The 143,214-nt window shown below is 45.8% G+C and overlaps 2 protein-coding genes, 3 long non-coding RNA genes and 1 pseudogene across 5 annotated transcripts; 1 reads left to right on the top strand and 5 right to left on the bottom strand.

Annotated features, from left to right (window-relative positions):
- Positions 1–28,422: 28,422 nt before the first annotated feature.
- LOC134432086 (uncharacterized) lies at positions 28,423–29,984 on the bottom strand. The gene is made up of 3 exons (XR_010031217.1): positions 29,654–29,984; positions 29,179–29,296; positions 28,423–28,800 (listed from the first exon to the last, which is right to left on the bottom strand). It is a non-coding gene; the product is annotated as an uncharacterized LOC134432086 (long non-coding RNA).
- An 86-nt stretch (positions 29,985–30,070) lies between these two features.
- LOC134432623 (uncharacterized) lies at positions 30,071–31,922 on the bottom strand. The gene is made up of 3 exons (XR_010031372.1): positions 31,834–31,922; positions 31,228–31,342; positions 30,071–30,296 (listed from the first exon to the last, which is right to left on the bottom strand). It is a non-coding gene; the product is annotated as an uncharacterized LOC134432623 (long non-coding RNA).
- A 15,053-nt stretch (positions 31,923–46,975) lies between these two features.
- On the bottom strand, positions 46,976–51,190 carry LOC134431796 (uncharacterized). Its single transcript, XR_010031105.1, has 5 exons — positions 51,027–51,190; positions 49,907–50,027; positions 48,551–49,271; positions 48,086–48,203; positions 46,976–47,716 (listed from the first exon to the last, which is right to left on the bottom strand). It is a non-coding gene; the product is annotated as an uncharacterized LOC134431796 (long non-coding RNA).
- A 198-nt stretch (positions 51,191–51,388) lies between these two features.
- LOC134432521 (uncharacterized) lies at positions 51,389–54,362 on the bottom strand. Its single transcript, XM_063181364.1, has 5 exons — positions 54,236–54,362; positions 53,610–53,730; positions 53,054–53,463; positions 52,026–52,373; positions 51,389–51,408 (listed from the first exon to the last, which is right to left on the bottom strand). Exons 1-5 carry the CDS (start codon positions 54,360–54,362, stop codon positions 51,389–51,391), a joined length of 1,026 nt encoding a protein of 341 aa, XP_063037434.1.
- A 4,818-nt stretch (positions 54,363–59,180) lies between these two features.
- On the top strand, positions 59,181–68,574 carry LOC134432520 (E3 ubiquitin-protein ligase BRE1A-like; annotated as a pseudogene).
- Positions 68,575–71,436: 2,862 nt separating this feature from the next.
- Positions 71,437–139,094, bottom strand: GRIN3A (glutamate ionotropic receptor NMDA type subunit 3A). Its single transcript, XM_063179811.1, has 9 exons — positions 138,399–139,094; positions 113,709–114,313; positions 106,971–108,018; positions 92,173–92,318; positions 90,257–90,372; positions 87,953–88,104; positions 77,024–77,188; positions 76,193–76,266; positions 71,437–72,865 (listed from the first exon to the last, which is right to left on the bottom strand). The coding sequence occupies exons 1-9, from the start codon at positions 139,092–139,094 to the stop codon at positions 72,529–72,531; spliced, it is 3,339 nt and encodes a 1,112-aa protein (XP_063035881.1). The 3' UTR covers positions 71,437–72,528.
- Between the last annotated feature and the right edge of the window lie 4,120 nt (positions 139,095–143,214).

Below are 143,214 nucleotides of genomic sequence, written 5' to 3'. Positions count from 1 at the left end.
CTCAAAGCCTACCCACAGGGCCTGGGAATTTCAGCCCAGGGAAACACTGCAACTGCAATCTTACTCTGCACTAAGGACAACTTCTGCTTCTCCACAGCTGCCATTGGCATGACATCAGCACTGCTGCCTTCTACCTGAGCAGAAAAATAATGAAACAAAAGATCCCTTGCAAAGGTGGGCAAGATCATTCTGATGACTCATTTGGTCTCCAGGCCTCTAAATATACTGGGAGCTGTCTGTGCCAGGGCTGCAGGAAGGACACTGACCTCCTGCCACAATTACAGGAACTGCTGAATGGTAGAATTACCTCAACATCTTCAGAAAACTCGGTAAATTCTTGACCATGGTTCTGCCTGGATCAATCCTTATTCAATGTCACCACCAACCATTTGAGTCTGCCAATAATTCCTGACCCCCACAGCTTTCAGCAGGGCAATAGAGGTAAGCTGACCTGATGTTCTTTGTTCACAACTGGGCCACACTCTCTGGTAAGACTCATGAGTTGGTATTTCTTACCCAGCAGAGCCTGAGGTGGACAAGAGAACAAACCAGAAAAGTCAGAGATACAGACAGGGAAAAAAAGACCTCAAACTGACATTTTAAATATGCACTCATTCAACAAGAAAATTAATTTTACAACCACAGGTCTATTCTGCAGGAGGGAAAAAGGAAAAAAATGAGTGCAAAGAGCAGGAGGGATTATGCTCACCCAGGTCATCATCAGGCTCAGAGCTCCATCTCGTGGGTGCTGGCCACCAGCAGTGGCCACTGGCCAAGGGGGCTCTTGCTGCTGGCCTCCAGCTCCTCCCTGCTGGCTCCTGTCAGTCTCTGGCTGTCCTCAAGGTCTTCCTTGCCGCTGGGGCAAAAGTGGAGGCTCTGGAATTGCTTCCAAGGCCTGACAGAGCTGCAGTCCCGGAGCCCTCTGTGCTCCCTGCTGGCCCCCTCCATCCCCTCAGCCCCGCCATGCTCTCGGTGAAGCCCCAGCCCCCTTCAGTTTCTTCAGCCCCTCACAGTCCTCTCACCCCCTCAGTCCCTTCTGAGCCATTCCATCCTGTTAGACCCGCCACCCCTCAGCCTGTGCCACTTCCCTGTCACCTCAGTGCCACCATGGCCCTCGGCTCCCCCACAGCCCTCAGCCCCAGCAGCAGCTCAGGGTCACCGTCCCTTGGGCGCCACCGCCCCCTCAGCCCCCTCAGCCCCCTCAGTCTCACCGTCCTTCAGCAGCTCCTCAGGGGACAGTGCCTGGGGCCAGCGGCAGCTCCCACCGCTCCAGGGACAGCCGGGGCTGGAAGTGCTGCTCCGCCCGGCCCGGCCACCAGCTCAGACCCAGCACAGGGACAGGGGACACAGGGGGCACCGGGGGAAAAGCAAGAGGTGAAAAAGGCAGCCGAGGGGGAAAGAGGTACAAATGCAGCCTACACAGCTCAATGTATATATCTAAATATCCATATTCATCTAACTAGATAACTATGCACATCTATAAATGTAACTGCATGTATATAAATATATCATGCCTATAACTATATATATACATTTAACTGTACAGATTTAAAAATACACCCATAGAGACGTGAATAACTATATCGCTACATAAATAGAACTACAGACATCTCTAAAAGCATCAATAAACAGAGGGATTCCACCTGCCTGATAGTCACAGCCTCTCGGTCTCTTCTTCCCAAACAGGGCAGCCCTCCTGGCGAGGTAGACCAGGTGGATATCTGGGAATCAAAGGGAACACTGGGTCAATACTGGCCTCTATGCATCTTTTTATTTTGAAGTAATTGTCAACCTACCAAAGACTGTAAAAGATGGCCTGAAAGGTAGACTCTTGCTTGGCAATTTGAAGCCTCCTCCTAAAAGAATAGGGATCATTCTAAGTTTCCAAAACTGTGCAAAGCATTGAAGTACCTCAGTAAAATCTCAGCACTCACAGAGTAAATGGCACCCAGGAGAGCTTGAAACACAGACAGTCCCAGCTGCCACAAGGAAGCCCAGCCTTGTACTTTCTCTGTGCTGACAGAGAGACCTCAGTCCTCACTGAAATGGCTGAAGCTGAAGGTGCTGGGAGCTGAGTCATGAACCAATTTTGGACACCCGGCTTGGTGACACAACTCCCACAAGGGCAGGTTTATTCCCTGCTCTCTTGCCCCAGCAGAGGACTCAGGGTCAGAGCCTCTGGAGAAGCGTGGAGGGCAGGGCTCGGGCAGGTTGTGCCCGTGCAGGATTTGAACTAAAGGCACCAGGAAGCACCAAGCCTGCAGACAGGAACTCAAGCCTTCTCATCTCCCTTCCTGCCAGAGGCAGGCTCAGAGCAGCCATCTCACCCCTCTCTAAACCAGTGGGGGCTCTGTCCTTACCAAGCTCCTCGGGCTCCTGGGAATTGTTCCCGCAGCTCTGGGTGCCAGGAAATGCTCCCTCTGCTGCAGCTCTGTCCACAGCTCTGTCCCCTCCTGAAGACTCAGGGGCAACATTAATTTTCCCCTTGAAAGAGAAACAGAAAGGAAGAAACCCTTCTCACCACTTACACAAAACACCTGGTCCAACACCTCCATGGCTCACACATTTAATCCCTTGTTCCTAACAAGAACTTTGGGCCCCAAAGCCCTTCAACAGTCAAAAAGATTTGACTTCTCAAACACAGTCCAAAAGCTGTCAAAGCTGACAGTGACAGTATTGAACATGGGGGTGACACTGAACACATGGAATGGCTGCTAAGGAGGAGTCCTGCCAGCTCCTGGCACAGGGATGTGCTCTTCCCTCCACTGCCCTGAGCACAGCAGCCTTATCCAGGCTGCAGCTTGGCAGGGACAGCATGGGAACACACACATCTCTTCCCACAGAGATGCCCAAGAGCAAGGGGACTGAGCTCTGCAGCATGAACAGCACGACTGGCCAGTTTGCCCAGCTGAGGATTTCCCAATGGAAACTGGACTGCAGGCAGCAGCTTACTGAGAGGACAAGAAAGCTGCAGCTGCAGCCCAGCCCCAGCCATGGCTCTGGGAGCGCCCACACCACGGCAGGGCTCACACAGCAGCAGCAGCTGCAGCCCAGCCCTTGCTTTGCCTTGGCCTTCCCACCCAAAAGAGGCACAGCCCACATCTGCTGCTGCAACAGAGGCACCTCTGGCATGCCCCTCCCTGCACGGGACACTTGGCCTTCAGTGCCACTTCTCTAAACACTTTTCTCCTCTTTCCCATCAAACAAAACCTCTTAGAACCTACAAAGCTTCCACCTCTTCACCACAAATGCCCCTGCACCAGGGATGCTTCCCAGGAAAAGGAGCGCTCAAATGTTGCCATCACCTTTCATCCTCATTTGAGAGCTGTCCCCCTTTTTCATTCCCTCTTCTTCTGGAAATCTTCTTTCAGCAAGCAAATCCTTCCCTATCCATTCACAGCTGAACTCAAGAAGCTTTTCCTTCTCAGCCATGCAACAACATTCACAAGCTCTTGGTCCAGCCCCGTTCTTCCCTGCCCAATGCAGTTACCTAAGCAGAGGGAGGCAGCTGCTTTGGATACTGAAGGCATTTTCTGCTGACATGCTGATGACTCCTCATTTCAGTTTATGATGGCTCATGACTCTCCAGCTCGGGCCCTCAGCCCTCAAGGCCTGCTAAGTTTTTGATTGAACAAAGGGCTGTAATCACTTTGTTGAGGATTTTATTTAGGAGTCTCTCAGGAAGTAAAGAAGGAACATGTCAGAGCTGAAAAAGGCAGCTGTGTAGGTTGGATTTGGCACAGCTTGGTTTTTGGTAGGGGGAGAGGGCCATGGGGGCAGCTTCTGTGGAAGGCTGCTAGAAGCTTCCACCATGTCCGACAGAGTCGGTCTCTGATGGCTCTGAAGAGGGACACACTACTGGGCAAATTAGAGAGGTTGCAATGCCTCTGTGATGACATTTTAAAGAACAAAATCAAGACGGCCAACGGGCAGATTTTCTCCAGGGGTGGCAAGGCACTGCTGCCAGGGACCATCCCGGTGCAGCATGTGGCAATGCACTGCCATGGCTGCTGCCGTCCCGGCACGACCTGCGCCGAGCCTTGTCTGCCTGGCCGCTCCTAGCCAGCCACACTGTGGACAGAAGGGCAGGTGTGACGGTGGCAGCTTCTCATTCCCAGCATCCACATAAAGAGAGGCGTTAAATAGTGCCAGCATTGCAGAGGCCGCCGCTACCTGTGCGATGGTGGTGGAGGCGCCTGGCCGGTAATGGAAACGTGATGAGCGACTCCCCGGAGCAGAACCTCGATGAGATTAGCATCTTGGCACTGTGAGATCCTGAAGGAATCTTTGAATTAGGGGGACTTTTTGGCAATGGTACCTAGGAGGAGCAGTTTTTCTTCTAGTCAGAGAAGAGGAAGAAGTGAGGAAATGTGAGGGTAAACAACATGGCAATGCCAAAGTCATAGAACAATAAGGATATGAATAAAGGGACAGAATCCACTGGGCCATAACCCTCTGGGGTGTCTCTTGGGTTTTTGGAGGTCACAGTCTCTCTTTTATCCTGAATTGTCAACTGCATCTTGACCTCTTCCTTTGGCTGAGATAGTAAGAAGGTACAGACTTCCCAATCCGCCTCCTCCATTTAATGCATTTCTCCCCTCATCAAGCATTGTATGACCATTAAAATTATCTTTAAGCCCACCCTGGGATGAGGGCATGGTCCTATGTTGAGACCAGCTGCCTGAGCTGTCCGTTCTGCCTTTGGCTTCTCTGTGTGGTGGTGTGTTTTTCTTCTGTAAGTTTATCAGGGTTGCTTCTGTTACCCCTATGCAGATATTTTGTCCCTGAGTCCTATCCTCCCACCTCCCTGTCCATCTCCCCAAAGAACTGCCCTTTGTTCCAGGCCCTTCCACGGCTGTCACTGTGACCCTGCCCTCCACCCTTGTCTGTCAGTGTAACCCCACCTTCACTTCCAGATCCTTCCCTGTCAATCTTGTATCCCCTGAGACTCAATTGGTTCATTCAAACTGTTCTCCTCCCCTATTATTCTTCATTGGTTTGAGTATTGTGTTCCCCACCTTATGCTCCTCCCCATGTTCCTTGCAATTGGACAAGTTTTGTAACCTCCCCTTGTACCCTCCCCGGGTATGAGTTGGTGCACAGCTTTGTTCTGTAGTTTTCTGTCCCTGAGCCTTCTCCTGAAACAAATCTCGTTGAGGAACCATACGTAAGACTCCTCGCTATTCTTCATCCCGCTCCTGGGCGCAGATACAGCAAGTGCTTTGGGGAGCAGCCTCGCTGCTGCAGCTTCACATCAGCCCTGCTGTACCACCACCTAGGCCAGTCCAGGTGAGGGGCAGCTGCTCTCAGCATGGCCCAGGAAGGGGCTGACCCAGCACTCATGTCACTCCTGCCCTGCAGGGAGAAAGCATTGCCCAAAGACTGTGTGAGGGAAATAACAATGTATTTCCTTTTCCTTCAATGAAGATTTGTGAGATCCCTGCTAGAGTTGCCAGTGGGTTGGCCTCTTGCAGGGCTGGGAGGAGTCCTGGGGGCTGGGCACCCTTCTCTTAACAGGGTGCAAGGGTCCCCATGGCAATTGGTGCCAGCCCAGGACAGGGGTGGAGGGGCTGAAGCTGCTGCCCTTGGCAGAGGGATCTGCCACTGTCACCATTTCCTGCTGTGGCTCCTCCTGGGGCCGGTCCCACTCCATGGGGACAGGCACAGGTGGGGGGTGGCTGGAACCCCCAGGGAAGGCAGCCTCCGATGTGCCAGCTTCCTCCTCCACATCATAGACTTTGGGGCCATGGGCAGGAGCCCCCCTGCAGGAGCTGCTGGTCTGGGAGCTGCTGGTGCTGCTGGAGCTGGAGCTGGCACTGCCCACAGGGCCATTGTTCTCGTCCCTGATGGCACCAGAGCGCAGCAGCCTCTGGGCCTCCTCGCTGCACTGGCCCACGATGATGCTGATGATGCCGTGCACCAGCGGAGCCGTGTGCTGCTCGAGGACAGGCTGCAGCCCCTGGACCAACGCCTCGGCGTTCAGCCCCTTGATGCACAGGTCGTGCAGGATGGAGCTCTCTGCGGCCTCAACCAGCCACCACCAGTGCCGGAATATCCCCTCCAGCCTCTGGTGCAGCCATGGCCGCACAGGCTCCAGCAGCTGCGGCTGTCCACGGAAAAGTCCGGCCCACACCTCGGGCAGGAGGCCACCCGGGAGCTCCAACCCTGAGAGGCCCTGCTCAGCTGGGGACAGTGTCACCTGCGGAGCAGCTGGACAGGACGCCACAGGGCCGTGGGGGCTGTTCTCGTCCAGGCGGCCGGGAGCTCTCCCTGCCTGGCCCGTGGCCGCTGGCAGCTGCTCGGGGGTGGTGTTGGCCGTGTCCAGATGCTCGTCTGCGTGCTCAGAAAGCCTGACGGTCTCTATCGGTGTCCTGCAGAGTGGGCACGAGGGATTTCTGTGTGCCCACCGCAGGATGCAGCCCAGGCAGAAGTGGTGGTGACAGGGCAGAGCAGAAGTCACATCCTTCCAAGAGTCCTGGCAGATGGGGCAGTCGCCGTCCGTCTCTGTGGCCATTCCAGGAGTGATGGGTCTGGGACTGGCACCGAGATCCTGCAGGAACAGGCCCTGCCCAGCACCAGAGAGGCCTGGCTTGATCCTCTCGGCCTTGCTGCTCGCTCAGTAGAGTTCAGGCTGGAGCCAGAGTGGCCCTGAGAATGTCTGAATGGAAGAACTGAGGGGCACAATGTCACAGTCCATTCCCCTGAGAGTAGCCCACTGCTCTCTGACACCAGCCTCCAACCCCTGTGACAGCCCAAAAGGCATTCCAAGTCCTTGGAACCCCAAGATAAGCAGTGAGGAAACGTGAGGTCACAATGCCGTGCTCAGTGGTGTCACCATCTGCACTTCAGACTCCTCCACCCTGTGATGGCACATCAGGCCTTCCATCCTTGCAGGCACATGTTAGGAGAAAAAAGGAAATATTGTTTCCTAATTTCAATTTCTACATCTCCATGATGCTGTCCCTCAGCCACCTGCATTACACGTCCCTGGCCCTGTCTCTATTCCCTGCTCCTGACACCTTGCCATGGTTTCCTGGGGACAGTCCTGGTGTCTGTTCACAGGGCCTCTCATCTGTCTCCCTGGGAGAGGCCATCACATCCAGGCCTTTCACACCAGGCCCTGTACAAGATTTTGTGCCTTTTGATTTAAGGTCAGAGTTTGTCCTCTCTGCAGCCCTGTTGGATTGAGCGTGATGGGCACAAGGACACTTAGCACCTGTGTTTAGGGCTGTGGGATGTTCAGCTTTGCTTGCTCAGTAAAATGGGTCCTGTCTAGAGGGGTTCCAAACCCAGGAAGGAATTCTCTCTGTCTTCGGTTTCAGCAGCAGTTCTTTCATCTGCTCAATGACAAAGCCAGGCCTCCATCCTGGGGGCACTCCTGAGGTAACAAGGACACACTCCAAATGACAGCATGTGGGCCCCTAAACAAAGGAAAATCTGCAAATGCACAAATGGTGCAACAGGGGTGCAGTGCAATTTCTCTCTTCCTGCGTTCCTGCCTTTGCGAGCTGTCCTCCCTGCCTGAAACCTGAAGACTGGGAAGGGCACTGTGCCAGCAAGGGGCAGTCTGACACCTCACTGCTGACCAACCAAAAGCCCCTTCATATCATTCAAGCTACAGAACTGCGGGAGTAAATAAAAATGTGTCTGAATCTGCGCAACCAGGCTCCAAGCAGAGAGTCAGGGGCCCCTCTGCATTATTGTGGGACAGTTCATGGAAATTGATCAAGTGAGCAACAGATGGAAGCCTGGCTGAGGACAAGGTGGGTTTTGCAAAGACTGGGATGTTGCAGTTGAATGCCCAGTTCCTGCTGCTGATCCCAACACTGCTGCTGATCCCAAAATGGGAAATGCTATTGAGGGACTAGAGGCCATGCACAGAGGTCCAGAGTGGAGCATTTGTAGATCATTCTGTGTTGAGACCAGCTCTCCCTGCTGCCCACTCTGCCTTTGGCACCTGCTGCCCTGCAGGTGTTTGGCTGCAGCAGATTTCCTGTGGGAAAAGGTGTTGCCCACATGGCCCTGGGCTGTGCCCCTCAGGACACGGACATGGTGGGGCACAATGGTGAGGCCAAAGGCACCAGAAGGATGAGGAAGCAATGCCCAGAGACTGTGTGAGGGAAATAACAATTTATTTAGTTTTTCTTAAATAATTGCAAGGGCCCCTGGTGGGGGGGATCTCTTGCAGGTGGAGCAGAGTCCTGGGGGTCAGGGGCCCTTCTCTTGGAGGGATGCCAAGGACCAGGGGATCTAGGCCTGCTGCTCTGGGCAGAGGGACCTGCCAGCATCACGACTTCCTGCTCTGGTTCCTCACCACTCCTGCTCTGGCTCCTCCTGGGGCTGGTCCTGTCCTGTGGGCATGGTGACACTCGCAGGGTGGCTGTGTCCCCTGGGCTGGGCAGTGTCTCCTGTGATGACTTCCTCCTCCTCCATGGAGACTGCAGAACTGCTGGCTGGAGTCCCCACCTGAGAGCTGGAGGAGCTGGAGCTGGAACTGGAGCTGGAGGAGCTGGAGGTGCTGCTGGCTGTTGGGCTGTCATCCTCATCTGTGGCAGTGTGAGAGTGCAGCAGCCTCTGGGCCCCTGAAATGCAGTGTCTCACAATGATGTTGATGATGTCCTGGAGCAGTGGTCCTATGTGTTCCTCCAGGTCTCTCTGCAAGCTCTGGATCATCGTCTCCTGGCCTGGCCCATACACACAGAGCACGAGCCGGAGGTATCTCGATCTCAGCCACCACGGCTCCCTGGTCTCCTGGTACAAGCTCTCTGTCCTTTGGCGCAGCCAAGTCTGTACAGGACCCAGAAGTTCCCGTCGCCGACGGAAAAGCTGTGCCCAGACCTCGGGCAGGACACCACCGACAGCTCTGGCTGCTGTCCCCTGAGGAGAAGAGGGATGGGCCGGCACAGGGCCACGGGGGCTGTTCCCATCCTGGCCACCGGGAGCTCTCCCCGCCGAGCTCGTGGCTGCTGGCCGCTGCTCAGGGGCTGTGATGACGATCTCCAGAGACTCGCCGGTGTTGTCAGAGAACCTGACATTCTCTATTGCTGTTTTGCAGAGTGGGCACACAGGATTTATCTGTGCCCACTGCAAGATGCAGCCGCGGCAGAAGTGGTGGCCACAGGGCAGAATAGTAGCCACATCATGCCAGGTGTCCTGGCAGATGGCACAGTTGCCACCCATCTCTGTGGCCATACTTGGCCTGTGCAGCACATGGAAAGCGCTGAGGATCCGGAGCTGTTCTCTGTTGCTGGTGTCGCACCCTGCAGGAGAGGGGAGGAAGGAATGGCCAGGCTGCTGGAGAAGGACATCCCCCAGCTCCCTGAGCCCCATGAAAGGATGTTTCTTTGGGTGGATGTTTTCCTCCACAGCTCACACTCTGCTGCAAGCACCCGCAGTGCCTGGCTGCCCCAACTAGGCAGGACTGGGGAAACCCTGCTGGTTGCTCTGGGACTGGCACTGGGACCTGCCAAGAACAGGCACCACTCAGCACCAGAGAAACCTGGATCGATCCTCCACACCTCACAGTCACGCTCTGTAGGAGGTCAGGCCAGAGCCTGACTGGCCCCATCTCTGCCCGTGCCTGTATTTAAGCAGTGAGGGACGAGATGTCACAATGGGCCTCTCGCTGATGTCACCCTCCGTCAGCAGGTGATGTCCTCACCAGTGCATGTTGTCAAGAGAAAGATGAAAATATTTTTCTTGTTTTCAGCTTGTCCATGTTGTTCTGCCTTGGCCACCTGCATCATGTGTCCATGGCCATCTCTCATCCCCGCTCCTGACACCTCGCCAAGGTTTTCTGTGAGGAGCAGAGCGCTGGGACCAGTCAGCATGGCCTGCCTGTGGCTGGATGATGCCTCCTCCTGTCACTGCCTTTCCCTGGGCAATGCTGGGATTTGGAGAACCTGGGTGCTGGCACCAGCCCTAGGTGAGAGTCTCCCACCCCTGTAGGTTGTGTCCCTGCTTCAGGGAGAAGCAGGAAGGAATGTTTTGCTCCAGCCCCATCCACTACTGCTGGCACTTGCCCACAGCACCTCTTCACTTCCCAAGTGTCTGTGTTTCTGGAGTGCAGTGCCTTTGTGCTCCTCCCTATGATGGTGATTGCAGAGGTCTTAGGATGAGGGAAGAGACGAGAATGTTGACTCCATGTTTCAGAAGGCTTGATTTATTATTTTATTATATATATTATATTAAAACTATACTAAAAGAATAGAAGAAAGGATTTCATCAGAAGGCTAGCTAACAATAGAAAAGGAATGGAATGAATAACAAAAGCTTGTGTCTCAGACAGAGAGTCCAAGCCAGCTGACTGTGATTGACCATTAATTAGAAACAACCACATGAGACCAATCACAGATGCACCTATGGCATTCCACAGCAGCAGATAATTATTGTTTACATTTTTTTCTAAGGCCTCTTGGCTTCTCAGGAGAAAAAAATCCTAAGGAAAGGATTTTTTAGAAAATATCATGGCTACACCTCCCCAGCAGGAGGAAGGAGCCTCTGGAAGGAGCTGGAGTTGCTGTCCCTCCAGAGTGGGGTACAAGGACCAGAGGAACCCTGTCATGATTCTGGAGAGGCCAGGACCCATCACCACATGGGTCATGCTGTGCCATCATCCCCTCTTGCCTCTACAACTTCTCTAGAAGGAGGGCTGACATATCTAAAACAGCTCATGAGACCCCTGACCCAGAAATAAACCCAAGCATGGAAAATTTTGAGTAGTGTAAAGATTGAGAAGATAAAAACCAAACTTTGAAAAAAATTTCTGACCATATAACCTAAGATTTTGCTTTACGTAGCCAAATACAAAACCCAACTGAAGCAGAGAAATACCTACAAAAGAAATACCATAATGACTCTAAAGAAAAAATCATTGCAATAAGCTAGGCCCTAGCATATGCTTATCACACACTACTAGATACTGTAGAGCAACAAATAGAGGCAGGGGGGGTAAGAAAATCAATCAGCAGCTACTCCAGTCACTCAGGCTACAGCCAACCCCCCAGTTACTCAAGTTGTAGCTAAAGCAAACAGTGAGCCTAAACCTATAGCTAAACCAGACAAGAAGCCTAAGCCTGCAGCTAAACAGTAAACCTCAGCCAATAGCTGTTACTCCTGCCACAACAAACAAAAAACACACATTTGAAACCAATCACCAATAAACAGTGATGATGATCCATGAGAAAGATCCTCAAAACCAAAAACTAACAAAATCAAGAGTCAGAATTAAGTCCTTTTTCCTAAAACACTTTTGTAACCTAAGATTACACTCAATAACCTGAAAACTCTATAGTTAATTAATTAGTTCATCTTTAAGATACTACAAGTGAAACTGCAATTCTAAACGATACTAACGCAAAGCATTTAAGATTGCTGCCACATAATCCAGTTACCAACCAAAAAATGATGAGAGGGGCTGACCCTCACAATCTCTGGGCACGGGTCCTGGGAAGTGTGGCACAAAGATACCTGTATACAAACCATCTCTATATGCAACAAACCCATTGGAAGACCACAGAACAAAAGATTAAACTCTTAAGAAAAATTACAGTAATAAAAATTGTCTTCTCAGATGACTAAACACTATAAATCCAAACTTAGTACCATATACATCCCTGATGTGACAAAAACTTGTACCACTCGGACCACAAGAATGCACTTCTACTTTAGCAATAATAAAGCAAGATAACAGTAAAGAAACCCTGCTTAATATGGCAAAGAAGCTCCAACCATATACAGGTAATATGTACTTTACTATATGTAACCAGCATGTACAAAAACCACAACTGTAGAAACACATCTACAAAAATCAGAAAACAAAGTAAAAGAAAATCACAAAAATCTCAGAAAGGAGATGAAAGAAACCTTTCTCCAAATCTCAACAATACAAGTCAGAAGTTCTAATACCAAACACAACATCCTCCAGATAGGGAGAGAAAGTACACCCCATGAACTAAACTATAAATCTTATGTAACAACAGAGAAAACATAAAGAAATAAGATTAAAAAATTTACTACTGCTCTGGCACAATGGGTACTTAAATTAAAAGACAACAAGACTCAAAGAAAAAATTCCACCAAAAAAGAAACTCCAATAGCCCATAAGCAAACTACCAAGAATAATAATGATAACAACATATTCAATCCCCTTTAAAAAACCTCCCAAACATATATGCAAAAAAAACCCAAAAAGAATAACCAGGCTTAGAGGGGCCCTGCCTCTAGGCAGGTAGAGGCTAAGAAAAGATGTGGTTTTTAGACTGTGTAAATTCATTAGCCTAACACATCAGAACCACAAAAATATAAATCCTTAGTTAAAACTAGTGCACAGTAAACCTTAATCCCACCAAAACATGTAAAAACAAAATCTATTTCTATTACTGGCATGACAAGGGGATGACAAAATTTGACTTTAGTAGAAGCTGAGGTAAGCCCAACTAGAATGAATAAAAACCAATGAATAAAATGAATAAAAAACCCACCCTACTGTGACTAGCTCAAAAGCCCCAAACATTTTAGACATAAACTTCCTTCAAAGTGGGTATTTGAAAGACCCAAACAGACTCAAGTAAGCATTTGAGATAACAACTGTAAAATCAAAGTGCAACAAACAATTAAACACCTTACCTAAACTATCAAAGATCCCATCTACAATAAAACTCCTGAAAGTAGAAAAGCATTTTTAAAATAGTTTATTAATATTCCAAAACATCTACAGTACATCGATAACATCATTGTGTAAAAAAACACAACAATAAAAGTATTTAAGAAATTTATCCTAAACCGAGACGCCAGAAGGAAGAGGCAACCACTGCTCTGGCAGCGCAGAGGGAGCTAGGGCTTGGGCAGCATCTCTGTCCTACCCCCACCACGGGCTTTTGTCCTGCCCTCGTGTCCCTGGCCATGGGGCAGGGCTGTGTGGGCAGACGTGTCTGCCTAGGGGCTGGGGGGGCAGCAGGGCCTGACGCTGCTTCTGCTCTCTCCACAGTGCTGAAGGAGCTGTGTGTGGGCACACTGCAGGGGTCAGCTGCTGCTGCTGCTGCTGCTGCTGCTGCTGCTGCTGCTGCTGCTGCTGCAGGGGAATGGATGCTCCCACAGCAGCCACACAGGCAGCATAGCTCCTCAGCCAGGAAGAAGAGTCCAGCAGGGCAGAGGCTCCCAGCTCAGGCTACTGGATCTGGGTGACTGCTGGCTGTTGGCCCTTTGTGCTGTGGGGTTGCTCTGTGAGTGCAGCTGGCTTCTTGCAGGCTGATCCCAAGTAAGGGCTTGCCATGGCCCCGTCCAACCCCCCAAAGTGGGAAGCAAAGGTGACCTCTTCCTTCGGCCAAACTGGGCTCACTCGTTCCCCCAAGTGTGGCCATGGAGCTGTGGCACCCTGGGGGAGGGCATCCCCCGGCAGGCAAGGGCACCCAGTGGGCCGTGGGCACTGGAGGTGTTTGTTCAGAGACGGAGTCTGTGCTGCTGCCACAGCTTGGAGAGGGCAGGGCCAGGGCTGGGCAGCTTTTCCCAGGTACACGCCAGCTCTCAGGAGCCCCACAGGCGCACGCCAGCTGCTGCTCCTTGCTCAGGATGCCACATGGCTCCGCAGGCGCTTAAGGCAGGGCAGGCCAGGCCAGGCTGCAGCGGCGCTGCCCTGGTGCTCTCCACCGACAGCCTTTGGTTCTCTATCCCTCAGCAGCAGCAGCAGCAGCAGCAGGGAGCGGTGGCAGAGTCAGGACGAGGAGGAGGTGGCTGCCCTGGCCCTTTGCTCCCGGGCCCAGGCCAGGAGGGCTCTGCCTGCAGCAGGGTGCTCTTTGGGCAGCCCCTGGCAGCCTCTGCATGGAGCACGGCATGCTGCCCCATCCTGCTGGTATCACTTTTCTTCATCAATACCCTAGCTCCTCTTCACAAGGAAAAAACTCCCGCAATGTAAAAAGAGCTAGTTCAAGTACAGTTCTACCTGCCTTTGTATTGTAGTTCAGTATGTTTTGTCTGTAATTTCAGTAATTTCATACTTTTATGAAAATGTGCATTCATATCTTCACATTTTTTGCTTCTAGTTATTTGTATACCAAAGCACTGTTGCCTCCGCCAAGGCGTGGCGACCTGGTTCAGGAACGGCACGGAGGCAAACCCCCAGCCGCTCGGGCCATGTGCTCGCAGACACCAATATGGTAGACGGCAAAATGGCGTTTATTAACTGGTTACATGGGGTTATATAACCTCGGTTCTGCTTGCATCACAAACGGGGGTCACTGGCCAACAAACGGGGGGCTAAGTAACTTTAACAGCTGAGGGGAGGGGTTCTGTCTGCCTGTTCAACGCAAAATCTTCCGACCGCCTGTCCCCAATTTCTCACAAAGCACTTATTTTTTAAATTATTTATTGCAGTTGTTAATTTTTATGTAGTATATTTTATGTAGTATATGTTATCAAAAAACACCTTTTGGGTAGCTTTCCTCATTCTTAAAAAAAATATCCACAAGCCATTTTAGTCTCTGTCTCTCAAAGTTGTTTCATACCTGTCTATTTTAAACCAGGACTACACTACTTTAATAGGACTGAGAAGGGTCCATGAAATGCACACCAGTGATTCCTGTTGTCAAATATCATGGCCCTGCCATGAGCCTGTTTTAGGGGGTTTTTTGGGTTTTTTTTGGTGTTTCCCTCTCTCATCAGTTTAACGGCAGACACACATTGAGTTGCAAACTTAAGCCAGATGAGCAGAATAAAAACAATGTGATGGGCCTTTGGGAGCACCCTTGCTGATCTTTCTGCTTTTTCAGTTGAGCAAGGCTCTGATCCAGGCAAAGAGATTGCACTTAGTGCTACATAACCATTTGGCTGGAACTCTGCGGATTTCTAGGAACAGCTGGAGGCCTCTATCTCCCCAGGATGTTTTGGCTATCCCAGGCTTTGTTGGGTTTTGTTTGCAAATGCCATTGCCTTTGCTTTCTGATCTAGAAGTACCATGGCTGGGCAAAAACTGCCCATGGGCCATATTCCAAAGGCACTTTGGTCTGGAGTTTGTGAATGAAGGACAGCCTTATCATATTCCAAACCACATTTAAAAAATCATGAAAAAGAACTTTCCATCCTTAACAAGCAACTGACAGTTCAGAAGGGAATGTAGAGCTTATTCGTAGAGTGAAAAGGAAGGAAATCTTCCAGTGGAGTTGTGGTTTACAGAGTTTTTGCTCTGACTCCCACTCACAGCTGGCACTGGAAAAAGCCATGTCCCTGGAGGTGTCAGTGTCTTCTGTCTGCCATGAATTGTTTTGCTGCAATCAGAGGCATCACGGTGGAGAGAAGCTCAGCTGATGTTAGGAACAGGAGCTGCCCCAAGGAGAAAAAAAGAAATGAACTTTTACTTCCCAAACCCATCTCTGCACAGGCTCAAGCAGGATTCCTGTGGTTCCTAGAAATACAACGAAATAGGGCTGAGAAGGCCATCTGGACATAAATGTTCATGCCCAAGACCTTGCTGATGCCATTTGGGTTTTGCCTTTTTTTCTATGTTTTCTATATTCTTTGCACATATATTTGTAGTTTTGTAGCCTACTGTATAGTGACCAGTTTTCCCAATACTTTCCCAAGGCCTTTCCCTAAGCAAAAAGACAAAACAAATTCCAGAGCTCTAAGCGCTGGGGGGTCCAAGGCCCCAGTGCCATTTTGGCTCTTCCTGGGACAGAACCCTCTGGGGAGGTGGTGGAGTCACCATCCCTGGATGTGTTTAAAAGAAGACTGGATGTGGCACTTGGTGCCATTCTTTAGTTGAGGTGTTAGGGCACGGGTTGGACTCGATGATCTTGAATGTCTCTTCCAACTTAGCGATTCTGTGATTCTATGACTGAGGGAGCTTTTCCTGCAGCCCTGGAAGGGCTCCGGGGGCCCTTGGCCAAGGACGGGGATCAGGGTTCATAGAAAAGAAGCAAAGGGTTCAAGGCAAAGGCCGAGACGGCAGAGCTGCCCCAGCGCGGCCCAGAGCGAGCCTCATGTTCTCCTCCTCAAGGTGCGCCCTCTGCGCTGCCCTTTGCGGCGCCGGCGGCTCCTCTCGCTGCGGGGCTCCAGGGCGTGCTGAGGGCCGGGCCCCCTCCTCTTTCGGAAGCGCCGTAGCCTCGGTAGCGAGCAGCTGCTGCTGTGGCCGGCAGGGGAGAGCTGCGGCTGCGGCCCCGGGCACGGCGAGCTGCCGCTATGGCTGGCTCTTGCTGCGGCTCCTGCCTCTGCTCCGGCCTCTGCTCCTGCCCTGTGTGCACAGACACGGCCAAGGGCTGCCCGGCAGCTCCGTGCCGCTCCGCAGTGGGCCCGGCCGGGCTGCTGCTCTCTGCGGCCTCTGCCCGCCGCTGCCGGCCCCGCCGTGCTCCCGCCTGCGTCTGCCGCAGCCGGGCCCACACGGGGGACAGCACATTGCGGCCGGCTCGGAAAAGCCCTGCCCGCAAAGCGCCTGCCACGGCCCCGGCCTCAGGGCACAGGCTGCCGGCGTCCTCGCAGCTGTGAGCCAGCCCTGGCTGCCTGCCGGCCTCGGGCACAGGAGCAGCTCTCCGCAAGCTTTTTATAAACGACCCAGACTCCGAGTGGGAATGAGTTATAGATGTTTTATTGAGAACAATAAAAAAATCAGCAAAGCAAAAGGGACAGCGCTGGGTGCATGGCAAAATGCCAGAAGCTCGTGCACAAAATGGCCTTTTATACCCTTGATAACAGATCTTTACGCATTGTGAGAAACAACGTCTCACTTCTTAAAATTTTAAAAGGTTCCTTGAACCGCAACAAGGGACTGAATAAAGAAAAAGGGACAGCATTGGCTGTCCGGTGGGCCTGTTCACAAGGCCTGCCCCTGCAACAATCCTTGTATATGCTTATTGCCGCACCAAGCCCCTGGTAAACTGACCCTCCCTACACTCGTGCATGTGGCACTCTTCTGACCCAGCTCCTCCTTCCTCTTCCTGACTTGCTGGTAGACCAAATGTTTGTAAAAGAATTGAATTTTATTTTTTTTTTAAGAGTAAAAAACTGTAGGAAAGCCTCCTATGGTTGTATAAGTTTTCTTAACAAAGAAAAGGTCATGTTAACCTTCCCAGCTCTGCCTTGAGAGGTTTTAGAAGTCTTATAATCTGTCTAAATTTTTCAGAGTTCATAATAAATGAAGTAAAGAATCCTAACAGAACACCAAAAAAAACTCCCATGAGGAATGGTTGACTTCACTTTCCTCAAGGTGGTGACTTCACTCCTTTTCTGTGGCAATGCTGTCACCTCAGCAGCAGTGGCTTCGTGGCAGTGAGTCTGAGAGGCGGCAGCTCTCTGGCAGAGCCGCTGCTGCCTACTCCAGGGTCAGGCAGGCCCCTGAGCAGCCTCGCTGCACGGCCAGAGCCATCTCGATGCTGCAGTGCAGGCCAGAGGCGCCGCTCAGCCGGAAGGTGCAGGACTTGCCGCAGGGCAGCGCCGTGAGCTGGCAGTGGCGCGACTGCGGCAGGAGCAGCCAGGCCGACAGCACCAACGTTTGCACCCAGCGGGTCACTTTCTTGGCATCCAAGTAGGAGCCCGTGCAGAGGGTGTCCATCAGGTACCAGTCCTGATCCGTGGGCAGCTGGCCACTGGAGGCGTGCAGAAAGCACGTGTGCCCCAGCAGCTGCTCCCCGGAGCACAGGCACTCCAGCGCCACACGGATGCCCCTGGCTGGCGGCCACTTGGTGCTCTCCAGGATGAAGGAGTGGCCGGGGGGTGGCCGCAGGATGACCAGCGGGCGGTAGGTGCTGCTGTGCCCCTGGACACCGCAGGCTGCAGGGCTGGTGTCCACCTCAACAGCTGGGTGCAGCTCCGGCATGAAGCTCCTCCTGGAGAGCACTCGGCAGACACTGAGGAGCTCGTCCACCAGCTCCTGCAGCACCTTCGTGCTGGGCAGGCCCTGCTGCAGAATCACAGAACAGCTGGGCTTGGGAGTGACCTTTATGGACCACCCAGTGTAACCCCACAGCAATGAGCAGGGACATTCCCAATGAGATCAGGTTGCTGACAGCCCACTCCAGCCTTATCCTGGATGTGCCCATTGGTGATGGGCTGGGCACAGCCAAAGTGCTGCCACCCCTGTCTGCACCCTTGACCTTCTCATGCTCACTGACCTTCTCCTTGCTGCTGGATCCCTCCTGCCTCCTCCTGCTGGCAGAGCCACGCTTCCATCTCCTGACCAGCCAGAAGGCCAGAGAGAGCAGAAGAGCCTCGGTGACCAAAGGCAGCCAGGGCAGCTGCCATAGAGAAAGGAACAGCCTTTCTATGATGGACTTGTCCTCATGAATCTCCTCAAGGAGCCGAGTCATTTCCTGGTGCAGATATTCTTCGCACTCCAGCATCCGTTTAACATCATCCTTTTCAATTTGTAAATTCAATTTCAGCGCAGCATGGGTGGCTAACAGGGCCAGGATGAAGGCCACTGTTGGAAACATGGCCTGGTTGGAGAAAGGGGGCTCAGCTTGTCTGGCTGGGAGGGAGCAGGGGGCAGGTGGTACCTGGAATGTCCCCAGAGCCTCTCTGGGCACCAGCCATGCTGACAGCCCCAAGCCCCTCTTCCCCCAGCCCAGGGGACAGTGCCCTGCCCTGAGGATCCCAGCTCTCCCTCTGGCTTTAAACCCCCAGGGCACCTTTCCCAGCCCCCAGCCAGCCCAGCTGTCCCCCTGTGTATGCACTCACTGGCTGCCAGAATCCAACTGCCCGGTGCTGCCCCTGGACACAGGTGCCAGCGTGACCTGTCCTCTGTGATGTCACAGCCAGCAGAACCATGTCACTCAGCTGCCAAGCTGGCCGTGCCCCCGCTCCCAGCTCCCACTGTGACCCGTGCCCTGGCATGTCACAGCCCCCAGAGCCCTGGTCCCCACTGCCGGCCTCAGCGGCTCCTGGGCATCCTCACCCTGAGTGCAAAGGCAGCCACAGGAGCCCCCCAGGGCACTCTGGATCCAGGCTGCAGACACCCTAAAGCCAGCACTGAAAGGGACATGGATGGGGACTGCAGCTGGATCTTCAGTGCTCACCACCCCTGACTGCCCTCTGAACCCAAACCTCACCTGCAGCACCTTGAGCACATTTACCCTTCTGGCCCATCCTGGAACGTGGTGTTCCCACATCACACACCAGCCCTTTGCAGGGAATGACCAGCTCCCAGCTGCTCTGCTACCCTGGCCTTACTTTCTGTTTCCCAGCAATGAACAGATACACTCATGAGAATCCCAGCAGAATGTTTCCTTCCCAAGAGTTCTTAGGCAAAAAAACTCCACCAATTGCTGTTTTGTGCACAGAGAAGGACGTGCTGACAGGCATAAGGCACAGGCAATATAGGGCTCTGACATAAGAGCTCCTGAGCCATAGGATTCCATACATTGCTGTTCCCAGGTGCTTTGCTCATATTTTATAGCTAGTTCTGGATGAGGGCTGCTGCTGACAGGGTAGGATGTCTGTGATGTCTCAGGCTCAGCCACAGCAGCTCAGTGTCAGCAGTGGGAGCAAAAAGCAAACAAAACAAAATCAGACAAGGGGGTGTCTCCTGCACGGTACCAAGTCAAGGCTCTGCTGCCAAAGCACCCATGAGCACATTGCACTGACTCAGCATCAGCCACAGGTGTTCTCCTGTTCCAAGGGAGATGGTGCTGGTGCTGTTCACAGCCTTTTTCACCAGCTCTGGGTAGTTTGTTCAGCTGTCCATCAGAGCTGGACACATGATGGACCTCAGGCACTCCTCAAGAGAGCAGAGATCATGAGGGAGTTCATGAGGGATGTGTTGGACGTGCCTTTGCCCTGAGGGTGCTCATGCTGCGTGTGCCATTGCTACCATCTCTCCTAAAGCAAGACACCCCTAAATAAACAAGTGCCCAGCATGGTACAGTGTCTGCAAAGTGTCGGGAGTCTTTGCTGTCATTGCTGTCCCTTGCTGTCCCAGCTGCTCCTACGAGGCTTGTCCTGCCCCACCTTGCTGCTCTGGCTGCCTGGGGTCACACCTGACTGAGAAACAAGGGCTGGGCCCATGGTGGTAGTAACCCTTTTAGTGTGCTTCTCATATTTTTCTTGGCATTTACCCAATTTTCTTTCATCTTTCATGAAATAAAAGTTGTATTATCACTTTGGATTCCCAACATGTAACCTCGTTTGTGTTTTAATCTCACTTTCAGGTATATTTAGAACTAAATTTCTTTGCAATTGTGGATCAAGGCTCCTTACCTTAAGCCTGTCAGAACGTCCTGCTTAGCTACTTCACATGTTAAAGTCATTGCTCCATAAATTCTAGAAAATTCAATATAAAGATCATTCTTGCCTAAGAGTCACATGTCTGTGGATATAGAGTTTACAACACACCTTCATGTTTATGTCTACAAGGCTATGTTGTAGTGCTTCCACATCCTGCCCCAAAATCTGTAATTCCTTAACTGAAGTTTGAATTTTGGATTGCCTTACATCTGTGTGTGTGCATCTGCAAGAGGGGACATGGTAGAAGTGTCAGAGTAACAGCAAGATGTTGCAAGGAAAAGAGGCTTTATTAGAAATGTGTTCAACAAAAACCCAAACCAACAAACTGTAATAGCTAATGGTCTTACAGTCTCAATCAAACTTACTTTTATTACAGTAAAATACTGTGACCTAAGAGCTGTGCAATAGCAATATCTCAGAGCTACAGTACTTGTTTAAAAACCAAAGAAATAGCACTGAAATGTTTCATTTCAAAAGTATACTTTACCTAAATTGGAAACATGACAGTTTTTGTTTTCCCCTGAAGCATGATGCTAAATGTAGCATTTTAAAAAATATGTTGGAAACCCAGGACTTAAACATCTTTTGATCATATGGTGATAATTAATAAAGAAATTCTTCTTTTGAACTTCTTTGGAGAAGATCCATCTGTAATGCTTAATCATCAACTTATTAAATTTGCCAGTTCATTTTATAGCAATTTCATACCTTTATTCACATTTCCAACTTTGTGGTTTAGTTCTAAAAATTAGCTTATTTTAACTGAACCATGCAGCAATTTGCTTTGACTCTGATGGAACTTTTTTTGTATACAATTTTGTTTGAAGAAATGAAACACTGGGGCAGTTGTTGAGCTCTTCTTATGTCCCACAGCAAATAAATAAAAATCCATCTGTTTTATGAGAGCAGGTTGTATAAAAAAGCAGATGAGGTGAATTACAAAATGGTTAAAACTCAAATATTCTTGAAGCCATAAGCCTGAAGTCTGTCTCCTCTTGCATGGGAAGAAATTAAAGAGAAAGCAAAGCAACTACTGCTGAGAAAGTTTGTCTTACTTACTTGCTCAGCTGTGTGGTGCACCCAGCCCATGCACCAGCTGCTGAAGCATGAATCTGTTTCACTCCTCAAATGAAGCTGAAATCACTTTTGGAAAGCGGTGAACCCACACACATTTATGGTGTCAAACATGTTTTATATTTGTGTCTGTTGGTGGAATTTGCAGCACATCCTTGAGTAAGGTTGATTCTGGTTTTGGTTTGACAAAGTTATTTTTAGGGGAAATGGTTTTTTTCCTTCTTAAATTATTTTCAGCTGCCGTTTTTACTTTACGTTTGTTGTTGTTTGGTGAATTATGAAAGGATAGCAGTCAGCCTAGGCATAAACAGTGGCAAAGCATCATTCAGCTGCAGTAATACCAAAATCTCAAGGGAGTCCACAGTACCACAGGGTGGATTGCGGCGAGGGTGTATCTGGCCTGGGTGGTCAGTGTCCGGCTAGCAGAGGGTAGGCCGACACCCAGCTGCAATCTAATGCGAGCACCCCTCGGCGTCTGAGGGCCTCGGGCTGTGCTCACCTGCAGACCGATCTCGCTGCCAACGCGATTGGAATAAGGAACTGGACTCTCGATGGGGTCAAGTCAGGTTTAATGAGCACCCAAGACAACAACCAGGTAGAGACCCCAGGGAGAGACCCCAAAATAGGGGTGGAACGAGGTTATAAAGGGGGTGGGTGTACAAAGGAAGGGTTTACACTGAACCAATAAGGAAGGGTGGAGGGATGAACCTAACATAACTGACATAAAGGGGAAACCAATAAATACAAAGTAAAGCAGGGGCCCTGGGACCACAGCCAACCACAACCCCCAGAGAGAAGAAGATTCTGGAAAGCTAGGAGGAGTGGGGGGTGATTGACTGGGCCCAGGGAGGAGAGAAAGTCCACATATAAGGAAATAAGGGGGAGGAGAAATTATATAACTTAACTGACACTTAATGCCAATGGCGGGAAAACTGGGAAGGGCAAAACCATTTACATAAAACGGGGGGAACAATACAAAATGGGGGAGCTATACAATAAACCTAACAAACACACTACTACAGTGGATCAGCAGAAATGCCTCCTGATGACTGATCAGGGCTCCAGCTGTGTAAAGAACAAGTTACTGGGAAGCACAGCAATATTGAGAACAGAAAGAATAAGACAAAGAAATGATTTAAAGGGAAAACTGTGACAACACCGACCCGGCTCTTTCGGACCATGTATTTTCTCCCACCTGGAAAGGACACCCTTCTCCCTGCGAGAGAGAGAGAAATTTCCTTCCTTTCTCTGTCTCTGACAATGGCCTGAGGTGGGATCGAAGATACTGACGGGGACATGGCCAAACTCTCATGTTCTTTGGTCCCATCTCACATCATTGCCAGGTGCAAGAAAAGGGACAGGTGTCTTCCTAATGTGGATCTTGGGGAATGTGGGTCACCAGGTCTCTGCCCAACATGGATCCTGTGATGGGGGATAAAGTTGGAGCAGAGGACAAAGCTCTTTGTGCAGTGGGGGCACTCACAGGGCTGCCCTTACTGGTGGGTTTGTTGCTGTTGGGTCAAGGATGACAGCCAGGAGAAGCTCTTCCCACACTCCAGACCTTTGTAGGGCCTCTCCTAGTGTGGATGTGCCAGCGAGGGATGAGGTTGGAGTGGAGGCAGAAGCCCTTCTTGCAGTCAGGGCAGCAGAAGTGCTCTCCTCCATGGGAATCCATTGGTGCAGGAAGAGACTGGAGCTTGTCTGAAACCTCTTCCCACACTCAGGACACTCACAGGGCCCCTCCCCAGTGTGGATCTGCTGGTGGCAGATCAGGCAGGAGCTCGTGCTGAAGCTCTTCCCACATTCCTGACACTCCAAGGGCCATTCACCACTGTGGATGTGCCGGTGCCTAATGAGGACAGAGCTGTTATTGAAGCTCTTCCCACATTCCAAGCATGTGTAGGGCTGTTCCCCACTGTGGATCATCTGGTGACAGATCAGACTGGAGCTCTGGATGAAGCTCTTCCTACATTCCTCACACTCATAGGGCCATTCCCCAGTGTGGTGCTGGGTCAGGCTGGAGCTCCAGCTGAAGCTCTTCGAACATTCTCAGCACCCGTAGAGCTTCTCTCCATCAGGAAGCTGCTCATACACCACCAGCTGCAAGCTCCAGCTGGATCTCTGGCTGCCATCCTGGCACAGGGTGGGTCTTTCCTCCTTGGAGCACGCTGGGCTGGGTTTGGAGCCCCTCCTTCTGCGAGATCTCTGGGGTTCTTCCTCCCCATTGGATTCCTGCACTGTGGAGCTGCTCAAAACAGCCTCTTCCACGAGGTTCTGCCATGGGTATTTGTCCTCCTGGTCTCCATCCTCAGCTCCTTGTCTGGATGAGGAAGGAAAAGGAGAGGACGGGATTTGCCTCCATGCCAGAGGAAGGGGAAGGAGATCTCCCCAGTCCATCCCTGGAAGGACGATGTTGGCAGTGGGGCTGTCCTGCAGCCAGGGGCAATGCTGGGCTGGGAGATGGAGAGGGAAAGGGGCAGTGACTTCCTTCTCACCTGCCTAGGTGTTCTGGGGCATCTTCCTTTTCCTTTCTGCCTGCTTGTTCCAGGCAAGGTTTGGGAAAGGGAAGTCCTGTTTTGGAGGGAAGCAAGATGAGAATATAATTGGGCTGGGAGATCCTTCTGCCCAAATCTCACTGTAGAAGTTACCAGGTACCTTGTGTCCATATAAACCTCTGAAATACCAAGATTCAGAAAAAGCTCCCACCCAGGAGTTCCCCCACTCTGGTCTCTCCTCTTTGGGGTCTCCTTCGTGGGCTCCCCCCTCTCTGGGCTACTGGAGGTCCTGGGGATCCCAGAGGTTCCCCTTCCCTGGGCTCCCCAGTTTGGTGACAGAGCGGCTGCAAGGTCTCCCCTGTTGGGGTCCCTGTTTCAGGGCTCTGGAGTACTGGGTCCCCCTTGTCGGTGCTCCCAGTATCTCCAGGCTGCCAGAGTTCCCCCCTGTCTGGACATTCATTTGGTCTCCTTTTCAGCAGACTAGCTGTTTTTATCTCACCATGTCTGCCTGTCCTTGGCAGAGTTGGCCATTTCTCATGATTTGGAGTCAGCTACAGCAGCAGGAAGGGGTAGCAATTTTGTCAGCATCGATGTCAAAGCTAAAGTGCTGTCTCTTGGATGGATGTTGCTTTATTCAAGGGATTTTTGGCCTAGAGTTTTAGCGAACTCTGGTGTCTTCCCAAACAGCGTTGCCTTTTTCTTTCCTCAGGAATCACCTCTTCTTTTTCTTCCCCCATCTGGGGAGAGCTCCCATGCAAATGCCTCTTGCAGCCAACTCTTGTCACTGTAGACTGACAAAGGAGATCTTGCAATGGAGAGAGACTCCCTAGAGCTGCTGTGGGGAGCTGAAGGGAGAAGCTTTGTCCCTTAGTCTTGAAGTCTTGTTGGGAAGCTGCTTGTGCTCTGGGAGACAGACATCAGTGATGTTTATCCAAGCCTTGCAGGTTCATTCCTGAGCTTCCTGACAAACCACAGAGACTTAAAGGCTGTCAAATTGGAGCACAAATTTCAGTCTGGGAACTTTTTGAAATGCTTCAATTATTCTTTTTTTTTTTTTTTCTGCAGAAATATTGTCATCATCTTTTGCTTCCAGAGAACTTTTTCCTACCTTTTGAGGAATTCCTTTTGGTGCCCTTCCAGATCAGGCCAATTCCCAGGGCTCCTTCCCAAAGTGAGGTGTAGCCCATGGCCTCCACTCTCCAGCTGGAACAGAAGGAAGCACAGAGCTTGCTGTTGTGGGAGAGGGGCTTCTCTTTCCTGCCTGCTTTCCGTTTGGGACAGGTTGGTGTGTGCTCATTTGATAAAGGCAGGTTTAAACTCTGAACAGTTGTGTTTCAAACTGCTCCCTTCTCAAGCTCTTCTGTGGGTATCCTTGGACAAGAGGTCTCTTGGTGTGAGCTCTATGTGGCAGGTTAAGGAAGGAGATTGATATTTCAGGGTTGTGACTGCTGAAAGCAGTTGGTTTTCGGAGGTGTCCAGAATTGGGAGTGGCTCCTTTTCTCACTGGCCTGCAGAAAAGGAAGCTGCAAAGTGGGAATTTCATTTGTGGAGATGGCCATTGGGGTGTTTGCCAAGAGATGGTCTGGCAGAGAGGCAGGTCACCTGCTAAACTGGGTGTGTGTTTGTTTCGGTGGTGGGGAGGGTCAGAGATGCAGACACAGACACCAGCTGAAGGAACGATGTAATTTACTCTAATACAAAAATGCAAAAAAGAGTCAGGAAAGGATAAGCTAAGCAATGCACCTCAGCATTATTACAAAAGGGTGTCTCCAGTGATTAGGGAAGATACATCATCAGGTACCCCAATGCTTTCCCCTTCATCCAGAGCTGTACATCAGCTGGGGGAAGCTGTCCCAGCCAAGCCCTGCAGAGCCATGGCCAGGAACCGGGAAATCCTGCGGTGCCTCCACCTTTGCCGGCCACGAGGCTTCTGAGTGCGCTGTGAGAGTAACCCGGCTCTGATAGCGCAGGACAAGCAATGTGCCAGAGCTTCTGCTGGGGCGACAGCTGGTTTCATTCTCCTCTTGGTTTTCTCCCCGAGCCTGCTTAGGAACCAAGGGAGCTGGCTTGGAGCCAGCACCCCCAGGCAGGGCCAGATGTGGCCTTGTCCAGATTTGAAATGCTGAAAGATTTCCCCAGGCAGTGGATACCTCGATCTTATTGCTAACAACACTTTGTTAATGGGTGGATACATAGATCCAATTGCTGTCTGTGTCCTTACAAAGTGCACCAGTAGGGTTGAGTTGCTGAGCACATGCACAGTTCCATGCAATGCCTTGTGTTCCTGGAAGCTGTACATCCCATTGTCTCCTCTGCAGAAGACACAAGCTATGAAAACAAGGCCAAGCTGTTACCTACGTTTTTTTCCCTCTGGACTTGTTAGACACAATATTTTTTCAAAGGACTGCATTTGCCTCTCCTCAGCTTTCTTATTTAAAGAAGAGAGCTGAAGGAGTTTCAGGCATGTGAGTGCCTGATCTCTCTTTGCCTCTAAAGGCTCTGCCTCTCAGAGCCCCGGTTACCTGCCGGTGCTTTGGCGTGGGAGTCATTCATTCCCTAAACTCCATTCCCTAAACACAAGTGGACTTCAACTGCAAAGCCACTCTTTGCAGTGGGGTTGCTTTTGCCCTACAGCCTCCATGGGCAAGGGCTTTTTGGGAGCAGGGGTCACCAGAGCCTGTGTCCTGAAACAGACCCAGGAAAAGGATCCTGCTGCCTTCAGCTACTGCTGATCCTAGCAGCAAGTCCCCTGGCAGTTCCTCCATGGAACTTCGCACAAAGGACTTCCATCATATTAGTGCTTGTGAGACCTTATTGCTTCCCAGTTGTCCTGGATTTTGGAGCATCTCAGCACTTGTGTCCATGGCCCTTCCTTCATCCCCAGCCAGCAGCAGTCACAGGAAGGCACAGTCACTGGTGCCTTCCCCTTTGCTGCAGGTCATTTGCCAAAGTGCTGCCAAAGGCAGCAGAGCTGGCTCAGGATGCTTGCTGGCTTCTGGTCTCTGGGATGAGCTTCAGGGGGACACTTGGAGCACTTCCTAAAGAGCTGCCTGTGGGATGGGTGGTGGATTTGTCCTCCCCGGTGTCAGAGACTGAAATACTATAGTTTATGGTTTAAACATTTTCATGAAAGACTTCTGCCTACTACAGCAGAGCTGTGTTACAAAAGCTGCACAGATGACCACCACACCCTGAATGGGGCTCTGAGAGGCCCTACGGGGTTCTGTGATGAGGAGGAGATAAAGTAACAGTTCAAGGGCATTCAGGAAGCAAAGCCAATGCCTTCAGGGTGGAGATGACAGCCCCAGGGCTATCAGCTGCCAGGTTCACACAGACCCTGGCACCAAAGCTGGTGGCAAGGAGGCTTTGGGTGAGTGTTGGAAAGCCTCTGGTGAGAGGCAGTGGCTGCCCATTCTCTGCTGGGCAGAGCAGCCCAGCTGTGGGGCCCTTCACTGCGGGAAAGCTTGCCCACAACAGAGGAGCTGATGTGCCTCATCAAAGGGCCCCCCAAAGGGGTGCCCAGACCCTGCATCACAGCACTGCAGCCCAATGCCACAGACCCTCAGTGCAGCAAGGGACAGTGTCTAGCTGGCCCCCCACAAGGGAGGCACCTGGGCATTCCCACCAGCCCAAGGTGTGTATTAATCCAGGGAATCCCTCACTCGTCAGGATGTGTGGCAGTGTGGTGTGGGACCCTCACCACCAAGGCGACCAGATGGAGGAGAGCAGTGAGACATGGTGGGACCCTTGGATGCGTGATAAGGCTGTCATACATAACCCCTGCCACCCTCTCCCTGTCCCCGCACCACCCTTGCACACTTCTTTCTCCTCCTTTCTATTCTCTTTGCCTCTTTTACTGTTTAATAAAATACACCAATTTAGCACAAATCACAGAACACCCATCGCAGCTGACAAATGGCATTTCTGGCAGATTGCTCAGCCACACTGCTGATCCACAAATACATGACAATCAATTTCAGTTGAAAAATGTAATTTATTACAAAGTGCTACACCCACGCTTACAATAGAGAACTATACAAATCTCAATTTAGGTTAAAACCAGGAATTTATTCGATTATTACAACCAGTCTGTGTAAAAATATACAAATACTAACTTCAGTTAACAAAAGTTAATTTATTGCAATCTCTGAAACAACTCACAATACACAAAGATCAATTAGGCATTTAATAACTTAATTTATTACATATAACTACAAACATACAGGCCATCTAGAAATACAAAAATAAGAATTCCCTCTCTAAATAGCCGTGTACCAAGAACTCATAGAATTATACACAGAACCAATAGAATTATACAACTATACAACTCCATACATGTTGAAATATAAATAAATAAATAAATATAAACAAATAAATATAAACAAATATATAGAAATACATATATAAAAATATACAGATATAAATATAGATTGAATATTACATATTATATACAATATATATATAAACAGATATATAACACAAACCTATCTATAAATACAAAAATATTGCTGTGCCAAGCTAAATATCAATACAAATGCATAAATACAAATATACAGCTATACATATGGATACATATAAAAATATAAGAATAGACTTATATACCTATGCAAATACCAATATAACTATTTAAAGACCCATATGCCTATAGCTGCATCAATAGAAATAAATAGCAACACAACTGTATAAATAGGAAACAGAACTAAACACAGATATAACAACATCCATGTATACTTAGATACAAATATACACGTAGATGTAATTACAAACATATATGTATGTATAATCATACATATATACAGAGCATACATCCCTGAACACCATACATACAGAAATAGTCCTATACAAATAGCAACCCACATATGTACATATCCAAATGATAATCCATCTCTATGTGCACTTCTGGACATGTCTACATGGAACTCCAAGCAGAGGGATCCCAGCTGCCCCACCTTCAAAGCCTCTCCCTCGGTCTCCTCCTCCCGTGCAGAGCAGCTCTCCTGGACAGCGACAGCAGATGGGACATCTGGGAAGCAAAGGGAACACTGAGTGAGTATGGGGACGTTTCCCTTGGCAGCAGCTGCACTTCCATCAGTGAAGAGGAAATGTCAGAGCCTCCCCAGGAGGGTCGGGAAGAGAAAGCAGCCGAGCGGGCCAGGCTGTGGTGAGCGCAGCCGCGGCGGGACTGTCCCGCAGCCCCCGCAGCCCCGGCAGAGCCGGCACAGCTCCCGGGCCCTGCCGGCACAGCTGCCTTGCCCAAGGACAGCCCCTGTGCCAGCCGGGGCAGCTGCGCTGAGCAGCCCCAGCACGGGCAGGGCCCGCTCCTGCCCCGCCGGGCAGTGCCCACGGCCGCAGCCCACGGCAGCCTCAGCCCCAGCCTGCCTGCCCGGGCCTGTGGCCTCACCCGGGCTCTCTCCAGGCTGGCAGCAGCAGGTCCCCGTTCACTGCTCTTGCTGCTGGCCTTCAGCTCCTCCCTGCTGCCTCCCGTCAGTCTCTGGCTCTCCTCAAGGTCTTCCTTGCAGCTGGGGCAAAAGTGGAGGCTCTGGAATTGTTTCCAAGGCCTGACAGAGCTGCAGTCCCGGAGCCCTCTGTGCTCCCTGCTGGCCCCCTCCATCCCCTCAGCCCCGCCATGCTCTCGGTGAAGCCCCAGGCCCCCTTCAGTTTCTTCAGCCCCTCACAGTCCTCTCACTCCCCTCAGTCCCTTCTGAGCCATTCCATCCCCTGAGACCCGCCACCCCTCAGCCTGTGCCACTTCCCTGTCACCTCAGTGCCACCATGGCCCTCGGCTGCCCCACAGCCCTCAGCCCCAGCAGCAGCTCAGGGTCACCGTCCCTTGGGCGCCACCGCCCCCTCAGCCCCCTCAGCCCCCTCAGTCTCACCGTCCTTCAGCAGCTCCTCAGGGGACAGTGCCTGGGGCCAGCGGCAGCTCCCACCGCTCCAGGGACAGCCGGGGCTGGAAGTGCTGCTCCGCCCGGCCCGGCCGCCAGCTCGGACCCAGCACAGGGACAGGGGACACAGGGGGCACCGGGGGAAAAGCAAGAGGTGAAAAAGGCAGCCGAGGGGGAAAGAGGTACAAATGCAGCCTAGGCCTACACAAACAACAATCTATCCATCAATCTCTCCATCTAAACATTCCTATTCCTCTTACTATATAACTATACACATTTATAAATCTAACTTCATTTACATATAGAGATATATATGTATATATATTTTACTCTACAGATATAAAAATCTAACTCTGAAAATCTATAAATGTAAATTTATAATAAAATATAATTATATCACTTCTCTAACTGTATACATATTCACATTTAACTATACAGATCTATCAATATATGCCCATATAAACAGAACACTATCATCTATAAATGGAACTATAACCACTAATAAATAGAACCATAGAAATCTCTAAACATATCTACAAACAGAGGACTTCTACCTGCCCGATGGTCACAGGCTCTCCCCTGTCTCTTCCTGCCATGCAGGGCAGCCCTCCTGGAGATGTTGGTCAGATGGCATCTGGGAAGCAAAGGGAACACCCAGTCAATATTGGCCCTTCTGTACCTTTCCCTAGGGCAGCAATTGTCCTTCTACCAGGGGCTGTCAAAGTTGGCCTGAAAGGCAGACTCTCACTTGGCAATTGGAAGCAATCTGCCCTTAAAAGAACAGGGACCATTCCAAGTGTTCAAAAGTGTGTTTCAAAACACTGAAGTATCTTGATAAAGTCTCAGCACTCACAGAGTAAATGGCACTCAGGAGAGCTTGAAACACAGACAGTCCCAGCTGCCACAAGGAAGCCCAGCCTTGTTCTTTCTCTGTGCTGACAGAGACCTCAGTCCTCACTGAAATGGCTGAAGCTGAAGGTGCTGGGAGCTGAGTCATGAACCAGCTCCATTTCCTGGCATCTACAAACTGCCCTCTGCAGTGAGCAGCAGCTGCTGCAACTCGACCATCAGCTCTGGCAGGAAGGGCTGGGAGGGACAGAGCTCCCCACAAGGCCTGCAGGCTGCACCAGCTTGGCTAAGGAATGGATCCACAGTGCTCTCTCTCTCCTCTTAGGCCTCTCTAATCAGGAGTCATTCAAGCTTTTCCTTTTGTTACTGGAGTTACTGTGATTTTTCAATTGGTTGGCCTCTCATGTTGTGCTCCTTGTCCTTCAAGAGTCACTCAGCCTGACCTCCCCTAGCACCCTGCAGCAAATTTATCCACCAACTTCAGCACAAATCTGGGATACCCGGCTTGGTGACACAACTCCCACAAGGTCAGGTTTATTCCCTGCTCTCTTGCCCCAGCAGAAGACTCAGTGTCAGAGCCTCTGGAGAAGCATGGAGGACAGGGCTCGGGCAGGTTGTGCCCGTGCAAAATTTGAATTCAATGCACCAGGAAGCACCAACCCTGCTCAGAGCAGCCATCTCACAGCTCTCTAAATCAGTGTGGGCTTTGTCCTTACCAGGCTCCTTGGGCTCCTGGGAATTGTTCCTGCAGCTCTCGGTGCCAGATGAAGCTTCCTCTGCTGCAGCTGTGTTCACAGGCTCCCCTCCTGAAGAATCAGGGGCAACATTGCCCTGAGCAGAAAAACAGAAAGAAAGGAACCCAAAGATCACTCACTATTTTGCTGGAATCATATCAGGGATACAATAATTGTCCTTCTCCACTCCCAAAGGACATGGAGCACAGAGGAGGGAACACTGCCCCCACGGTTCACATGACAAGCCTTTTAAACTCAGGATTCAGGGGGCCAAGGTGAAACTGAAGCTCTTACAAAATGACCTTTGAGACAAAAGGGGAACACAGAAAACCAGAACACATCAAGTGAGGGGATGTGCACAGGACACTTGGTCTTCAGTGCCAGGTCTTCAAACACTCTTCTCCTCTTTCCCAGCAAATAAAACCTCTTCTTCATTTCCTCTTTTAGAAATCTTTCTTTACCAAGAATAATTCAATAACAAAATAATGATGAAATAACTTCAATTAAAGAAGCCTTTGCTTGTCAGCCATGTAACAAGGTTCAAAAGCTCTCAGTCCAGCCCCTTTTATCCCCATCCAATGAAATTACCTGAGCAGAGGGAGATCTCTGACAGGGACCTCCTGATCTCCCAAATAATTTTCTCTACGGCAAGGCCTAGATCTGCTGGTGGCCATTCCTCCTCCCCAGGTGCGTTCTGTGCTGAGCTGGAGGCTGTCCATGCTGCACAGACTGTACTGCCAGCGGGAGCGCTGGGCCCTGAAGTGCCCGGGGTGGCTGCAAGAATCCAAACACATAGGTCAGGCTCCACAACGTGGCTGTAGGACACAGAGCTCTAGTGCTGCTGTGGATCAAACATCACGGGAAACACACAGGAAAACCAGCCAGAGAATCTTTTGGCCTCCTAGGTGCCCCTTCCTAGTAGGCTTGACAACTTCTGGTTGAGAATGACAGAGCCTTGCGGCAAACTACTTCAAACGGTCACTTTTCATGACCTTTTGGAAAAACAAGGCTACAACTCTTTTCCTACCTCGGGGGTCATAGGCTGGGGGCTGCTGCTCCCTGTGGAGCTGCTGGAAGCTGCAGGGCTGGATCACAAGCACTTCCCGTTCGGCCGGAGGCAGCTGCTCCCCATAGAGCTCCTGCAAGTGGCTGCAAGGTCCCTCCCGCCCAAGTGGCAGTGGCCGCCCCCGTAGAGCTCCTGGAAGCGGTTCAGCCCCTCCCGCCGGGCCGGCAGCGCCCGCTCCTGTGCAGCAGGAGGAAGCTGCTGGGCGGACACTCGTCCGGCAGAGGCCGTGCCCCGGGGAGCTGCTGGGAGCCGCAGGGCGAGCGCCTGCTGCCCTCCCGGCCTGCCGCTGGCCGCTGCCTGTTGGCCGCGCTTCAGCGCTTCATGCGCAGCAGGAGGTTGGGACGGTCGCGGCGAAAGCAGGGGTTGCTATAGTGGAGCCAGGCCCCGGCATCGCCCGGCGCAGCCGAGTTGACCCAGCCCGGCACCTTGCGGAAGCCGTAGCGGTAGAGCTGCTGCATGAAGCTGCAGAACTGCGGTGGCCCTGAAGGTGTGAGGGACCGGGGCCAGCCCATGGCCACGGCCCCTGTGGGCGTCGCCCGAGTTGAGCAGCTCCTGCTCGAAGAGGGAGCGGTTGATGAGCAGCCCCTGGGCCCGGCTGTCCCAGCGCACGGAGCGGACGCGGGGGCTGTTCACCAGGCTCCTCAGCTTGGCGGGTGTTATAAATGATCAGTTGAAAGCCAAATTATCAAAAATGTGAAAAGATTTATCTTTTTGTGTGACTAAAATATGATCCTGGAAACCACCACAGCCAAGGAAACATCGTCCAGCCTGGGATCGGCGCTGGGTGAACCTGGATCCGACCTCTATTGCATCATATTCTCTTCTGTTCACGCAAGCCACTTCTAGCAACGAGCTTATTGTGCCTGAGGCAAAGGAGCCCCAATTTCTTTTGTAACTCTTCACATTCATAGTTGGTTCTTTCACTGTGCAGAGCTGGACAAAGGCCGTCTCCTGGTTGATAGCCAGTCATGTATTCACATGTATGTTTCTGGCATCCCTGGCTGATGTTATCTGCAGGACAATGATCGTTCTTAGGCGGTTTCCGATGACTTGAGATCTGGCAATCATCGTGCTGGCAGCATCTGTTCTTATGCTAAAGTGCTGATCTTTATCTAGCTGTCTCCGGGAATCTCAGAGTTTGAATAGACATGTGCTTCAGGCAGTGTGTGGTCAGAGACACGTTCGTATTTCACAATACGCTGAGCCTGGCGGGCAGCGGCAGCTCCACCATGGTGTTGATCGCTGACTGTGGCCACAACGCCCGCAGCGCAACGGCCGCGGCTGCACCGGCAGAGCATGGCCTGAGGGGGCGCTGCTCTCGGGCCCACGTGTGCCCAGCGCGCCCCGGCTCGGGCCGGCCTTGGCGGGGACGAGCGCGGCAGAGCCGGGGCTGAGGGCACAGCGCGGGCGGGGCGGCTCCGGGCTGGCCGGGCTCGGTGCGAACATCTCTTTCTGTGGCTGCAGTCATCCCTCTGCCTTGGCTTTGCGGCACAGCCCCAAAGCACCAAGGCACCGAAAATATAAAAGCTGCTTTCCTGGCAGTCAGCCTACTGCAGCTCTTGATGCCTGGGGTTATTCCTGCCCAGGTCCAAGACTTTTCATTTCCCTTCCTTTAACTCCATCAGATTCCCCTCAGGCCAATTCTTTAGCTGCTGATGCCCCTCTGAATGGCACAAACATTTGGGCTATCAGCTGCTCCTGCCAGCTTTGCATTGTCTGCAGACTTGCTGAGGGTGAACTGCTCCTCCAGCCCAGCCATGAATGAAGACATTAAAGAGCATCTGCCCCAGCATCAGCCCCTGGGGGTCGTGACTTGCCTCCAGCTCTACTTTGTGCCACTGATGACAGTCCTCATCCATTTTTCAGCCTTCTTCACTGGGCATTTTGGTAGTTTGTGTTTAAGGATGCTGTAGGAGATTGTCTCAAAGGCTTGGGTAAAGCTGGGGTAGACATCATCCATTGCTCCATATCCATCCGTTTGGCTGCCCTATCATGGGTATCAGGTAGGTCACCATTACTCCCAATCGACTTCTCCACTTGTTTGGAATGGTTTTCAGGATTAGCTACTCCACCACCTGTCAGGGGACAGAGGCAAGGCTGACTGACCTGTATTTTCCTGTCCTTCTTACTCTCTTGGAAGAAATCACTCTATTAAAGCAATCTGGCTGTTTTTAGCTAGGCAATTCCAGCAAAAATAACCAGTAAGAAAAATGAAGCTCTAAATAGAGTCTATTAAATTCTTCTTTCTGCTACCATTCTAGGCCACAAGAAAGATCTTGTTTTCTTTTCAGTACTGAGTACTGAACAGCTGATTTAAAAATAAAACAAGACAAAAGTCTCCTTAATAGAATATAATTATGCCTATTTTTCAGAAGACACATAACTTAGGATTTTCTTTCAGGATTAGACTGAGATGAAAGGACTTTTGAGCTTCCAGAACTTTGATATTTTTGTTGTCTCCAACTGTTTGGAAAACTGTTAGAACATGGTGAAGACAAAGTGTTTTTGAAAATGCCATTCTGAAGTTTTGTATGCTTGTATTACATATAAAAGTACCTGCAAGAATTTTAGCAAACCTGTAGCTCAGATTCCTTACTTTCAAAATGAGGAAATGCCAGAATTTATTTGATCTTTGATTTTTTATGTTGTGTTTCTGATTCCTACATTTTTATATGCATATGTATCTTTTTTCAGTATCATGGTCACACACTCCAATTTCCTTCAGATCCCAAAATCATCAGTAATCAGAATAGCCAATGAACAACTAATCAATATTCTTTTTCATCTCTTTTATTTAATAATAAACTCAGACACCATTGATCTTTTGGGAATCCAGACTTGTATGCAAAGTTTGCAGGGAAGATTCAGCTCTCAAGCCCTGTGAATTTTCTCTTCTCTCCTTTCCCATTCCCCTTTTCCTTCATCTCTGGCCTGACCTCAGGGCCCTTTCCCCTCCTGCCAGGCCCTCTGTTTGCTGCACTCCAGGGAAGCTCTCAGCTGTGGGTTCCCCAGCGTGGCAGCTCCAGGCTTGGAGCAGCAGAACCCAACTGTGGCTGAGAGCCCAGACACCCCCTGGGCTTCCAGCTGCCAGGGCAGCACGGAGGGAAAGGGCCAAGAGGGAGCTGAGGGCGCTGCCAGAGCAGCCCTTGGGCAATGCAGGGTGAGAGTGGCTTAAAGTGCTGCTGAGCCCCACTGCAGGGGCACAGGAGCTGCTCTGCCACGGCTGGGGCTGTGCCACCCATCCAGACAGAAAGGCAGAGCCAGCAGGCTCTGATGGGGGAGAGCAGGCTCCATCCCTACCAAAACTTGGTCAGTCCTGCTAAAACCTGTCTGTCCTTCTGTCTGAACATTGACACTGCTTTGGAAAACAGAATGGAGGTGACACGAGACAATCAGTTATAACTTGTAAACAAATTTCCATGGGTTTTTTGTTTGCATGGGAGTTTTTTGGCTTGTTGTGGTGTTTTAGTTTGGTTTGGGTTTTTTGCATGTGTGTGAGGCTTAAATGTGTCCTAAAGTTCTTGTGCATCCATGAGGCTGTAGAGTGGCCTCCATGGGGATTCCTTGGCTCTGCACAAGCCCAGAGAGCAGCACTGGCACCTCGGGCCGAGCACAAAGGAGCACAGAATGATCTGCAGGGTGCTCTGTGACAACAGGCACTAGGAGCTGTTGTCCAGTGTGTAAGAACTACATCCCCTCCTCTTCAGATTCTCCTGAAAATGCCCACTGATGTTGTTTTGTATGATGCAGCTCTCTTTAGCCCCTATTACACTGTATCTGCACGAGCATTCACATAGATGTCTGCTAAAACAATTCTGCTCCAGCTGAAAAGCACCAGGTACCGTGAGCAATAGCAGTAGATAAATGGACATAGAGAGACTTCAGGAGCAGAAGCAGCATTAAATCCATGACAGTTGTGGAGATGTGAAAATACATAAATCCATCAATGGTAGCACAGCCCACACATCTCCACTGGGTTCTGCGGAATGGCAGCAAATAATGCACAGGTGTGGAGACCATGAACTGGTTGGTGCTGCACTTATTTGTCAGTGGGCAGAGCTGTGGGAGGCAGGGATTAAGGGTGATTTTGGAACAGGAAGAAGAAAGGGGCAGACAAATTCCAGGTGGAGGCAGAGTGGCACTGCTCTGCTGACCCAAGGAGAGCAGGGAAAAAGCTGAAAATGAGTAGGAAAAAAGAGTTTTGTAAAAGGAAACCTTGCTATATAGGCATTACTGTTCTTGCCACAGCACACAGAGCTTAGAGCATGAATATATATCCCATTTAAATATTCCTGCAAGGAGTTAGAAAAATTCCTTTACATGTGGTTATTTACACAAACATACCCATGAACAAAAAAAAAAACCTGCACAACCACATGCATCAATGATACTCTGTAGATTCTCACATTAACACCTGCATAATTATATATGATACTTTCAAACATTTAAAGATTTCTGTTCTCCGTTTACTTCTTTAAAACTCACAAAATGTAATTAAATTTTAAAACTGCAGAGCCTGCTGTGTGGCTAAGCAAGCCATTATTTGCTTGCTCACCATCATCTCTTCCTTGTCTGTTACAGTCACTGATGCATTAATTTCTTATCCGAACTTGAAAGGGTTCATGAGTCACTCTGAAGATAAAATAAATATTAAGGAGCCAATTTGAATGGAATTCATGTCCTCTGCCTCTTAAAGCTGAAGGTCTGTATTTGTTGTAGTGTGTTCTGTTAGTTTGTTTAATTGCTCCCCCATTTTCTGTAATGGTTCTGCCCTCACCAGTTTTCCCGCCATTGTGTTGTCAATTAATTGGTTGCCCTAGTAACTCCCGCCACTGTTTCTGTCAATCCCTTCTGTTATATAATTTCCCCCTCCCCTCATTCCCTTTTATGTAGACTTGTTTCTCCTCCCTGGGCCCAGTCAATTACTCCCCCACTCCTCCTATCTTGCCAGAATCTTCTCCACTTAGGGAGGTATGATTGGCTGTGGTTCTGGGGCCCCTCCCTTACATTGTATCTATTGGTTCTACCCTTATGCCTATTATCTTAAGCCCGCTCCTTTACCTTCCCCTATTGGATCTCTGTAAACCCCTCCCTTGAATTCCTCCCCCTTTATAACCCTATCGCACCGCTTGTTTGGGGTCACTCCCTGGTTGACATGTTGGGTTCTACAATAAATCTGATAGTCCCCAGTGAGTGTCTAGACTCTTCTGCCTCATCAGCAGCGAATCCATGCGCCACGAGTGCAGCCCGAGGCCATAGACGCCGAGGGGTGCTCGTCCTGTTGCAGTGGGTTGTTGGTCGCCCCTCCTGCTAGCTGGACTCCTAAATTAAGACCACCCCTCGCTGCATGTATTTATTACCTGTCAGAATTAAGTCTTGTTGCCTAATAAATGGGAAAATAGGAAATATGCTGACTAGATCACTATGCTTTAAGGGATCATTGCATTTTAGTCTTATTTGACCAAATCAGTGATCAAAGAGAGAAAGGACTGGTCAATTACAACAGAGAAAGCAGGGGAAAGATGTCTAGGTTTGCTGTAGCTGGAGTAAAAAATTAAGTGTGTGGGTTTTGAAGTTGGGAAGGGATTCCAGAACAAATGATTTTAACTACCTTGCATTACTAAATGCATGATCTTCAAACTTACACTGGCAAGGGGGTTTATTTACAGACTATGAACGAGATGGGGCTGCTGGGAAAGTGCGTTCAGCTGTTTATTTTTCAGCATCAGTCTCATTACATGATTACTTATTTCACCTGCGTGAAGAGAAGCAAAAATTGCACCAGAGAACATGTCTACTGAAACATGAATATTTTTAAATTTACCAAAGGAAGGTAAATTTGCCATAACTGCAAACATCGTGGGTTGACTGCTCCTGTAGAAACAGGAGGCTGCACAAGCTGACAGTCGGGGCAAGTACTGATTATAGCCTTAGCCTGACTTTTGGAAATTTGAAACATTCACACAAGTGCTTGCATGTTTTGGTGAAAAAAGGCGTGACTCAGTTTTGCTTGTTCCAAAATGTTTGGCAAAGTGGCAAACATATATAATGACATAAGAAATGTTGCTATTCCTTGCACTGAGCAAAGGAAGGGGAGAAGAAAGGCAGGGAGTTTTCAGGAGTATCCAAATAAATCCACTTTATTCCGTATCAATATGGAATTTTCACTAAGCAAAACACTAAGTGGAGGGATCTTCATCCATTTAATTTTTTACTCAAATTCAGTTAAAGATACTGTTTTAGCATGTAAAAACTTTAATGTTGAAAACATGAATGTGCTAGAGATTTCGAAGTCTGGGCCAATGACAATTCACTGTTGAAAATCGAAGTCTAAAACTTTTCAAATTAAATGATCCAGGATGAAGTAGGAAACACAAGTCCTTCCCTTGAACCTCGACTTGCCTCTTCTAGCTCATTCTTGAAAGCGTTAGGCAAAGAGGATACCACAGAAATCAGAGGAGCATCACGGTCTATCCCTAAAAGGCAACTGTAGATGTGGAACAACTTGGGAATTAGAGGGACATCAGTGAGCCACTTGTGAGTCCAACTGTTAGTGAAGAGCTCTTTTCCAAAGAAATGCTTGCTTCTCTCAAGGAAGCTGAGCAGCAGGACATTATGGCTCATGTAGCTGGCAGGTACAAAGCAGATAAAGCAGGAAATTTGTGGAAATGAACCCTGGTATTCACTGGTCAGAGCAGGATGAAGAATCCATTTTATCAGACTCTGGCTCTTAGTAAGAAAGGAAGAAAGCTCTGTTTATTATATCAGGCCCAGCTGTTCATGGTCAGAGGCGGTATCAGCTGCTCAGCAGAAGGCACAGCTTTAACTCCAGCTCATCATGCCTGGAGGCAGGCCTGGAAGTGCTCCTGCACCTCAGCTGGTGCCAGAGCACAGGGACAGCCGCACACCCTCCTTAGACCCCTGTGTGCCATAAAACTAAAGGCATCTCCCAGCCAACCATCCAATCCAGCACTTAGCACAGAGCATGTCACTGCCAGTGACATCAGCATGAAAAAATACAGAGAAAAGTGCAATTACAAAACATATCGAGGGCTCAGTATAATACAGGAAAAATTCAGATTTTGGTACTTACCTTCATAAATGAGCATACCTACTAGCTCTTTTCCCTAAATCGTGGTTAAACATCTACACTTTCCATAGCAATGTCCTAAAATTCTTCCATTCATGCATTCCCAGCTAGCAGAGCTCTCACACAGCCTGTTTTTTCTCTTAAGTGTAAGGAAGGACTTAGTTCAGATGAACTGTGCTGCTTCCTCTGAAAGATATACAATTATGGAAATAATATCTGCAAAGTCATAGGTTCTTTAAGGCAGGCCTCTGGTATGTAAAATAGAGAGTGTTTACATTTAGCATCATGCGCACATAGGATAACAATCAAACCATTTTCTTACCTTCATGAGAAATAGTTTTTGTGCTCCCAGATATGGCACAGACAAAGAAGGCCGAACTCAGACACAAATGCCTTCCTCGCCATACAAATGGCCAAACCAATGACAGCTGCCGGTGACACTTCTCCTGCGGTCCCCAGTGCCCCAAGCGCGGATGCAAGCGGCGTCTCACCTGCCCAGCTCATTCCGGCCCGCGGATCCGAGCCCGTCCCGGAGCGTCAGGAGCAGGGATGGGAGCTCAGCAGCTCGGGCTCGATGCCGTGTGCTCCGCTCGGGGCTCCCGAGAGCTCCTGCGGGGCCGGAGCAGCCCCGGGCAGCGGGAGCAGTTCCTGCTGGGCAGCCGGGCAGCCTCGGGGGCTGCGGGGCCCGGCCCGGGCAGGGCTCGGCCCGGCCCCGGCAGCGCCGCGCCCTCAGCAAAGCTCCGGGCCGGCCGCGAGAAGGGCGGGATCTGCTCCAGGGATCCCTGCCGTGCCCGAATCCAGAGGCCGCGGGAGAGGCCGCCTGGGGCACAGCGACCTTCCCGTCCGTCCTGCGGCCTTTTGGGAGCGCTGCCAAAGGGGCCCGGGTCTCTCCTCGCCGCCTGCGGGCATCGGCTCATTGCAGGGACCTGTCAGTCGGAGCAGGGCTCGTCCAGGCCGGAGACTGCTGCAAAACAGGCCGTCAAAACATCCGATCCGCAATTCCTCTGTGCCAGCGCCTGTGCTGGATAGGAGGAGTCCCACACCTGTGAAAAACTGCTGCGCATTCACAGCAGCCTCAGCAGCCGTGGTTGTACACCATCGCAGAGTAGTGTGCTTGTGAATTCTCAGCCAGCCTGACAAGCGTTTTAAAGGTTTCTGCAATCAATCAGTAAATTGATCATTGATTTTAAGGTTTAAGAAATTAAAAATTAGAGTAAGAATTTAAAACAGTTACATTACAACAACTTTCCTGTTGCAGAATGAGGCTTTTGTCGGGGATGAGCTATTTGTCGGTGAGGGGAGACTCAGACACTCAATATGAGTGATAAGCAAGTTCCATTTATTGAAGAGAGCATCAGACACTTATACAGCAAATAATAAGTTTATGAATATTTTGTAAGCCAAGCAATCTATTGGTTAAACTATACCATCAATTCTTCTTCATTCTTTTGGGTCTGCATTCCCTATTTCCCACGTCTCTCTGTCTACTTGTTATCATACCCAGCTAGGCCCAAGGACATGCTGTCTTGCAGGTGCAGGACTCAAACTAGCTGTGTTCGGTACTTTCTCAGCTCCTGGTTGGCTAACAAGCGAATGTCTACGTGACCTCTGTCATGGAGCCATTTCTCCACACTTACCTATATCCCAAATCAATTTTTGCATTGGAATTTTTGAGGAGATAAACCACTCACAAACTAGGATAGCTGTCTTTTTTTCTCCATAGGAAAAGATCTTACGAGTAATGTTACAACCGAATTAGTAATCCATGTTTTCTCTTCAGGTTCCATTAAACACAGACTAAAATTATATAACAGGAAATAGTTGTAAGCTGAGTTGTTAAGTTACAAAATGCAGCAAAGGCCTTTTATACCTGTCTGTGTGCATAAACACATTTGCTCTCTCATCTCACGACTCATTCTGCAAATTGCAATAAATAGCTGAATGCTCTCAAGTAGCTCCAAGTCGTTCCTCTTACCATCCTGAATGAATGGACAAAAGTAGCAATAAACAATATAAACAACTCTTCAGTTCTATTATAGCTTAACTCTTAAAAGATAAGTTTTTACTTTTGTCTTCCAGAGGAAGAAGACGTACCAAACACACAGGAGAACATGATTTTACACAGTGCTGTTTGGTCTGGCAGGTGGTGTGGTCAAGAGCTGCTTTCCTCAGGAACTGGTGGAAAATCCCTCTCTAAGCCTCAAGAGCTGCAAAGTGACTAAAGCCTGAAGGGACCAACTTGCATTTCACGTGTTAGATGGTAATCCTTCCATGCTCTGAGCAGTGTTTAATAAAGCAGTTAAGGGATACTGGAAAAACATCCTCTCCTGACTTGATCTGTGATTTGCAGGTAAGAAAAAATGTTGGTTTTCCAAAAAGAAAAAGAATATTTACATTGAGGAATTCCCTAGACCTTCCTGAGGAGGTTGCACTTCAGAGAAGGCAATGAAGCAATATAGGGATCAACAAAAAACTTAGCTTAGAGCTGAGAGTAAAAACACAGAAACACACATTACAATTATTAACCCATTTGATACACTGAATGGCTACGACTCTGTAACTTTTATTTCAAGTTGTACACATTTTCATGTATATTTTCCTCACATTTATTTTTAAGTAAGACTGTATAAAGAAAGTAAGGAAAAGCATGAGGTACAGTTAATACTTTCCAAAGAGTGATGTTAAATACAGGCAGAATCAAATAGTGCCAAACCATGTCAAGCAATTTCTGAAGGCGTCTGAAGTCTGCTGGTAAGTTGCTGATTGAAAGGAATGATAGAAAAACCAGAAGAAATGTAAAAAAAGACAAGACTGGCCATCACATCTTTAATAAATATCCATGAATAAGTACCTTCTATTATGATAAAAAAGTTTCTTCAGGTCAGTGAAAGGATTCTTGCTGCCTGCCGTGGGCTGGAAGCTGCATACTTTGTGAAAAGATGACAGAGAAAACATTAAACTGATCTGTATATCCTTTGTAATCAGTCTCTGTTTTCTCCAATTAAAGTGAGATACGTGCTTATAAATCACAACCATTCCTCTGCTCTCTGTAAGTCTTATTTTGTATTTCACACCAGTCTTAAAATTGAATTTACTGTTCTCCTTTCTATTCTGCTAGCAGTCACACGAGTAAGGACAAAAATGCTGACAGCTGACAGCAAAGAGTCAGGAAGTGCATCCCACTTGTGTGTTTTTTTGGTTTTTATTGCTATGTGACATACATATGTCACCCTCCCCTTAAGTGAATTTCACTATAATTATTCATACCTGCCAAATATCGCAGTCATTCAGCAAAGGATTAATTTGTTTAAAAAGTCAGACTCCTAAAGTCAGTGCCCTCCATGAAGCTGTGTTCCCATCAAAAGAGACCTCCTCAACAAAGCCTCCTGGTTTTACCCTGGGAGTTAGGAGCAGAAGTGCCAGCTGAGCACGTCTGCAGCTGCCAAAATCTCCTGCAGCCCCTCATGCCTCCAATCTGAGCTAGATTTTCACATCTATCTATCTATCTATCTATCTATCTATCTATCTATCTATCTATCTATCTATCTATCTATCTATCTATCTATCTATCTATCTATCTATCTATCTAAAGAAGATGAGTGTACCTTCCACCTCAGCAGCTCATCTCCTGTACCCGAGACCCCTGCCCTGCACCCCATGTCTGTAGGGTCCATGTCTGTATGGGAGACCCTTTTTCTTCTGGAGCAGCAAATGAGGCACAATAGATCCCACAGGTCGATTAAATTGATCAAGGTGCCCTCTTGAAGGCACCTGAACCAAGGATGAGATCTCCACCAGCTCTACAGGCAGTTTGGACACCCAGCTCCCATGAAGGCACAGGTACACGGAAAACTAAAGTACAGCCTGAAATTATTAAATATCAACTGTAATACATCTCATTTTTACTGGGGAAAGTAATGACTGCAAATACCATGCAGTCCTACTACAGAAACTTTATGTAGCTGCCTAAGAGTGTTTGAGAGCATTTTTAAGGGGAGATGCCATTTTTTATTTGCCTGTCCAAAAGGACATGAGTGTTCTGCAGGTCTTGGGTGGTATCTGTAGGCTCTTTATGGACATTTTACATTTAAAACAGTATTAGATGGCTGTGCTGAGACCACAGAACTAATTCTAGATACCTGGTTATCAGAGACTTGACAAGCCTTCATATACAATCTCAGAGCAGCCCAGAAGAGCAAAGACAAAAACTTAGGCAAAAATGATTCTTGGTTTAGATGGCTTAAAATAATAAAATGTGAAGAATATTAAAGCTTTTTTAGCATTGCTTTTCCTAGATGTAAACCATAAAGCCTGTGATCTAAACTGTCTCTTGCAGTCCATGGCTGCACTACCCTATTATCAAGAGCACAAATATTAGCTGAAGGAATAAATCATGCTGCACATGGATAATCAAGAGATTTTATAACTTGGTCTGAGCAATAACAAAGCTTTCATATTGAACTGCATTGCTGCTGCCTCAGCAACCCTCAAACGAATGAGTACAACAATCAACTTTGTAATTTACTGACTTTTTCTGCCTTTCTAAACAGGATATGATGATACTGGCCACTTGTGCTTACAATTCTGCATCATGTTGCTTAATTGTCATTTTATGATTACTTGCAGAATCTGTTAATCAGGTTTTTTACTACTGGCACATTTTCTTCTTTATAGACATGGCAATTTCAGAGATTTGTTTTGCTCTCAGCAAATTTGCTGACAGACTGCAAATCAGACCTGTGTTTACTAGCAATGTTGAACAGGTCCTGGGAATGCCTCACGATGGCAGTCTGTGTCATTTACAACACTTTCTGATACTTCAGTGACAAATCAAGTGGTACTGGTTCCATACTGCAAGCTGTGACAATGTTTGTCTTTTAAATCTGTGGGCTGAGACTAAAATAGTCAGCATTAATTATTCAGCAGCATACAAGAAGTGATGAGTTTTTAATCAGTATAAATCTAATCCATATAAAATGCATTTTAAGTATAACTAAGGTGAGCAAGATAAACTCTTTTTATTGTTATGAAATGATTCTTTGAATCCTCAAGGGTCAGTGTCTCTTATCCCCATCATTCATGAGATCTTCATATTAACTGCTATACAACATTCTACAGATGACAGATGCATTTACCACAGATGACGTGTCACTTTTGTTTCTCTTTGGTGACAATTAAAATTATTGTTTGTACACTCCTAAATCAAACTTCAGGATTGCCAGTATTTTAATGGATTAATTTTTCAAAGAGCAGCTAAGTTTCTCTTCCTGATTTTACTGAGAAAGAACAGAACACGAGTTTAGCAAAAAATGTAGATGAGAACTTGTTTTTGTATAGCATTTATTCAGCTGATACTTCGTACCAAGTACATATATACATGGTTTTTAGGTAATGGTGTATTTAACCAGGTGATTATAAAGTGATATAAAATAACTCTCAGGTCACTGCTTTAAAAGATTTGCTCTCTTCCCTTCCTTTAACCTTTCTATTCCTGAGAGCCATGGGTATTTGTAAATGGTAAAGAAGTTCCAAGGTGTCAATTAGTCCAGTGGATTACTGTCTCTAAAATAAAAATCAAAATTATACACGTCTTGTTTCCTAGAAAAAAAAAAAAAAAGAAGAAGAAAAGACAAATCTAGTTTTCTAGTCTTTTATTCCTGGATATTAATCAGATTTAATGGAAATAGTACACAGAATGAAATAAAATTTGGATTCTATTTTAAGCCAGCCCTGCAATTCTCATCCTTAACAGTTTTAGCAAAGTGTCTTTCTAGTATAGGAACCTCAGAAAAGAATTTGAAATAAATTTCTATGGAACCATGATGTTGTTAAACAAGTACACTTTCTTAAGGTTACCCTTTCTTCACACAGATGAATGTTACAAACCTATAAAATTACAAACATATATATATGTATGTATATAAATCTGCTAAAGCAGAGGAAGCTTGACTCTAAATGCTGAGCACTGCCTTTGGAAACACAGATGGTACTAATGCAGAGGCAGTCAAAGAAATTAAAAATCCACTATTAGCAGTGGCCAACTTGTTCTGATGTCTTATAATTTTTATAATTTATGATCAGGTCTGCTTTGTTGGAGTGGTTGGAGCTCAAGAAGCCAAAGGGAGCGTGCAGGACAGGTGACTGCGCTGTGACTGCAGCCCCAGGAGGGGTCACCTTGGCGGCTCAGGAGCGGCTCCGCTGTCCATCCGCCATGTGCCCGCTGCTCCTGTGTCCTGCGAGTCCTGACAGCAGGAGCTGCTCCCTGCTGCCGGCCAGCTCCTCTGCCTGGAGTCCCTTCCCGTGCTGGCAGTACAATCTCCCTCTTGCCTGGAGCCAAATGCGTGCCTGTGCCTTGGGCTGGCTTTGCCAGGTCTCTTTTTCCAAGTGTTTGACTCCCAGGCTTCTGCCCCAGCCCAGGGACGTTCGTTATTTCCATCCCAGGTAGTTTTACACGGTGAACCATTGTGGCTTTACCTAAGAGGTGAATCATTAAGGTGGTAATGCTTTCCTGTACACAATGTCCTGTTAAGACCAAGAAGAAGCTGCTCCTGCAGCTTGGTTTGTGGCTGTTCCCACACCGTTTATCCCACACTGCATGACTAAAGAAAGTCTGTCCTTTTCCTTACTAAGTTTAGGCTACAGCTGAGTGCAAATACGTGTTAAAAAGGATTAAATGCCAGAATCCCCTTACGTTTTTCCCCTCCCAAGTCACGGTGCTGCCTGAGGGGGTTCTAGATATGGACACGGCTCTCAGACAAATAACCTCAGATGGATGTTTCACAGACAAGACAGGTCTATTGCCCACAGCTGGACAGGCCTGTGAGGAACTGGGTGCCAGGGCCTGTCCTACACTCGTCAGAGCTTCAGGATCAGTGAAGAAATAGGGACAAACATTGATGTGGTAACTCATCATGGAAATGAGAAGTGCCCCAAAGCTAATCTCAGTTTAAAAGGGAAATTTATTATGGATTGCTGCACTGCTTAGACACAGTGATCACTGCCTGTTACAGGATGGCTACAGAATGGCACAACTCTGCTGACCCTTTATATAAACAGAGAAAAATCCATTTCAGCTCCCATAATTGAGTATGTTACAGGTTTCTAAGTGCTGCCTACGTATATCTGTGTGTGTCTGTATGTAAAGAACCAAACGTGGACTGAATTATCTGCATATCCACAGAGGAGTTGTGCTCTCAGCAGAGTCTCGGAGTTTTCTCAGCAGCCTCTGCAGTGAGTTCTGAGCCAACGTGGGGCTCTGCTGCCAGCCCAAATCTGCGCTTCCCTTGCCCAGCCTGAGTGCAGGTGGGGCATGTGCTGGGCATGGCTGGAGATTTGCATGGCCAAAATCCTCCAGCATTTACATCTGCTTGTGGCTTTGGGTAGCACAAATCACAGAACACTCATTGCAGCTGACAAGTGGCATTTCTTGCAGATTGCTACAGCCACACTGCTGAGCCACAAATACACGAGAATCAATTTCAGTTAGAAAATGTCATTTATTACAAATTGCAATTGCTACACCCACGCTGACAATATAGAACTATACAAATCTCAATTTAGGTAAAAACCAGGAGTTTATTAGATTATTATAACCAGTCCATGTAAAAATATACAAATACCAAATTCACTAAACAAAACTTAATTTATTGCCAACCTCTACTATACACAACTCACTATACACAAAGATCAATTAGGTGTTTAACAACTTAATTTATTACCTATTGCTACAAATGTAGAGCCCATATAGAAATACAAAAATACACATTCCCTCTCTAAATAGGCCCACACTAAGAATTCAATAGAATTACACAACTATACCCTGCATACATCTTTAAATAGAATTAAATACATATGTATATGCACATATATAAATACATACATAACTATAACAATCTACAGATGTAAATACAGATTAAACATCACGTACTACATAAAATATACATATTAAAAAATAAATATATCAGTATATATACCAATATCACTCTGCCAAGCTAAATATCCATCCAGCTGCATGAATACAAACACAGAGCTATACATCTGGACACATATGTAAATATCAATAAATAGATAGAAATGGAACAATATACATAGACATAGCATACATCCATACATATAATTACAAATAAATAGAAATATACCTATACAAATAGCAACCCACATATGGAAATACACATGAAATAACCCCTGTCCCTGTGAAAGTCCGTGTATCTTTAAACAGCACTCCAAGCAGAGGGATCCCAGCTGCCCCATCTTCAAAGCCTCTCCCTCCTCCCGTGCAGAGCAGCTCTCCTGGACAGTGACAGCAGTTGGGACATCTGGGAAGCAAAGGGAACACTGAGTGAGTATGGGGACGTTTCCCTTGGCAGCAGCTGCACTTCCATCAGGGAAGAGGAAATGTCAGAGCCTCCCCAGGAGGGTCGGAAAGAGAAAGCAGCCGAGCGGGCCAGGCTGTGGTGAGCGCAGCCGCGGCGGGACTGTCCCGCAGCCCCGGCAGAGCCGGCACAGCTCCCGGGCCCTGCCGGCACAGCTGCCTTGCCCAAGGACAGCCCCTGTGCCAGCCGGGGCAGCTGCGCTGAGCAGCCCCAGCACGGGCAGGGCCCGCTCCTGCCCCGCCGGGCAGTGCCCACGGCCACAGCCCACGGCAGCCTCAGCCCCAGCCTGCCTGCCCGGGCCTGTGGCCTCACCCGGGCTCTCTCCAGGCTGGCAGCAGCAGGTCCCCGTTCACTGCTCTTGCTGCTGGCCTTCAGCTCCTCCCTGCTGCCTCCCGTCAGTCTCTGGCTGTCCTCAAGGTCTTCCTTGCAGCTGGGGCAAAAGTGGAGGCTCTGGAATTGCTTCCAAGGCCTGGCAGAGCTGCAGTCCCGGAGCCCTCTGTGCTCCCTGCTGGCCCCCTCCATCCCCTCAGCCCCGCCATGCTCTCGGTGAAGCCCCAGCCCCCTTCAGTTTCTTCAGCCCCTCACAGTCCTCTCACCCCCCTCAGTCCCTTCTGAGCCATCCCATCCCCTTAGACCCGCCACCCCTCAGCCTGTGCCACTTCCCTGTCACCTCAGTGCCACCATGGCCCTCGGCTGCCCCACAGCCCTCAGCCCCAGCAGCAGCTCAGGGTCACCGTCCCTTGGGCGCCACCGCCCCCTCAGCCCCCTCAGTCTCACCGTCCTTCAGCAGCTCCTCAGGGGACAGTGCCTGGGGCCAGCGGCAGCTCCCACCGCTCCAGGGACAGCCGGGGCTGGAAGTGCTGCTCCGCCCGGCCCGGCCGCCAGCTCGGACCCAGCACAGGGACAGGGGACACAGGGGGCACCGGGGGAAAAGCAAGAGGTGAAAAAGGCAGCCGAGGGGGGAAAGAGGTACAAATGCAGCCTAGGCCTACACAGCTCAATCTATGCATCTAAGTTGCCACAAACCTCTAACTAAATAGCTATGCACTTTAATACATATATATAAATATATGTATGTTACTCTATACACATATAAAAATAAATCTCAAAATCTATGAATGGAACTACATACATATAAATATAATTCCGAAACATGTATAAATGTGATGCAATTATTAAAAAAATATATATACTGATTTAACTATATAAACACAACTGTATAAATCTATAACTATATATATAATATAAATATATATGAATATATATATTTATAATATGTATATTTAAAAATAAATATATATTAAAATTATATATAATGATTTACTATATTAACACACCTGTATAAATCTACAAATATAACTATAGGGATATACAAATAGACTTATAGAAATCTGTATATAAATGGAGAGATTCCACCTGCTCGATGGTCACAGGCTCTCCCTCTGATTCTTCTTCTCACGCAGGGCAGCCCTCCTGGCAAGGTAGATCAGGTGGATATCTGGGAAACAAAGGGAACATTGGGTCAGTATTGGCCACTGTGCATCTTTCCCTTTTGAAGTAACTGTACTTCCATCAAAGACTGAAAAAATGGCCTGAAATGCAGACTCTTATTTGACAATTTCAGATCTGCTCTTTAAAGAACAGGGATCCTTCCAAGTTTTCAAAACTTCTGAAGTTTTGAAGAGTCCCAGTAAAGTCTCAGCGCTTCCAGTGCAAATGACACCCAGGAGAGCTTGAAACACAGACAGTCCCAGCTGCCACAGAGAAGCCCAGGCTTGTACTTTCTCTGTGCTGACAGAGACCTCAGTCCTCACTGAAATGGCTGAAGCTGAAGGTGCTGGGAGCTGAGCCATGAACCAATTTTGGACACCCGGCTTGGTGACACAACTCCCACAAGGGCAGGTTTATTCCCTGCTCTCTTGCCCCAGCAGAGGACTCAGTGTCAGAGCCTCTGGAGAAGCGTGGAGGGCAGGGCTCAGGCAGGTTGTGCCCGTGCAGGATTTGAACTAAAGGCACCAGGAAGCACCAAGCCTGCAGACAGGAACTCAAGCCTTCTCATCTCCCTTCCTGCCAGAGGCAGGCTCAGAGCAGCCATCTCACCCCTCTCTAAACCAGTGGGGGCTCTGTCCTTACCAAGCTCCTCGGGCTCCTGGGAATTGTTCCTGCAGCTCTTGGTGCCAGGCAAAGCTCCCTCTGCTGCAGCTCTGTCCACAGGCTCCCCCCCTGAAGACTCAGGGGCAACATTAATTTTCCCCTTGAAAGAGAAACAGAAAGGAAGAAACCCTTCTCACCACTTACACAAAACACCTGGTCCAACACCTCCATGGCTCACACACTTAATCCCTTGTTCCTAACAAGAACTTTGGGCCGCAAAGCCCTTCAACAGTCAAAAAGATTTGACTTCTCAAACACAGTCCAAAAGCTGTCAAAGCTGACAGTGACAGTATTGAACATCGGGGTGACACAGAACACATGGAATGGCTGCTAAGGAGGAGTCCTGCCAGCTCCTGGCACAGGGATGTGCTCTTCCCTCCACTGCCCTGAGCACAGCAGCCTCATCCAGGCTGCAGCTTGGCAGGGACAGCATGGGAACACACACATCTCTTCCCACAGAGATGCCCAAGAGCAAGGGGACTGAGCTCTGCAGCATGGACAGCACGACTGGCCAGTTTGCCCAGCTGAGGATTTCCCAATGGAAACTGGACTGCAGGCAGCAGCTTACTGAGAGGACAAGAAAGCTGCAGCTGCAGCCCAGCCCCAGCCACGGCTCTGGGAGCGCCCACACCACGGCAGGGCTCACACAGCAGCAGCAGCTGCAGCCCAGCCCTTGCTTTGCCTTGGCCTTCCCACCCAAAAGAGGCACAGCCCACATCTGCTGCTGCAACAGAGGCACCTCTGGCAAGCCCCTCCCTGCACGGGACACTTGGCCTTCAGTGCCACTTCTCCAAACACTCTTCTTTCCCATCAAACAGAGCCTCTTAGAACCTACAAAGCTTCCACTTCCTCACCACAAATGCCCCTGCACCAGGGATGCTTCCCAGTAGGAGCAACCAAACCCGGTGAACACCTTTCATCCTCATTTTAAGGGCTGTCCCCCTTTTTCATTCCCTTTTCTTCTGGAAATCTTCTTTCAGCAAGCAAAGCCTTCCTTGTCCATTCACAGCTGAACTCAAGGAGCTTTTCCTTCTCAGCCATGCAACAACATTCACAAGCTCTCAGTCCAGCCCCTTTCTTCCCTGTCCAATTCAGTTACCTGAGCAGAGGGAGAAAACATCTCCTCCAGCGTCTCAAGCACCATGTCCAGATCCGGCGGTGGCAATTCCTCTTCCCCAGGAGTATTCCATAGCCAGCTGGGGGCTGTCCATGCTGCACAGCCTGCACTGCCAGCTGGAGTGCTGGGGGCTGAAGTGTTTGGGATGGCTGCAAGAATCCAAACACATTGGTCAGGCTCCACAATGTGTCTTTGGGACGCAGAGCTCTAGTGCTGCCTTGCATCAAACATCACAGGAAGCACACAGCAACCCCCATTCCAGAAATGTGCTCAGACTTCCCAGGGCATTGGAGGAGTGAGTTCTTCCTCTTAAAAATATTTATCCTAGTTGACATGTACATAGATTAAAGCATGGACTGGAAATCTGATATAGACACACAGAAACACCTTATAATCACAGCTTTTTGCATTTTCCCAGCAGCTTTGGGATTTGGCTGCTTGAGTTTCTCATCACAATGGACCACAGAAAGTGGTCAGGAAGAGGCCAGATCTGCACACACACACTGAAATGAAACTGTGAGTTTTTTCTAAAACCAGCCTTGTGGGTGAGAACATATTCTGCAGCTGCAGCTGTTGTGGGGCGCACAGAGCTCATTTCAATGGCACGGCTTGATTTGCAGGGCAGACAGTCTTAAACATCTGCAATATCATATCAGAGTCCTAGTCTGGCTTCATTCAAAGAAAGAGGAGAGTGCACCTAACACTGACCACGTGTTAGGCAATATCTTTCACCTTGCCCTTGTACCCCTACAGAGAGGCTGTCTGCCAAATGCCCAGAACACCCTCCAAATCTGCAGCAAGGGCAGGAAAAGCAGGCAGAGAATCTTTCTGTTTTCAAGGTCCCCCTTCTTAGGCGACTTGACACTTCATACCTGATTCTCACCTGCGATCTATCCATGATAAGAGCACTGCAGGAAAACACTTTAAAGGGTCATTAACCAGGACCTGCTTGGAAAGCAAAGGTAGAAGCTCTTTCCCTACCTGATGGCCTGCAGGCTGGCAACTGCTGCTCTGAAGATGTGCAGCTACTCCTCTGTGGAGAGGCCATGGAAGGGTTGCGATGGTCTACAGGAACCAGCGGAATGATGAGCTCAGGTTGGCATTTAAGCTCCATGGGAACCAGTGGAATGATGAGCTCATGGCTAAATTGAAATTTGCCTGTGCCTGGTTGCTGCGATGAAATCCCAAGAAGTCCGGATGTGGCAAAGACTTTCTTGGGTGATCTTAGGAAAACATCAGCCTCCTGAGCACCTGCACTTAGCCTGGAAGGGCCTGGAAGCAGCTCTAAACCCTCAGATGAGGCAGCAGCGAGGTCTTGGTATGAGAGCACTGTGTATCAGTGAGAGAAGAAGAAAGGAAGCAAAGGGAAGGCTGGGTCACTTTTGGTCTTCAGGTGTGTTTCCCTTGGCAGCAACTGTACTTCTGCCAGGGAAAACAAAAACTCCCATCCTCCCAAGCAGAGTGAGAAAGAAGAAAAAAGAAGCAAACATGTTCTGGAGCTATTCAACTAGCAGTTCCTTGTCTACTGAGTTCTCCCCTGTTCGTTCAACTGTCTGGGAAAACTGTCCTGCTGCCCTACCCTGGCAGGAGGCAACTGCCAGAAACCCAACTGGCAGGTCTTTTCCCCGCTGCCCTGGAGGGACAGGAGGCTCTCTCCAGCTGGGCCCAAGCCCTCGGCTCACACGCACTCACAGAGAGCTCCCCAAGCATCCCAGGGCAGGGCATGGAGCAGCGCCAGCCACGGCGCGCGGCTGGGCCAGCTGCAGCCGAGCGGGCCAGGCTGTGGTGAGCGCAGCCGCGGCGGGACTGTCCCGCAGCCCCGGCAGCCCCGGCACAGCTCCCGGGCCCTGCCGGCACAGCTGCCTTGCCCAAGGACAGCCCCTGTGCCAGCCGGGGCAGCTGCGCTGAGCAGCCCCAGCACGGGCAGGGCCCGCTCCTGCCCCGCCGGGCAGTGCCCACGGCCACAGCACACGCCACCGTCCTCGCCCGCAGCTCCCACCCCGTCTCACCGGCTCTGGGCGGCTGCCCGGCGGGGAAGGAGGGCACCACCCGCTCCGTGTGGAGCTGCTGGAAGCGGCTGGGCTGGCGGCTGCGCACCTCCAGCCCCGCTGCCAGCCGCTGCCTGTTGGCCCTGGTCAGGCGCTTGATGCGGAGCAGGAGATCGGGGCGGTCGCGACGAAAGTTGGGGTTCCTGAAGTGGAGCCAGCCCCCGGCATCGCCCGGCTCATCTGAGCCAACCCAGCCCGGCACTTTGCGGAAGCCATAGAGATTGAGCTGCCGCACGAAGCTGCCGAAGTGCGTGGCCTGAAAGGAGTCGGGGGCTGGTCCCGCCCCCTCAGTGCCCGCCCCGTGGGCGTCGCCCGAGTTGAGCAGCTCCTGCTCGAAGAGGGAGCGGTCGATGAGCAGTCCCTGGGCTCGGCTGTCCCAGCGCACGGAGCGGACGCGGGGGCTGTTCACCAGGCGCCACAGCTTGGCGGGGAAGGTGCTGGAGCTGAGCCCAGCGGGCAGCGGCAGCTCCGCCATTGCGTCGATCGCCGACTGTGGCCACAACGCCCGCAGCGCAACGGCCGCGGCTGCGGCTGCGTCTGCGGCGAGCGGCCTGAGGGGGCGCTGTGCTCGGGCCCGCGCGCCCAGCGCGCCCCGGCGCGGGCCGGCCTTGGCGGGGACGAGCCCGGCAGAGCCGGGGCTGAGGGCACAGCGCGGGCGGGGCGGCCCCGGGCTGGCCGGGCTCGGTGCAAACCCCCTCTTTCTGTGGCTGCAGTCATCCCTCTGCCTTGGCTTTGCGGCACAGCCCCAAAGCACCAAGGCAAGCACAGTAACTTTCAGAAAGGTCGAAACTGAGGAATCCCATCGGAAACTCTTGCTCTTTGTTCAGTGAAAGGAAAATCACTGTGTGGTCTGCATAGCCGAAGTCAGGAAAAACGTCTTAGTCTAAATAGCTTCTCTATTTTGGTTGGGGTTACAAACAGTTCCTCATTTCCAACCAGACAGGTCAAATGGGAGAAGGGGAAATGATGAAGAGACTTGAAGACCTTCTTTTGGACACACCTTACCCCTCAGTGTCCTTCCTGAATTGAGGGGCCCAGAACTGGACACAGCACTCGAGGCGTGGCCTCTCCAGTGCCGAATGCAGGGGGACAATCACTGCCCTGGCCCTGCTGCCACACCATGGCTGGCACAGACCATGTTACCACATTCACCACCTCCGACGCCGTTCCCGCCCGCTCCGGCCGGGACACGGCTCCACCCAGCGGCGCGCAGGGAGGCGGCCGCTCTGCCGGGACCGCCTGTGGGCGGGGGCGGCTCCGCCCGCGCCATCTTTGGTGCGAGTGCCGGCGCCGGGCGAGGGCAAAGCTGTGGCCCCCTGACGGGTGAGGGCGGAAGGGCGGCCGGACGGGGAGGTGATGGGGGTCTGTGGGGACGGTCGGGGTCAGGGAGAGCTGGGAGGTGGCTGTGTGGAGATCGGAGCAGTCGATGGGGGCTGGAGGGAAGGTGCCGGGGATAGGGGCAGGAACCCCGCGGGATATGGGAGAGCGGAGGAGGTGTGGGAGCGGCTGGTGTGTATGGGAAGCTGAATCACGGAATTGGTCGAGTGGAGATCACCCTGTGCAATCCCCCTGCCAAGGCAGTTACGTGGAGCCGGTGACAGAGGAACACATTCAGGTGGGTTTGGGATGTCTCCAGAGGGGGAAGCTCCACGCTTTCCTGGTGTCAGGAAAATCCACAAACGTTAGCGTTTATGTCCAAAAAGGAGACAGAGGAGTCTTTCGCCTTTATTCGAATAAAGGAAAGGAGTCCACCGGCGCACCTGGCCGTGGGGTTTTCTCTCAGGCTTTTGGAGGGCGCAGCCTCCTTTCATCCTGAGCTCCTGGCCGCATGTTTCCCTCCGCCTTTCCCCTTTGGCTGAGGTACAGCCTTCCTCAACCGCCTACCCCATATCCTTAAACTTACCCTTAAAACTCCTGTTCTACCCCAAAGTGTTGAAGTTCAGGCTTGTACAAACCCACTTGTCTGTCTCAGGAGCCAAACTGAGCTCTGCAACAAACCTGCTGCCCAAAGTCAGTAGAGACATTAAGACCCGTTTCAGTTAATTGTAAAGACATTAGCACAGATCTTTTCTCTCAGTTCCTCCTCTTCTTATTTCTCAATTTGTCTTTACAAACCCTAGTTATTATTAACCCTTTTTCACAACATGGAGCATTTGAAACACCCCCTGCTGACTTTTTCATGTCTGTTCCCTGCATTAGGTGTGGCAAATAAATACAGAGAATGAAGTAGATAATAACAGTTTATATATTACCCCATTAGTCACTAGAAGTCCTTGTCCATGGCTACCGATAGCCAAAGTCTCCCATCCTTTTCTTCCAGGTGAGAAGTTCAAATCTCCAGGGCTTTCGTGACCTTGACTCAAGTGGGATTGGTCCATCCGTGCTTAGCTCTCCTGGCTGCTCTCTCTGCAGTCCCAGTTGGATTTCATGAACAGCAAAGTCCGAAGGCAGCATCTGTGCTACCTGGGCTTCATGTCAAAAGAGATTTCACAAGACATGGTATCCTGGCCACACACTAGTTTAAATATACATCTCCTCACTGCTACCTTGAAAATGAACAAGGTAAGAATCCCAAACAATTAAAAGGTGAATAATTGAATATTCCCTCGGCTTTGGCTCTTATCTTGCCAAACCTAATGGCAAAAGCTGTACCCATGGCATCTTAGTTTCTGTTAACAGCTTCAAAGGGTGTTTATTCCTCCATTCATCCTTTCTACTTGAGCTAAATTCTCAGGGTGCCAGGGAATTTGGAGGTCCCACTGAAATCTCAAAGCAGCCATAATACCTTGAAGAATCCCCCTGTAAAATGAGCTTCCCCCATCCAAGTCCACTGCCTTCACAATCCCATATTCAGAAACCATTTGTTAACTGATTGTTAGGAATAATTTATGTAGTTATTGGCTTTTGCTATTATTGACTTTGGTAAACTATTTTCATACAGTACAGTTTGTAATCTCTATTTAACTGCCTTTGATACAGTAGAATTTATCAGCCTTTTATGTTAATACCCTAATCCCTGTGTAGATTGTATATCTTGGTGTGATATATATTATAGTTTAGGTTTTGACAAAGTATTAAAATAGAGGCTATGTTATGTGTATTATAACATTAACTTTTGCAGAAGTAATTGTAGCTTTACTTTTGTAACTAACTGAAGAGTAATAAAGCTAATGTTGATAGGAAGTACTTGTAAAAATGGCTACAATGTCTGTGTGATAAGATAACTGAGAAGAACCAGGCAAATAATGCTGAAAGAGCAAGGAAAACTGACCCTTCGGCTATCAATGACTCTAACCACACACCAGGGGGCCTCTTGAGGAAATTAATAAAATACAAGACTCTCAAAATTACATCTGATTTGTGGCATGTACTCTTAAGAAGTTGAGGTCAGGGGTTGAACTAAGATAAAGAATTCCTGGAACATGTAAACTCAAAGGAATGTTTGAATATTTGTAATTGTCATTAATATGCATTTGACTAATGCAATGAAAAAGTATATAAGAGTTAACCATGTGCATCTGGCTATGCACCCAGTGCTGTTACTTTTGCTTTATCGCTTATTATCTCTTATAAAACCTTTAAAATTTTTAAAGAGTGAGCCTTGTTTCTCACAATGATCAAATAGTTGCTGAAGCATCTAGAAACTCGTCTGGCCACTTTGCCAGCCGGCATACTCTACCAGAGGATATCTAAGCCCTGTTGCCCAGGGAATCTCGGTAAAATATGTCCTATGCCTGGAAACGACATAGAGCCCAGGGTCATTTCCCTGCCTTACAATTTCCTTTGTAGTCTGACTATTAACTTTAGCCGGGCACCTCTCATTAGCACGTTTTGCTAAAACAAAAAGACCCAATGCAGTAGATCTTGAAGAGCATTGCCAATCCTCAAAAGTCCCAATGACTCACCCCATGGAGCTGTCCCAACACCCTCAGGGTCAAAGCTCCTGGCATCCACTGTTTACTGTCTTTTATTAATAAGTTCTCCCCTGTTTCTTGTGCCCTACTACCTTTAATTATCTCCAACTCCTCTGGTGGAAAAGACAGCACCAGCACCACCACTTCCCCCCTCCCCCTCAGGCAGTAGCTCAGTCACAGGGGGCAAAGGGGGGATCCCAGAGACCTTTGGCAGAAGCACTGCTTTCTGAACATCTCCATTGAACAGTTGATTACCTGTTGTCTCTTCTGAATCCCCTGCCTGATGTCCCTTAACTGCTCTTATTTCTACCTCTTTAGGCAAATTCACTACCTTCAACAAGTGAGTAATTGAGCTCTGGGGAGGGAAGGCGGGAACGTTTTTCCCTTCAAGTTAACAATCCTTACTCCTCCCAGCTTTCCAAATGCATGTAAAACCCACAAGCATGCTTGGAATCTGTAAATATTCTACTACCAAACTAACTTGAGTTTAGAATTCCAGCTAAAGTCAGGGCTGCTGCTAAGAGAAAGAAAATGGTTCCATGACAGTTATCTTTTTAAATTTGAGGTGTAATTTAATGTTTCTGTTAAAAGAAACCTCACAGGATCCACATATGTGCTGTTTCAATAACTCACTTAGAAATAATCTTTATACTGTACAACATGCTGTATACTATACTGTATACCATACTATACGCTAAAGGGGACTGCCAAGCTGAAATGCTTGTGAAATGCTGCAGTTTGGCAAAGTAGCATCTTCAAAAGGTTAGCGGCCTTGTTGCTTTCAGCAGAACTGCTCAATTAAAGCAGATAAGAACCGGAAGGTTCAGTTCCCAACCCCTGGTTTGACTGTAAATGGCATTATAGGCTTAAATGGAACAGGTCGGGTTTTACTGGTATGGTCTGCACTTCATTCACTTCTGGTTTCATTCAGTCTGGCGCAGCCTCAGTGGCTGCGGGAGAAGAATGCAGCTCATGTCTAGTGAAGATCTGATTGGTTCCATTATTCATCTCCAGCTGCTCGTTCACTTTGCAAAGTCTTTAAGGAGATTCTTGTAGCTTTGCTCAATAATATTTTAGAGAGCTACAGGAAATACTGTTCAAACAGGAGAAAAGCCTGTTTTAATGTTGAGGGTGATCAAGCACTAGAGAGGCTGCCCAGAGCCATGGCTGAGTTTCTGTGCCTGGAGATGCTCAGGCTGCCTAGACAGGATCCTTGGCAACCTGCTTTGGCTGAGCCTGCTTCAGGCAGGAGCACAGGGCAGGTGATGTCCAGTCCTCCCTCACAGCCCCAGCTGTTCTGTTAGTCCAGAGCTTTTCAGACTGCTTTGAGTTAGGAATAGGTTCTCATCAAACATGTTTGCATCTCTCCTGGTACATAGCAAAACTCTTGGAATGGATCTTTACAAGCCTTGAGTCTGAGCTGCTTTTCAGTTCTATAGGATTTGTGAGCTCTCTGTGTACAGGGCTTATTTATTTCCAGGGTGTTGCTGCCCTCAGCCTTGACTGGCTTTGTGTGTAGATTCAATAGGAACAGTTTGGTTGTTGTGCAGTGAACTGGTGCACATACACACCGTCTCAGTTGTTTGCTAAAGTCTAACCTGTTTTTTTTTTGTTAATACAGAAAAGCAGAGATGAACGATTTCACCTGGAAGATGAAGATTTTTTTTGTGAAGAGGGTGATAAGGTGCGGTGCTTCCATTTTAATGTTACAGAGCAGTGGACATTTTTCCCATGAACTTTCCACTTGCAGTGCAGATCCTGCTGGTGTCCTTTACGGCTTAGTGTTGGACCAGAATGTGTGAGCACAGGCTGGCACAAACTCCCAGTTAGACCACAAGGAGTAGATTTGTTTCTGTTACCTTGCTCCTTGTGGGATCCCTGAAGCAAGAGCCTGGGCAGAGGTGCAGGATTAGACATGTGAGCACTCTTAAAGTCAGCCAGAGGATCACAGGCTTGTCAAGGGTTATTCCAGCTGCAAAATCACTTCAGTGATTTACAGTCCTCCTTACCTGTCTTCCATTTTTAATACATTCCTCCCAACAAATATTTTTCAAAATCTTTTTGGTTCCATGATCTTCTCTGTTTTGGGCATTTTGTTACCATGATGCCTCAGTATGTTAAATACCCCAAATGAAATTGACCACATGGATGTGTATTTGGTGTTTTTTTGATAGTATTCTTTAATGTTCAGGAAGAACTTGGAGAAGGTGGGAATCTCTACACTTCAGCCACCATGTCTGGAATTGGCAATAAAAGGACGGCTGGAGAGCCTGGCCCTTCTGCACCTCCGGAAAAGAAGTCAGGGATTGAAAATTTGGGCACCATTTTTGGGCACTGTGGAGACCATTAAACTTGGTGGTGTTTCTTCAACAGTATGTCTTCCTTGCATATCCCTACTCCACCTTTTGGTTTGTTTTCATCTGGAGGCAGAAATGTCTCTGGGGTCATGGTGAGCCCTTCTGTGACCTGGCCTGTGTGCCTGTGCCCAGGAGGAACTGGACATCTGGACGCTGCAGACCAAGAACCGGAAGCTGGCAGAGATGCTTGACCAGCACCAGGCAATGGAAGATGAGCTGTGGGAGCACATGGAGAAGCTGGAGTGTCAGCAGGCCACTGACGATGCCTCTCTAGTGATCTTCAACTGCTACTGGAATCAGGTTGGGAACAGCTTTTGTTACTTCATATACAGTTTTCTTGTCTCCCCTGTACCACTGCACTCCTACTGTTCACATCCATTCATTACCTTGTCTTGCCTTGCCTGTCCCATCATTCAGTTTGATGAAAATATCCGCATCATCCTTAAATGCTTCGACCTGGACAAAGGTCTCGGAGACCTTTTGTTTGAAAGAAAAGGACTGGTGGTGCCAGAGCCTGATCCAGACTCTGACAGTAATCAGGAGTGTAAAGATGAGAGGGAATGAGGTGAGGTACCTATCTGGGGACAATGGGAAAGGTGGATTTCAGCTGAGGACAACGCTGATTTCCACTTCTAAGTGCTGACAGACTTTTTTTTTTTTTTTTTGTGACTGTAAAGAGCAGTGATATGCTACCTTCTAGAACACACTTTTTTTCACCTCTTTATGTTCTCAGGGGATGATTGAAGCTGGCATTCTCCATCCTGGCTACTCTGACCAGCAATACCAGTGAGGAGATAAAATCTCAGCTGCAGGAGCGTGTGGAGTCCTCCCGAAGTGCTGTTGCCCTTTTGTGACAATGTATGACAAGCTGCAGGAGAAGGTGGATGTGCTGTCTCACAAGCTGAATAGTGGAGGTATGACAAAGGTGGCAGGTATTCAAGAATGCTTATCTGTCCCCACCTTAGACCTGATCCTGCATTGTAGACATTAAGGTCTAGTCCTTCTCATGTGCATTTATTTTCTAAAATGAATTTGTTTGCCTTTCCAAACTCTTGTTATCAAAACCTCTTCCAAAGGACAATATGCTGGAAGTGCATCGTATCTACCTCTGTATTTGAGTGCTGAGGGCTCTGCTCAGTGTGTTGGGCTAAGAAGCAGCTCGTTTCTGCCAGTACTCTGTTCATGTGCCTGAGAAGTCAGAGAGCACAGGAGTCAGTGGCTGAACCTCCTCAGCCACCTGTTCTCAGCCACCACATAAAAGGTTTCGCGCTTACAGGTAAAGAAGTGAAATCAGCATTGTGGTCTGATGGTGGACTCCTTCTCCTTTGCAGCTTAGTAGAAGGTGTAGCAATAACAACCTGCTCAGTTTCCACTGAGTCCTGAGCAAAATTGTACCCATCTAATGGTGGGGTGTGCTTAGTGTTGCTGTCAGTTTTGAACATAGCAGAGTTCTCCAGAGAATACCAAATGACCATCTTCTAAAAATTAAAGTAGCAGATTCACTTTAGATTCAGATGACTTGAAAAAACATCATTAGCTTAAGGTTAGATTTTTAATCTTTTGAAAGAAACCTTGGGTGAAATATCAGCTCATGCTTCTGTGTGCTCTGACCAAGTCTGGTATTGGTGCAGGAGAGTCTTGCTGTCCTTGACTGGCAGTCATAAACTGTAGTAGCTTTGACACTGGTGCCATGTGAGCCTGTTCTCAGGTGCTCTAGTTTCACCCGTCACCCTGGTGCTGTGATTGTCACATGGTGTCATGGTGTGTTGGCCTGGTGTGTCACCCTGGGCCACCTGTTGCAGCAGATTTATGAATTTGGGCAGCATTTGGATGTCCCTGGTTCCAAGGACATGCTCTGGGCTGCTGGCACAGACACAGCTGAACTGATCTCTGGTGTGAGGGGATGGTCCCCAGGTCAGAAATGGGCAGCACTGTTAAACTGCAGAGCCTTTTGCTTATGGAGTGCAGGTCAAAGCTACCTGTGGATGGAGATCAGGCCCTCAGGAACCACCCGTGGCAAAGGTAAATTAAACTGAACTTAGATCCAGATATCTCCTTTTCTGTTTTCTTATTTCTCTCTATGCTCTTCAGGAATTAAAATCAGTGTTCATTGATTTCTGTTAATTTCCTTTTCTTTGTGCATCTTTCAGATATTTCACTGATGGAAGAAGCAGTAGTGGAGCTGAATACCTACCTGTCACATGACAATGGATGGCTGCAGGACCTGGTTGCTGTTCTTCAGCAGAAGCATAGAGTCATGTCTCAGGAGGTATAAAAAGGAGAGAGAAAGGAATCTGCTTTGAGGGCCTGTTTAGCATAATTTATGGTTCCCATAGATTGGAAAGCAACTCATTTCCTTGGAGAAGCACAGGAGGAGCGTGGTTTGAAAGTTGTGAAAAAGGATTGTGGAGATCTGTACATAAATTTTCTGTATAAATCAGATGGATTTGCTTGTTACATGACTAACGGAAAGGATATAAGCAAGTCAGTGAACTGAATGGATTTAACTTTTAAAGAAAAGGAGAGCAGAGAAATTGGGGGCATATGATGCTGAGTTGGCTGTGTAGACACCTGGAACTGTTGAGGTGACATCCCTGTCATTCTCAGTTCCTTGGTTTATCTGTGTTTTTTGATAGTGTAATGATATCAATTACAAGATGTTCCCAGTTGTTAAAGGATTCACATTAGTAGCAGCATTTGTTTGAGAGATTTCAGTTCATTTAAAGTTTGTGTTTATGGTGGTCTTGCTCAGCATTAGACCTCTGAGCACTTAGATGCTCTGTTGAGTAGATGGACATAGGGATTGAAAGATTAAAATCAAAAAAAGCCTTTGAATCAGCTGAGGTGGCTGCCTCTGTATTCTGCCAGATATTACCAGCTTCCTGCTCTTTCTCTATTTTCAGTTTTGTCTTATTTTTGTTGCTGTCTTGGGATTTGGCCAGTATTAAATTCAGGACAGTTCATGGAATAGTCTGTCACCACAGCAAAGATGAAAAGCACATGATGAATAAGAGAAAAATGACTCCTGAGCAGTGTCAGGAAAAGTTGGCCCAATGCAATGTTCTGGCTGAAGCACTCCTTTGGTTGCAGTTCTCCAAGCTGCAGGAGAGGGTGGAGACAGCAGAATCCCAGGTGTCTGTCCTGGAGACCATGATTGTTGACCTTCAGTGGGACATTGACAAGATCCACAAGAGAGAGCAGAGGCTCAGCCGCCACCTGGCCACCTGGCAACATCCTGGAATAAGCGCGCTGGCCAGGAGACCTGGGAAGTGGGAAGGATGTTGGATGGTGTCCTAGATTGCCAAGCAAATTGTATTCTATTTGCCATCTCTATGGCAGTTGTTTTCTGTTAAGTGGGTAGTTTTCCTTATCTCTTCCACCACCTCTTCTTTCCCTGAGGAGGCATCTGCTGATAACAGGCTACTGAATGTCACTGCATGACTGATAAGAACTATAGCATCCCAGTGTGAGATGCTCCACCCAGAGGGAAGAGCCAGGCATTCCTACCTGAGATTCTGGAACACCAGCACAGCTTCTCCACTGGATTTTCCCAGAGGAACAGCTGCCTCTTCCACTGGATCTTCAGAGGAAGACTACACTCTTTTCCACAGGATCGCTGCTCCAGCAGAACCACACCTGACACTCCAGGAGGACTGCAGCCACAATTCCAATTGTGGACTGCTACCAGCACCCTGATGTGTCAGGTTACGTTCTGACTCTGTCAGTGTTGTTTTAGTTTACTTCATTGTTCATTTTATTTTTTTATTTTCTTCCCTAGTAAAGAACTATTATTCCTGCTCTCATATTTTTTTTTGCCTGAGAGCCCCTTAATTTAAAATTTATAGCAATTTGGAGGGAGGAGGTTTACATTTTCCATTTCTGGGGAGGCTCCTGCCTTCCTTAGCAGACACCTGTCTTTTGAAACCAAGACAGATGGGTGTGTGACATTCTCTCTGGGACTTTGCTGGGAGAGTGAGAACCTGCAGTGTTCTTTCTTGCCAGTATTTCTGCTGCATCACTCTTGTCAGTATTTCACTGGGTCTTGAAGGAATCCCTTACATGTTTTGCAGGTAAATTCCAAAGGCCACAAGGTGTATGGAGCAGCTGGGAGCAGCCTCTGTGGGGGAATAATCACAATTCATGGCTCAAGGTAAGAAGGCCAGGGGCTTGGCTGTGGGCAAGGGGAAGAATACAGTCAAGAAGAACAAGGGCCACTTTGAACAGAATTTGATACTTAGTTTAAATAATTTTTAGATCCTGTGCCACAAAGCTGGGTGACTCTGGGCAAGCCATTTTGTCTGTGTATGACAAAATGACTGAAGAAGCACCTGGTGGAATTAGACTCTGTCTCACTTGGTCAAGTTACCTGACTGCTCAGTCTGTAACTACTGTTACTGCATGAACAGATAGTTCATTAGCACTCTTGGGAGACATATTAACAGTAGTATTTGCAAGGAGTTTATCCCAACAGTTTGAGGAGATGAATGCAGAGCTGGAAGAGAGAGCTGGGAATCACCTTAATGAATTGGAGGAACTATATCAGGGCCTCGAGGAAGTAACAAGACAGAATGAAAAGCTCAAGGTAAGACATCTGTACATGTGTGAGGACGAAGGTGTTCTGTGGGATGGGCTGCCCTCAGCTTTGCGGTGCTGTGTGTGCAGAAAACCTCATTGCAGTGTCTGTTCTGAGCCTGCTCTTTAGCTGTGGTACGCTTTGCTCCAGGTACAGTTGAGCTGGTCTGTGCCTCCACTTGCAGCTCAGTGCGTTGGTGACACCGCGTGGCCACCGTTGGAAATTGTAATGGTTTCCTGCCCGTGTCCCGTTCTGATCTTTGAGTCCATTTTAACCATATCTGATTAAAACTGTTTTCACCTCTGCTGGTGATCCCTCCTCCACCTTCCCCATGCCCTGTACAAGTGGAAACCAGAGAACAGAAACAATAAGGGAATTTGTGTGGGGAGAGAGGCTCTTGAAAGAGTCAAAGAATTTCTGTCTTTCCCACTGTGTGGGAAAGGAAACATAGGAAACAGCCTGTGAGTTTGTGATGTTTTAAAGGTGGTAGCACAAGAAGCTGTGGTTCTGTGATAGATGAGTATATGGTGGGGGAATAATCCAAATTTCATCTTAGTGCCAATTATAGGAAATGCCTGTCTCGATAACCTAAATCTGATGCTGGGAGCTGTCTTGAGGCACCTCTGAATTCTGTTTTTCCATATGAGTCTGTTTAGAGATAAGTGGTCTTTAGTTTATAACTTTTTTTTTCCTTCTAATTACTTTTAAGCTGAATGCATGTATATTTGTGTCTGTTTCTCTGCTGCTAGTCACAATCATTTGCTAACTGTCTTTATAAGGAGGATTCGGATTCTGTACTTCTTTTTTTTTACATTTCCTTTCAGTCATTATGTCTTACTGGTAGAAGGCTATCATAATGCCTACTTGCATGTGCACTTTCTCTATTCTCTCACTTTTCTATGTGTCCATCTTTGTTGATGAGGTGATTATTGTTTATGGCAAGTCCAAGGCTGTCAATGAGCAAGAAGGCATGGAGTTGTGCTGTGCCTAAAAATGACCACGACCTCCCCCACACTGCCCTTTAGGGGCTACAGTGCACTAGAACATCTGGGTTGATTCTTTGTTACTGTTAAATACTTGTTCTGGCAGGTCTCTTCATCTCAAAAACCAAAGCTCTTCACCTGTTTTATTGGGAGGCCATGGTTGGGTGTAAAACTGGCTTGACTTCTTTTCAGACGAAAGTGTTGCTCTGTTATGTGGCAGAATGATAACAGTCGTATTTTGTTCTTTGTCATTTAGCTTGTTCTCCATCTCCATGAAAGTCCTCAAGAACGTTGGCAGAAGTGTGGTTTGTTGCAGAGGTGTTTCTGTTTTTGCAGGCCCCATTAATCGGGAGATGCGTCACCTCATCAACAGCCTCCAGAATCACAACCACAGCTAAAGGGAGAGGTGCTGAGATACAAGCGCAAACTGAGAGAGGCCCAGTCTGACCTGAGCAAGGTAACAAGAAGGAAATGCCAGAAAAGAGGGGAAAGGCTTATGAGAAGGGGGAATGCTGTCACCCTTGCCAGGAATACCAACCTTTCTGATACGCTGTGCAGGATGCAGTGAAATTTTCTGTGGAACTCTGCACTCTGCTGCTTCCTTTGACCAAACAAATGCTCTTCCTTTGTAGCTGTGTAGTGCTCCATGAAAAGGGGGCGTGGAAGCATGGATTTGGGAAGACAAGGGAGAAGGGGATGAGGAAGACTCCTGGCTAAGAACTTTAATATTTGTTTTCTTGGTCATCTCTCTTGCTGTTCCATGCCAGATCCGCTCTTGCAGTGGCAGTGCTCTCCTCCAGTCCCAGTGCAGCACTGAAGGCACAAAGGAGGAACCTGCAGAGATCAAGCAGGAGCCTGATGATCCTTCTGCCCAACTGACTGTTCCCAGGGCTGCTTCTGGAGATGTTAATGAGATGAAGGCCAGGCGAGATGAAGAGGAATGGGAGCAGGAGAGATGCGAAAGGGAGAGGGAGCAAGAGAAGGAAAACGAGAAGGAGAAAGAGAGAGAACGAGAAAAAAGAGAAAGAGAAGGAAAAGGAGTGTGAGCGGGAAAAGCAGAAGCAGAAGGAATGAAAGAAGGAGAGAGAGTCCAAAGAGAAAGAGAAAGGGAAGCATGAAGATAGAAGAAAGAAGGAGGCTGAAGTGATCAAGCAGCTGAAGGCTGAGCTCAAGTAAGAGTTGCTGTTTCTCCCTTTCCTGTGTGAGCAGTGCCCAGTCCTGGGGTGTTCACGTGTTCTTGCTTTTACGGGATCAGCATCACTGGAATTTGGAACCAAGACAGTTTCTTGACATTCTCTGTGTCTGATTATGATGTGGTCAGTGCAGTAGCCTAAAGCATGAATTACCAAAGAAGATACTTCATGGTGTGGGTCAAGTAATGTTGATTTGTTGCTGTCATAACAATAGCATAGAAGTTCACAGCAGCAGGTTATTAATAGAGGACACAGCTGTGTTCCCACTCCTATATGGTTCCCAAAGCAGAGGTGGATAGTTTGTAGCTTATTATTAGGGTACCTTTCTTCAGCCCACTTCTTGCATTTCAACCTATGTGCCTGAACATATTTTATTTCCAGCCTGTATTCAGCTGCTGTTTTATGTTACCAGGATAAGATGACCCCAGGATGACTCCATATCCATGTGGGAGATGAGAGAATATTGCCAGGCTGTGGTGCTGGCTGTGTAACAGTGGCTTTGCTGCTGTGTTCTCACTGTGGTCTGTCTCCCTTTCTCCAGGAAGGCTCAGGAGAGTCAGAAGGAGATGAAACTCTTGCTAGATATATACTGCTCTGTCCCCAAAGAGCAGAGAAACAAAGTGCAGCTGATGGCAGCTGAGAAGGCAAAAGCTGAGGTATTCCTAATTTCTCTTCCTCTTTTCTTTTTAACGTGTTACTTAAACTTCTTTTCAGATACTCTGCAGCAGAACTGTGTTGTTTCTCTCCTCAGAACTGAGGATTGTTTGTTTTCTCGGCTTCGTCACTTAGAGATTGGAATGGTCTGGACATAAACGGGGACTAGTTGCTAGTGCAGGCACACACACACACCAATCTCTAGGTTCATAAGCACAGACCCATTTGCAGATTCCTTCAGTTCCAGCATGTCCCTCTCTTTGGGACCCCTGTGGTTCCAAGCCCCTCTTGCCTTGTTCACAAGCTGGTCTCACCTATAGGCAGCACTTCCTCTGTGCAGCACACACACATGGGGTAAAGAGTTAGATTACACGGCAATACCTAGTAAAAGGTACAAGAAGCTAGGACAGGACAGGCTGTGATGACTGTGGGCAAGGCTGAGCCAGACAACTGCGTACTGACTGCCCATATTTCCCATGAGACTGGCTCCTTTTATACCCTTCTCTGTCTAACCCAAATTTGTTCATCCTTGGTCTCCATTTCCCTGCACATTGCTTCTGGATTTGAGCAGCTCTTGATTGCCACAGCTGTTCCAGTTCAGGAGCCATTCCTGCTTTACAGTGTCATCAGTTACAAAGTCCCAGCTGATCTTCCTGGAGGTGGTTTCTGTTATTGTATTTGGATTCTTGTTATTGTAGAACAGAACTGCTCTACCTTGTCAAAGCTGAAGTGGCCAAAATGAGTTTAAGGAGCTTGGCAGCCTGTTAGTTGGAAGTGTCAAGCTGTCCACATGTAGAATTTTTGCCCTGGTGTATCTGACAGCTGTTCAGCTGCTGGGAATTGGGTGTTAGTTTCTGCCCAGCTCTGGGAACGACTGTGTCAAACCTGATTCTGCCAGACAAGTGACAGGTGACCATCCTTTCTTTGCACCTTCAAATTTAGAGTATCTGCTGTGGTGCAGACTTGTAGGGAATGCATTTTTCTGGTTGTTGGGATAATGTGGAAGTTATCCCAGGGAGGCTGGGACTAGAGGATCTTTAAGGTCCCTTCCAATCCAGGGGATGAAACTATGGGTGGCATGACTTAGCCAGCTGCATGTTCTCTTTGGTCCCTGAAGAAGCTGACAGGGAATGTGCTGCTCCTTCTCTTGGTCTCCTGTTTTTGTGCAGGAAGATATTTCTGGGTTGTGCAGGAAGCTGGAGACCACAAAGAAGCCTGACATGGTTCCCAACTGTGATGAGATCCTGATGGAGGAAATCAAGGATTGCAAGGTGAGTATGTGTCCCTCAGCTTCCCTTTTTACCTCAGTCAGAAGGTGTGCAGGCACACTTCCAGTATCTGACATCTCTCGTCTGTACTCTGGCACTGGAGAAACCACATTGTCCTTCTGAGGAATGGAAGGACCTTCATGTTGAGACATCTCTGAGCACAGAGGCTGGGCTGCAGCGCCCCTCAAAGCTGTGTGTCTGTGTGTGTGTGTGGGGTCTGTGTGTGTGTGTGTGTGTGTCTATGTGTGTGTGTGTGTGTGTGTGTCTGTTTGTGTGTGGGGGGGTCTGTGTGTGTGAGCTGTGTGTCTGTGTGTCTGCATGTGTCTCTGTGTGTATCTGTCTGTGTCTGTGTGTGTGTTGCAGGCCTGCCTGACGTGCCCGTGCTGCAGCACCCACAAGAAGGATGCGGTGCTCACCAAGTGCTTCCACGTTTTCTGCTTGGAGTACGTGCGGCCGCGCTACGGCCCCCGGCAGCGCAAGCGCCCCAAGTGCAGTGCGGCCTTCGGGGCCAGCGACTCCCACAGGATCTACATCGGCTGAGGCCTCCCTCCCTCCCAGCTTCTGCTGCCCGGGCTGCAGCGTCTCCTGGGAGCGCCCTTCAGGGTCTGGAAAGAAACACACTCTGGATCTTGCTTCCTTTCTTGGCCCTGTCCCTTGGTCTTGCCCTCGGTTTTTGTGTGTTCTTTGTGCCTGAGAGGAAATTTGCCATCCCTTGCTTCCACTCTGCTAATTAAATCCCATCAAGGGATGGCACTGCTCCTGGGAGGGAAGAGTTTCCCAATTACCAGGCCAGATAGAGGCCAAGGAAATTAATCTGTGCACTCAGTGGAACAACTCCTTAGGTACCTGTGATCTTCCTGAGCCAGGGCAAGAACCCCAGAGGGCTGGTGCACTACGAAACCCTAGCCCCAAACAAACGCATCGAAATATCCAGAAGAAGAGAAAGGAGAGATCTTGGAGACCCTTAGAAATAGCATTCCACTGACGAGTCCTGATTGATGTGCTCACCTTCCCCTAGGCTGAGGCATTGCTGTTATTGTCCTTCTCAGAAAAGGGCTTTCAGCGTCCCTTTACTGCAGCTTTACCACAAAGATTAACCTTGTTATGCACAAATTCTTATTAAAGCTGTTGTTTGGTTTATTTTCCTGGTACTCCTACCTTTGGTACTGTCTGTTCTCCCATCCTTCCTTTGTCCAGTTCTTGGAAACATTTCTCACAAGCTTTAAACTGCAGTAGAGATGTGATTTCTTCCTTCCTCTCCTTTCAAAATATGCTCAGCTAGAGCAACTTTTGTCCCTGTGGCTGTATCCCCAGTGGCTTATTCCTGACACAACAGGAGGACCAGGATGCTGCATTATTTCTGCAGTCATTTTGTTGTGGCTGCTGGGAATTTTGGCACAGATGTCGTGTGGCTTAGAGTGTCAGTGCTCCCTGTACTTGGAGGCTTCATTTGAAGTCTGCTCCTAAACTCAAAATGGGAAGTTGTTGATCTGTGACGTTTCTTCCTAGGGTGTAGTGTTTTCCCTGTAAGCCTAATTTGCATGGAAGGTGCACCTGTCAGAGGTTTGTCTCATGGGTGTCCCTTCCCTGAAGCAGGGACTCTCCTGCCTTCTTTCATCCCCTCCCTGCAGGACATACCAGATACAAAGTGAAAGGAGTTCATCACAGGCTCTTACACTATTCATTATCTTACTGAAAACATTCAGAATGTATGAGTAAAGCTTGTAAATGATGAGGGATCCTGAAAAGTGAAAAGGAACACGGCATCCTGTCTTTCCAAGGGGAACCTGGGCTGCTGGGAGTTCCTGCCATGGTATAAGAGCTGTTAGGAGCAATGAGAGTAGAACCCACTCCCCTTTCCTTGGAAGTTGCTCCTGGGATTACAGGTTCTGGCAGCAAGTTGGCTAAAGAATGGGGTGGTAATGCTGCCGGTAGATTTTGGGGTACAAATGCTTCTTCAACCAGGACCTGGCTCATGAGCAAACTGTCTGCATCTTCAAACAGCTTTGCTACAGCAGCAAGAGTTCCTTTTACAGCTGAGAACAGCACCCTGAACTGAACAGCCCCAGCAGAGCTGCCAAGCCCCTCTGTCCATCCCCAGTGTCTCTTGTACCACCTTCCTACTGAAATGAGCTTTGTGTGCACTCTGCCCAGGTTGGCATCCCTCTGCTCCTGGCAGGAAATGGATACTTCAGACAATCTGCATTAGTTTCACAGAGGAGTTTTGGAAACTCCTGTCCTCCCTTAGCAAGAAAAATGTGTTGGGTTTGTTCTAAAGTAATAGCTTATTTCAAGCTAATTTCTGAAATAACTGAGTTTTTCTCTGCTTTTAATTAAACCATTTCCATACATTCTGAGAAACAGAATATATGGAAATAATTAAAATGTTTCAGGACGAGTAAGTATTGGGGTAAAAAAGAAGCTCCTCAGACAACCACCAGAAATAACACTTGCTTAACAGTAGTTATTAGGTGGTTAACGTTTTTCCATTTATATTTTTGCTTTTAAATGAAGTCAGATTTGTTGAAGGATTTGGTGTTTAGAGCTCTGAAGCAAAACATTTTTGTTTAAGATATGATTAACATTTTCAGGTTTTTGTTTTTTGTTTTGTTTTGTTGTTTTTTTTTAATCTGTTTCTGGGCTCATGTGTGTAGAGATAAGGACATAAAAGCCTTGATAAAAATACTTACAAAATTGGACTGAAATACTTCTTTCCTAGTGTTTAATGAAAAGAACAATATTCATCTGTTCAAAAACCAGTGATGTTGTGAGGTACCCGGTGCTACACAACAAAAAAGCTCTTTCTAGAAATCTGATTATCTAAAGGGGAGAGGGAGGGGCAAGGGAAGGCAACAAAAGTAATCTGAGTGGTTAAGGATCCATCAAGTTTGTCAGGAATGTGGGGACATCCCAGATCTATTAGACCTACCGAGGTGCAGACCTGTGGATCCCACTTCTCTGTTTTATGTCCTAATTTCTCTTCCCCATGTTACTGCATTGGAAGGAGCAGACACACAAAAGCAGAGAACAAGCCCTGAGCAGGGAACAGACAATCACCTCTTGAGGCTAATTAGTCTGGGTCTCACTGTGATCAGCTTTTAGTGCTGTTGCAGAGGTTTTCATGTACAAGGGCTCTTCAAAGGTTAGAGATGCAGATAGGTAGAATAATGCCTTCCTCAATCTGCCTGCAGCCTTTGAACTCCACCTAACAAGAACACCCCAGGCAACCCCTACAGGTGACTGGAGATAGAGGGAGAGTAAAAATTACTTTGGTGATTTATCTGGGAGACCACAGTTAAGAGACATAATTATCAACTCTTTTTCTCTGTAATATGGGATGTGCTGGGAAGTGGAAGTGACTTTTAAAAATTGGTAGAAACCCTATTTAAAAAACACAATCAGTTGGGTTGATGCAGTGTTTATTCAGATGCTGAACAGCTTATCCTTCCTTCCCCTTATCACCCAGAAGGGAGAGAGCTCCATTCAGTACATTGCCTCTGAAACCACAATTCTCATTCTTCATTCACAGGATGGTTTTGGTGACTCCTTTTGGTTTTTACTGGACCTTGGTATCTGAATAAATCATGGTCCAGAGCCCCTTTAGTCACCTCATCTGTGAGAAAGGACCTTATTGTCATCTTAAGACAGAGAATATTAAGGGAGTAGTTTCACACTGGCAAATATTTCACTTGTTGAGGTAAATACTGATTTACAGTAGTGCCCCCTCTCCCTTCTCATCCTTGTCCTGTGCCACTGTGAATCCATCCCTTCACCTGTCAGTGCAGTGTTTGCACGGCTTCTCCCTGGGAGGGAGTGGAAGCCCAGCCTAGGCTCACAGACAGAAGTGGTGGTTTGGTTTTTGCCAAGTTATTTTAAGCTGGGTGAGTTCCCTCATCACAGCCTCAGAGCAGCCACACCTCCATTTGTGTGACAGAGCTGAGGGAATGGTGTGTGGTGGGTTTGCCGCCAGAAATTTGTCTTGTGAGCCTGTGCCAGGAGGGAAGGGACTGCCAACACAGAACAGCACCTGCCATAAAGAGGCATCCGTGAGGAGCCTTCACATGAACAGAGACTAGACCCACACAGAACACAACAAAAATGTACCAACAAAGGGACATACTGCCAATGAACAGTTTAAACCTTTTTTTGGTTTCTTTTTCTTTTTTTTCCCCCTTAATTAATGCACAGAAAGGGCTAAAAAAGTAAAACCTCGCTGTACTGTCAAATGGAGAAACGAGGAACTCTCATTGGGATGCTCCTTGTCTCTCCAGTCCCTTGGGAATGGCTGGTGTTTTCCAGGAGAATAAGAAACTTGCTGTGAAAGGAGAACTCAGGAGGGTGGCAGTGGCTGTGGGCTGCTGCAATTCTGCTCTCCTGAAGAGCTTATTGCCTGGTTTATTTTTGCACCCCTTTCTGGCATTACAAAAGTGTGTTACAAATTTTACAGAGGAAGGGGAGAAAGGAAGAAAAGGGGAAGGGCACAGATAAGCTGGCCTAGGGCTCTGCAGTTCTGTTTGTCCGTGCATACTCTTCCAGCTCTGATTTCCTGTCCATGGCAAGTTGCAGCTCCTGCTTGATGATTTCGATCTGCTTCTCCAGCTCTGTCAGCTCTTGCAGCACTGAGGTCCTCGCAGTGTTGAGGGACTCTGCTTTCCCGTTGGTGGTTAAGGAAGGCGGGGTCTCTCTCCTCCCCTGTGGCAGGGGGATGTCCTGGTGCTGATGGATTGTCACTTCGTTTTGCCCCTCATCAGTGCAGATGTATTTTTTTCGGTGGCAGTTGCCCAGGTTGGCTGTGTTCCACACTGCATGCTGGCTGTTCCCCACATGGGCCCTGAACAGAGAGAAGAGAGTTAACACCACATCAGGGCCTGCTCTTGTCTGTGTGCAGATCTCCACTGTGGGCCATCCTACTGGAAAAATATAAGGCTGCTGTTGCATGTTACATAGAAATATTATTCCTTTATCCCTGAAATTATGTTTTCTTGCAAAGCACAAATCATGAATTTAAATGACCAAATTTTTGTGATTTAACCATAGCAGAGGCTAGAACAGAATCCTGAATGTAATTTTTCCCAAAACTTTTTTTCAGTTATGAAATTACTCAGCTGCAGCTCAGGAAAATCTGAGTCCTTCAAAGCCTCTGAAAGCTTTTGTGGTTGCAATGTGCAAGTTTATTACAGTGTTAGTCCTTTGTGTGTTACTAGTCAGTTCTGACTTGGGCATTTGCTCTCATGGAGAAGGAAAGAGACTGCCCAGAGCTGCTGTGGAGAGGTGAAGGGAGAAGCTTTGTCCCTTAGTCTTGAAGTCTTGTTGGGGAGCTGCCTGTGCTCTGGGGGATGATGTTTAAACCAATGATGTTTATCCAAGCCTTGCAGGTTCATTCCTGAGCTTCCTGACAAATCATAGAGACTTAAAGGCTGTCAAATTGGAGCACAAATTTCAGTCTGGGAACTTTTTGAAATGCTTCAATTTTTTTTTCCTGCAGAAATACTTCCATAATATTTTGATTCTAGAGAGCTTTTTCCTAGTTTTTGGGGAATTCCTTTTGGTGCCCTCCCAGATCAGGCCAATTCCCAGGGCTCCTTCCCAAAGTGAGGTGTAGCCCATGGCCTCCACTCTCCAGCTGGAACAGAAGGAAGCACAGAGCTTGCTGTTGTGGGAGAGGGGCTTCTCTTTCCTGCCTGCTTTCCGTTTGGGACAGGTTGGTGTGTGCTCATTTGATGAAGGCAGGTTTAAACTCTGAACAGTTGTGTTTCAAACTGCTCCCTTCTCAAGCTCTTCTGTGGGTATCCTTGGACAAGAGGTCTCTTGGTGTGAGCTCTATGTGGCAGGTTAAGGAAGGAGATTGATATTTCAGGGTTGTGACTGCTGAAAGCAGTTGGTTTAAGGGATGGATATTTTTCTCATCTGACTGCAGTAAAGGAACTTGGAAAGTGAAAATTTTGTTCAAGGAGGTGGTGACTGGGGGTGTTTTCCAAGAGATGGGCTGGCAGAGAGAAGAGACTGGAGGGGAGGTGTCAGGCAGGAGCACCAACCCCTGCCTGGATCATGCTCCAGAGAGCTCAGGGAATCCCAGCAGGGATGTGTATGTAGAGTTGCTTATTTTTGTGCAGATCAGCTATATTCTCATATTTCAAAATAAAAGATGGGAAGACTCCAAGACTGGACAGTTGATCTTAACAAATGCCAGTCCACACTGTTAGCACTCCAGTTTCACCAAGTCAATAAAACCATTTAAAATTTGGTACCGATGCTGAGCAGCTTTTGTAGTTTTGGTGACCTTAAGAAACCCAACAGATTTTCCTCCAGGAGAATACCTGCGGTAGCATGATGCCAATTTTTTCCACCTCTTTTCTGTATATTTGGTGCTTTTAAGAGTTCTTCAGGGCCCAGCAGGAATGAAAGCACGTGTGATAATGTCAGTGATTTGAGAGCTCTGTGTTGTGCTGATGGCTCAGGTTTTAGCTTTCATATTTTTCAGATTCTATTCTGCTTTATTGTGTAGTGTTGGGCCTCATATTAGGGGATTGTAAGCTCTCTTCACAGAATAGGTAGACAAAACAATTCTTTCTCTAGCTGGGGACCAAAGACAGCCAATCCAGATCTCCTGCCCCCAAGCATGAACACTGCTGGACTGAAGAGAGAAAACAAGAAGGATGGGACTTCATGGGCTAAAGCTGTAATTGGACAATTAGCTCCAATATGCTAACGGACCAAAACTTATAAAAGTATGAGTCCCCATGACCTGTCGTCCATTTTTCTGGCCATTTTGGGTTGTGCTGCCCAAGGTGGATCTATTTGAGGTCTCTTAATAAATACCTACTTTATTCTTTAGCTCTGTCTAGTCTCTGATCTAGGTCAGCTTTCACAAGGCATCAGTGCCTTGCCACATGAGTGTTCATGACAATCTGGACATCCCACTCGTGGCTCTAAATTCATCCCAGTTCTGTGCAAACAGCAGCCCCGAGATGCTGAGAAGAGCAAGCACAGTGGGTGGGTGTACATGCACACACCTGAGGGATGACTGCTGTGTGGGCAGAAGGTTTTGGACCGCTGTACATCTTCACTCTCTCAAGTTGGAAGATTATTTGCATGGATCTTTTTCTAAGCCATTGCCTGGGGGGCTTATGCACCATCTCCTCCTGTTCCACCAAATAAGGAGGGTGCAGCAGAAGGAAACATTTTGCAGCACTCATGGCCTCTCTTGCTGCTCACAGATCAAAAGCCAGGAGTGGATGTGTGAAAGCTGCTTCCATACATGGTGTTCTTTGATAAGATTAAGGAATGAACAAAGGAGATCAATTGCAGACATTTTTAGACACTTGTGTGTATAAAGGCAGGTTAGGAGCTTAGAGATGCTTACTCATTTATATTTGCTGCCTTTAGCAGAGGATTATTAAAGAAACACAACATACATTGACCTCTGTAGGTTTCAGTCAGGCCAAACATCCAGTAACATTCTGAAAGACCTTTTGTATTCTATACTCTGTGCCTGAACTTCTCTGTAGAAAAGCAGTTCTGCTGTCTGTGTCCTTACAAAGTGCACCAGTAGGGTTGAGTTGCTGAGCACATGCACAGTTCCATGCAATGCCTTGTGTTCCTGGAAGCTGTACATCCCATTGTCTCCTCTGCAGAAGACACAAGCTATGAAAACAAGGCCAAGCTGTTACCTACGTTTTTCTCCAACAACACTTGTTGGATGCAATAATTTTCAAAGGACTGCATTTGCCTCTCCTCAGCTTTCTTATTTAAAGAAGAGAGCTGAAGGAGTTTCAGGCATGTGAATGCCTGATCTCTCTTTGCCTCTAAAGGCTCTGCCTCTCAGAGCCCCAGTTACCTGCCGGTGCTTTGGCATGGGAGTCATTCATTCCCTAAACTCCATTCCCTAAACACAAGTGGACTTCAACTGCAAAGCATCTCTTTGCAGTGGGAGTTTTTTTTATTAGCTGCATTTAAAATCATGAAAGAACAAGATTTCTAGATTTAATACTATAAAAAATAATTAATTTCTGCCTTCTTCATTTGTCACTTCTATCTTGTTTCCTTTTTTTTTTTTTTTGCTATTACCTTTGGGGCATAACTGTATATCCAAACAGAAGGCATTTAATTTCAAAGTAATTTTTATAGTTTGTGTTTTAAGGCATGGATAGCTTCCTACCTCTTTTCTACTCGTTTTTTCTTAGGCTGATGTTTTTCCTCAATAAATGAACTGTTTAGAGCACGATGTAATCTCTAGAGGAAAAAGAGGAACATAAATTAGTAGAAGTAAGATTAAAAATGGCTCCACAAATAGGTAAACAATTTGGGCTTTGTATGATGGACCTGAGCATAAATTATTTAGCACATTGAAGGATGCAAGCAATTGTCTGTGCTTTGTCATTACAACAGATTTATTTTCCTGTACTTTCCCAAAGAAAGGCAAGCTGAAAAGTTGATTAATAGTTTGGGAACAATCCTTTGTGCTAAATTAGTTTTAAAAGATTTCTTCCTCTGTGCTGCTTTAAAGCAATGGAAGTTCTTCCCTTTTCTGCCTTTTGTTGTAAAGTAACTTCTTCCTTTAGAGCAAACACCCAGAGCAATTCTGTCCCATTAGTTTCTCTAGAATAATGAGGGAGGTTAACCAGCATTTCCTGCATGCCTCACAGGTTTGGGAACCTGTAACAGTGAGGTGGAATGTTCTGGTTTGCCAGTTCAGGATAACAACACTGTTGCTTCCATCATCCAAAAGAGCTGAGCTGTGAGGCTACAAGCGCAAATGGAGGTGTCCCTCCATAAGCTTTGCAACGGAATATTTAAATAATATTTAAATTTCCTCTGTGTTTCCCATTCCATCCTTAGGTCAGCCTCTTCAAACTCCAGAAGCTGCTGACACCATTCAAATTCCAACTGTCAGTGCTCTTACAACATTTCATAACTAGTTCTTGTTCAGGCTTTCTTGGTCAGCCACACAACTTCCACAGGGTCCCTTCAGAACGCCTGAAGAACATACCTGACTGGTATGGAGCCAGTACTTCATCTTGGATTTTTTCTTGATTCGTGGCAGGACCAGTCTGTACACGATGTGCTCCCCAATGGTGGTGAGAATGGACAAACCAAAGCCAACGCACAACATCACGAAGAGCCCTGAGAAATGCTTTATCCCCATCTGCAGTGTCTGTGAATAAAATCAAAAGGAAAAGTTAAGGCAGGAGGTTGTTAGTGTGCTGGAGCAGATGCTTTGTTTTCTCATGTGGGTGCTCTGAATACAGAGTGGTGAAATAATGCAGAATAGTATGGATAGAGTTCACAGCAAAGCCTTTCTGTGCTGCTTGGTGTTCAGCCAGAGCAAAGGCTCTGTCATGGGAAGAGAATCAGCCAAACACCAGGGAAACTGAGCCATTCCCCTAATGAGGTGGAGTGTTAAATGTACAAGAATACGGTGTTTGCAGTGTCTTTGCATTTGTAAAAGCAAGTACTGCTTGATAGAATGTAGTCAATGAGCTGTAAAGCAAGTCCTTCATCAGCAGTGAGCTACTGCTCTATAAGTGTTCATATTTTCAGGGAATTGATTGTGAACTTTCCCTTTTTGTGCTTTGCCCTTGATGGAGGGTCATGGAGAAAATATGAAGTAAGTAGCACAAACATGGCACCTCTCCACTCCCTACATTAACAGGACTGAAACTGTGTTAGGAACTCTGACTACAGCTATGGAAAACAGGAACACATACACCTTTTTCTGTCAACCCACCCTTTTCATGTGGGATAGAAAGCCTTTAATAATTTGTCTTATTTGCATTAATCATGTTTGAATACCAAGAAACTGTGTAGAGCAGAAATCTGTACCACAGATACCTGTACTGCAATGTGTGGGTGAGGTATGCATGTCGTACCTCTGTTCTCAGGCCTCCATAACTAAGTTTATAAATAACTAAAATCCCTTGCAAAAAATTACTGCTCACAGATTATTATGGAAATATTTCCAGGAACACAAAGTCCAGTTGTGCCTTTCTATTAAACAATGTTACTCACCAAGTAAATGAATGAAAAAAAAAAAAAAAAAAAAAAGAGGAGCAGAGTTTGGGAAGGGTTGTGTGTCATCTGTGATGCTGCTACCCTGGACCTGTTGTGTTCCTTGTGTTCATTTGCTCCATGGGTGGGGGTGGGGATTGTGCTTTATTATGAGTATTTCCATAAGTTGGAAAAAGAAACTGGAATTAGTGAGAAGATGCATCACAGAATATTTGTGAAGTCTTGTTCTAAGGTCATTTTAAGCCACAGAGTTCGTAACTGATGAGTCCACTGAAGCTGAGGGCTCGGAAGTCCCTCTGTGTACTTTGCTTGGGTGACTGTGAGCTGTATTTCTCTCTTCTGGTTTGCATTTTGATTTCTGCTCTTTAGAACACAATGGTATGAGATAGCATATCGCAGGTTTTTTACAAGAAGAGAGCTTCTGCAATCTAGCAGAGTGAGAACTTTCCCATACTGGCACTGGCAATGGATTCTTGTTTTGGGGATCCTCTGCCAAGATCAGCCTCCTTGTCCCGAAGCACACTGAGCAGAACTTTCGAGACAAGAATTTTTGTACTAGTGAATAAACACTTCTAGGGTGTTGAAGGGTCTAATGGAGGTGTAAAAGCAATTTCTAAAGAAGCTGGAAACCATAAGAAAGACATAGCAAAATGGCTCTGGGGTAGAAGTGTGTCAAAATTTTGGCACAAGGGTTTTTTTGTTATGGAAACTGCATCAATTCAACCTCAAGGCAAAACTTGCCTCTCCACATCACAATTTCTTATGACCTGCTGTATCACAGTTTGTCCTTTCAGTTGGGGGCATAGGAGGGTGACACAGAGATTACAGGTGGTAATGCTTTACACTGCTCAAGCAGACTGTAGGTCTGGCAGTAAAGCCCAACTTTTAGCCCAGGTAGAATAAAATAAGAATGAGGTCCCATGACTGACCTTTTTCTCAGAAGTCTCAGAGCTAAGGCCTCAGTATGGCTCACCTTTGAATTTGACACATATCTAAGTATCGGTAAGAAGCAAAAAACCTGCTATCCCAAATAGTGGAACATGCTGGTTAATGCTGCTTTTGCCAGTTCTCCAGGAAGCTCTAATGCAAATCACTCCCTTCCCAGAAAGGGTGTTCAAAGGCAAGTATGCAACAACTTAAGAGATGCAGAGCTAACAGTAAACATGAGAACAAACAGAACAATAATGAAAAGGTTATGTGTTTGCTGAGTCATCTGAATACACTTATCTACCAGTGCTCCCAGGCTCCAGCTGTTGGATGTCACAGAGAGTAACAGCCTGTGGGTGGTTCTTGCCATGGGAACTGGGTTTAATGTAATATCATAAAACCCTAGCCATTCAAAACAATAATAAAAAGCCCTATTGCAGTGGGGGTTCCTGAATGCCTGGGGTCAGTGTTTGATGCCACTCCAGCACTGCTACAGAAAGCACACTTGGCTAGTTCCTTACGTGAAAAATAACTCCCTCGTCTTCAGCAAAGCCTCTCTGATTTACGCTGATGAGGGTCTGGCTCCCTGTCCTGTCAGCTCTGCAGAATTGTTTTCTACCTTCCCTGGAAGCAGGTGAAAGAAATTCCAGCACTGTCATCCCAGATGAGTTTTTCACCTGTAATGGATGGCTTTTGAAATTGTCCCAAACAAGACATCTTTTCCTAGCAAAGAAGTGCCAAAACAAAGCATCAATAATATTTCATCTAGCAATGAAGAAGGTAATACATTGGAAGAGCTGCATGATAAAGGCTGCAGAGTAGAAGGATATTTTTGAGACTAATTTAAGGGGGAAAACAAGGTAGGGTAGAAATAATTAATGCAGTGTGGAGTGATTATACATAGCAGTATCAGCATATTCACAAACCATTGTAAATTGGCTATTTATCAGCTGTCTGTAATTACTGTAGAGACACACGTTAAATAGTAAAGGAAACCATATAATAGAGGCAGGTCTCATTTTCAGCCTCTAATAGAGGCTTCTCTCATTAGAGGAGCAAGCTCAAATACTTATTTTGTTGCTCTTTTATGTGTTTGTAGGTGCATATATAGAATATACATGGAAAGAGCAGGAAAAAACCGGTTTCTCTGCATTACTGCATTCCTCTCTGCTCAAGGGTTAGGGGCCAGGGGAGTGGGTATGTGGGTTGGGGGTGGCAACAGAAAACAAACTGGTGGATTTCTCTACTGCAATATATTATTTTTATTTCCTTTTATTTTATTTTATTTTTTCCTAAGGAATAAAAACCCACCATGTGGTGTATTCTGTATTAAGCCAGGATAAAAATGCAGTCCTGCTCCAAGTTTGTAATCATAAATCCAGGAGGTAGCTTCCTGCATTTTAGGAGAATGAACTCAGTTATGGTCATGTAATTCTTCTGGAGCAATAGGCCGTGTAGTCAATCCTGTGATAATTACTGCTAATGGGTGCTAACCACGACAGTTGCAACAGCCTCCAGGTTGTTTCCCACTGGCAAATTGGGAAATTGGCATTTTCTAGACACCAACAAATACAACAGAAGATATGTGCTTTTTCTTTACAATACATCCTTGAAGACACTTTTCCATTTTATCAACCCATATATGCAGTTGCTATCTGAATACTTCCTGTTTTTTCCACTCTAGTTGTGTGCCTTTTTTTCTTTTTTTAACCCTGAAGAGAAGTAAGGGGATGCAGAGAAGCCAGTCTGACATTTGTGTTCACTTTGGAGCAGGCAATAGAGACAAAAACGGCACTTAGTGATTTCAGCATTTGTTTTCATGGGAAGAACTCCTGTTTTACTCCCTGCTACAGGAGACTAAGTGCTTTACTCTCCCTGCCTGCACTGAATAAGTCATCAAATACTCCTGTGGTCCAACTCTGACTAATTAGAAGCTTGTAAAGATTCTTATGGATAATCTGCAAGTTGGCAGTGCAGAACAGATATTGGTGCTACACACTGCTGAACCCAAACACTAAATATGGGTATCGTGTATGTTAAGTATAATAATAAACTGTATTTTCTTGATTGCATTTTCCCTTTAAAAGGTTTGCTGATCTTTGGAAGTTCAGTTTTGCAGCACCTGTGCTGACAAGGAATTAGTAGGGATAAATGGATATGAAGGGTAGAATTCTAAACTCATTTACATATCTCAGTAGGCTTGCAAAATCCTACTGAGGCTGATACTTTTATTTAGTCAGCTAAGTGTCATTAAAACATGTCCCCCTCTCCATGTTGTGGCATTTTTTGCAGCTGCAGAGACTTATTTTTAGACTTGATTTTCATTCTTATGGCTTTCTGTGCTCTCAAAGAAGTAGCAGCTTAAAAATAATACATATTTAATCTCTTCAGGGAGATTATCCCCCCCAAAGACTGATGACCATGGCTTTAGAGTTTTGAGTGACGAATTTTAAGATACTGTAAATACTGTCTCATACTGGCAAGACAAGTTCCTTTCCCTCCTTGTTGTGAGGGTTTTGCACAGAGCTGGAAAAACATTGTTTTGTAATAAATGTTTTATTTTCTACTCATCAATTTTCCAAGCCCTGTCAGTACCTCTTCAGACAGTCACCTTTTTCTTTTTGTTTGTTTTCAGTTTCAATGGATGAATCTAAATCTTTTACTCATTTGCAGGACGCATCTTCTCCTGACTCTGTTGACAGAGTCAATACTCATTCACTCCCTTCTGCAGGACTGTTGTGCAAAGTATTTTTTTCCACAGTGCAAGTCCAGAACCCACTGTTTCTTCCCACACTGAGATGACCCCTTTTCAATGCAACATCTGTCACTTTGTGAGACCCTTTCTGGAAACATTCCCAGTTCCTCCTGTGGGCAGGGGCTCCCTCTCCCCCCCTAGACAGCATACGTGCAGACTGAGAAAAGTGTGTTGGTACAGCAGAACCTTTTTTCCCTGTTCTTTGTGTTTGTTTTTCATGCTCTCACGACAAGGTGCTGTGAAAGGTGACTGATGGGCAGCTGCTATTTATGAGCACATTGCAGTTTGTTTCCTTTTTGGAAGTGTCTGCATGGCCTTTCCTTGACACCTGCAGTGCACCAGGGACAAACATAAACCAGAACTTCAAGGTTGGAAAAGTCACTGTTGAGTTGTCAGGCGATGGGTGTAACAGAAAAGGAAACTATTGGTTGACCTTTAAGGGGACTAGCAAGAAGACAGAGCAGAAAGGCACAATTTTCTGGATGACAACTGGGTGAAATCATGGCAAGATGAATGAGGCACTGTCTGATTGTGCCTCTTGAGTGATGTAGAGGCCGAAGATCATAAATTCAGGCAAAAGACCAGTGAGTTTGAGCAAGTTCCTTCAGAAACTTGAGAGCTAACAACCATCAACGGATCTCACCACTGATGGGAGATGAAAAGAGGATTAGTTACCATTCCTGAAGGGATTTAAAAGACCTACAGGGTTGGCCTTAGGGACACAGTTTAGTGGTGGACTTGGCAGTGCTGCATTAATGGCTGGATTAATTGATCATAGAGGTCTTTGCCTACCTAAATTATTCCATGATTCAAAGATGAAAGGATTTTTTTTTTCTGTGTGGCTTCCATCTGGATCAGATGGAAGGCTGTGGTCAAGGACCAATCCCCACTGCTAGCATGGACCTGTCCCTCAGACACTGGGAGGAGGTTCACAGTACTTTGCCTTCCCCAGCATCACCACTGTCAGGGTCAGTTTGGGCTGCAAGGTCTGTGTGCTTTCGTACATTGTTATTTTAAATGTCAGGTTAGATACCATTTGTGTGAAGCATTAGCAAGTTCTTGATATTAATAGCTGGGATAATGGCATGCAGCAATATATCATTTTTTATTCCATGTGTTGGTTGTTATCTGACTGAACTGCCAGTCAACAGGGAAATCAGTCTAAGTTCTAGAGTCTAGCTGTCCTGTGATCATTATGAATATAAAAGGAGAAATACAAACCTTTCAAGTGAAACAGAAGATACAGTTTCAACAGTAACATTTTTAAAAACATAGCTAAAAAGCTGTGAAAGATGGTATACACTTAATTAGCTTTTCCCAAAGCATGGACCAGGTAGGGCTCTTCTTTTTTGAACTGTCTTGATAAACCCTGCCCTGGTCATCACTGCCTGGCCTGAGCAGCCAAACACACTGATTGCAGGCACTTTGCCTTTCAGGGATACCCCGGCCTGCTGCCCTTCTGGCTGAGTTCCAGAGCTGCTTTGCTGCCAGGAGTAGAAAATTGCAAAATTTTTGGTTCCCCAAAATCACAGAATCATAGGCTGGTTTGAGTTGAAAGGGATCTTTCAAGGCTACCTTGTCCAACTGCCCCACAGTAAGCAGGGCCATATTCAATTAGAACAGCTTGCTTGGAGCCTTGGATAACTCCAGGGATGGTTGAACACTTTCACGGAGGGGGCATCCACCACCCCTCTGGAAAACATTCTGCTCACTTTCTGATTTTCCACTTTCTTTGTTAAAACCTTCTCTCTGTAGTCTGTTCTGAGCTTGGGTGGAGCTAATGGGATGGAAAGGCAAGTCCCAAGAGCCTGGCTCCTTCTGAAGAGGCATCAGTGAAAATAACAGTAGGGCAGAGAAGAAGCTGAGTGTACTTTATGCAAAAATAAAAACAAATTACATTGATTATGCCCAGATATGATGTGCAAATATAACTCTGTCAATCCCTTATCCCTCCTGCACCATGTTTCAGCCTAAGTAGGGGACTCAGCAATTTGGCCACATAGGCATTCCTTTGAAACTAAAACATTACAACTTTAAACCAAGAGTACTCAGGCAATATTGCTAGAGGTTAGCACTCACCAAGAACAGCCACTGCCATCCACAATTACCTGCAGTGGAGAGGGTAAAGTGCAATTCACTGCAGTGTCCTTTCCAAGCCTGAGTTAGCTGCTTGCCCCATAAATGATCCAGTGGGTGCTGGTCAGGGTCAGATACCTTGGGTAAGTGTTTTTGCTGAAGAGGTTGATACAAAACAGCACAGTCAAGCACTTCTGACCTCTGCAATATCAGAAAATAAACCATCTTTATTGGTTTCCCAGCTTGAAGAGCTGCAAGGTTTTCACTGCAAATCTTCCAGCCCCAGACTGAATAATTTCTTTCCAGGACAACTTTGTTTTGAAATGCAGTTTAGAATAAGCAAAGTGCTCATCCACTGCCAGAGAGAGAGAGAGATGGGAAGAGCTAGCATTGAGTTCTGCCACAGGAAATATAATTTCCCAGTGTAACATTACTAAAAAATGGTGAGTAGGAAGATGGATCTCAAAACAAATCTATAGAAAAATTAACTTCAGTGGGCAGGAGTGGCAGGTGGATATGAATCAGGCACAGTTAAAGAGGTAATGACCAAAATGGATGATGGATATCCCACCAATTTAAAGGCTATACTGATCAGTATTTCACCTACATATATTCCCATTTTGGCATCATTACTCTTGGTGAACAGGTGGAGCATGTCACAGACCAAATTTATCAAATCGGCATAGAAGAATACAAAGCCTTACTCTCGCTGTCAAAAGGCAATTGCTTTGGTAAATAGTCCATTTGAATGACTACCCACTGAGAAGTTGAGACTTTTTCAAAAAATGAATAATCTGCTTCTCTGTTGAACGCTGTCCGCTCTTCAGTGAATCTGCAGAATACTACTGTGACTGAGTGCAGGGAGTAAAGTTACAGAGAGTTTTGGGCTGTACAGGAGTAAATGATACAAACCAACATACAGGTAAGTCCAAGACTAATTCCCATGCTTCTTGCTGTAACAGTGGGGAACCTGTACTTTGGAGAGTGTTTGCTGCTTGGCTGTTAAGTTTAATAAATTTCTCCCAACTAAGAAATCACACATTCTAAAATCTGCAAGTTCTTGGCCAAAAGGAATGGATGAAGAAGGGGGGATGCATGTGGGAGATACATTAAAAGTGAGGCAACTCAGGAAAATGAAGATCTAGACTTAGCAGAGCTTACCCACAAATGGCACAGACTTGCAAGTGGTATTCTGCTTCCGCTCACTTTCTGATTGCATAAGGGTCTTTCAGTGACTTTTTAGATTCACAGAATCCTAGAACACTGTGGTTTTGAAGAGACCTTACAGACCATCTAGTTTGAACCCCCTGTCCTGGGCAGGGATACCAACCACCAGACCAGGTTCTTCCAAGCCCTGTCCCACCTAGTCTTGGACACTTTCAGGGGTGGGGTATCCACAGCTTCTCTAGGCAACTTCTGTCAGGGCCTCACCACCTAAATGTTTCAATTCTTCCTTTTATCTCCTCTCAACCTACCTCTTTCAGTCTAAACACTTATCTGTTACTCCATCCCTTGTCCAAGTCCCTCTTCAGCTCTCTTGGATCCCAGTTAGGAACTGGAAGGGGCTCTAAGGTCTCCCTGGAGCCTTCTCTTCTCCAGGTGAACACCCCCAGCTCTCCCAGCCTGGGTCCAGAGCAGAGGCCCTCTGATCACCTTTGTGGTCTCTTCTGGATTTCTTCCAACAGTGCCATGTCCCTCTTATGCTGAGGATCCTGGGGCTGGATGCAGCTCTGCAGGTGGGGTCTCACCAGAGGGAACAGAGGTGCACAATCACCTCCCTTGACCTTCTGCCACACTTTTAGTGATGCAGCCCAGGACATCTTTGGCTTTCTAGGCTGCCAGAGCACATTGCCAGGGCATCCTGAGCTTCTAATCCACCAACGCCCCAAGTCCTTCTCCCCAGGGCTGCTCTCGATCTGTTCTGTACTTGTGCCCTGCCTGTATCTGTGCTTGGCATTGCCCCAGCCCAGGTGCAGGACCTTGCACTTGGCCTTGTTGGACTCCATGAACTGAGTCCTTAATTTCAGACAACTGAACCAACTTGTTGGACTTTAGTTTCTGAACAAAAAACTCAGTTGTGGATGTTGAATTAGTACAACTGAAGATGGAATAAGAACTATGGTCAGACAACCAGCCTGGGAGCAGCTACACCTGCCCTTTTTTCTTCACAGGGATGTTATACTAAAAGAATTAATTATGTTAAAGCACAACATGTCCTCCATCTGTCATGCCATGCTTAAGGCCTCCCATAAATCCTGTGGTTAAAACCTATTCAATAGTGAAAAAAAAAAAAACCCCAAAGGAATTCCATGGGACTATCACAGGGCAAAATCTGAACTTTATTTTCAGACTGGAGCAGATTTTTGCCCCACCTCCTCTCCCTTTGTTGGTAGGCCCTGAGGAATCTTGTGTTGATCATGCACCTCTCTTGGTAACATTTTGAACAAGAACTCCCATATATGTACATCTATTTACAATTTTTATAGGCAGGTATTACTCAGGTTCTAATACTTCTGCAGCCCAGTGTATCATCTCATGCCCCTCCCAGGGGATCTAAGCACCTCGGTCCACAGACTTCAGAAGGAACCGCATGTTCTGAGAGTAAACTAGTACTAGATAAAATTGTACTTTTGACTGGAATTTATTCTATGACTAAGAATAGAGAGCATACAGCCCCAGATGAATGCTGTGGGGTAAGACATGATCAGAGGAAGCTCCTTTTGTCACATCACTAGGAATTTATTAGGAAAGTAAGTTTTCTCTGCTGTAAGAGTTTTCAGTTTTAAGCAATGTTGAGGTAATTTATAGCATTACCACCTTGTAATTTCCTGAGATTTAATTCAAAAGACTTGTTAAAAAGTAGAGGAACAAGAAGTCATTGAAGGAACTGCTATTTTAAGAAGACAATTTCCTTTTTAGATGATAATACAATCTTCGGATAAGCTAAATCAGAAAGAGAAGCGAATATACACTTCTATTTAAGTTTGCTTTCTTGTGTTGAATTAATCACATAAAAAAAGAAAGAAAAAATGAGTAAGTTGGATAAAAATAAATTGAATTTTCTTCTATGAATGTCTGATGTTAAAATATAATTTATTTCCTATTGACACAACTGTAATGAAAAAGTAAAGAATGTAGTAAGACTTGCAGAAATACCCCAACAAATTATATACTAAAAATGCCAAATAAAGATTTGCTTTGTCGTATCTCAAAAAAATGCTACCTTTGTAGTGATTTAGTTAGCTGCCAGAGGTTTGCAGCTGATCATTGAAAAGTGGGAGTCAGAGTCCAGGAAACTGAGGTTCTCTTTGATAGGAGAATGCTGCCATTTCCTCAGGGAACACCATGTGTGTGTTTGGCATTTGGCTGAATGGTCTGAGAAGGAGACAGCAGAGTTCTAACTGTTCTGTACCTGTGAGAAGACATAACCTATCCCTCCTGGAAGACCTTCAGCTAAAAGAGTATGCGAGTATGTTATAAGCTTCACACATTGCTGGTGCTTTTGATTCTTCAATACTTTATCTTTTTTTTTTCACTTGACAGTCTAGGGAACTTGAGGAAAAACTGCTGTTCTGGTAAGAGTTATCTTTTCCTCATAAAGAATGGTGTAACTCCTGTGAGGTGGTACATCCATGAAGATTTACTTCCATTTCTCATAGAACTACATGAAGTGAGACCTACTTCCCCTCTCTTCTTGGCATGGTGTCTTAGCAGACCATTTCTAGCCTGAAATCCTATCTTTGGTACAGGTAGCTGCCACCCATGTTTGGAAGTGGTCAGGAAGTATTAAAAATTCGGGATGTCCTGAGTTCCCCCTCTCTCTGTGGATCGTGGTACACACACAGTTGAGTGGAATCAGAATTAGACAGGTTTGCTATGAAATATACCAGGTCACGATTTTTACTGCCCTCCTCATGCCCTGGTTGTGTCCAGAGGAGCTCCCTGGTGCCCACTCAGCAGCACAATCTCACTGATGCGCTCCTCCCGCTCTGCCCTGACTGCTGCCTGGGTCAGCAGCTCTTGCCTTTGATGCCTCCTCCTTCCCTTCAGCTGCCATCCACCCCTGCCAAGTGGGCATGCCATTAGGAAAGAGGGGAGATAATTGTCAGCTTGCACAAAGCCTCACTTAGGTGACCCGAGTTCATTGCTTACCTCCGTGACGGCGAAGCTTCGTTTTCCACAGGGAACAACCTTGTACCACTTGTCGTGCAGAACATCCATGAAGCCGTGGGATTTGTACTGGCTAATCAGGTCAGAGATGTTTGAGGTGAGCGGAGAGTTGGGGGGAAGACCAATGCCATATCCTAGAAGGGAGAACAGTGCAATCATCTCTCTCTTTCTTGTTTGGTTTTTGCTGATGTATGTTCATTTCAGCATGGAAGAGAGAGCTGGCAATCTCTTTCAGCCAGCCAGCTCAAACCTGGCTTACTGTGGTCTGAGAATGCTGAGACAAGACCTTTTTTTGGTGCAAAATAAAGTCACCCAATACAAACAGAATAAGCAAATTCAACATTATTATGGCCACACAAGAAATATCTAAAATTGGAGATTCAAAAACTTAAAATGGAGACAATGGGTTAATAAATATTTTCTCTAGAAACACAGACCTTTTCATGCCCTTGTCATGGATTGTTTCAGCAATGCAAAAGGGCCTCAATGTTACATAAATCATTCTGTGATCCCCTTGGATTGTTAGAGCAGTGGATGTGACTGTGGTGTCAGATGTGACATTTTCTTTCTATGCATTTTCTGATGAGGAGCTGTACGCACATCAATATATACAGGAGCCATCTTCATTTTTATCAAACAGCAATTTAAAGCCCTGGGGCTATGTTTTCAGTTCATGCACTTCTGCTGTTGCAGTGACAGGGGTTTTCAGACACTAATAAATGCAGTTTTTAGCCACTGTCCTATCTTTCACCATGTTAAAGTGTGGGTAAAGGACTTAGTGCAAGTGAAAATGAATTCAGTAACTCTGAATGTGGTACTTTTACCAGAATCTGGGGTTTGATTTAAGAAATTCGAAACAAATACAATTGATCCCTTGAAGACATGCAGTTGCATGCCAATTGCCTGCAGAGATTAATTTCTAGTCCACTGTGGATTTTTGTTTTTCAGTTCAGAATTCAGAATTTCAGATTGTCTCCTTAAAGAAACCCACAAAAACACAGGAAGAAAGAAAAAGCCCTCACAGAGAGGTGCTGAATTTTCCAGGACAGTGGCTCACTTTTTTATGAGTGATGAGGTGATAACTGTTCCTACAATGCTTCTCCCTTGCTGCTGAGTTTTTGCATTGTGCCTGTAATTCCACCTGAATAAACTTGCTCACATCAAAGGATTTGTTTCAGAGTCAACACAGCTAGAACTTATAAATATCACATTTTCAGGATACTTTTTTGTAATTGGGTGAAATGAAGGAAGACCACTCATCCAAAATCGTACAGTTCAGTGTCTATTTGTTTGTTTCTTTTTCTATATTGAAATCTAATCTACTTGAATTGAAATTGTGGAAGCTTCTGGTTTTATTTCAGCAGAATTGACCTTTTTGAAAGGGATTTATCAGGTTTCTGAAGGAGGTTGTTTTACATTGTGATGGGACCAGCTGGGGCTATTGCCCTTGGAGGGGAGGAAAGTAGAAGCACCAGTCCTTTGCACTGTCCATTTATCACAAAAGTGGTTTCTAAAGTCTGCTGCCCATGTGCTCATCCATGCTGGAAGCAGCTTCACACCAACCTTGCTTCCAGGCTGCCTTCTGAGCTGTCCTTGCTAATTTCTCAAGGCTGCAGGATGCCAAGCACCAGGGGAGGCTCCCTTCTCAATTAACTATAGATTCAGTGGGAATCTTGAGCTCACCTTTAAAATGAGAACAGTATTTGCCTGTTGCAGATGAGAGTGAAACTGCAGAACCACATTGTGAACATGTTAGAACTGGGTTTTGAACACATGTCAACAAAGAGAACTGGCAGAAAAGAAGCCTCATTTCAGGGGCCTCTTTTTTCATGGTGAGCAGGGAAATGGACTCTGCCTCCTACTTGTCTGGAGACACACTGCCTGGGCACTTGGAATAATTTCTGTATAGAGCATGGCAACAGATCATAGAATCACAGTATGGTTTGGGTTGGAAGGGACCTTAAAGAACATCTCATTCCAACGCCTGCCACGGGGGATCTTCCATTAGGCCAAATTGCTCAAAGCTCCACTTAACCCGGCCTGGAAACAGGTGGTAAAAGTGATAGGAGATCTCAAAAAAAAAAAACAAAAAAAAAAAACAAAAAAAAAAAAAAAAACCAGAAGAAAAGGCTGGAGCTTTTGTTCTGTTCAGTCACTGAGGATTTTGTCATAATCCTCAAGGGGTCCTCAGTTTCACCTCCATATTTTCACTGAGAATACCACAGCGCAACAAAGCAAATTCAGCACATGAGGAACAGAGTGGTGTGTTATAAAACAGGTTATTACCTTCAATGGCAAAGGGTTTTCCCACAGTTAGGAGCTTGCAGTCAGCATCTATTGACACTTCATAATCTAAGAGTGCTTTATCCATGATGAAGGCATCAAGTTTTTCTGGATCATGCCTGTATTCAACACCAAAGTCAGAAACACAGTCACTTCACTGTCTAAGTGACACAGAACATTTTCTATGCAGTTTTCTGGAAAATTACTGTATGAAAACAGGGACTAATATTAGCACATCTGCACTTAAATTGAAAACTGATTTGTATTTTGAAGGACAGAATTGTTTGAAATGCAAACTTTGTGCATTAAAAGCAGTCAGTGTGATTAGGACTTGTTTTGCTCCCACAAAATACTATTGTTCTGAAAGACAAAAATCACTACAAAATGTTGGACTTTGACTCAATTGAAAGTGGCACAAGGCTTTAGTGGAGAAGATCAAAAATTGCTAAAAAGTACTGTTGCTATATTATTTTCTTTGTGATGTTAAACTTGGGGGATATTATAGCAAAAACCCAGAGGGATAACTTATTCAAAGGTATTTCTCCTCCTTTCTCCTTGAATATGAAGTAAATTATTTCCTTCACCCAAGGAGGGAAATCTATATTTTCCTTGTGTTTTCTTCATGAACACAATGACTGAATTTTGCTAAAATAATAATATCTGAACAGCAGGTTTGGATAAAAATAACAGCTGCAATGCCTGATCTCATCTGACCCCAGGACTGCACCCTCCCTTCCTGTCCCCTTAAAAGTCTGGGTGTTCTCTTGATGTGATTACTTCATTGATTTCAATCCATTTACTCCACTTTGACCCAAAGAACTGCCATGGGTCTTGATTATCAACAGGATGGATCTGGGGAAATATATATGAACAGGAAACAACAGGAAAAAACTTCTGGTGAAAAGTTCTCAGGCCATGTGCCCGGCAACTTTTAAGACAAAATGAATGAATGATTTCAGGCTTATTACCACCTCCCATGTTTCCTGGAGGAGTTGTGTGACTCCCAGACTGTTAAGCACAAATGTCTCTGAGGCACACTGACACCACAGTGCTCTTATTACTTCATTAGTAATTACTTTATTATTACTTTTATTACTTTTTACCAGTCTAGTGCTTCTTCTATTAATTTAATGATAAATTAAGGTTCCTCTCTGAGAACCTCCTTTCCTCCTACCACACTGAGGAACCTCATTGGCAGCTTTTGCTTGGACTGGATGTCTTTTTCTGAATGTTTCTCACTGCCTGATGAAGGGCTCCCAAGCTCAGGAACTTGCCAGGAGTTTATACACTGCCCTGGCCTGATGGCACTCCCACACCCAGGAGGTCATTCCTCTACATCACCATTCAAGGTGATGGTCTACACTGCGTTTTTCCTCAGTTCTCCTTGTAGACAAAAACAAAGGCTACAAGAAGCAGCTGGTATACACTTTTGTCTTTTCAAGCAGAGCACAGATCATCAATACTTTGCTTCATGCCAGACAAAGCAGTATCATGGCACAAGCAATACTACAGAGTACCACCAACAGAATCAAAGCTGATGATTTTTACCCTCTATGGACAAATGCAGAAATAAGAACAAGACCTGCCATACAGGTTGACTAAAGAGGTGGTGAGGGTTTTAATACCATAAATGGATATTAATCCATTGAACTCCCATGTTTTGTGGGACCCTCAACACTGGGAAGGAGAAGATCAGAGGGACATGGCATCCATGGAGTTGTGATATTTTCTACATCTGTCTCTCTGTCACTGTCTCTCTCACTCTCTCTCTCTTGCACATATTTACTGTTAAATAAAATCCCTACTATTGACTTTGGCCTCATTTTCCTTTACTCCAAGCATCTCCTTTTACAATTTTAATAACCAGATCATAACAAGCAGCCAGTGGGGCAGGTGTGGTGCTGTTTGCAGGGTCTCACTTCAGGTAGGCCACGCCGTCGGTGGTGGCAGGGACGTTGTAGCGCCGCATGTACTCGTGCATCTCGGGGAAGCTCTGCCTCACGTAGTCCTCCGCGCTGCTCTCCCGCACCGTGCCGAACCGGAACCCTTGGGATGGGTGGTGGAGCTGAGGGGAGCACAGGAGAAGGTTAGCAGAGCCATTTGCTTCCCATCACATGTGGTGTGTCGGCCCTAGTGCGCTGATAGTTCCTCAGAAATCTTCGGTGTGGACCTGCCCCTCTGGGTGTTTTCCTGCAGGCAGCTTCCCCCCAGGAAAAGCCAGGAAAGACTTACCAGGTGGCTAAATAGCCTGTCTGTCCACATGCAGGATTTTCTTCAAATACTGAAAATAATCCCCATGAAACACCTTGAACACCCACGTGTAGGTGTTTATTGGGATTGTCTCTAGAACAGACAATATTTCAGGAACTGAAACTTTATGAAAAGCCTCTGGGCTAGCTACAATCCACCTTCTGGGCTCTGGGTACCCAGCAAAGGACACACAGCCTGGATTTTTTTTTTCAGAATGTTTTACTTTGTCGTTAGGGGTGAAATTTAGCCTTCTGCAGAAGGCTGTTCATTTCTAGAAGTCTACCCACCATATCACAGTTTTGGCTGCCATTGCTCACAGACAAACTGAGGACTGAAAGGTCACCAAAAAGACTCCCCTGGCAGTGAGGAGGGAGAATTCCCCTTTGCATGGCCCAGGCTGCAACCATGGATATACACACAAACACAGTCTTTTGCAGTTCTGTGCCCTTCTCTGAACCAACTCCACAGTCTGCAGCCACTAGGAGGCCAGTTTGGGTTTCACAGACCCGTCTTCCTGAAGTTTCTGTTTGCCTTTGGAGCATTTAGTGACTGCTGGGGGAAGTCTCAAGCTGCCATGGAGAAATTAGGCAGCATCTTCCACTACACCAAGCACTTCCTTGAACTGGCCAAGTGCTGCCAAGGCACACTAATTTAAAAGCCTTCAGCAATCCACCAGCCTCTGACAGGCCAAGCTTTCAGAGCACAGGAAGGCAAACAGAGCTAAGGCTGAAGCAGTCATGCTGTATGTGCTTCCCAGGAAGCTCATGGACATCACAGCAGCTTGCAAAGATGATCTCACCACAGCCATGCTCTGCTTGGCAAAGACCAAGCAAAGAAGCATTCTGCCAGTCCATCTGGCCTCTGCATTACCATCTAAGCAGAACCGAGTGCAGGGCAGCACAAAGCCGTAAAAAGACCTTTCCCAGTCTTCTCTTCAACGACCCCATGGTTAAGAGTGTCTGTAGTTTTTTTAAGAATGGCAGAGGTAGGATGCAAACTCACTGTCACCCAGTTTAGTCTGAAAAGGAACAGAAAAAGGTCTTTTGGATGGTGTTTCTGCTGTCATGGAAGCTATGAACATTCTGTATTTCTGGTAATTTTTACCTGAAATTGAAAATTAAAGTGGGCAGGTGTTTACCATCTTGTGGTCTGCTGATCTGATCCCTGTATTGCAACCCAGGAATGAGACCGGCCACTAATTCCAAGTCTATGAGTATGGCCAAGAGTCCTGGTTTTTTTTTGGTGGGTTTGCTGGTTTGCTTTTAGTCTGGTTTTTTTTTTTTTTTTAAATGTTTTCTGGTGTAGATGGCTGTGGTGTGTGCCTCCATCTGGAGCTGGCCATAGTGCTGTGCCAGAAGGACTGTGGGCACAGAGGGAAATGTTCTTGCCTGGGAGTGTGGGAGCAGCATTCAGGTGCCAGAAGACATAAATAACAGGAGCTGGGCTGTGACAATACATCATGGAGACTTCCAGCACAATGCTGCCAGCCCCAGTCTTGAGACATTGAAGATGACCTGCTTAAAGAAGGAACTTGGAGTGAGGCTCATGCACTCTCTATCCCAAGAAGATCATCTCCACAGTCAGGACTATTTTTGTAGGTTTTATTTCTTTTCAGTTTCAGTGAAGAGACTGAAAACCCCATTAAGACCCAACACTGACCACATTGGCATTTTCCAAGTCAACTTAGGTGCTTTTTGTGAAGTTAGTGGCCCACCTAGTGATGCCAACTGCAGTGCAATATCTGATCTGCAGATAAAGTCTTCACTGGAACACATCTCTCACTCAGACTGTCACCAATGTCTGCATTTGGCTAAACTTTTAAGTCTGAATGAGAAAGGCTGGTACAAAACCAGTAAACTGCACCTCCATGCAATTTTCTGTCCTAAACCCTTTACTGAGGACTGCCCACGCTTTGCTTTGTGTTGGGCATGCCGTCAAATTTCACCCCAAATGATGACAACACCAGATTATTCATTAGATCAGAAGTCCATCTGGCTTAATAGCTTGTCTCTAGCAACACCATATGCCTGGTGGGAAGACTTGGGAAGTCTGTACAAGGGAATTGTTCAGCCATCCCTTGTATCCAGAGCTCTACCTGCTTCTGGTAATCTCTGCGTTTTCGTAAGAATCATTATGTGTCTGCAGCTTTGTATTTGATCATCTCCTTCTATGAAGGATAAATATTAACACATTTTAACCCTCTATGTCTTTCAAGGACTTCTCTTTTCTTCTTATTGCTGTTCACCCACAGGAGGAAAAGGTCTGCTTGCAGCTCTGTGGATTGACAGTGCAATATGCTGCCAAAAGCACTTCACTGATGATTTGTTAAGAGTGCTAAGGGTTACTCGCTTCAACAGAAGATAAAAACTTCAGAATGGAAACAAGACTCATCACTTGTCATTGCTGCTTTCTTACCTTCTGTAGCCCTCTCCTGGGAAGATTATGTGACAAGATGGAAACCACAAATATCTGTGTCCTGACAGGATAGGTAAATACCATAGTCTTGCTCTGAATATTGCCTTATTAGTTGTCTCTTTTTTCTGATCTTTTCTGTTTCTCATGCTCTCTATCTTTCGTCTTGTGTTTTGAAAGCCCTACACTGAAAGATTCTTTCTGTTTTCTATAAACCAGCAATGGAATGTTAATGCCTAGGGCTTCAGAGAAATCATAAAGTCTGAAAAATCAGCATTTGAAGAATCAAGAATGGATTCTATGTATTTTTTTTTATTCATAATTCAGGGGAGGCAGTTACTTGCATTTATACCAGTAAAAGACCAGCTTACTGGAAGAAATAACTGTTGAAATCAGAGTAATTTCTGCTATGTGGATTCTCTATTTCTGTGTATATACCGTGTTTTTCAATTCAGCATTCAGTGTCAGAAGTGAATAACCACCACAAAGCAGGTAAAGAGCACTAGGAAATGCTGACACTTTTGTATCCAGAGTGCCTGGAGGTTTGCTGGTGACTCAAGCACAATTAAAAATAAATCAATGCAATAGCTGCAGATCCATCTGCAGACATGAGTTTTCTTGGCATTTGGCTTAGACAGCCTTACAAAGTCCCTCCAGATTCGGACATCTGTGGCTGTAAGAAATGGAAAGAACAAGGTTTGTTCAGACCTGGATGAGGCTCTGAGGTAACAGTGAAGTGGGGCTTATGCACCCTCTCTCCCAAGAAAATCATCACCACAATTGTCCTGGCTTGACAATTCATTGAACAAGATGTGAGGATTGTTATGGGTACAGATATTACAAAATAACAGTATGTCAAATAAGGATATCTAAATTTCTTTGACTATCAGATCATTGAATCACAGAATCATTAAGGCTTAAAAGACCCTAAAGATCAGACCCCCCAACCACTAAGCCAACACTGCTGAACCCATCACTAAAACACATCCCCAAGAGCCACATCTACAGGTCTTTTAAATTCCTGTACAGATCATGACTTCACCACTTCCCTGAGCAGTCTGTTCCAATGCCCAACAACCCTTTTGATGAAAAAATTTTCCCTGGATCTCTCTTCTGAAGACCCATTAGCATTTATCAAGCAACCAGCCCTTTGAGTGTTATCTGGCAAGGCCATTGCAGCCAATTGCAGCTGGCTATAAGTCTCAGCAGGGAAACACCAACAGCCTGGGCAGTCCAACAGCATGGGGTAAGATTATGTCAATTGAGTAGCTATGATAAAACCTATTAACTGCTAATGTATTTTAATACTTTATTTGTTAGAAGCTAAAAGGGGTTAAAAACTTATTTAGTGCTGCTGGTTAGTGGCTCTCCAAAAAAGGGGTGACAGCCCCAGCAGCTAACAGTATAGCTTTTGCATCTCAAATACTGGAGATCATGGATTTCCTATCAGTGAACTGTTTATACCTGAAGCAATGGTGTATACCATGAGGGGCCGTTCTTTAGGCGCGCCCCAAATTTTAGAACCAGCTCCACACTCTACTGTAAGGGAGCCGTTGCACATGAAGTTGTGATGACGCATTGGACCTGGTTTAGTATTTGGGGCAGACTCAAGGGATGAGTGAGACATGGAGCCAGAGGGGCCTGAGCATTTGAGCACTGAGTGCTTGGATTTTACAGGTTCAGAGCTGTGGAATGTCAAGACCAGAGGATCTTGCTGCACAGGACAGGGACGGATGGCTCAGGAGGATGTTCCATCTTCTGTGAAGGCAGCAATCTTGAGAGGAAAGACTAGGACATGCTGCTGGGAAGTAGAGGATGAAGATGCAGGAGAAAGGCTAAAGAGCTGTGATTTCTGGAAGTGGTGTCCCTGTGAACACTGCTGTCCCTGTGACTTCTCAGGACAGTATGTATTGTAGGACACATGGATTGTGCCAGGCATTTCCAAGAAGGAGTCTCACTGCTGAAGAAAATGTATCATGGGTAAGGAAACAAACAAGAGGCACTGTGTAAGAAAAAAAAGGGAAATGTGAATGCTGTCAAGCACTGAAGAGGTGAAATGGCTGTTGGGTCCCTTGAGACAGGGAGGCCACGCGGTATTTAAGAAAACACCAGAGCTTTACAGTACATCCAACTTGTCTGACAGTGCCAGGACAAGCTTTGCGACTTCTCAGAATCTTCTGTGCCTTGCATAACATGGTGCTCCCAGACAAATGATGTTTGTGCTTCTTGCTGCTGAAAGCAAACACTGCAGTTACCAGTTCCCTCAGCTTGGCCCCTTACATCCAGATCTCCTTGGTTTCTGTCTGCTGTTGTTAAAACATCTGCTGTGTGGGAAGTGGAGAACTTGTTTTATTTGGGGAGATGTTGAGATGAATTGGGCATCTGCATGCATCTATGGCTTGGGGTGCCAATTATGCATGAAAACACCAACATGATAAACATCAATGTGATGAAACCACAGCAGCAGAAACAGGAAAACACAATCCTGAATGACAGGGGTTTTGCATAACTTGGCACATTCCATTTTATGCAATGCATTGCCATTGCACTCAATGCTGTCAGCTGGGGAGAACACTTAGATGCCAACTTGAAAGGAAACAGGCCCAGAAATCCCCAGTGCAGGTTGGGATTTAAAACTGAAAATGCAGCAGTTAACCTTGGCACATTCAAGGCTGTGGAACTGTGGGGTTTTGAGATCTTTCTAGCAGGTTCTGGCTTTTCTATGACTTTTCAGTGCTGCAAAACCATATTATTTACCTCAAGCACATTTCCCCCCTTGGTGCTCTGGTTTAGTTTAGTATCATTTTGAGGTTTACATCCCATTCAGTTGCCATTTCTTTTTGCAGTAAGAGCCCAGGTACAGAAAATTATGGTCTCAGGTCCACAAAAGTAGGCAGTACAATATTGCCTGCTGATCCCATGGAGGTTGAGTTTGCTGGCACCTGTGAGGAGACAAGGAACATCTAAACAGAGCAGCTACCGGGAAGGGAAATTGTGGCTATTTTCTACAAGCATCGATGTAACTGAAACCTAGAAAATTAATTGATGGGGTGCTGCCTTACTGAGTCTGGCTGAGAAGAGTTCTGTGAAATGGGACTGGAGGAAAAATGCTTTGGGAACTCCATTTCTAATCATGATCTCAACTCACGAGAAGCATTTCATCATTCATTCTGTTGGCCTCTTCAATGCCCAAATTCAACTCCATGAACTATTTTTTTGCTGGAAATGAGAAAAAGGCAACTCAGTACGTAGCTGAGGGCAGTGCCAGCGACCACTCACTTCAGTGACAGAGCTAATGTGAATTTAGCTTTTACCACTACCCATAAAGGTGCTTTTTAATTTAAATAGGGTATAGAAATGAAAAACATGGCTGAAAGCACTTTCCTAACTTGTATAACAACTTCTGAGGAAAAACTATGGTACCAAAGGTTTTAGTAGCTCACTTTCACATCAGTGCTGGTTACCTGTTATAACACCAAGTGCAGTGTTTAATGGGCACCTTGTGTATCAGCAGAATTGCCAGCATGATCTCTGCCAAGCAACTGCTCCAGAATCTTAAAAATCTGCTCAGTTTCAGTTCCTAATCACTAGAGAAAGAAAACATTAGTTAAAGGACTGATGTGGTTTTAGAAATCTGCTGTTTCACAACGATATGTCTGTCTCTCACACATAAAGCAATTGTATTTTACTTCACCTTATGTAACCCACACATCTAGGCATTTCCCAGCCACCAATAGATTTCCCAAAGCCCAGTGAGAAAATATAAGCAATTGGAAGTGATAAGCAAAATTTCAGGGGAAAGTGAACAAAACAAATGAAATAATAGTAATAAAAAAAATCCCAACCACAAACCAATATTAAACTATTCATGGGCTTTCCCTTCGTATATGCAGGAGTTTTTGAAAACCATCTACTGAAACTAACTAGTGAATATTTATGGGGTGCAGAGGGAGATGAAAGAAAATTATTCACAGTGAAGCACATGAATTTCAGATTTTAGCAGATGAAAATTCACAGCTCAACTTCTGGAAGTGGAGGTTTTGATCAGGAACTGTCCTATGTGTTCAGGCTTCGGAAGCTGGGAGGTTCCCAGGCCCTCCAGGAGAGGGTGTTTGCAGAATACATTTAAATCAACGCTTTCGCTTCTCTGCTGTGAAAAGTGTCGGTGGAGCTGATTCTTTCCTTGTCAGGATAATGACAGATTTCCTTAAAATTCTGTCACTTTGAATCCAGCTCAGAGAGGTCATTAGTTGCCCTAAAACCTGACAGCTGCACTGAAGTCAATGAGCAGCTTCAATCTGGACACAAGTGCAGAGTCCACTGCTGACAGTTTATTCCTTTCACTGCAACAAGGGAATATGTGAAAGGAAACTGTGAAAGGAATAGTTCTCTGCTCAAGAATGTGAATCTTTGTGTTAATGGTCCCTGTGTGAGCACTGATAATTAAATGTAAGATCTGCTCTGCTCCTTTGTGTGTTGGAAAAGCTGTTCAGCTAAGGGATGAGACTGGGGACTCAGGTCTGTGGTAAATTTCTGAGGGCTGCCCCGATGATTCAGGTGCTGGGCAGTGCAAAAAGCTCTGTAAGAAGAGCACTCTGGAGAATATGAGCTTGCAGGTGTGTTTATCCCTGTTTCTTAATAGCATTCTAAGAGTTTTCTGGACAGAGGGATCTCTAAGCTGTGATTTATTCTGTGAGAGCTGAGTGCTGTAAGGTAGAAAGTGTAAAATATTATAAGAAAAATGAGTAGACTGAGGGAAAAGAAGGGATGTAGCTCCCAAAAGGCTTCCAATCACTGCTTCCAATTCCACTTCATCAGAAAGCAGCTGTAAAGATGTTCCAGATGGAGTCACTTCATCCAGCATGTTCTCCTGCTTGCTCCCTGTAAAACTTGGCTAATGCACTGTCAGGCAGGTGAAATCCTTTTCAAATCACAAGCAAGTGAAGAAGAGCTGTGTGGCTGAGAACGTGTTCAAGCTAGCAAAGAGATACCAAAGAAGATTTCTGGTTGGAGAATTCCTCTTGTCCTTCCATCCTGAGTCTCCAGCCTCTGGATGAAAAGCTATCACAGATTTCTACAAAAATCTGAGGGCAGAAGGAGGAAATCTAATGTGGCAGCAATTTTAAGTAGGTAGTTTACCATCTTCAAAACCACTGTCTTTAAAACAATTTTCCTTACAAATTTCTTCTGCTCTAGCTGTTGCTGGTTGAAGGTCAGTCCTCCCACCCCCTGGCCATGTGGCAACTGTCCCCTGGGTGCCAGGGCTGGAAACAGTCCTCTGCCTAAACCTGTAAGGCAGGAATAGTTCTCTGTGCTTTCCAGGAAAGGAACAAACAATGGGTTTGTGTTGTAAAGGGGTTGTGAGTAACCAGGATGCAGAGGTTTCCAATTGTAGGTGGTAGAACTACCTGCACTGCCCTCATTTCTACAACACACACTATTTGCTATTTGCTTTGGATTCAAGAGCATCAAATAAAGGTTAATCAGAGGGAGTCCTGTGTTATGGACAGATCCAGCATGGGAACAGAAGGGGATTTTTTTTTCTTGGAATCAGTGAGGAATGTGTTAAGCATGAAGTGTAAATGAAAAATTATGGCCATACTTGGATACCCTGGCTTCTTGCACAGTGAAATATAGACATTAGTATTTGACTTCACCTGGTGTTCAATCAAATCTTAATGCACTCAATGAAAACCACTATTTCTTCCAGAGGACTTGGACAGTTGTCATCCCTGAAATCCAGTGGACCAGGCAGGACTTCTGCTCCAGGAGGGTGAGCCAGACTAGCACTCTGGTCTCTGTAGATCACCATGGCCGTGACTTTTGTGAACAGAAATAAACATTCTCCATGCTGCTAAGTCAGCTACGCAATGACCTTCCACCTCTCAGGTGACAGGATCAGCTTGTGCACCTTCACTGTTCTCTGCTACTTTTTGCCAGTTACTTCACTAACTTCTTGTAATTCTCCACTTGCATTATTTCTTGCAAGGGTCTGAACCCCACCTATGATGCGGGTGCTATTTCTGGTGGTGGGCTCACTTTCCTTTTTTTCAAAATATATTATGACATTAAGGTATTTAGGTATTTAGCTTGAGAATGAGAAACTGACCCCCACACAGATGGGAAAATGCTAAAACAGATTAATTCCTTCTGGTGCTCGAAGAACAACCTTCATGACCTGCACCACACGGAATGAAGACAGCAGGATCTCCTCTCTTCCACACCTACCCTTAAATTCTTTGTCTGAAACAATGAGGGGAGGTGAGGAGTGGCCAGGGCAGCCAGTGATAGTGAGGCAATGTGTGTAGGTAAAGACCTCAAGCAGTAAGGGTTAATATGCAAAGATAACAAAAAGATAATTGTTGGCAAGAAGGCATAAAAAAACGTGTTTAGTTGGGAAAGGAAACTTCATTTGCAGAACACTGCAGGTATTGTCTGATAAAATGGGTATCAGAACAAAGTAGATCTGAGCTGGACAGATTCTGAACCTCCAAAGCTGTAACTTTAACAAGAAATCTTTAATGAGGTGATGGGGAAGTTAAACAAGTCAAGTGTTCACCACCATAAATTGCATGGGGAAGCTAAAGAAGTCAAGATTGCACATCCATAAATTGTATGTGCCTTTCATTCCTGTATGAGACAGCTTTGCAATTCTTTATTCTGGCTGGAGCGTGATTCGCAATTTTGCCTTTGTCTGAGAGTTTTTCACTTTCCTCTCTGTGACACTGAAAGTCTTTTTGAGTTCAAATCCTTCACTGACTCATTAATACTCAGAAAAGCACCATGTATTAATTAGCAGGCTGTGATGCTGTGAATCATGACCTTCCTGTGCCCAGTAATTCCTTCACAGAAAAACATGCTCTGTAGTTTCTTCTTTTAGTTGTAAAAAGAACCCTGCGGTCCTGTACAAATACTAAACCCCATGGGCAGCAATAAGATTTTTAAAATTCCACTGAAATTGTAACTTGATTTTTTGCTATACTATTTAATGCATTTAATGCATATTTAAATAAATGTTACTTTATTATCTATTTAACACATAGCAGTTCAAGTGGTGCCCCTTATAATGATTCATCTCAGGCTGCTGACTGCAGCTGAAAGACCACAGCAGTAATTTCCATTAGTGTAATTCCTACAAAAATTCATTTTTCGGGAAGAAAATTTACCAATAAACACACAACAGTTCTGGCCTCACTCTAAAAATTGCTGAACTCGATGGAAAATATCATTAAAAGAAGGAGTATTTGAATCATGCCTCTAATGAGGGACCCACACATAGAGTGGCTTGACCTTTCTTTTCCTGTGATTTGGTGTTGCTAAAGCTCATCTGCAGTTACTTGCCAGTTTTGTTTCTGGACAGTTTTAATACAAATAACACAAAGTATTCAACTGATATAATAAGGGCCATAGGGCCTCTAAATTAACTGAGATGTTCATAAATCAGAAATGAGAGCTTGCACCCTCATATTTTGTATATCTAGAAACAAATATCTGGATGGTTGCACATACTGAATTCCTGATTAACAAAACCTCAGAAATACCTTGCCTGGATCACTCAGAGTACTTAGTTTTGCAATAAAAATGTGGCCACCTCATAAGAGCAAGTCTTCAGGCACTGAACTAGGAGAAGATCAGAGATTTCTGGAGGCTAATCCCAATGCACACCAAGGCTGTTTGGAGGACTTGCTGAGTGGAGCTTGCCAGAGTGACTGTAGGTGTCTGGTTATTGGGGCACTTTGCGTTTTTTTGTGAGTTTTGGAAACACCATCATTCATGGCAGAGAGAAGGAGGCACTTCCAGGGAATGGTTTAGGTGATGTTGTCCTGAAGCCAATTCCTTAAGAGCAGTCTACCTGTACAAAATATAACTGTAAAGGTATAGTAGACTAATAATATCTTATCTCTTCTTTGTGGGCATGTAAAGCTAGGAGACACAATGCAGTGAAATTGCTGGTGATGGGACACAAAGAAGTAGCCCTTTTTTTTTTAAATGAAGCTAAATACGTTCAATATTTTATGTCAAAATATAATAGAGAAAGGAACTTTGCCACTGCCAAGAGGTGTTTTCGAAGGTAAAGTGATGCAGAGTAGTAAAAACATAACCACAGTAAATGGCTACTTAAGTGTGTAGTAAAGATGGAAAGAAAAACTGTCAGCTGTCACTAAAGTCACAACAGGTGGATAGCACCCAAAACCCTCATTAAATTGTTGAAAGAACACTTTTGCAGAAAGGAAGGATAGGTGTTGGACTACCTTATGGAAAATCTGCCCAGCTCCTCTCCCTTCTGCTGCTGTTTGCTTCCATTGTGGCATGTTTGAAATATTTCTTCTGCACTATGGGCTTCCAGAATTCTCTCGCCTCGAATAACCTGAACTATCCAGCACACTCAGGACATCAAGGTGCATCTCCACTCTGTGTTCTTGCATGAAAAACCCAAAAGCCATTCATGTCCCTTTGCCACCAAAAGAACTCCACTCTCTGGGGGATCCTGCAGAATCACCTGCCATGAGCTGCCCAGCAGAGTAAAATATCTTCTTTCTAGGGCTTACACATGGCTTACCAAAGAGTAAAATATATATAAATGAACAACTTGGTGGAGGGATCCCTCCCCATGGCAGCTGGGGGGAACCAGGTGGTTTTTAATACCTCTTCCAACACAAACCATTCCGTAATTCTGTGATCAGACCATCCCCAAGGCAGGCTCCTGGTCTGCAAGCCTGGAGGAGGAATATCTGAACCTTGGAAAGAACTCAGCTCTGGTTGAGCACCTGGCTGCCAGGCACTCTGACAAAGAATAATGGTATAATATTTTTGTGCAACCTAAGACGTGACATTAGGAGAAAAAGCGAAATGAGCCTGTGTGATTCAGATGAGAGAAGAGATAAAAGTAGAGGAAATGATACAAATACAGTGTTTTTTCTCTATGTCCTCTGTCTGTAGACAGCTTTCAAACTTCTTTGCCATAAACTGTAGAGAGTTTCTTAAGAAGGATTCAGGACATGGATGCATATTCCATCTGGGCAGCCAGCACATGAATCCTGTAGCTATCCTGTCTCCTTGTCTTTAAACAGGAGGCTGAACATGTTCCAGTGGACACAAAAGCTGTATTTGCCAGTTTTCACTGGCAAGAGATGATGTCTAAAACCTGTACAGTTAGAAAATGAGGGGGGAGGGGGCAGCTCTGGCCCCAAGCCACCCATTTTCTTAGAAGAATTAGATTTTAAGGTGCGAGAACATTGCTTCAAGATGTCAACAACCAATGGGCTCCTGTTGTACCTCCTAGGAAAGGGGTTAGCCACCTTTGATGGACACTGTAGGAGTGTGGCTTTAGTGACCTGCCCTGGTTAAGACTCTTACACAGAAAATACAGGGCAAGTTCCCCAAATTCCAGACACATTCCAGTAAATGAATTCTCACTCCTCACACTGCTTTCCTTCTGCTCTAGTTCCTATCTCACTGGCTGTTCCTCCTTTCAGCAGCTTGATGATATTTCTATATTCTCTTCTATATCATTAGTGCATTTAAAGGTCCAACTGAGATAGCTCTAATTCTGTCCTTCCTGACTGTTCACAACCTTAGATGGGATTTGCCATTTATGGCTGACAGCCTGAAGAAATTACTTGTCTTACATCACCTCCAGAAAGCTGCTCCTCTATTTTGGGCTTTGTTTCTTAAATAAATTTCAAAAGCACAGTACATAGGGCACATGCATACTGAAAGCAGCAGAAGGATGTTTAGAAGTATATTTAAATTAAAAAGGTTATTTCTCTCTCCTGCTGCCTTCTTTTTGAAATGAGTCTCCACCAGTAAAGAGGTAAATATATCTGGGAAGAAAATCCCAAGCATAACATCTTTTAGTCACATAAAAAATGCTTTAAGTAACCAACTAAAGTGATGCCTGTAAATGTGTGACTGCTGTGGCCCAAATATTTCCTAAACCTAAGCTTTAATTCTTAGAGAGAACTTTGAGTAGCCATAGCTCAGGCTCTCGGGTGAGCAAGGTTAAACCAGTGCACTTTCTATTACAACTACTCTTTCAGACTAAGACTTTGGAGGCAAATGCATGAATGACACACACAAAACTACTCTGCAGCTCATGCAATGGCAGGCAATCTTCTTCTTTCATAAAATCTGTGTAGTCTTATTCCTATGATGGGAGGTGGTAACTACTCAGAGGCTTAGATTTATTCCGTAAAGCAGGGAAGTGCTTTCCTAGGAAAGGCTAGTAATCCCACTGAGGTAATGGAATCACTGAGGCTACTAACCAGGAGTCATCAGTGTTTCTGTTCTGGACTAAGATCTGTGTCTGCAGCACCTGACATGCTTTAATGTTCGGCACTAAGCTTCAACAGCACAGATTTAGAATAATTTGATTTTCCTTGGGGCTGCAGGAATTTCCCTACACCTGTTTTAAAAACACTGCATGTGGTCACAGGAGTGATGCTGAAAAACAGGATGTAATCTGATACAATTTGATGGATGAGGAGATGCCCATGCAAAGAGTAGAAGACTAAACTCATTTTCAAACCAACATTGTGGCTTCGCACAACGGTGTAACAGAGATATCCCTGGAGCTGGGGAAATTCAGCTGAAAGCTCTCATCTGCTTCTTCAGAATGCTTTGAGGAAATCATATATAATGGACTTCTATGCTTTGTATTGATGAAGATATTAATGCAATATTTATGATATTTTTTTGGGGAGGGGAATGGCAGATTATTAGAAGCAATTTGCTTTAAGCCATAAATCAATTTTAGAGCACCTTGTGTGAGCCACAAAACTGTTGTTCTTTGTTTATAACATTTTTTGGTAGAAACCATCTAGTTAACACTGCAGGGAGCGAGTCAGTCACTGCACTTGCACAGTTAAAACTGTCTGGTCATCAGCCTGACTGTGAGGTTCCACTAATGGAACAGATGGGGCCTGGCCTTTGCTGTCTGGAGGGGCATATGTACCATTTATCCACACAGTTTACAAAAGCAAGATGTATGCCCTGTTCTTGTGTTATTAAAGTTACTTTTTTATAGTGGAGCAATCTGTCAGTTCAGTCCCTTGAGACAAACACATGGTGGATGGTTTCTGTACCAGCAGTTATGTCATGAGTATAAAACTGGGTAATACAATCACACCTTCACTGCAGGAAGTGCCACATGAGCAAGGGAAATCTGCTGCTGCCATCGTGTCCCCTGGAGTGACTGCTGGGGGCAGAGGATGCTCAGGTGTCACCTGCAGCCATCTCTCTAAAAGCCATTCTGCCCCTTGTTTTCCTGATCACTACTTAGTGACAAATAAATTAAGAGTAGTCTTAGAAAAGGACTGGACTAAAATTCCAACTGAAGCCCTCTTGGGAAGGGGGAGAGAGCAGGTGGAGGAAGTTCTGGGAAATCTGAGCTCTTTGCGGAGGGGTTGTCTACAGCATGCTCATCTCCTCCCATGATGGCTCCCCAGCAGAAACTGCACTGCAGATCAAATGCCTGACTACTTGTAAAGTGAATTCCTCTGTTTTAAAGCATAAGGTAGGATTTTAAAAAATATTTCAGTTCTGCTATGTTTCATTTAGCATTCATGGGGAATTTTGCCAGCACTGCCTTTGCCAGCAGCATTATGACCAGTGAAATACTTGAAAAATCCTACCTAGAGAGGATCAATGGTTTCGTCTCATTCTGTGCAGTTGTTTTGTTTGAGTAGATTTTAGGATGGCCTGAGTCATCCAATTGATTTAAACAAGTCCCATCAAAGAGAACTTGGAACTGAACTCAAATCCTTAATCTTCATGTAGAACCAACTATTCTTCTCTGCAATGGACAGTACCAGAATACTTCATCTTTCTCCTCACCATCAATCTTTTAAATCCTTCCCCCTACATTCCTATGGGTGTTTCAAGGTCCTATCTCACTGAACTTTCCTCCTGAAATGCCACCAGGTTGTAAGGAATTGCAACCACAGTTTTCCACAAAGATTACTTTCTGATTTTGTTAGAAATCATAAATTATGCAGCAGTGAATTTTGAATGGAGAAAAGAAAAGGCTGAGTTAATAAAAACAGACATGCTTTACCTTTGGGTCATGTATTCCAGAAAGTTCTTCATAGATCTTCTCTCCCACCATGACAGCAGCTAGGTTGGCTGTGTATGTCGACAGGCAAAACAAACAGAAAATAGCCCAGAGATTCATTAAAAACCTTCCAGTCCAGCACTTTGGGGGTTTGATGGCAGCTGTTCTTCCAAACAGAATCGCATAGCAGACATTGAGGGCAGAGGAGAAGGAGAACACTTTGTTCCTGTTCCTTCCCCTAGGGGTCATTCCAAAAGGACTTTTCCACTCATACAAGGTGAGGAATACAGCTGTGATGTGAAGAGCAACAAATATCCCCAGCCACATAGTCCAGTGAAGTGGCCACATAAAGGCTCCAATAGGAGCTGCAGTGTCTTTGGTCCTCACCAAAATCCCCAAGCTGGTTGAAAAGAAAGGGCTGGTGAAATCAATCACTTGGCTTCGGGCAGTGTTGATGCTGAATGATGTCACTGCCATGTGAGCTGTACCAGCAAGAAGGTCTCCCACCAGCCCAGTCCAGTGGCCATTCTTCCAGGCACCGTATTTTCCATCCCCAACAATGTACAAGTCAAAATCAAAATTCATATCCTCAGCCAGCTTCTCCAGCAGATCAATACAGTAGCCATAGCAGCACTTCTTCAGCTCATTGGGCACGGTGTCATTGCCCCCTTGGAGGGTTTCAAATAGGTTGTCCAGCACACCTGAATCATTGGTCAGCGGGTCCAGGCACAGCTGCCCTGCTGGGCAGAGACCTTCATCATCTACATCCCTTGTGAAGACAAAGGGATGCTCAATCAGAGTCACCACCCTCAGGTGCAGCCGGGTGGGGTGCTGCATGTGACTTTTGTGTCTCTGTGCCTGTTCTGGCCATATCCCATAGTCCATGATGATCTTCCCTTCCTGCCAGCTCCCCAGGCGTGTCCACATCGGGTTTCCAACGGGGTCATGCTGCAGATTCCAGATGAAGAAATTATTTTCTGAGCTGACAATGGATGAGCCCTTCACCTTAATGTGGCCACTGAGACCATCAAAAGTTGTGTTGGCTAAAAACCTGTTGGAGAGAGAAAGCAGAGGAGTCAGAAGCAGACAGGTGAATGATGAATTTATGTTGAAGAGAGTAGACGGGGACGTTGCTGAACACCTGGACCATTAATAGCACATAGATCCTGTGGTACAATGAACCAGCCACATAATTTATGACTAAATTACATAGGGATGCTCCCCTACTATCTAATGCAAATGAAAACTCCTTGGGAAAGATGTATTTTTTTACTTACTAGAAAAAATGAGTACAAGAACAGTAATTTTTTCAGTTACCTTTGCCTCACAAACTGATGAAACACAGGTTAGTTCTAAGCTGAACTCACCAGATCTGCTGTCACTTTCCTAGATAAAAATACATATGAAAATGGAAGAGTGGAAATTATGTATGAAATGTCCTTCCAAGAAAAATGCTATAATCTCAGTAAGATCTAGCTTACATAAGAGGGGCTACTGAAGTGCTGTCAACAGCTTTCAAGCACTCTCAAGTGAACCAATCTGGATTCAAAAATGCAAATTTGGCATTGGTAAATCACTGTTAGACACTTCAGAATAAAGTAAAGGAAGAAAGTGAAAGATGGTTGCTCTAGGACAGTCAGTTTTAATTCTTACAAAAAAAAAAAAAAAACAACTGAAAAAGCAGTTTTTAAAAAAAATGTGCAAAAGTAATGTTCTTAAATGTGCAGTGCTACCACTGAAGCAGAACTCATGAAGTGTGCCAGTTTTGCACTGCACATTTTGCATTGAGAATTCTGGGCTTTTACTATTTCAGTTACCGACAATTAAGTTGTGTATTTCCTTTGTATTGCAAGGCAGTGTTTGCTAGTAGTTGTCCTCTCTGCCTGTTGAATTCAGCTTCTGGCAAGCCATCACCAAAGAGGCTAAAAACGACATGGATAAAGGAGCTGGGAACTCAGTAGGAATTGAGTGTTTGAAGTAGAAAATCCTTTTCAGTGTTAGCACCATGCCTAGCTGAACTGCAGGCTGCTAACAGCAGAGCTGCTATGCATTTGGCAGGGGCTGCACAAGCCTTAAAACACTGGTTCCATTAAAAACAACCAAGTTAAATTGTTGCTAATATGGTGCAAGGCAAGTCGTGTGCATTTTTTTTTCAGTAAGAGGCATTTAGAAGACAGACTACTCAGCTGTCGTAGCAGAATATAGCACTTCACATTAATCCTGAGAACTGGATGAAAGTAAGTGTTGGAAGAAGTATAAAGGCTGTCATTCCAGCCTCAATAAGGAAGACATAAACTTTTAAGTAGAGTTAACTGTTTATCAATAGTTACAGAGGAAAAAAATAACCTTCAATTGATTTGAAAACAATAAATCAGTTGCAAGTGTGTGTACATCCATACTTCTGTCCAGTCTCTAAACTTTGTTTTGATGACTTTTGATGATTTTTGATGGGGTTTCAACTGTTAAAACTCTGCACTGTTTAAGTCTCAAAGTCATATAAATTTTAGCCCTTTGCAAAGGCAAATTTTTGAAAGTAAATGTTTTAGTTTTGAGTGTGGTTGTGTCTGTGATAGCCTTCTCTAAAGCAGCTTCACAGTTCTTGCTCAGTCTCCTTTGAGTAGGTTGAGTTTGGAGAAAGATGACACAGACAATACTCTCAAAAGCAGATGATCTGTACATGTGCTAGCTTGGGTCGGGAAATCACACCTAAAAATGCAGACAGTTTATAAATATAAACGTATATAAACTATAAATGCAGTTTTCATGTTTTAAATCCTTTACCATTCAGTCCACTGTTAAAGGACACCATAGCTCCTGTAATCAGTGGTATCTGCAACTGTTTGCCCACTCCTTCCCTCCTAATCCATGCTTCCTACCTGATGGTGTAACTTCCCTCTTTGTGTATGTAAACACTATCAAGACAAAGTTTATGGGAGCAGGCAATCTTTAGCACTAAAGGAAGGTTTATGTGCCCATAAACTTGTTTGGGTTTTATCTCTCTCTTACTTTTATCTCCCTCAGTCTCTGTAAAAAATTGTGCAACTTCTTTACAAGCCTTGCTGGGCATCCAGGCAGAAGCCATCACTGTGACAGTTAACAGTAAAACCATTCCATGTGTGTAGATGGACCTGCGTGAAAATTTTTTTAGGAGATGTGCTCAAAAGACTTAGCAGTTCACAAAAATGCCAAAAGCAGGGGGACACAAGTCCTCAAGTGGAATAAGCTTGCAAAGTTCTCAAGAATTTGGCACGATGTTGCTAATACAGGATGACCTGGGCATGAGAATGCTGCAAAGCAGGTGCTCTGGGCGTGACGGAAGCCATGGAACAATGCATTACGTTAATTTTCTGAAGCTGGAAGGAGACCACTGGAATTAATGCATGCTATCCCCTGACTTGTACAGTAGAAGTGAGCATCCCCAGGAGGGCAGAACAAGCCCTCTGAACCTGTCCTATGGTTCTGTTAGGAGTGGGTACCTGAGAGAGATTTAGCAGCATTTCAATGTACAACTTCACCACCTCATTGAGTTGGTGGCTTATCTTTGCAGCTGATTTGCATGTTCTGTATTTTTTTGTAGTGACAGAACATGAATCAAAATAAATGATGGGAACCATGCTGGAGAAGCACTTTAACAGCACTTTGTTTTATACGCAAGCAGCTGCGGCTGCTGAGCATTTGCATGCACTGTGAGCAGCACCAGTGAAACTCATGCCAGCAACTTCAAGTGAAAATTCCTTTACTCAATAACTTTAGGAAATAGATAAGAGGCTCTGACTACACTTTTTAAGCTAGAAATCTCCAGTGTGAATCTTTGGGAATTACAAGTGCTGGGTACTGCACAGACACACTGGCAGTATCTGAGCAGTGCTATTTCAGAATGGCTACTGACAGATCTGTATAGAAAGACAGCCTGCACAAATTTCAGAAGGTGAAGGGCCAGATCCTCAGGTCTGACAGCTGAATGAATTTTCTTGACGCTGTGTCAATATATGGGAGCTGACGTTCACACTGACAGTCTATGATAACTGCATCAAGGCTTTATCAGAGTCAGTTCAGTTTGAACAATGAGTCCAAAGTGTGTCATTTGCTCATTTCAGCTTTGTTTCTCATGTGCTTTGTTACAAGAACTGCTCCTTAGACCTTTAGCAGCACTATCACTCTCCAGTAGCAGTATCCTTGTTGTATATTTAAGAATGATTTAATGAAATTATTTTCTCTCAAGCTTGATGGTTGGGTCATTCCACCTCTCTTTTTGGGAAGCTTACTGGAGGCAAGAACCAGAACTGGCATGGAAAAAGAGGAGGTTCTGGGGCAAACTTGCAGTCCCAAACTTGCAAACTTTAACAGAGCTGGAGAGACTTCTTACTGATAGGACAAGAGGAAATGGCTACAAACTGCCAGAGGGCAGGGTTAGATGGGATACTGGGAATAAGTTCTTCCCTGTGAGGGCGGGGAGGCCCTGGCATTGGTTGCCCAAAGCAACTGTGGCTGCCCCATCCCTGGAAGAGCTCAAGACCAGGTTGGCAGCAACCTGGGATAGTGGAAGGTGTCCCTCCCCATACGAGGAGGTGGAATGATGTCATGTTTAAGGTCCCTTCCAACCCAAACCATTCTGTGATTTTATGGACTTATGAAATAGCAGGTTGATGAAATTATCCAAGAAGCTGAGTTAAAGCTGTAAGACTAATTAAAGCTATAAGACAAGATGGGGCTTTGAAATTTTAATGCCTTGTTGCATCAACAAGGATTCTCCTGTGAGCAGGCAAGAATAGATGAGGGAATCAATCTCATTCTAAGAGGAATAATGGACAGTGACTTACAACAGTAAAATCTTCAGGGGGTTGTACATCTATACCCCTATCCATGCAGATACAAGCATGCTTTGCCATGCATTATTCTGCTCCTGGGTTCACTTAAATGCCTGCACAGCCAAGGTGTGAGATCAGTTCTGGCAGAAGAAGCTCTGGCTGTGCCAGAGAGTGTGGCTGCTGTTCATCCACCCATTGCAGAGAGGCGAGGTGAAGGCACTGCTTCTGCTCCCTCATCCCCTTCTCCATCCCTATGCATGGCAGCTCCCGGCTTCCCACCAAGACAATTGGGTTCATTAAGACAGAAAAATGCACTCATTACTAAAAAGCAGTTAAGCACCAGACAAAAACTTTCATCTTTGGGGACTAAAAACGCCTAAACCCCCTGGTGAGATGGGCCAGGTTGGTCACAGTGAAGCCACTCACCAGCATGCCACACCTGAGAAATTAATGGCACCACTCAGAGTTAACAGTTGTGCTGCTGACGCAAACACAGTTCTGGCCGTCAGTACCTGTCTCCCTCAAACTCTGCAAAAACAGCTGCACTGATTTAGCACAAGGGTTTCTCTAACCTGTTATTTTCTCTTTAATAACGTTCACAAGCAAATGTATAGGGGAAAAAAACAAGGCTAAGCACACAGTTCTTTCTTTCACTTCCACAATACCTTTACCAATATGAAGAAAAAAGGAAATTTCACAGACATGAAATTGCATATTGTCTCCCAAAACACTACAAAAGCTAATGGTTCTCTGTAGAGAGCATCAATGATGAATTATTTTTCATGAATACATTTAAGTGTTTTATTTTTGTTTTCTTTTTTTTAAATCTCTTCTTCAAACCTCAAAAAGCCTATTCATAAAACTGCTGTCCTCTTGTTACTCTAAGAAGGCTCCTGCTTTTACTTTTCAGATAAAATATCCAGAATAATGTGGCAAAATAAACATCACATGTCACTGGGTTATTGTGAGTTGGTCCAGTGTTTATTTCCCAAGCCCTCTTCCACTCTTTGGAAACAGAGAGTTTTTGACTCTGAATGGACAATGGACTAAGGAAATGTTGGGTTCTCAAATGGTTGTGTTTTGAGCAGTGCTGTTAATAATGTATTCTTGATTGAGCAGACATATCCAAGAAAAAAATTATGTTTCTCAAAAAAAGCCTCAAGAACTTTTATCCTAACTCTGTCCAACAAAATCTTTAAGTTGAAAACCAGATGTAAAGGGGGGAAAACATGCAACAGTTGCTGGATGTAGATTAAGTGATGAATTAATGTAGTTACCCAAGATATTTTTGCTTGTTTTCAAAAAGAACCATGTAAGTTTTCCACTCGTATATTAAAAAACTGAATATTTCTAAACGGGAACACACAAGTAGTTTTGGGAATAGCTTCTACATAGTGACATGAAGCAGAGACAGCACTTTGTACTTTTGAGTGCTCTCACCAAAAGAAACCCTCTGAGGAGATGAAGGTGCACCTTTTTCCTCTCTTTTCCATGGAAGCATACTATCAAGGGCTACTACACATCTTTATATTGTCTGAGGGCTTAGACAGTGCAAATATTCTGTGTTTTGTACACTCAAAATCTCAGAGAATTTGACAGTAGCCCACCTTATATAAATAAACATAAATACATGATTCAGAGCACAGTCTGTAAGCTAGCCTATGCTGACTATGTGATTTCTACTTCTGTGGAACATTGTCTTCTTCTACCAGAATCTCGAAGTTCTGGCTTCTCTCCCACTGTGGCAAAGTTAAAATTTCATTATCTGCCCAAAAGTAAAGAAGCAGGAGAAAATACTGAAAAAAACATGTTTGTGAGGGAGGGTAAGCAGCATGATAGCTAACCCACAGAGAATGGTGGGAGGGAGAAGAAAATTATTTTTCTTGCAATACAGCAAATATTACCTAAGGGGGGAAAAAAAGGCAAAACTTACTTTGACAAATACTGGCCTGAAGTGATATTCCTCTCTTCCGTGTCCATGCAGTTCATTGTACTTGGAATGAGAGCCAGCTCAGGCTGGATCATGGTGGCTGCTGCCACAGCCCTGGCCACCAGCTCCATGGCATCCTGCACGTAGTGCTCGAAGACCGACTGAGTTGTCTTGCCGTGAGCGATGAGACCTAGGGGCAAGCCTTCTGTCCTCAGCTCTTCCACGTTCTGTGAATCCCCAATAATCCAGTGCAGCTCTGGAGGCATCACACCAAACTGCGTGGTTATCTCAAAAATCCTCCGCGTTTTCTCCATGTCACACCCAAACATCACCATGGTCGACGTTGTGTCTTTGATGCTCTCCAGGTAAAACTGCAAGTAGTTCAGAAGGTCACTGGTTGAAGTGAGGTTTGCTGTGATGTTTATAATGGACCCCAGGTGGAACTTGGAGCTCTGTTGTGTGAGGAAGAGAAAATCTGTGATGTTCCACTCCTCCTGGCACAGCATCAGGCTGAAATTGTACCAGTTGTTCATCGCGAGGATCGAGAAAGTGACATCAGCATCAGAACTCAGTGAGTTTTCTAAGCTCATCTGCAGGTGAAGGGGGTTCTGTGGTTATAAAAATGAAAGACAATGATCAGAAATATACTGGACACAAGCTAATGAATCTGATTAATTTTTATACTCTCCTTTAGTTCAAAGTGACCACCTGCCAATCAACAGAACTGTGTGAGCAACAGGAAAATTTACACCCACCCAGCCTAAATGGACTGTGATTCATGGGCTTCCTCTGCTAGTTTGACTCAACTGCAGCAGTCATTTATGAGCCTGTTTCTGAGAATATCTTCTTTCTGCCCACTTGTCCCTTTGGATTTCAAAGCATTCTCAAGCAAAGATTTCCCTGCACCCCTAACAGTGATATGAAAAGGTATTTCCTTACTGCTCAAGTTCCGCCCATTTAGTGACCCATTTACAAATGGATGCTGAAAGGTTCATTGGTAAACAATAAAAAAAAAAAAACTCCCTCAGTTCTTTTTATTATGGCTCTTTTTTTTATGTGTGTAGTGGGGGGATTTTTTACAGACATATGAGTAACCTAATCAAATGGATCACAGTCTACCACCAAGGCACATCACGTACTACCAACAACACAGGACAAGTTACTCAATGCACAAGAGGTTAAGATACGCTGACTCTGATTTCTGAGCTGGAAAACATTTGATAAATAAGCATTTCACACTCATTTTTTACCATGTCATTGATGCTATTACAGAACTGGACCCATTATTTTTCCCAGCACCATTGCCCTTGGCTTTATCTTTTCCAGAAAAGGAAGGGGGATTTGAGGCTAACTCCTCTGTTCTCTTAAGGTGAGTAGTTATTATTTGATCATTCTTTTCCTTTACTCTCATTCCTGTCTTTTCCCTGGTCTTAAAAATAATTTTTTATCTACAGTTTTAGTAAAAAAGAAAAGAAGTTAAAGAATCCAAGCAATTTCTGGCATTTGCTATGAAAAAATTCTATGCCCTACAAAAATGTTTCTAGCAGGCTTTCAGCTAGCATATTATATATTACTCCAACTTTTGCTTTTCAGTTGAGAACTTGACAATCTTTCCTGTAGCTTTCCTAAAGAAGTTGTACCACTTTACACTGGCATTCAATTCCAGCCACGAGGCTGTCCAAAAACTGTCATGTCTGTTCCAGTGCACCTTTTCGTCTGTGAGATCTTCGTTGTGACTTTATGTCAGCATCTGCCTGTATTCATGTCCACTCAAATTGTATATTACCCTACACAGGTACCTGGATTTTATCTTTTTATCCATTATGTTACTAAACACTTTAGGTCAGTTAATCCTTCTCTTATGTTCTCAGTAGTTAATGTGTATTATGTGAGGGATCGAACCTTTTCAAATTCAATAAAAAATGTCATTTTGGTTTTAAAAGTACTTTACTGATAATGACAGGCTTCAGTGTGTATGAATCTTAGAAATGTCATTCTGAATTGAGAATAATATGATAATGGGTCAATTTACACTAGTTTTATTAAATAAAACCCTGGGCACTCCAACACAGATGTAAGGGGTGAAATCACAAAAAAAACCCCAAACCCTGAAGAGCTATGTACTGGCTATAAGCAGCAGGCCCATTGTGTTAACTTGCAGCTACATGAACTCATAATCTGTTTTCCAGACAGTTTAAATTCAGAGCTTGATAAAAAGAATGCTGTAATTGAAGATGTTCTCAGTTCTTTTTGTTATCTCTTGGGTTTAGTACCTGTGACCCTTTTTTTTTTTTTTTACCGAGATGCAAGAACAAGCTAATTAAACAGAACACTGTCCACAATCGATGCACATCATGTACTGCCAGCAAGACAGAAGAGGGATGACTCTTTGATAAAGGATAAGTTACTCAGTGCACAAGGAGCTCATCTGTGTAGAATTTCTGAGTTCTGAGCTGGAAAGCATTGCCTACTAATTAAAACACACGATAAGTTTAGGAGGGAAATAAAGCACTGTGCATAGAGGGTTTGGGAAGCTGGCTTGAATAAGCTAGTCCCTGCAAACTGAATCACAGCAAACTTCTTTTCTGAGGTTATGAGATATTCATGTAAATTTACTCCAGTTAGTCTCTCACTGGAAATAGATGGGAGTAGAAAGAATTTGCCTTGTCCTCTTTGTCCAAGATTAGGGAGAAGTAGAAATATTTTGTACACAATGATTCACCTCCCATCGGCCAAACTCTGCAAGCTTTAGTTAATTCGAGTGTTAATGCCAGTGAGAAGAAATGTTTTTCAGTATACACAGAACAGCCTCTGTGCACATACAAAGGACAGCACACAATCTGATCATTCCTCTGCAGGGAGCAGCAAACACCTTCAATATTTCAGAAGGATAACATCTCAAGCACAGTACTATGGCATCTACCAGATGCAGAAAAACAACCAGAGAGTGACAGATGTTTGCAGTAACAGCTGTGTCCATACTACTGCATCAAACAGCCCAGACAACAAAAAACAAACTGGAGCTTTTGTACAGCTCACCCTATCCTGGGTCTGGTTTTGGCACCTGTCATACCCAGACCATTTGGGGAGTAAGAGTATCCAGAATATCCCAGCAGGGATAAGACTGTGTGAGCACTGTCTCTCCACCTCACCCAGCAGGGTGAGCTCTTTGAAGATCTCTATGTCCTCATGCCAAACTCAGCGCACATGTGCAGTTTCACAAATGCAAGACTGCTTCTGCTCCTCTACTGAACCATTCTTCCTGTATTAGAACACTCTGAACTGATGAAAACCCACACCCAAAGATCACGGGGCATTACCCTGGGCCCCCCAAGCACACACAGTCCAGAGAACGTGGAACTCTGCCTCAGGGCCAGAAAAATGGAAGCAATTTTACCCAGCAATGCAGGTGAAGGCAGTTTCCACCTGACTGGGAGTTCTTAGGTTCTTGCAGGGCTGGACTCTCCCACAGAACCACATCCACAGCATTAGTGCTCAGGAGCTCCAGCACTGCGATCCCTGCCCTATGTTCAGCACACCTGGATGTGTCAGCACGGCCCAACAGCCTATTCCCATGCTGAGACACTCCTCCTCCCTGAACAGAGGTGTTATTTAGGATAACCTGGCTTGGACTGAGCCTGCGTGTAGAAGGGCTCCTCAGAGTGAGACCATCTGTGCTTCAGCCATCACATCACCTTCAGGAGCCCACAGATGCACTGGCAAAAGCATTATCATCACTGTGATTTATTAGCTGCTAAATTCCCTGCTAAGATGCTTGAAAGATAAACATTCAGCCCTGAAAAAGCAGCAGAGTCTCTCTTCTCTACTAAGAGTATTGGACTGCAAACCTGTCTTCAGGATTTTTCTGATACAATAGCATACATAAAATTTAGTCACCAGGCATTACTTCTGCTAAGGTTTCGGCTCATTGTCTCCGCACACCATAAGAACATCCCTGTAGGTGTTGGGGAGGAAAAGTAATCAATGGTTTCCTTTGTACTGGGACTGAAGGAAGGGAATGCTTCTTTGGAGATATTTGGATTTTAAGCCTTCCTAATTATATTTTGAAAGGTTTATTTCCCATTTGTATGGAGGTTGCAGTTGAAGAAAAATACACAGAAGTCACATTTCAGTAGAGAGCCTTTGATATTATAGTGTTCTTAATGCTTTTACATATCTCTTGTTGATTTGTCTCTCTTCAAAGTCAACAATTCCTGCTTTTTAATGAAGAACTTCTACAAATTATTTATTAAATAATTCAGTGGTAATTGCTGAGACAGTGTAATTTCACAGAGAAGGTTCCTGACAACTGCAATGATAATTTAGATGTGTGCAACTTCATGGTAATAACAGAGAACAGAGATTTATGAGATTTCATCTGTATATTGAACTCTCCTCCACCCTTATTAAAGTTCTCAGGCAAACTCCTTCTTTACTTCCCTTTGAAATTAGCAGAGCTTGACTATTTCAGTTAAAATGACAATTAAAACTCACATCAAAATTCAGTTTAAATGTCTTTGACTTTAAGCTGCCATTGAAGACTGGTGATCTACCCCAGTTTTTCTTCAAACTACACAATTTTACCTTATTTGAATAATGCTAATTGCTGTCTGTTTTGTAATAATGTGTTTACACAGCGCCATTAGCAGAAACATCTTCTATGTCCACGAGTGCTTAATTTTTTATTGGACGTCACTAACTCCTGTTTAATAAACCAGCCACGACCACCTGACTTCACTGTTTACTCGGCAAAGAACAGACCTCGAATCCTTAATTTCTGACTAACTGCCTTTGGGTCAGATGCTGACAGTCTTTCCACTGCCTTTCAGTGGGCTCTGGACCAAGCCATTCATGGAACATTAAGCTGTACACGGTCTGATGTGTCTCTTCTCCTGCCCATCAACAGAGACCGTAACTACTGATTTGCTTTCTGTATCCCAACCAGAGCAGTTTTTACAGGTTTTTCCCTTTGCCTGAGACACCTGAGAGAGCAGGTTCATTTAGCAGCTGAAACACGGTTTGCATTTCATTAATGCAGCACTTTCCAGGCCTCCATTTCATCAGTCTGCAGACCCACCTTGTAAATCTTGTGAGCACAAGCGCCTGGAGCTGGGCTGACTTGCACCCTGAAGGATCTGGTCATTTATCCCTTCAACTGAATTTGTAATGCTAATTAGGCATAGTCACGGTGACATTTTATTTGACATTATAATAGCTTCATTAGCAGAGTTAAAAGCATAGATGTGAACATTGTTTTGCTAACTGTGTAAAAGTAAACAACACACAGAAAATATTATTCCCCTCTGACTCTTGGGGAAAAGGCAGTGCTTACACACACACACACACACATATACATATATATATATAAATATATACATTTTTGATAAGAAACACAAAGGAGAAAACAGGCTATATAATCAGATCAGAGAAAGCTCCACTGAAGGAAAAAGCCCTCCTGGCTTGCAGTGCTGCTGTGGGGACTCACAGCTCTGAAAGAGAGCTCAACAGCAGCTGTGAGCAAACTGATGCCACAGATTCAATCCAGGAGAACTGTTTTTTTCCGTGGTTGAAATTAGAAAACTTTAAGCCTAAAGCCAAATTCCTTAAAGTCTATGGGCACTTCCTCATTTCATGCTATGAGAAAAGGTGCTAGGAAATGCTATTTTATTTTTTTAATGTGTGCTGCCTCTGCTGGAATGGCAATACTTGAAGAAGGAGTTTGTGCTGGCAGCTGATAGACTGTGGGAAGTCCTGCCCCCTTCCTGACAGCTGCGAGGTGCCCCCTCTGCACCACATCCCAGACCCTGCCCAGCCCACAGGGCAGCTCCGGAGGGAAGGTGAGCTCCTGTTATAGCAAAAAACCTGCTCTGCCCTCAGAACTTTGTTGCTTCTGCTATGCAGACTTCTGGTTCTCTGGGGAAGAAAATCCCAGACCTGCTTTGGACCAAAAACCTGTGAGATGATGTCAGAAATTCCTGTTTCCTTCTCTTGTCCATCTGTCTCCTTATACACCTTTGTTTGACCAAGACCGTAATTTCAAAAAGGGTTGGTCCCCACACTAAAGACCATTTTTTGCAGAGGGTTTAAATGCTCTGAAAGAAAAGCTTTCTTAGACTAGCCAGAGCTATCCTGATTCCTGCAGTAAAAGAAGCCTGGCATCCATCCAGGCAATGCTTACATGCAAATCCTAAAAATGCACTGACTGTTGATTTTAAAAATCACTATACCACAGGAGTTAGCTTAATTTAAATTTTGACTTAGTTTGTCTTGAAAATTATTTCTTTTATTAGACCAGACAGACATGACTTGAGGTTGCTTTCTCTAATGCTACACAAAAATACTCCAGACTAATCTGAATATGTACAGCTCTCTCTACAAGGTCATAGAGGCAATGTAAAATATGAACTTTCAGCTGCTCTTGGAAAGTAGGGTCCATTATTTATCTGAATAGCCACTTATAAATTATCCTAAGTAATATTACTTCAAAAACTTCAAGGTGTTCTTTTCTTCAGCAAAAAAAAAAAAAAAAAAAAAAATTCCAACATTCAAAGTTCAGTGAAGAACATTTCATACAGATCCAAGGGAGAGAACAGTTTTCCCTTCCCTAAAATTTCCCTTTATGGTTTAAAAAAGGGGCATGTACAGACAGACCAGGGAGAGCTGTGCTAATTCTCCATGACGTTTCTTTAAAATGGCAACACAATTCGGGTGGGAGGAAGTGGTGGGTCCATGTCTGTGGTGTTCCCTCCTAGCTGCCTAGAATTGTCATCAGTGTCCAAAAAGCCCTTGCAAACATTTGAGCAAAAGCTGCCAGGTGCTGTGTGTGGAGGTCAGAATGGACTACGGAGGGGGGTGAGGACTTGCCAGAAGGAGCTGCCCCAATACAAGTCTTCCCACACCTGTAAAGAATACAAACCACAGTGGCTGTTCCACTAAGAGCATCTTTTGGGGCTCCTTCTGATTGCCACTATGGGACTGGATAGCTGCAATATGGTGTTAAGAAGAATTTAATCCTACCCTTAAGAAGAGACAGCATTCTTCTGAATCAAAGGCCTTCAGCAGACTGTTTAGGGATGTCTGAGTGCTTTTCTGTAGAGAAGCACCTCACAAGCACTGGTGCTTTGCACATCCTGACTTTCAGTCCAAATGGATCCATTTCAAAAGAGTTCTGAAGCAGGCAGTCTTGAGTTTTCCACTTGTTATTCATGCAATGCACAGGGGAGGGGCTTTTCCCCCCAAATTTTTGGTTCAAGGAATTCAGCTTTTGACAGCAGCAGAGCCAAACCAGCAGCAGCACATTGAAGAAGATACTACTTTAACTAAAGTTCTTTGGGCCTGCTGGAATTTGTCTCCTTGCTCCTCACATCCGAGGCATGATAGAGGAAGGCTCTGTTGTTGAAAAGAAATTTTGGTAACACACTAATGCTGCTGGTTTAACTTGAAGAAAACTATTTAGGCAGATACAAGGTTGCTCTGTGTGCGTGTGCGTGTGCGTGTGTGTGTGCATGTGTGTGCGTGTGTCTGCTAATGGAAGAACTCTCCTTAGCCTTTTAGAGTGATTCCCTCCAACACCAGATCAAAGATATAGCTGTGACCAGGCTGCAGGAATAAAATGTGAGTTGGATTATGGAGAGATAACAGTTTGAAGACTGATGAAATAAAAACCAAACAGGGTTATATTGAAGGTCCCCAGAAGTGACATCACAAGGTAACACCATTGCCTGCACAGAATGACACCACGAGGTGCCAGGGCTAAAAATCACCACTCACCAGTGGTGAGCTACTGATTACTAGCAGACGGCAGCCTTGAGAACTGAGTAGAACGGGATTTACACAGAACAAAGGACAACTACGCAGTGTATGAAAGGTACCACATGCCACAAATGTGGACATAAGGTAGAACTGCCAATAAATGAGGAATGGGCAAGTAAATACAGTAGGCATGCAGACAGCGTATAGAAGAGAAATCCTGGAACACAGATTACTTGCCAGTCACAACCTCCAGCCCCCAAAACCACGCAGGCACATGTGCTCTGTCTCTCTAAAGATCTGGGAACCCAGAGAATGATCCTAGGGATGCAGGGATTCTAACTGCAACATTTTGAACTGAGTTGTTACTGAGAATGAGCTGTGGCACTTGCATAATTCCCCTGTATCATTGAGACAAACAATATCACTTTGCTAACAGTGCTGAGACCTTGATTAGGCTAACAATGAATCCCTGGCTTTGCACATAAGAAGGGTTTCTAAAGCTCACATTAGCTGAGAGCAATATTTGCTTGCATGCCTTGCTCTTGAGGACCCCTGCTAACACAGCACAAGAGCTGACAGGGAATTTGGCAACCAGGGCTGTAATTATGATGCACAGAGCCAAGCACTGTTCCACACTGGGCTCCTTGGCACATCACCCCTGCCAGGCTCCTCAGCATCAAGGGCTCTTGAAGCAGCACTCCCCCCATCTTTGCCCTGTTTCAGCAGCTTCCACCTTCCCATCAGTAAGATGGACATCCTGCAGCATATTGCTGGAAAGTGCTGCTTTTTCAAAGGCGTGACAGGCTGTGAGTACTCCTTCTGTATGACTTAACTTTTCTGGCATAAGCAAAACAGTGACTGTACAAGAAGAAATTAATTCTGGAAGGAAATGGAGAATAAAAGAGAGGGTATGGAGAAGACTGATGCTGTGTTGGTAAAAGAAGTCTGGTCCCATCTTACAAAAGCAGCTATTGTCCTTTCTGAGATATACTTGGTGTACACACACAGCATTTAATCCAATTAGATTATATTCACCATTAACACCTGCAGCAAGGAATAAAATCTGATGGAGCACCATTTTCACTCACCAGTGCAATAACAGCATGGCTTGAAAGTGATTTCAACACTTCCCGAGCATTTGCATTCCCCGTACCCTCAGCAGCTGTGTCCCTGAGAAGAAGTTTCCTTCTTCTCTATAGTTTCCTCCTCCTCCTGCCTGTCAAAGAAATACCCAGCAGTGATCCACAGGGCACCCCTGGAATGATAGCTGACTATGGCAATATACAGCAGGGGAAATTGATGCTGACCCATGTCCCATTCCTCAGAAAGCCAGCACCAGCTCATCACTGCATCCTCTTCTGCTGGGCCTTGCTCCAGGCATGTTTCACAGGATTAATTTTAGCTACAAGGGCATTTTGTACTATATTGATTTTTCTGTATGAAAGAAAGCTGAGAATTAAGCTTGCAAAGCCTGATCTCTTAACTCTATTAAATGAGGCCAGGGTAGATTAAGTTAGTAGTTCATCTTTCTGAGGCTAGGCATTAAAAACATGGCTCTGAGGTGAATTCTTGGGTGTACGTGGCTTGGCTTAAAACCAGGATCAGAATTTAAGCAGCTTCACTTGAGGTTTCTTATTTAATACACCAAGGATTTAATTAGAAAGATGGGAAATTAGAAAAAAAAAGAGTTAAAATTGGCTCTCAGGGCACAGGACGAGCAGGGAAAAATAAAATCAAACATCTCTTTTAGAAACAAATACAGTTTCCATGTGATGGGATGCAGGCTGCTGACAAAGGGGATGGGCCACTGTAATGTGCTGTCCTGAGTGGACTTGAAATGCCTCTTGCTGCTGACCTGAGGCCCACAATGCTGGCCAGGGTCAGAGGGTCTCACCCTACACGGGCATCCTCAGCTCGCTGGGTACCTTTCACTAATCAGGCAGTGAATGTTCCTTCCTCAGCAGGGGGCAAACCCAAATAAACTGGGAGCTGTGGTGTTTTTAGGGCCTCAGCCGCAGACTTACTACCTTTCAACACAAGACAGAAATCTGAACTTTTGAAAATGCACCAAAGCCTAGTGGCTTCTACCCACTACAAATGCTTTAACCACTGCTCCCTACTTTTAATTCCCAATACTGACTTAAAACACTGTCATAAACAAACAAACAAAATCCTGAAAGATAAGCCAGCGTGTAGAAGTTTTGTGGACGTGTTTTGGAATTGCTTTTTCTGAGCATGCAAACCACAAAATCAGGCAAGATCCCGTAATCAAGAGGCGCCCACCGCCCGCCCCCAAAGGCAGAAGCATTTGAGTTTCCAATAAAGTGTTATAGCAACGACCTACTAAAGTGTGTGACTGCACAGAGCCCGTTACCAGGCACACAGGAGAGGAGGAGGAGGAGGAGGAGGAGGAAGAAGAGGCACTGTCTGGCTGTTGAATATAGAACTTGAGCAATCCAGTTTGAGATCCCTGCCTAATCTCAGTGAGCAAACCCTGCTGTAATGCGGGGATAACCCCCTACACAGGGCCCCAGGGGAACACATCACCACCAGGCTTCTCACCCATCCTAAGGCTTGCAGCAAGATAAATACTTCACAGACTTTTACACAGCCACGGATCAGAGGGAAAAAGGGGAAAAAAACCAGATTAAGTAATACACCAAGCCTTTGCCAGAAGCAAAATCTAAGGCCGAAATCTCCACTTCTTTGCTGTGCTAGACACAACTGCCTCAATATATAAAAACTACGGGAAGTAACAGCCATTTGTTTTATGTATTGTTAAATAATTTGTGTATTTGCACCATTATACTGCTCTGGTGCATTGGTGTGTCCTTCCAGCATTCCACTGAAAATCCTCTCATCAGGACCCCATGTCTATGGGTATTTTGTGACTGTGATTTCCTCATTAGTTTAAAGGGAAGTTACTAATGGTCCACAGTATTCCAAAAGAGTCTTGGATACAGCCATGAAACAAGATCTTGCTGTAGTAGGTGCCTCAGAGGACAGAAAGTGGTTTACAGCTAGTATTATGGGAAGTTTTGGGAGAATGTGTCAAAAACTATCAGCCATCCCTGTCTCACTCTTGAATTTACAATGTGCAAGATCATCAAGTGAGCATTTACAGCTCCTACTTGTGACTCAATCTTCTGGGCTCATCTAAATGCCTGACAGAAAATACACAACACCTTCACGTCCCTACTACACACAAATACTTGCATGACTACTGCTACCAGTTTGGTCTCTCTGCACCTATCGTAGTCATTTGGACCAAGAATGTGTGACTGCACAAGATTTGTAAGTAACAATGGAATATGAATCATACATATTAATCCCTCCTTTGAATCATGTTTAGATTCAGTGGAGCAGTGGTAACTGAGGCTTTAAGCAATGTGTCCATCCATAAATAACTCAGCATACTGCTCTTACCAGGCAAGGCCTTTCATGGCAGGCAAGTTCAATACACTTGTAGGAAAAAGACAGTCAGAAGAATGTGGACAAATTGTTGAGACATAATTAAATACCAATTTAACTTCTCTGTGAACAAAGTTTTTTAACCTACCTATTTATGTAAAAACTTACGTGTACTGATACCTTACATTGTTTGAGGGGAAAGGTTGTGGCAGGTTAACAGGGGTTGGCTTTGATTATGAGAAAGTAATGAAAGTAACAGCAACAATTTAATAGCCTGGATGTTAGGGATGGGAAGAATGCTTTGCAGCATGCAAATTATGAAAAAGGCCTACGAAATCTAGCTTTGATACTGGTTTTATCTTCTCTGTTGCAATTCCTTAAAATTTCCACTGCTTCCATTTCCTATTATGAAATAATATCTTATAATCTCCCTTAAAAATTAATGTACCTCCTCCTTAGAATTACATAGGGTTTGAAAAACCCTGTGACAGCTGAAAAGCCACTACACTCATTGCAAAGCACCAATTACCCAAGAACATTGGGCATTTAGTTACCTTATTAAGAGCTTTAGCATCTGCTTGGGCTGCACATTTCTGAGAGTCAAAAGGCTCCTAAACATTCTGAACCAAATGGATCAACAAACTCTTGTCTGTGCTTGAGACTCCTACAGAGGTACAAGATCGTTCTTCCTCATGGCTCAGCTCTCTCTGCCCTGATCCATGGATGCTACGCTCTCTACAAGTCAGCTTTTTGACCCTGAAGACAGCTAATAAACTATTCCAGCTGGCAAAGAGGCTCTCAGCTCTCAGAAATGAACTCTGAGAGTGTTTTGATGCACTTGGGCAGCCAGTGTTCGGGCTTGTGGGTCTTCCGGGTGTAGCTGGGGCAAACAGCATCTTTATTTGCGTCACTGAGAATCTGAGAGCATCAGATCAGTAATGCCAGCATAGCCTGCCCTCCTGTGCACTTAAAAACTTGTAAGTTAACTTGCAAGCGACTTAGAAACTCTAGAAACACAGCAGCTGTTACTCCTCTTAAACAGCTCCTCAGTCATCAGAGCCACCATCGCTCCGACAGCTTCGCCAGTCCGGTGTTACCAAGACTAATAAACACAGTCAAGTCTAACACTACAAGTTCTATGGACTCGAAGAAATAATGACATTCATGAATTTAGCAAACGAGACAGAAGTTATGAATTTAATGATCTGGGAGCCAGTCTTGAGTTATGCAAAACGCACTGAGTTAGGTATTCACAAAATTGCTCCAGCATAATTGTCGGCACGTGGATTGTTTGCAAACAGCTTGCACAAACTACTTAGTGTTAATCATTTGTTCCGTGACATAGTTAGTCATGCACTATTTCTGCTCCTTGAGTGGGTGATTGTATCCTCCTGAAGGAGAGGGTAAGAACCAGAGAAAATGAGGTGCACCCCGGGAGTTTAACACAGATAAGCGCCTCCGACAAAATACGAGAGCATCACGTCTCACTAATCTCTGCAAGATGCTTGCGTCTCTCCATCCCCATGCAAATAATCCATGATGACTCGGCAGAGTCTGGTGAACCAAAGCCTGGGGACAAGGAATTCGCAGCGACTATTTCTGGCACCGCGATTCTTTTTAACGCTCCGAACAAGGGGGAGTGTTGCAGAGGAGTATCTAATTCCCCCAGACAACCTGAGAGGAAGGGATGACAGATCACCACTCCTAAGAGTTTGGCAAGAGCTTGCAAACTGCTGTTGCTCTCTCTGCAGGAAACGGCACTGCTTCAGGGAGAGAGAACCTCCAGCAAAAACTGCCACAAAAAGAAAGTATGTTCCCTGAAGACACAGCAATGTCGGGATTTTATTTCTTTCTACATTTCAGCTTTCGTTGCTTACATGATGTTAGCACTTGAGTGCAAGTCTTGGTCAGCATAAGATACAGAATCGTAGAATGGTTTGGATTGGAAGTCCCAAGGGCAGGGACTTCTCCCATTAGATCAGCTTGCTACAAGTCCTGTCCAGCCTGTCCTTAAACACTTCCAGGGATGGGGAATGTACTACAGTTATTAGAGCAATGTGCAGAATTACACACTTCAGTCACCTGGGATGGAACTAAAGAAAGTGAAAAACTATAACCTGAATTGAATTTTGTTGCAATAAAGCTTTGATACCCCAGAAGTGCTCTGTGAGGTATGTGGCAAACTGGAGTGAAACAGACAGCCAGCAGTGAGAATAAAAGCAACAAAGGGAGACTCAAGAAACAAGGATCTTCTGTTAAAGGATGCCACAGCACCACAAAACATTTTCAGTGGCAGCCACATCAGTGTCACACTGGGCAGTCATTGCTTATAGACAGGAAACATGTCATGGGTAATTCCCTGGCAACTTTTAATCTTCCAGAGGAGACTTCTGACAAAGCCCAAGAATACACTGGACTTCTTCATGCCTGGACTGGTAGACCAGCAGCTATTCCAGTACTCAGTCCAGTGTACTTTCCTGTGATTTTAACTGTATTGAAGAGGAATGAATTTCCCTTTTGAGTCCCCTGTTCAGTGGTCAGACTGCAGACTCATTTCTCCTCATCTTACTGACAATAATAAGCCATTTTGCTGCTTATTATTCTCCAATAAAATTGTAATAATTTTGTATGACTCTCGGAAGACATGCATTTGCTCTCACAGTGCTGCATAATATGGATCCACGAAAAGATGGATTGTCTGAATTATTCTTGATCATAGTTAGTGAATTGCTTTCTATAGGATTTTAGGCAAAGTGGGAGCTCTCTGGTGAAAATAAGACAAATTCAGGTAAAATTAAAGGTTAGAGTTGACAGAAGTCCGAAGCTTGCTTATGAATATAGTTTTATTATCACAGCAACAAACCACAGATCCTATTGGACTAGTTCCTCATTCAAAGCAAAACAATACCTCACTTAAATGAAGTCTGAATACTTTTTTTAAGAATCATGCCAATTGCATCAGAAACAGCATGCAGGCACTCATACAACTGAAAATATTCACTTCAGCTGTTTTTGTTCTCCTCAACAAGAACATTTTCCCCTTTTCATGAACACTTCAGTAATCAAATTACACTAGGACAAATGCTTATAGAAAATGCACAGCAAAACCAAACACTTGACATATTTGCAAGTTCCAGATTCCATGTATATCACCAATTCCTGTGTTTATTGGACTGGGAAAAAAAATCATGGGCTTAGTTAGACAACCAAAACTGTATCTCAAACTGGTCCTTACTCAAAGCTAGTGAAGTGAAAGGTAGTACTCCCATAGATGTTTTGTAAGGCTCTGGGATACTGCCATTCCTTTGTTCTGGCTTGTTCCAGAAATTTCAGGTGGTTTTCAGACAGAGAAATAAAATGTCTGTGATTATATCAGATGTATTATTCACTGTGAATTCTCACTTCATTTTCCTCTTAAAGTACAGTTCTGGGCAGAAATGCAAGGGCAGTATGAGCTGGTCAACAAGCTCCTATTCCCTGTCAAACAGAGCATCTTTCTTCTGCTAATCATGTGGCACTGCTGCATCCCACCATGGGTCTAAATTTGCCACTTATAAACCTGTAAGGGTTGTGAACACCCCAGGAGGACATCGTGGCACAGCTCACTTCCACATAACTGCATGTTACATATTTATATGCACTGTCAAAATGGTGGGAAGATACAAAATTGTGTTTCACTGGAATCCAGCAGGCTGAGCTATTTATAAATAAGTGCCTTATTTTTGGTGCTCTTCAGTGCAGATGAACAGTGAGTGATGAGCAATTTATGTTGCTGATCATTTGTATCACAATAGAGCCTTGCAGTCTTTTCCTGCAGTTCATAGACTCTGTAAGTTCAGGATCTGTAGTATCCTACAGAGTAAAACAGGACCTCAGAACAAAGACCAGTGGGCAAGATAAAGAGAGGATGAAATGAGCATGCCACACTGAAAATGGAAGAGTAGATAGATAACAGAGCACCTGAAAAAAATATTTGAGCATTCCTGGGGATTCTGGGCATCAATATCCAAAACAGACCCACCACCCATCTATCTCTCAAAAAACTAACTCTCATTGTGAAGGAATCCTTTCTCAAGAGTACTCCACACTAAGGGATTTTCAGTTTAGATAATGGAAGAAAACATTAAACAAAATATGGCTTAATGAACATGAAATAAAAGTCTTTAGAAGAATGACATGCTTGGAAGAAATCTTAGGGGTATTACTGAAGTGAAAAAGGAGGTTTTAATTAACAAGCTTGTAAGCACCCTGTACTCTGTAAATAATTCATGTATATAAAAAGATGATCATAAGGATGACTGAATAATCATAATTTTGCCTTCCCTGTGTTGACTGCTGATGTAAGATTCCTAATCAGATGCCACAGGAGTATTGTTAACCATACCAGCTACCCAGGATATTTCTGTACTGCCACATTGAGATAGGAACTTTTATAGAGGTGATTAATAGGTGTTTTTTCTCTCCCCATTATCTCAGAGGAAGAAACACTTATGCTATGTTTTACCATTTCCCCGGTCATGAACTCTGCAGCAGACACTTTCACAGACCACAGAATAATTAGGATTGGGAGTGACCTTGGACAGCATTCCATTCCAATCCTCTGCCATGGGCAGGGACACATTCCACCAGGCCAGGTTGCTCAGAGCTCCATCCAACCTGGCCTTCAACACTTCTAGGGACAGAGGATGAGATATCTGAAATTGTCATGCCTTGACACTTCACCAAAAATACCACTGTTTTCTGCTGTAACTATTTACCTGTGTTTGCCTCAAGGCTGTCAGTGGGCATCCATTTGTTGCTTCTGTAGTTCATCACCTATCACACACAAAACTTAAGGAGAAGAAACCCAGGCACATAAACCTTTCATCTTGTTGCCCATCTAAGGCGGGGTAAAATCAGCTCTATAGTATTAGCACACTAAAACAATGTAAATCACAGCTAAAACACTTTCAGTGTATTCTCAAAGGAGGGCAGCTCCAAACAGAGGTCAGATTTGTTTTTTTCTCTTTTGACACTTACATTGAGTACAGAAAATTCTTAAAAACAACTGCTGCCTTACAGAAAGCAGTTATGTATGAGTGAGCCTTACACACTCAGAAAGTGATAAATAATTATGCTTTCACCTTAAATAGCACCGGAAAATTATCAAACTGTGAACTCTATGATACCAACTTTTCATCTGATTTGCAAAATAAAAAGATCTTTTTAAGCCAGTTTGAGTGAGTATGCCATTAAAATCAGTGTAATGCAACTGCTTTATCAGTATCATCATTGAGAGAGGCTGGTGCATAATTCAGCTGCTCTTTCTGGTTATTATTTGCTATGTCTAATAGCTCTTTCTTTGCAAAAAATGCAAAACTTCATTTTAAAATCTCAGTTGATGCTTGAAGATCTGTCTTGTCTTTTGACTCTGTCTCGAGTTAGAAAGTCTTGTAAAATGTCATATAGACAGCATGGGCAATAATTTCCTTCACAGTCTTAAAGAAGCTGGAAGTGGGATAGCATGCCTTCAGGGAAATACTAAGAGTTTAAAATATGCCTGTGCAGCACATTCATAGATTTTTATAATCCACTTCAAATACTTTCCACATTGTAAAACAGGCTCCGGAAATGATCATCATAGATGAAAGTGATTGAAAAAAGAGTAATAAAAATACCGTAGAAAGAAAAGGAAAAAATGGTGGCTGCTTCTTCTGAGCTCCCCAATGTTTGATTTTTCCTGTATAATAATAAGAACTGAGTGATCACAGTAATTTCCCCATTTCCTCTGATTCAGTGTCAGCTGAGGGTGCACCTGTGCCCACCTGTGCCCTCCTCCTCCACCCCCTCATCTGCAGCCTGTAGCCACCCAGGACGAAACATTTCAGATAAAAGTTAATTATCCAGCACTAAACTGCACACCAGACCTTTCCAAACTGCTGCCAACTGGAAACCTTCCCATCAGCTTCTGAGGGCTCTCCCACCTCACCATTCTTGCAGCAGGGAGCGTATGACAGGTTCAGCATCATCTCCCCACTCACTGACAAGGCACTCAGAGCTTGCAGAGGCACAGGATGGCAGCCTGGCACGGGGGATGGCACCTGCTTTCTGCTTGTACCAGCAGGGCATTCCTGTGCACCAGGGATGCAAGATGCTCATCAGTGCCTGCATGGACCCACACTGCAGGGAAATGACACACAGAGCTCAGGTCTGAGGGGTGAACATCAAGGCTGAACACAGAGATGCTCTGGAACTCTGTCTGCAGCCCAGTTCAAGTCTCAAGGCCAACTGCACACAAACTTTTGGTTGCAATGCCCCACAAGTGCAGCATGCAATGTTACAATGGCTGTGGTATGTCTGTCTCAGTCCTCCATGAAGAATATTACCAAGAGCAGTGTTATCAGCTTGCTGTGACAGCTGTGAAGCACTTGGGGCCAGGCTGTGAACTTCTGAGTCACACTGATGAGGAGCTCCTTGAACAAGCAGCTTTGCTCGAGTGTGACTCCCTTAATAAATGAATCATCCATCAGCACTGCCTACTCAAGCTTAAATCCTTCTCCCAGTTCTCCTGCTACTTCCACCATCTGCACATCCTTTCCCTGTGGTGGTGAGAACCAATTTGGCTGACTGACAGGGTTTTGGGGAAAATGTGGAGTCTTTCAGGGCCAGAGCAGAAGTAAAGTACAGTCACTAATGTCCAGAGCTCCAATCCTTAAATCCCTGTGCCTGAACCTGCTCCCATTTATTAGGAAATCCCTGTTGGGTACCTACTGGTATAATGCTGCATGCATCCCAGTAACCTGGTGCTTTGAAATCCTAACTGGTCTGACCCTGGGTCCCAGACCATCATGAGGGACTCTAATCATAACTCTCAGCATGAAGTTTGCAAAAAGGCTTCCATTAATCACACCCAAATACACCAAGGCCTCACACCTTTTGCAAGACATCCCTCTGGCAACGGCAATAAACCATTATCTACATTTGACATTAATTCCTGTTCCCATCACTGCATCCTAGATGCCGGATTAATCAGTTTCCTGAGAAATCTGCAAGAGAGACAATGCATTTTGGGGGGGTGGGAATGCTTTTTTGGGCAAGCATTACTCACTGGAAGTAACTATTCTTAGCCAGGGATCAAGCCAGCCCAGTGAATTCAACTCTGATTTGGGCAAGCCATTCTTCTCTGTGCTTGGTGATTCCAGCTTTTTATCCAGTGCTTTCCTACAAAATTCAGTTCCCTTGTTTTTTGCTGCTAGAACCACAAAATGTAAAGACATAGGGAAGGGCACATCTTTCTCTTCTCAGTTCAGCTTTTTTTCTCCTTCTCTTCCCCTGCATCACTGACATGTGACGTTTCCAGTTTTCTTGCTTCCTTTTCTTGTTTTCTTCCTCCTCTTTTCTCTGGGTGCTTTCAGCTCTTCAGAACAAACTCTGCAATGCACAGCTATTTGTATTGGAGTGAGATTTGATGCACTCTCATTTCATCAAATTGAGAAGACAACCCTTCCACTCTTTAAAAGCCCTTCAGTGAAAGGCTACAGAAACATGCCTTTATAGTCTGAGTCTTTGTTGGAAGGTAAATTTAGGTTTTTTTAAAGGAAACTGCTTTTTCTAGTTTTCTGCTGATTACAATAAATACGTTAAATTCTCAATGCGTTATGCCTGGTTTTCTTTCACATTTAAAAGTTGATTGGGAATCCAGAGAGGAAAATAATACAACACAATATAAACACTTTATTTGAGGGCTTAAAACTCAGATCCAGCAGTAACTAGATCCAGCACAGTCTTAAGTCCTAAAATTATGTATTTTCAATATTTCATGGGTTTAAATAGTAAACAATTTCTTAAATATACCCTAAAGGAGAACTTTTTAAGGTAGTGTGTGAATTTAATCACAATAAATAAATTTAATAACACATCACAAGATCTTTTATTGATTTCTAGTTTCTGGAGCTCTACTTTCACTGGCTTTCATGAACGAATACTTGGGGGAAATTATATTAAATACTCCAACTTACTTTTCTTTGTTAACAATCTGTTCAGTACAGTAATTTATGTACTCATATAGAATCTGACAACAGGTTGTCTTTAAATTTGTCTATTCTAGGCAAAATTATAATTTTTACTTAGTGGATTAAGCCAAGTATTCTTTGATGTTTCTTCTGATAATGCCTGTCCTTCAGCTAAGTAACAATCAATGATTTAACGCTGTCACAATTTAGTCACTCATCACTGACAGGAGTTTGTGCAGTGTGTTATGAAAGACCTAGCAGCAAGGAAGACATTGTTTTGTGAACATCCAGAATAGAAAAAAAGAGCCAAACCCAAAATAAATATCATGTATGGCACTGAATTTGATGTTAACTCAGCTATTCTGCATCAAAGAATCAGCATGAGATAAGGAATGAGAAATCTTGTTACTGGCCAGCTCTGAATGAGTGCTATCCCAGCAGACTTCTGGCTCTTTCTGTCGCCAAGGGCTTTAAAATTAAGAAACCTGAGGAGAACTGAAATTAAACATTCTCACCACTTCCCTGCATTCTGAAAAGGGATTTTTTCTACAGGTTTGATTAACTGTATCTTAAACTCTTTAACTCCAATAAAGAGACTAGTTTGGGTGTTTTCTCCCTTTCTTTGTTCCATGCAAAGATTTTTGATAGAGGAAATATCACTGGGGTCTCTGGCTGAAAGAGAAGCAACTGGGCATTTGTTTGCACATCCTCTCAATTTCTGTCCTCGATTCCTCTCAAGACCCCTCTCATAAACCCTCCTGAAGTACACAAAAGGCAAGTGCCACACACTATTTACTCAGTGTCGGGTCAGGAGGGTCGCTGGCCACAGAGAAAGACTGAACACAGAAATTCTTCATCTACACAGAAACTAGCACAAGCTCCCAATATCTGGACTAAGACAGATTAGCTATGGCAGTTTGAATGACCAGAGCCTGCAGCCAAATGTGTGTGTTGCATTCTCTCCCTTGAAAATGGAATTATTAAAACTTTCTCCAAAATCAAACCCACTTTTCTGCAAAAATGAAATTCTGTCTCTGAGAAGGAAAGAAAAAAAGTGGCTCTGGGCATTTAGTTGGGCAGAAGCTTTCCCACATCTCTGTCCCTTTGCTGTAATTTCTGCTTGCCCTCACTGCAATGCATAGTCTGTGTCTTGCAGTCAGTATGACTTCTGAGGACACTGTATTCACAGTGGTACTCCTGTCTGTTTCCAAAAAGGCCTGCAATTCCTCATCCAGGCTGGTCTGATATATCTATAAATAAGGAAGCTGTTAAAAAAAACCACTTAATTCCTTTAAAAACAAAAAATTAAATATTATAGGCAGTATCTTTTGACAGCATCTGTTCTGAGGCTGAGCTTGCTTTTTACTGGAAAATTCAGTTTAATCTGGAACTTTGATTTGGTTTATTTATTCTTTTGGCCCCTTCTGAAGTCATAGCAGTAATCAGTAGCACTGCAGTTTCAGTTCCTTTAAGAAACTAGGTAAAGCACAGACTGGCAGGGACTGATGATCTGCAATTACTTTATTCAGTTTAGTTACTCTGAGAAGATTCCTTTTCATGTTAACAGACATCAGAGGTCCTGATTTATCTGAAACCCACTAAAAATACTCCTTTGAATTCAGAGAACACTGCTGCAAAAATGACCTCCCCTGTGTTTCTGATACTATCACCAACAAAATGGATATTACGGGCTATTCTTCCCAGACTCAGCTCTGAGCTGTACTACTAGAAGCAATATCACTGAATTTATTTATGCTTCATGTTCTCAGGATCTTTTCCCTGTTCCATCCATGGGAAAATTATTAATGACATTGGCAATCTTGGAAACAAAAGATAAAGTGCTTCTCTTGATACAAACATACATAAGGTGACACGCCTTGCCTCAGTGGCATCAGTGCTTGTGAAGATGCCTTCTCCAAAATAATGAGCTGTCAAAGTTTCATTGCAATTTGCATCTGTGTTAGTAGTGAAGAAATCCAGCACTATTTTTTTCCCCTTGCTGAATGACAGTGTTAAATTGTTACTTTTGCTCACTGAGTGTGAAAATTTACTGAAATGACAGTAAAGTCGGAAAAGTAAACAGCATTTTTTCAGGTCACAAAAGCACTTGGATATATTGTTAGTGTACATTAACAATTAAATCACAGATATAAAATGAAAAAAGCGTGTCACATTTTACTCAGTGTAGCCTCCCTTGAAACCAACACACTCCTGAACCTTTAGAATACGCTGTTGCTTTGTGGGAGAAGGAGTGCAGTACCACACCTTGTGGTGCCTGTTGTCTTGTGATCGTTCATGGCATGGGGAAAGACTTTGCTCTCTTTTTTTATCCTCAGAGTGGTAGAATTTAATGAGAAATTGATTTTTAAATATGTTTGAGCAACGACAGAACTTTTGAAAACATTGTCTAGGTATCTTATGTGACTGTATCTGCCCATCTGCGGTGCTGTGTATTTCCTCTGATGTTACACGTCTGAAATATTACTGTCATCAAACACCACAGAGACAAGAGGCAGTATTGTTGAAATGTATTTAATTTCTGGATCTTTACCTTCCCTTTTATTCTATTGCTTTTTTCCATGTTAGAGGAGATTTGCTCTAAGATCAACTTGCTTTTCAATTACAGTGAACATTTGCCTGTTATAAACTTCTGCATGAAATAATGACATTAACATTCAGCAGCAGTACAAGACATTGCATGTGTATGCTCTGTCCTGTTGTAGTGTGGAAAATGAGACTTTGCTAGACATTACTACCTTAAGATCACCCTAATAAAGGATTTCAATATTAAGGAGAAGCAGAATGACACAGCATCTAGTGAATACTGGGTTTGTTATGTTTGCCATGGTCTTCACGTGAACACAGTACAAAATGCCCTCCAAGGGCAAAACAAGTTTTGGGTCTGCTCCTGTGACTTTGTGGAAGGAAGATATCTGCAGGCACTCCTAAGGGCATGCTGCAGTGATTTTGTGGGAGGGAAGATGCTCTGTCCAAGCATCAGCAGGAGGGGTGATCCCAGGGATGCCAAGTCAGAAGCAGGGTTAGAAATCAGTCTTCTCTTCTTCTCTGGATATCTGCATGTTGGGCCTATCAAATCTGCCCTGTCCACAACGATGTCATGTATAACTGCCTCCTCCAAGATGGCCAGTCAGTAGAAGAACCAATCTGCAGCTCCAGCTCTAGAGAGAGAGGAAGGTGACAGGTCTGTGGCGTGTTCATCTCATGTCAGTGCTGGTGTGGGACCGTGAGCAACACAAAACTCCTGGCTGCCACAGAGACTGCCAACAACTCCAGGGACTTCTGGGTCCAAAATGCTCTTGGAAATCCTGTAACTCTAGAAGTATGCAAGGCAAGGCTGCTGTAGCACTGCCTCCAGCATTAGCCTAAGAATGGTATGTAATAAGTGAAAATACGAAAAAAACAGTGTTCAGAAAGATGTCAGCCCTTCCAAGACAACCATGATAGACCAGCACACTTGAATGCAAGTGCCTGCTGGCCTTTGAGCAAGGCTGAGTTGTTTTTTTAAAGCCATAGATCCTTGAAAATTAATTCTTTTAAAACTCAGCCCAAAAGAAAAACGGAGTCCGTGCAGCACAGGTGCAGTGCCAGGCACTGGTTGCACTGTCACTGAAGACGATGCCAGTTAAAGTCTGCTTAAGAACAAAGCCTTGATTTGGACAGACTGATCCTTCAGGCTCCACACTGAGAACAATCTGAAAGTTAAGCAGGACCTTTGAAATCTGTGGAAAGCAGCAATGAAATCTAACCCTGTGCTGCATGTGTTGAACACATCCTGTGAACTCAGGCAGCTTTGGGTGAACTTAGACCCTTCTCTGAGATGGAAGATAAAATAATGCTAACAGCCAGAGCAAATCCTGCGCTCAGGATTTGGCCCTCAGGGAGCTTTGGCTGTTGCCTCCAGCACCATTGTGCCTGCAGCTGCAAGGCTGGTAGATGCAACAGCAAACTTGGATGCTACTGGCACCATCAACAGCAGAATTCAGCAGCACTGATTACCCCCGAGTTTCTACTTAAACCTAGTGAGATCTGAGTTATGTGGGTTTTGCTGAGGTAGAGAAGCCTAGCTGAATTAAAGGGCAGCAAAAGAGCTGGAGAGGAGATTTTGACAAGGACACAGAGTGACAGGAGGAGGGGCAGAAGCTTCAAAATACCAGAGGGCAGGGCTGGATGGGATATTGGGAGGAAATCCTTGACTGTGAGGGTGATGAAGGCCTGGCACAGGTTGCCCAGAGAGGCTGTGGCTGCCCCATCCCTGGAGATGCTCAAGGCCATGCTGGATAAGGCTCGGAGCAGCCTGGTCTGGCAGAAGGTGTGGAAGGGGATGGAATGAGATTCTCTTTAAGGTCCCTTCTGACTCCAACAATTCTGATTCAGACCAGGATACAGCAGTCACATCTTCAGTTACAGACTAGGAACTACCTAACGCAGACTTTTTCTACCTTTTTTGTCAAAAATCAAACACACAAAAGCTGAAAAACCCCCCAAAATCATAGAAATTAGATCCAGACTGTGGTTTGTATTTGTTTTTGCAAAGCAAATTCACTTGTGTTTTCGAATTATATTTTGAAAGCAAAGTTGAGCTACCTCTTTTTACATCAAACAGCTATTTATCCTGTACTTAAAAGGCAGCTGTACCATTTTACTTATGACTTCCTTTGCACAGGCTTTACAGAACAGAGCATTTTCTTCCAGCTCTTTTACCTGAAGATGATTCCTGACATCAAGTGCAGTTCCAAAATACTGTATCTATCACCTTCCTCCAGAGTGTATGACACTAAGTTACATGTCTTTGTACGATAGAAAGTTTAGCTCCTGATGCTACTTCTGCTTGTGCCTAAGAGTTTTGTCAAACACAAAGAATTCCATTTATACTATTTGTGCTACAAAATCAAGCAAACAGGAGGGGCTGCAGTTTCCACTACTTTAGTTAGGCAACTCGAATTGGCAAAAATCTGATCTAGTACCAACGCATGAACTAGAGGTGAAACTGGACTACAGAAATTCCTGGCACTTTAGCTCAGCTCGATGCAAAGTCAAGTTACACTGAACAACTTCCCAGAGAAGTGTCACCTGGTGCCCAAACTGCAGTGCCCGTACACAGACCACAGCATTAAGACCCAAAACAAACACTCTGAAAGCCGTCCGGGGTTTTTTCGGTTTGACTTTTTTTTTTTTCCTTTCCCCCTTAACAACCTTTTCTTGATATGCAAAGCATGTCCCGGACCCCTCTTCTGCTCTCGGCTCTGCAACTAATCGCAGTGTGTGGCTTCGGGCTAGCAACTTTGCTTGTGCCACCGAGCTCTTGCCTGCCTTTCCACGGAGAGGACGCTTCTCCCCGGCCACCCGGGGCTAAAGCGGAGCAGGGTGCGAAAGGAGGGAGGGACCGAAGAGCGATGCCGGCCCCGGGGTCCGAGCGCTTCTCCCTCGGTCAGAATCCTCCTGCCGAGACCCCTGCCCGGCCCCGACGCCCGTCCCCTTCCCCTGCCCCCGCTTTCTCCCCGTGTCCCCGGCGGCTTACCAGGCTCCGCCGGGGGAACTCGCCCAGCACGATGCTGACCACCGGGATGCGCAGCGCCGCCGAGATGAAGTCCAGCTCCAGCATCTCCCCACGGCTCTGCGGGAAGGCGAGGATGGCTGAGACCCCCTGCACCACCACGGTGTGGCAGAGACTCTGCAGGAAGGAGACGGGGTCGTTGCTCCAGGAGGCGCTGGCTGAAGAGAAGGGGAAGAGGGGCAGGTCGCCCAGCCCCGCCTCGATCGCCATCACCACCTCCAGGGACAGGTTGTAGGGCAGCAGCCCGGGCACGCCGTTCAGGTTGGCCACGGCCAGCAGCAGCGCGTCCCGCGGCGAGGGGGGCGCCCGCCGCTGTGCCCCGCCGCCCCCCGCCCGCCGGCCCCGCGGCCCCTCGGGGCGCCCGCCCGACGCCTCCCCGGGCCAGGCGGCGGCGGCGGGGGCGGCCCGGGGCTGCAGGTGGGTGGCCCCCACCCGCACCGTGTGCCCGATGCGCCGCAGGATCTGGCAGGGCTGCGGGTGGGACGCGGAGCCGGGCACCGCCGCCAGCACCAGGGCGCAGGGCGGCAGCAGCAGCAGGCACGCCCGGCCCAGGACCCCGCGCACCCCCGGCCGACACATGGCCGGGAGCCCCCCGCCGCCGCCGCCTCCCCCGGCCCCGCCGCCCGCATCAAGCGCCCCGCGGGCGGGCGACAGCGGCATCAGCCGCGGCGGGCGAGCCCCGCGCAGAGCCGCCCCCGCCGCCGCCCATGGGGCCGCCGCCGCCTCGCCCCCGCCCCGGGGCTGCGGGGAGGCTCAGCCCCCGGCCCGCCCCCCTCGGTTCCGCGGGGCCGGCAGGCACCCGACCCCCGCCCGCTGCCCCGCCGGGAGCGGGACGCTGCCCTGCCCGGCTCTCCCCTCCGCAGTCCGGGCGGGCTCTGCGCCGCTCCGTTCCGCGCTCCCCGCTCCGCGCCCCCCGGCGCGCCCCTGCCCGGCTCCCCGCGCTGCTCCGCGCTCCCGGCTCCGCTCCCCGCCTCGCAGCGTCTCCGCCCCGTAATCCCGGCCCGGCTCCCTCCGCCAGCCCCCTGCCCTTGTCCCCCCGCAGCCCTCGGAGCGCTCCCCGCCGGCTCCGGAGCCGGGCAAAGTTGCCGGTGCGGCTGCGGGCGGTCGCTGGGCTGCGCTGCGCTCCCGCCGGGAGGGACGGCGAGCGCCGGCCCCGCTCGGCTCCTCCCCGGGCCGCCCAGGGGAGGAAGGGGCTTGGGGGGCCGCCCCTCTGCACCCCCGGGGAGCGTCCTGGGACGGCCCCTCCGGAGCCCTCGGTGCTGCCGCGGGGCGCCCCCTCTCCCCGCCGGAGCGGCGGAGCTGTTTTTCGTGTCCCAAGGGCTGCGAACTGAAAATGCGGCTTCGGTCCCCCCTCGGATGGAGGGGGAGCCGTGTTTGCCGCTGCCGCTTGTTGTGGAAAGCGGCGCTGGCAGTGCCCGGTGCCTTCCCGTGCGCTGCTGCTTCAAACGGAACCGATTTCCGACATGTGGGACCCGAGATCGTGATTCCGCAAACCCGGGGCTCTGCCTGACATGGCTTTTAGGACAGGACACCCTTGACCTAAAGGAAAACAGGGCAGAGCTGAGATGGGCGTTTGTGTGCGTGTCTGAAAGGATCAGGGCAAGTCCCCGTCCTTGTTTTAGTTCTGGTAGATGGGTTTAATCCTGGGCTGTCGGAGCCGTGCAGACCCCAGGGCTGAGACTCTGATCCTGTGCTTGGGGCACTGACACGTTCCACTCCTGTGCTGGATCGCAGGGATCTCAGAGGAATCCCTCTCCTCGGCCACGCGGTGGAAATCACCTCACGGCTCTCCTCGGCAGCGAGGCGGAGGCTGCCAGCTTGAGTACACCTGGGTGCATTTTCTGCCCGTGGGACTGCTGTCTTCTCTCCCCGTTTGAGTCCTGGGTGCAGTGCAGCGTCCTGCATGGGAGGATGGTTTGAGACATTCACTCCTGGAGTGTTTAGAGGTCTTTCGGCGCCTCCTCCAGCAGTTTACCCTGACCCAGTGTTTTAACTTAAGACCTTCTTTGGATATTAACTTTCTTTCCCCTTTCTTTGAGGTGTATCTTCAGAGCTATTTATGAAGAAAAAGAAAACAATAGAATCACAGAATGGTTGGGGTTGTAAAGGACCTTAAAAGGCCATCTACTCAAACCCTCCTGGTATAAGGGGAACATTTTCAAGTAGATGGGGTTGCTCAAAGCCCCATTCAGCCTGACCTTGACTGCTCCCAGGGATGGGGCAGTCACCACATCTCTGGACAAACTCTGAAAATGTTTTACTACCCTTGCTGAAAAAACTCTGTTGTCCCCCCTTGGTTTTTCTTCCACTGATATACACAAAATCTGCATCGAAATAAACACTTCCCATCATGCTACATGAAAGAGGAAGTCACTGCCTCCCTATAGGTCTGAACTGTGTGTTTCCTGATTTAAATTCATCTTTCTTCAGCAGGGGTCACCAGAGGTGTACAAAGTCTTCAAAGCAAGGTCTTACCCAGGTCTTGGGCAGTCGTGCTGCTGTTTCTCTGTCTCTAAGTCTTTTCCCCCTTCGTGGCCTCATCCCCAGCACACTGACTTCACCCCTGCCTGTTGCTACCTTCCCAGCGCCCTGCAAGGCTCGTGCTTCTCTCACGCTGCTCTCTCTAAATTGGTACAAGGTTTCAAAATTGGTTCCCAGCGTGGAAAAGTACAGAGGAGAGCATGGTGGTCTGCAGGGCGAGAGTGCACCGTGTTCCACGCGTAGGGGTGAGCTGATAGTTTGTCTGAGTTAGCAACAATTTCCTATTTCCCCTTTTCTTTTTCCTTTTTTCTTTTAGCCTTGTAATCACATTTTTCTTTCTTGTCTGGTCAGCCTGGCTTCTTCCTGTCACTTTTCCTCATTTTCTTTGAAGGAATGGATGGATTGTGTTAACACAGGTGTTTCAAGTCTCCTCTGTTAGCAATAAGGAATTATTGGCTGGGAGAATTGGCTTTGGGTATAGTAAATCTCACACACAGTGTGTAGAAAACTTTTCTTTTTTCCTGAGCCGCAGGAGTTACCTTTAGGTAGTGAGAAGGAGATCATTTGAGATTTGTACAGCTCCAGAGGTCTTGTCTTTATCTGCATCCTGCTTGTCAGGTTGGAAAAAAAATAACTGGTAAGCACAAAAATTTTCTGTTCTGTAGCTAGATAATTACTAGTTTTCATGTGGGAATTATTTTTATAAGAAATGGTGACTCTTCTGTGTCCTAAATTGTCATTCATTTAAAGCTTTGTTATATGAGAAAATCTTCCTCTGGCTTTTGGGCACAGGTGACACTAATTTAAAAAAGCACATGCTTCAGAAAAGCTAATCAGCCTTATTATTGAAAGAACTCTGAAAATTACACTAGAAACCAATTAGAAAAATGAAATCATTCAGTATATTTTTTTTTCTTCTTGTTTGCTTGCCATTTTTCTAGTCAGTTTTTAATTTGTTTGGGTTTTGTTTTGTTTATTGGGGTTTTTGTTTGCTTGTTTGTTTTTAATTTGTGGATAATTTATGACCAGCTTGTGATATGATTTTTTTTGGTCATCAGTGCTACTCTGGGGATTATGGCTGTAAAGAATTTGTGCTCTGGATTCAGTTTTGAGCAAGTCATAGCAAGTTGTCACTGTTAGAAACCTGAACTGTACAGAGTGGTCAAACTTTTGTTGGTAATGCTTGTGACTCAAATGGCTCTTCATCTTGAAAGTATCTTTTCAGCTTCATTATTTATAGCAATAAATAAATTACGGATTTGTCTTCTCTGACATTTGTGTTTATTTTTACTCTTTGCTCAAATATTTCTGCTAATAAAATTCTCTGCAATGTCCCTGATATAAAAATTCCTTGAACACAGGCTTTGTTTTTCAGAGGACATTAAGTACTCCTTAAGTAGTGCTCTGTGAAAGGCTGGAATATTTCCAGAAAGTGCCCTGAGAAAGGATATAAATGCAACCAAAGTTTATATATTTGGAAAATTGTGTCATTATTTTTTCTGCCTTTTTTTTTCATAAATATTCATGTGCAAAAGAGCACAATTGTTTTAGTCTAATAAAATACTTGGAGACTGCTATCAGTTGCACCGTGCTTTTCAGAAGTACTGCAGTCCCTCTTCCAGAGCTGAATAAAATACAGAATATAATTTTTGACAGAGTTGTTGACTTTTCAACTTCATGCTGAGGACTGGCTGCCTTCAACACTCCTCCCTCATTTTCACCTTCTCACGGTGCCATAGAAATGTCCATTCTGCTCTATTTTTTTTTTTTTTTTTTTGTGTGTGTGTGTGTGTGTGTGTGTGTGTTAGTTATTCAACTGAAACAAGACCAGGCAGACCCAGGCAAATGGATTCGCCTCCTCTGAGCTGGTTGTCACCCTGTGTAACCATGAGCAGAGCAGTGCTGGTGGCATTGATTGCTGGAGAGCTGTGGCCACAAAATTTATTCCTCCTTGATCTGTGTCTGAGCATCACAGCTACAGTTGGTGAAAGCAACGAAAAATGCAGCAGGGAAATGTGATTAAAATCACCACTCGTATTTCTCTTGCTGCTCTTTCCGCTTGCTTGGCTCACTGTCATTTCTTTGAAGTAGGGTTCGTTTGTTTGCTTTCTGAGCTGCAGAACATTTGTCCTGTGTATATCACAGTGACCTTCTACAGAGCTTTTTTCCTCTGAGCAACTGGGCTTGCTTGGAAATAGGTTATCACAGTCCTTCTGTCCAGCTCTGTGTTCTTCTGCTCCCATTGCTGAGAAAAAACCCCAAGGCCTTGCAGAGTGTGATATTACTTAAATTCATGCTC

This window comes from Melospiza melodia, chromosome Z (genome assembly GCF_035770615.1).
Source record: "Melospiza melodia melodia isolate bMelMel2 chromosome Z, bMelMel2.pri, whole genome shotgun sequence".
Classification (NCBI taxonomy): domain Eukaryota; kingdom Metazoa; phylum Chordata; class Aves; order Passeriformes; family Passerellidae; genus Melospiza; species Melospiza melodia.
The sequence above is the reverse complement of the archived record's forward strand: the minus strand, read 5'-3'. Positions and strand labels throughout refer to the sequence as shown.

Bases quoted from the DNA above. Each gene is read 5' to 3' on its own strand.
- LOC134432521 (XM_063181364.1), bottom strand. From the start codon at position 54,362: ATGGCGCGGGCGGAGCCGCCCCCGCCCACAGGCGGTCCCGGCAGAGCG. The intron at 53,731-54,235 runs GTAACATGGTCT...CTGTGCCCTCAG, and splicing joins CGTCGGAGGTGGTGAATGTG to CCCCGGCTCTGCCGGGCTCG. The intron at 53,464-53,609 runs GTTGCGCTGCGG...GCGCTGGGACAG, and splicing joins ACGCAGCCGCAGCCGCGGCC to CCGAGCCCAGGGACTGCTCA.
- GRIN3A (XM_063179811.1), bottom strand. From the start codon at position 139,094: ATGCCGCTGTCGCCCGCCCGCGGGGCGCTTGATGCGGGCGGCGGGGCC. The intron at 114,314-138,398 runs GTAAGCCGCCGG...TTATAACCACAG, and splicing joins AGTTCCCCCGGCGGAGCCTG to AACCCCCTTCACCTGCAGAT. The intron at 90,373-92,172 runs GTGAGACCCTGC...TGTTGAATACAG, and splicing joins GACGGCGTGGCCTACCTGAA to GCATGATCCAGAAAAACTTG.